The sequence below is a fragment of the Maylandia zebra genome, linkage group LG16, assembly GCF_041146795.1.
Source record: "Maylandia zebra isolate NMK-2024a linkage group LG16, Mzebra_GT3a, whole genome shotgun sequence".
Lineage (NCBI taxonomy): Eukaryota > Metazoa > Chordata > Actinopteri > Cichliformes > Cichlidae > Maylandia > Maylandia zebra.
Window position 1 is genome coordinate 32,159,764 of NC_135182.1, and position 121,896 is coordinate 32,281,659.

General features: G+C 39.1%; 2 protein-coding genes across 11 annotated transcripts; both read right to left on the bottom strand.

Moving 5' to 3' along the window:
• Positions 1–3,018: 3,018 nt before the first annotated feature.
• lrrc3 (leucine rich repeat containing 3) lies at positions 3,019–10,707 on the bottom strand. Its single transcript, XM_004559172.4, has 2 exons — positions 10,284–10,707; positions 3,019–9,224 (listed from the first exon to the last, which is right to left on the bottom strand). Exon 2 carries the CDS (start codon positions 8,865–8,867, stop codon positions 8,067–8,069), a length of 801 nt encoding a protein of 266 aa, XP_004559229.1. The 5' UTR covers positions 8,868–9,224; positions 10,284–10,707; the 3' UTR covers positions 3,019–8,066.
• Positions 10,708–30,662: 19,955 nt separating this feature from the next.
• pcbp3 (poly(rC) binding protein 3) lies at positions 30,663–115,770 on the bottom strand. Of its 10 annotated transcripts, none has more exons than XM_012921310.3 (17): positions 115,468–115,770; positions 83,863–83,924; positions 83,637–83,706; positions 82,245–82,350; positions 81,753–81,874; positions 56,201–56,360; positions 52,395–52,418; positions 52,283–52,315; positions 51,957–52,073; positions 51,190–51,321; positions 49,000–49,128; positions 47,478–47,552; positions 43,230–43,271; positions 42,182–42,257; positions 38,616–38,668; positions 38,018–38,187; positions 30,663–34,404 (listed from the first exon to the last, which is right to left on the bottom strand). In XM_012921310.3, exons 6-17 carry the CDS (start codon positions 56,273–56,275, stop codon positions 34,368–34,370), a joined length of 963 nt encoding a protein of 320 aa, XP_012776764.1. In that variant the 5' UTR covers positions 56,276–56,360; positions 81,753–81,874; positions 82,245–82,350; positions 83,637–83,706; positions 83,863–83,924; positions 115,468–115,770; the 3' UTR covers positions 30,663–34,367. The 10 variants fall into 10 exon arrangements, with proteins under 10 accessions (XP_012776764.1, XP_012776763.1, XP_004559230.1 ...); XM_012921309.3 differs by having other exon boundaries at positions 30,663–37,025; XM_004559173.3 differs by having other exon boundaries at positions 42,182–42,260.
• Between the last annotated feature and the right edge of the window lie 6,126 nt (positions 115,771–121,896).

Sequence of the window (121,896 nt, forward strand, 5' to 3'; positions counted from 1 at the left end):
TTACAGGCCGTTCCAGTGTTTATTTACACACTCGAAGAGTAAGTTAAAAACAAAATGTCTCTTCCAGCGAACATTAAAAAAAAAAATCTCTGACCTAAAGTTAAGTTTTTTGTGCATTTTGGCCCATCTCAAATGAATAAATAAATGAATAATCCAAAAGGTAGGTATATTAATACTGAAACAAACAAGAAAAGAAAGTAAAATATTCCCTCCATACAAAACATATAAATTCTAAACACGCAAATCAGTCCGTGCATGACTACATTGTTCCGCCCATCAAAAAGTCACCTGCACAAATATATTGCCTATTGTCAGTTATTGGACCGACGAATGTCGGTTGGAAAAATTTTACATATCGCCCAACCTTATACCATGACATCACACTTTGGTTTCTAAAGTCCTGTTCACAAGCCTTGCGATTAGCTTTTCCACTTTTGCCACCTTAGTCGCAAAAAAAACGTAAGGAAGTTAAGATCTGTCTGTGAAACCTCACAGTCACTGGCTAACAACTGATGATTGCTAGCTCGTTGGTCAGCAAACATAAGGCTTCATCACACAGATAATTCTCTGTTTGAAAGATAGTATACAAAATACCCTTATTTTATGTTCAGTATGACCCAGTATGAATTCAGCAAGGAAATGTTGACAAAGGTCATCTAAGAAAGCTAGGTTTCCATAGATTTCTGTAGGACAAGATATCTTTTTGCAACACCTATCGCCATCTAGTGGCCTTCAGATAAAATGCAGGTTTTTAGACACTTATGCGCTGGCTTAATTTTTTCCGACCAAGAAGCTACGTCCATGGTTTATACAATGCAATATGAGACTTAAATTTCTTTGCCTCTTCAAAGGCAGAGTAACTAAATATGCGCATCATATTCATTAAACCTAAAGTAATAAGTCTGTCATGAAACAGTAGCGATATCAAGTACTGATACTTGAAAATTGTATCTAAGTATAGTAACAAAGTATTTGTACTTTTTTTATTCCTACCTCTGCATTTGGCTCTAAAATACTAATATATAGTGGGGAGAGAAGACTCATATGTTGCACTGGGTTTTCACCAAATGCCGTGCTCTGCATTACGGCCAAACATGGTCTCGTCTGTCCAAAGCACATTGGCCCAGGAGTCTTGTGGTTAGTTTAAATAACACTGAAAGATTGCACTGGTCACTTTTGGCTCCGTAACTTCCGCACGGACATCTAATTAACAAATTAAGTTTTGACATAAAGATCGCTGCCGTGCTCATCCAAAAAAAGCACAACAGTTTAAAAAAAGTCACTCGCTGAAGGTTCAGGAAGCACTAATTAAAATAAATGCTACAGTAAAGTATGTCGCAGAGCTTTAGAGACTGGCCTTTAACAGTGGTACTGCAGGGACGTGTTTCTCTCTGTAATGTGTCTTTTATCGATCTCCACTCTCAAACTGCCAGCGGGACAAGTCAAAAGCTTGCCCTACTCACAGCACAAGAGGCCACTCCTTGAGAAGCAGCTGTGGAGAAGATTAACAATCGGTTGTTTTTCTTTTTTTCTTTTTGCATTGAACAATCACTACACTGTGCTCCAAACCACAATCCTTGCAAAACAAACTTGTAAGTCAAAATCCTTGACAGCTGATGACTCACTAAAGCAAATTAAATCCCATATTTTTCTGTTTTCTGTTCCATTTGTGTGCTTCTCTTTGTCCAAACAAGAATAATTCTTGTGAGTCCTTACATAAGCAAGGACTAAAATTAAAGATACTTGACAAAAATGTCATTTTTTTTATACAGCTCGTTTATATGTGGAACTCATTGAGGAAAAAGGGTACAACTATTTACAAAGCTGTCTATAAACTACAGAGAAAGCTTCCAGAACATCAAGAGCAAACTTTTAATAACCCACCTTGGCACGACAACCATGCACCACACCCAAAACAAAAAGCTTATGAAACACTACTGTGGGTATTGATAGGTTGACAGGTGCAGTCACATTGAGTCCATGAAATCAAATACCACTAATTTTTCCCAAACAACCGGTGTTGCACACAAGATTTCCTTTGGCACTGATGCCTCCACACATCAGCAAGTGCAATCCTGGGTCCTGACGTGAAACTGTCAAGAGTAGTCTGTTTTTAAGAAGTGAAAGTCTCCATATAGGATTTAGGAGAGGCTCCCAAATCTATAATCTAAAAGTAGAATGGGAGGCTGAGGCTGAGGCTTCAGTGATCACACTCCTCTCCTGAGGAAGCAGCTCCCAGTGTTGATTTCAGAGACAGACAACCTCTCTACTTTTAGGATTAGCTTTCCTTTTTGTGAAGCTTACAGTCAGGGCTGCACCAAGTGACCATTCCTTAGTTTTGCTGCTCTTCTCCACTCCCTTCAGTTCACTCAACATATTTATCTAACACTACTGCATGTCAATAAATTGTCTCCCTTTCATTCCCTTTTCTTTCCCTTCACCCCCAAGCTGGTCAAGGCAGGTGGCTGCACCTCCTGAAGTTTATTCTGCTGGATCAGGCTTCCTGTTAAAAGGTAGTTCATCCTTCCACCATTGCCAAGTGCTTCCTCATTGGGTTGTTGAGTTTTTTCCAATAATATTGTAGTCTTCACCTTGAGGTAAGTTATGCTGTGAACTGGCTCTATATAAATAAACATTTATATATATTTATATGTTAATATATAAAGAAAACCAAACAGATTATGTTTAGGAAAAGACTATAGCTTAAATTAAAATACTCAATTAAACGTGTGTGTTCTAATATGACACTTACGGATGATTCCTGAAGCAACCTTCCCCATTTATCCAGGTTTGGGATCGACACTAGGATGATGAGGATTTGTGACAGAAGGATAGCAGCAAAGGTTTACAAGATGGTAGCGAGACATGCTGTGATGTATGCAAGCTGCAAGCTTCCTGAACTAGCCAAGAGGCTGAGGGTGTAGGGAGAAACTACCTACAGAGCTTATAAATCACCACTGCTGGGGGGGCAGCAAAAATCGGCCACTGAAGCGTGTTTGAAAAGAAATGTTTATTTTTGAAATGCTGGTAAGGTGTCCATTAATTTAGAGAAACAAAACAAACACACAGTAATTACTGAAACAAATCTCTATGATTATCGGAGCCCTTTCATTTCCATCACAGAAATACACAGCTCATAGACTTATTCTTCTACTGACGAAGAAAAGAAAACTGACAGGTACAATTTCCTAAAGATACCTCGACACTTTGATTTAACTAGAGACGTATTTTACAAAATAACAACACAGATGGCATGTGCATTCCTTCAGAAAATTGTTCAGAAAAGTTTTATACACATTGGCCAGCACAAACATTGTTATATGACAGGCCGAAACTACACATACAGACACGTTTGTAACAAAGATACTTACAATAGTTTAAAAACTGAATGACAATATGCAAAATTAAACACAAATCTTCCCCTGGAGTAGGTTGAGTACTTGTGTTTTTGTGTTTATTTTAACCTGTTTGAACTACTACATGAGTGGGGAGTCACTACATGAGGAAAGTACAGAAGATGTTTTTGTTTCTGCAGTGGTGAGGATGGATAGCGAGAGGGCTTAACGCACAGTGCTATGGTGTAGAAATCCCAGAGAGTAGGTACTTGGACACAATCAACTCCTGACCAACAAAGTTGAGTTTGTGTCCAAACACAGGTATGCTACAATCAAAAAAGGTCATAAGCCTAAGGCATGCTAATTAAACCTTTAGCCACACTGGCTTCAAGACTGGTTACCAATCCTCTGGCAACTAGTGGTAGAGTGTTCCCAAACTGGTTGGCAAGTGGTTGCTGGAGTTCGCTGGCTTTCACTAGGTGAAACAGTTTCCTAAGGGGGTGCTGCACCAAAAACTTCCTCCAATCACCTCCTTGTGATTGCTTTGGTCACTCAGATTGCAGAAGTTGTCCGTAGTTTGCGTGAAAGGGACCAACTTGTCTGCAAACACTCTCCAACTACTCACCAGGCTAGAGTTAAACTCAAAGAAGTTTAACACAAAACAGAAAATGTTTGCCTTCAGCCTAAAAGTGTTGTTTTAAGCTGCATCAACACTGGAAGAATTGGAGGCACCGGTTACCTAGGTAATACTATACTGTATTTACTCTCAACTCATATCTCGAACAGCAGCATCCTTAATCTCGGCACCACCGGCTTCACATTTCCAGCACTTCTTTTCAGACATAGCATTTTGAAAAGACTTTCTATGATCTCTAATCGCTATGTTGCTTTGTGTGAAATACTTTTTGTCAGCATGTCTCCTGGGTGCATGATTTACTCCGAGGACAGTCTCCATCACTGGGTTGCAACAGACTTTTCACATTTTCACTAACGCTCAGCGAGTAGTTGGCAAGTGTTTGGAGGCATGTCAACGTCTCCCATGGCAACTGTGTGTGATGATGGCCATCTCCTGCGATTACAGGTTTTTAATGCAGTGCTGCATTCCTCTTTACAATCATTCTAACCTAGTAACTGTCAGCAACCTCTCACCAGATTGATTTTTCCTAGTAGCCAGTGGTTGCCAGGGGGTCACCACCCAGTTTCAAGGCCTGTATGACTGAGGCGTAAGGTAACTGATAATATGTGATGCTTGACAGTAACAAACTGCAACACTCAACACACATATTCATACAAACCTTGAAGTTAGACAGTAAAATTGCGATTCAAAGCTGTATTCATTTATTTGTATATTAAAGTTACTTTGTGATGGCTTTTTTCTTTTACCTGCACTGATTAATTGCCTGACCTAAGACGTCCTTAAATACTTAGCTCAACTTAGTTTCTGTATGTTGCGCACATATATTATAGCACGCCTGTGTAACATTTGAATATTGAACTGGAAGTGATGCATATTTTTTAGCAAGAAAAAGCCATTTTCAGCATCATTACCACATTTGTGTCAGAGTGTGTTGTCAAACCCCCATGAAATATTCTTAACACCTTGTAGCTGTGAATTCCTGCCTTCTATACAGGCCACTGCTACTGTGTCAGGTTATCACAAAATAGTGTAACCTTGAATCGGAAGGTTGTGTAATGCAGGAATGCAGAAGGGCTCCCTCACAGTGACAAACATCTGGAGATTTCTGACTAGACTGTGGGTGTTTTAGCTCAGTAATTGGGTTTTTATAATCTGGACAGAGAGTCTGGAGATATGGCTGCAGGGTAACGCTACTTGCATTGTTCTCCATTTCAAACCTGACAGGACCAAATCAACCTGCCTGACACAGATCCAGGAGACACATTGTTGAGATTTGCGCACATTGGGCCACCAGTATTGTACAACACAATATGGTATAAACGGTTTTATTAATCCCAATAGAAGCAATTTGTTTGGAGATGTTTCTGGTACAGTAATAAACAGATTAAATCAAATGTGGAATAAACTCTGCAAAAACCAAAAATAAACACCATGAATAGGCAAAATAAATGAATGAAGACAGTATTTTTAAATCACCATTAAGGACTAAAGAAATAAAAATAATAATCTACAGACCATTTAATTTCTGAGTTGCAAAGTGCGAATAAACAGTAAGTCTTTTTACAAACAGATAAAACGGCTCTAATCGCGTGTTCAGAACATGCCTAATGTTTTGCAGTTTGGGGGATTTATTGGCTGCAGACAGAATATACTCTGGTGATGCTGTTCAGGCTGTTTCTGCTCTCTCAATAAAAGATTGATAAAAGCAACACAAGAGGATGACAAACTGACAGAAAAGGAATTTAGTTTTCAGTGAATTCTCTGATGTCCCCGATCCATGATAAACTTATCCTTCAGACTTAATTTAATAATGGAAATAAGGCATCACCTTATCATTCACACAACTGGACATGTTGTACTCATTAGCTGTAGCCGCTGTGTCTAAACCCAATCATCAGTTATTTAGTTTTAGATGCATTTAAGTGACAGAAGTTCCCATGGCATGATTCTTAAGGGACAAGGCAGCAAAGCATTGCTATCAGAATATTTGACCAAATATCTGCCCCATGATCCATCACTGATCTTGATTGCACAAAAGGACACATTCTTGTAAAGAATCACAAACTGAAGATATTAAATGGGTCTCTGTAAGTTACACCTTTATCTGCATAGTTTCCTGAAGACAATGACATAGTATTTTCAGATGAGAATAATTCCAGATTAAGGATTCAGTTCCACTTTACTGTTCTTATAAAACCCTTTGGAGCAAAACACTAAGTTAGGAAAGGTCATTTTGCATCAGCATTACAGTTCATGTCAGTTAATGAAAGAACTGAATTTATTAATCCACATTAATGTACACAAATCTTTAATTATTTTGTGTGTAAATGTGCAAAAAAGGCTGGCAGCAGTTTGTAAAATGAATCTGCAGGTAAATTATGAAGACTATGTAAATGAACAGGAACTGAATTATGTCCATTTTGAATGGGTGAAGAACTAGAGTTCTGGGTATATTTGTTATTATTTTTGAATTTAATTCACTGGCTGAAAAAGATCAACGTTTGGGATAAAATCATGGGTCGTAAATAGAAGATGGACGTGGCTGCTGTGACATCGGTGGACTACAATTTTGAAACCATGGGTTTGACATCTGGGGTGTTATAGCAATAGAGATTAGCTTATCAATAAGACATTTTCTATGTGTTGCTTTAGTGATCAGTCTGATTACAGCATAGTCTGGGAAATTTAAGAGGTGCACAAATGAAACATACTTCCAATTAAGATCCACTGAAAATTTGTATCCATGTACACTGCAAAATAAATTGCATTATGTCGCATCATGGACTGCTGAGACCAGGCAGCTAAAATACAAACAGATGCAACATAGAGTGTGCGTAAAGATCTTTTTGCATTTTCTGTATGTTGCCTATAATATAAAAAGATAAGTGTTTGTTATCAACCTGTGAAAATCCAAAAGTCATTGGGATCGGAGAAACTAGGTTCATATTTTGAGATGTATGATGCGCTGTAGTGTGCTAATTTTGTTTTTATTTCACTTCCTTACATAATAAAGAACTTGGATCAGAGCCTTTCACCTTCTTTGACATTAAACCTAGACCAGAAAGGATTAAGTCTTCTACAGAAAAAACATATCAGAGCTGTAAGTGCATGGCAGGCTTTCCTAGTCTTTAACATGACATGATGCTTCATGAAGTAAAAAAATTATTATTTCCTGGGCCAACAGTTTGATGTGTAAAGGTTTTTTGAAGGCAGGGCCGGTGTTCTGGGAATCCATCCTACCTGACAAACCATCCTACCTGTTGTTTCTGTGCATGCGCACAACACGAAATTAAGTGCCAAACCATGCTACCTTTGTGAATGTGACCTACAAGCATACTTTAACGGGTAAAATGAAGTGGCAAACCGTCCTGGCTTTATGAATATGAGCTACAAGCATACTCTGATGGGCAAAGTTAAGTGGCAAACTGTCATACCTACTTACATTTGTGCTGGAATTACTCTGTGAGAGTAGAAATGTGCATAAACTACTTATGGACGTTTTGCCAAATTAGTATGGTTTGTCAGAACACCGTTATGCGTGTGCAATACAAACTGAATTTTAACATCTCGATCGTGTTCATATATTAGCAGGAGTCTCACAAAATAGCCTTCACCTTGACAGAGTGACACAAAGAACATAAATCAGTCGATACAAAGTAACTGGGAGACACTGTAGCCCTCCTCATTCGTCTCAGTCCAAATTCAATCACATGGAGGATCGACACCAGGGAACGATCATTCATCTCTCCACTCTGGATCTATTACTCCTTGTGTATTTGTGACTTTCAGCAGCATTTTGCTCACTTTGTGCTCTCATTGCTGCCTTGTTTGGTTGGGGGCTTTAACAATTTACGTATATTACATAAAACCAAAGCAAATGTTTGGGAATAATGTAAAATACATCATTTATGGGCAGCTCAGTATTTTCTATTATAGACACCCAATGATTATGATGTGCTTGAAAACATAAATGATGATGTGTTGCAACAGCTTTTTAGTCATTCTGAACATAACCAAACATTTACTCACACACACACACACACACACACACAATCACACACACACACACTACACCTCCTGAGTCACCAGGCCTGTTAGAGAACCGTGCTGATGGTGTCAAAGTCCTTGCTGATCTGTGAGCTGCTTGGCAGTGACTTGAGGTACTCCAGGTGCCTCCTGGCATCCTCCTGATTGTGCCTCACGTAATAGATGACGTACGCGATCACCATCGTGAACCACCCGAACATGGTCACAAACATGGCTACATCAGTTGTCTTGTGGTGAAAGTTGCAGAAGTTGATCCCTGAGTCCAGCACCTGGATTAGTGGTTTGCCGGCATATTCCTCCTTCACGGCCGTGTGGCACATCACCTCGTTCACCGTCTCCGGGTCCAGCTGCAGCTCCCTCAGCACCTCCTGCAGCGTGCACTCACAGTGCCACGGGTTGTTCGAGAGGCTGATTTTTGCTCGTAGGCGGGCAAATGCCTCTTTGGGGACACTTTTGATGCGATTGTTTGATAAATCCAGTACAAGGAGGCTGTCAAAAACACCCTGAAATGCTCCAGCGTCCACAGTCTTTATTTCATTGTTAGACAGATCCAGCTCCTGAAGGTAGTGTAGTTCCTTGAAGGCATGATGGGGGATGTGAGTGATGTGGTTGGACGCCAAAAGCAGGATAACAGTATCTCTTGGAAGATCCGCAGGGATCTTCTCCAGGTTACGAGACATACACTGGACCACGGTTAAGCCATTCTTCTCCACGCAGTGACAGCTTGTGGGACAAGCTACCACTGGTACACTTGTGAAAAATATTCCAAACAGCAAGCCCCATAAGAGGGCAAAGCCGCTGAAGATCAGGGATTTCCTGTGCATATCAGGCCCTGCTAAGTCCTGCATATTCAGCAGTGACCTCCTGCAAGTTCTGTCAGGCAAAAGCAAACATAGTATCACCTGTTTCTCAGCATTTAATGAGGATAATCACAGCTTCATTAGCGCTTAAAAAATACCAAAATGATCAGTTTATTCACAGAAGCATCTGGGCTTATCTCCAGATAATCCTTTAAAATTGATTTGAAAGAGTTTTATATAACCTTTTGAAATATATTTCGAAGGTGCTCATCCAAAAATTGAGCTGTTTGCTGAACATATTCCAGCAGAGACCTGTATTTTCAGGTTTTATTGTGAGGATGTTAAAAGCTTCAGAGAGCTAGGAGCCAACCAAGCAACGCTGGAATCCTCTCACCATGTTGTGGACTGAAAAAAGCAAAGAAATAACAAGTTATTCTTCATAATAATAAAAAAGAATTACTACTATGTAAAAGGAGCAGTTACGTGTGCACAGAGTTTATACACAAAGAACTAACAGAGCCAGTAATTCCTGCTAAATAAGTTCTTTTCTGAGTGCACAGCCAGCTGCCTTTGTCTTGCCAAAATGAGCGGAGAAAATGATATGCCCACAATGTTTGCTAAAGGTGTGATGCAATTATTAGCAGAAAAAAAAAATCCATTTCACTTCAGCAAATCTCATAAATCTGAGAGCACCGTGCAGATCGATCTTAATTACATTACATTTAATATCTAAGCAAAGAAAAGCAAACAATATTACCAAAAAACCCAGGAAAAGCATTTTTTCTGCAGAACTCTTGCATCTCAAGGACTGCTGCCACTCATTCACAGCCTCACGGTAGATATAGCTGTGCGCTCTAAAATTGCTCCCATCTGTCCTGCAGGACGATCATCACTTTAGGACTGCGCACCCTCTGGTGGGCTGAACTGAGCACACAATGAGCCCCCCTCGCTGTGTTCGAGGTCATCCGCCCCATGGAGCTGCGGTGTCTTCTTCTCATTTGTCATTTTTTGTGCACCCATCACTTTGGCAGGCGCCTCATAGCTTAAGGCCACACACACCATTTCTTAAAAAGACAAAAAAAGGGCCCCTCATATCCTCATCAGCCTGCGCTCAGCAGGAGGTGTGGACAAGATGAGGCGTCTTGTCCACCTAAAGCATTCTGCAGCTGTGTTATGACACCCCTGCATTTGTAAGTAAAATAGTACACCATAGGATTTACACACTGTGCTGTGGTTTTCAATGTATTTTTGCAGGAATGTAATAAAATTATGTAAAAGTATTAAGGTTTATAACAAGGCGTTTCAGCCTGGCACAAGAATAAAGGAATTTAACATTTATGTATCTTTAATAGCTGAGGATATTATTAGGTGCCTACAGCGGCAAGAAAACACAGAAGAGAGATTTAAATTTATTATGGGAAGTCCTTTTTTTATAGCAGGTTTACTACTTATAAAGGTACTTACCTGGAAATTGGTTTTTACCCACTTTTTTCCACCCAGCCTCGGCAGAAAGGCAACCCAACAAAACACTCGCGTACGGGTCTTTAGATAGAAAGAAGGTCTTTGAAAACAAACAGAAAAAGCCCATTATTTTTAAAAAGTACTACTTCAGTGTGTCCGTATATGAAGGGGCTGGAAACGCGAGAAAGTTCCTCAGCGGTGCGCGTGGAACCAAATCTCGAGCCGAATCCAGATGCGGCTGATGTTGGTTATTCTAATTAAACTCAACGCGACGGCCGCACTTGTTGACTATCACTGCGAAGAAGGAGGAGGTGGTGTCCCAGCGAGGGTCTCGAGGAGCCACACCGCTCCGACTCGTCACGCGCCTCTCCCTCTCTCGCTCTGAATCTCAGTGATCAGCGCGCGCCTGGCGCCAGAAGGAGTCCCGGCTGCGCGTGGATTAGACTGCTGTTCTGTTGGCAGCTCCCCTCGCTCGCTCCCCAGCTCCCCCACCTCCTCCTTGTCTCCCTGCCCGCCTGCACCTCCCCTCAGCTATGCCTCCCCCGTCTCCCCTTTAAGCAAATTAGCCAAAAAAGAAACAGGAACCAGTCCGTCTGAAAATGGCACCAATAGTAACCGTTCTTTGGCGATGCACTATCTGCGGTAACTTAAGCCATCACAATCACTTTAATCATGCTTGTCTTGTTGAAGTCCGTGATTTTTTTTCTTAAAGTCATAATTAGTCAAAGACATAAAATTGATCCCGTAACCCCCCGCCCCGCCACCACCTCGAGGCCGATTGCTCATGTCTGACTGAGAGGTGCTGTATTGATTATTTCCAACACCCCAAGGGATTTTAGGCTGCACAGCAGTGGATCAAGATGTCAGCTTTGAGGTCTGCACACTCCGCTGGTAAGTGCTTTATTCAAGCGGCGGAGGCTTATTCCTCATTCACAAACTGCATAGAAAGTACAGTGTGCAGGTTTTGTCTTCTTTTCATGCATTTAATGCAACCCCACTTTCTGTTTCACTCACGCACCATGCATCTCTGCATCAGCACAGTAAATATGAACACTTGCCTTATATTAGCTCATAACTATGCGTTTAGTAATGCTGGAAAGATGGAAAGTAAGTAATGGAATATGAATTTTCCACCAGTGCATCTCTTTTACAGTATGTGGAATGTGTTTCTCTTTTTTCTTATGGTTCACATTTGTTTCATACAGTTATGCTGCATGAGAAAAATGTATAAAGGGGCAACTTCCTAACTATATTAAAGCATAATTTATACAAGACATTTAAACATTTGCTATCAGTTTTATCATGGCTGTTTTCCATATGTGTGACATTCAGCATTTGTTAGTAATTTTATGTGTATAACTAACAAGCATCAATATCAGTCATAAGATCAGCTCTCATGTGACCTTAACAGATCGATGAACACACGTGCAGACATAAAATGAAGGCTTGGGCGTTATACGTGTGTGTGTGTGTGTGTGTGTGTGTGTGTGTGTGTGTGTGTGTGTGTGTGTGTGTGTTTTCTCCATAGCACAGCAGTTTAAAATTGTCTTTGACAGCTGCTCGTGAAATGTGCGAATGTTACAATTTAGTGCAGGTTATAAAAAAAACAAAGTGCTATGTAAATCTTCCAGATAACCTTGGCAAGAAGGAGAATAATCTGCAAATATGTGCAGAGAGGCAGCCAAACGAAGCGCTTCAATTCCAATTGTACTCCCCATCATGTATTTCAAATGTAGGTCAGCCTGTCCCAATGTTCCAGGTGTCATTTGAACTACGAAGAAGTGCAAGTTTTTCATGGAGCCCAGTCCCGTCACAGTCTCAGACCTCATGCTGTGGCAGCTGGTATAATGAACTGTGCTATATGTGGTGCTTATGTACTGAACGAATCCAATCTCACGTGGGACCATATGGATGCTACAGAGAAGTCCAGGATTTCCTTGGAGAATTTCTAAGTTTTCAGTTTACAAGATAATTGCCTCTGTGGTTGTCGCATTAAGACCTCACAGTGAGTTACAAGAGATTCATGGCAATTAACAACACTAAATAGTAACATGTAGAAGCTGCACTAATCCATACTTCTGTATTAGCAATAGGTTATTATGTGCAATGTGAAAACGGTCAACTCAGTAAGAAGCTCACAGAGAATTATCAACAGTTTCTGAAGTTCCTCTCAGCATGTGTAGAGAGCTTTCTTTCTTTTCACTTTGTGAAGCTTTAGTGGATTATTTTTGCTAAAAAATGATCTTTTTTTATTGTGTCTCTGACAGCAGTGACAGCGGGTTCTCTCCGGGTACTCCAACTTTCTCTCACAGTCCAAAAACAAGCTTGTTAGGTTACTTGGTGGTTCTACATTGGCCCTATGTGTGAATGTGAATTTGCTCCAGGCCCAAAAAACTCTAAACTGGATAAGTTAATAAGTGGATGGATGATAAACAGTGATATCATTACGACATTATGCATATGTACTGAGATTTTGGAGAAATTAACTGGAAAAGTTGCATGTTAGAAGAAAAATCCCTGAATTAGTCAGACATTGGGTATAAAATCAGTGTTAACATAGAATCGGTGTAATTGAGCCTGGATGTGAGTACAGGTAGTATTGGTTCTAGAGTGTGCTGGTGTCCTAAGCAAAATTTCACAGGGGGCTTCTCCAAAAAGTATTCATCACCATATTTAAAATTATTTAGCATCATTATCTGCTCCACTTAACGATGCTTTGCTTTTTTTCACCTTCCCATTCTCTTTTTTCATTCACATAAGGATAACTCTTCTTCATTTTTACCAAGTGCTTTTCATTGGTGTCATCGGTTTGTTTAAACAGATTCATACGGTGGCATCAGGCGGTGGCCTTTTAGTGGGGTTTTGGTTTCTTCTAGTGTCACTGCTGATTTTGATACCTTGGGGAACCTCCACTGGCAGGACGTCCCAAGCAGTTGCCCGGCTTGCCTAGTGGAAAGCAGTGCCTCTGAATACAGCACATAATCTACCACAGAATTCACAGCTAGCAAGTGTCCATGCAGATCCAGCCTTGTCCCCTGAAATGGAATTCCTCTACACCTAAACTTTATTTGCAGTGTCTTGGGGGAGGAAATGTATTTTCTTGTGTGCGCTTAGCTCTGTTGCACAGAAAGAAGGTTTCAGAGTTCAATTCCACCATCAGGCCGGGGTCATTCTGTGGTTGAGTTTGCATGTTGACCCGTGTTTGTGTGGGTTCTCTCCAGGTACTCCGGCTTCCTCCCACAGTCCAAAGACGTGCAGTTAGTGGGGACAGGTTAACTTCCCATAGGTGTGAGTGTGAATGGTTGTCTGTGTCTATGTGTTAGAGCAACAGACGACCTGTCCAGGGTGTACCCTGCCTCTCGAACTAAGACAGCTGCCACTAACCCTGCCTCTCGCAGGGTTATTTTTTTCTGTGAAATATATTTCTAATCAGTAAATCTTTGCTCAAGTAACCACGAAAAAGCAGGACATGCTTTAAGCACATTGATTTTCCATGCAATGGTTTATTTTACGCAAAATATGATCCTTTGCTAAATCTTATTTTTTAAAAAATCAAAAATAGTTTTAGTGTCTCAACATCACCGATTGTTGACTGAAAACAAAGAGTCTAAAATGAAAGAAAATTCAAGTCTCAAAATAATGGTCCCACACAGGAAGCAACCCACAAGACTCTTTTATGGAACTCCAGACTTTGACTTCAGTGTTTGTCTTGCCAGTTGGAAGGTTTGGTGTTGATGATGGAAATGTTGATGTGTTGGCTACAGAAAGAAGAAAAATAAAATAAACTGCTCTGCAGCCAACACAACCAATTTAGAATTTAGAAAGCTTTCCTTTAACTTTTGTACATACTTAAGTAAAAGAAGACTCCTGAACACTTTTTCCTTGAAACCTCCAGAAGCTCTCCCCAAGTAGCCAAACTTTAGATTGCACGAGCAACACAAAAGAAAAAGCGCCTCTTAACAGATGCTTTCCAACTCATTGCTAACATTTTATGGGGCCAATTCTGTAAGGTAGGCCAGTATTCAATGTCTCTATTTCAAATTGTTGCATTGCCCCCACGAGGTAGGAAAAGCAAATAAATAAATAAATAAATAATAATAATAGATTGAAAGTTGTGGGCTTATCATCACAAGGATCTGCCTGCCTTTACAGTAGTTCATTTGTACTGGCCTTCAAATGTTCCTAGCAATCACTGTAAATTCATTCATCTGAGAGAAATCTCTTAATTAGAAAAATTAAACTTTTAATAACCAATTTGATTAATATCCTTGACCTCTGAGCAAGTAACAGAAAAACAGAACCACAAAAAAAATCAGGCACCATTAATACGATACACACAGGACAAAGAATAGTTATGTGCAATACTCCCTAAATCTATACCAACCTGGTACATGCAAATACTGAATATACATAAATGTGCATATTTTTTTTTCTCAGCATGTTTGGTTTATGAATCCCTGTAAAGATACAAGATCTAATAAAAAAAAAACTCCTCTTGTAGCCAGATTTGAGATTTCTGTTTTTTCCCCAATTATCAGACACGGATCATGTAAATGAACCAGCGGGCTATCGCGCAGATTGAGGCTATGGCTGTATCAGCTGACTGAGCTGGTGATAGTTGATAGAAGATGCTATCTCCTTCTCATTCTTTGTATTTTGTAGTGGTGCTCGTGTTGTTAGAATGAGAATGCAAGCATTTAGATAAGGAGGTGTGCATTTTTTAAATTTACCTATCTGCTCTACACAGCCGAGGTAAGTCCTGATTGTCATGCAGTGAGCAAAATGAATTTCTCTGCTTGTATAATGAAGTTTCTCCAGATTCATGTGATGTTCAAGCTATGTTAAATTGGCTCCCTTACAAACGGAAAAGGCAGAGGCTCTCTGGCAGCAGAGCAGGACTTTGAGCACACGTTATATTTTAACAAGTGATGCATCACAACCAAAGGTTCATGAGGTTAAAGGGGCTAAAACCTTAAAAACTAGGCACTGCTTTAACACCCACACACTGGTGGAGAGCTAAATTTGGAGTCCTCATGCTGGGAGGCATGGTGGCTCCACTTACATTCAAAGTTTACTTCCACTGACTGTCACGGAGCATCATCGTTACCTGCCCCCTACTTTATGCACCACACGCAACCGCTAACGATCATCACTGATTTAGTCCCAACGAAAGAACACTCCAGCAGCTTTAAATATGCTAAATTAGAAGAAAAAAGGCAGAACAATACTTAACGTGAATAGAAAAACATGGCTCGGAGACAACACGAGCAGCTGGAAGGGGCATTTATATCTCTGCAGATCTGCTGAGCTTGACAGTTCTCACACAGACACTTCCACACACAGATTTTATGCTTTGTCTGAGTATATAAAAGGTCATAAAAGGGATCACCGGTAGTTTCATTCTGCCAAAACACACACTGACTGAGTCAGAAAATAGAGGGACTGTGGCAGGCAGATTAAAAAGAAGCCAAGGTCAAGAATTCGGAGCACAGCTGGAGCAGGAGAAACACCACACATTTGCTGGCAGAGAGGAGCGGGGTTTCAATGTCAGCGACTTGTGCTAACCTTCCTCAATCAATTTAAGAGGCTTGGATGGAGAAACTGAGGGTTTGGAGGGGATGCAAGGAGGCAGCTATTCATTTTGAGGAACACCCCCACCATCCCCACCACCCACTCTGCATAGATATATCATCATTATTAAAGCAACAGAAGAAATCCCCCTAACGTCAGGATTGTTTTCCTGCCAAAACATGTTTTGTCCTAAATGCTCAAGTGTGTGAAGCTCGTCGGTAGGAATGCTGTAAATAAGATGAGATAAATCCATATTTACCCTATGATTGTCAACCTGGTGTTGCTAATGATCATCATCCATTTAAATTATACCCTGCTTAGAACAAATTTGACTAGTCCTTGCCTGTAATTGCCCCTGGAACAACCAATAACAGGTCCAAACACAAAACACATTTATCCAACTCTGCCAGGAGCGATGGCCTGCTGATCTATGACCAGTTGGTTGTGACACTAACGATAAAGGGCTGAGGTCTATTTTGGTATCTGTGTGTGTTAGTACGGCAGCATTTACCTTGCAGGTGTAAACCATGGGTTCAGTTGTCACCAGCGGGCCTTTCCCCTCATCTTCCTGTTCAGCTTTCCCTTAATGAATGCTCCAGCCCTTCGGGATGAACAAATTACCCACGTCACCTTCTTCCAGTCAATTCAGCCTCCTGCCACCTACTTGCCTACCCAAGTGTGTCACCCTGGATTTCTTTTGACAAAGTAAATTCATCTCTTTTGAGGAGGGTCGAGATACTGATGAGTGAAACCTTTAGTTTGAAGCAATTCATCACAATTACATTTATTTGCCGTTGAAGTGTCCAAGGGAGCAGAGCATTAGCAGCTAATAGCATCCACAGAGGAAGAGGTGGGGTGTGACTGTCTGATTAGCTGCTGTAATACATTTACAGCTGTTTGTGTGTGACATGATGACTTGTAATAGCACAGATGGAAGGGAAGAAGTAAATGACCGGGATGATTTATCACCACCCTTTTTACCACCTCATTTTTAAAAGATATATAGCTTAAAGGATTACATAACCATATGTGATCATCATAGCATGCATGCTACCCTGTGCAACCTCACTTCAATACATCAGATGGCATTTTATAATTTTATAAGAGTTTGCATGTTCTCCCCGTGTTTGCATGGGTTCCCTCCAGGTACTCCAGCTTCCACCGTCCAAAGACATGCAGTTAGTGGGGATAGGTTAATTGGTTAATCCAAATTGCCACTAGGTATGAATGCGGGAGTGAATGTGAGCGCGAATGGTTGTCTGTCCCTGTGTGTTAGCCCTGCGACAGACTGGCGACCTGTCCAGGATGTACCCCACCTCTCGCCCTATGACAGCTGGGATAGGCTCCAGCGCCCCCCGCGACCCTGAAAAGGATAAGCGGAAGCGAATGGATGGATGGATGGATGGATGGATGGATGGCATTTTATTGACTTTTGTTGACTTATTTTCATAGTTTTGTCCGTGGTGCAACTTTTTTCAAGTCCAATGAAGGGCGGTTCTCAGATGTTATTGCTACCATGTATATGCCTATAACGTGTCCTCCCCCACATACTGGGAAGTTGTCATCACCTCTTTCAATGGAAGTCATCCAACCTGCTGAACAGATAGTCTTCAAGTTAAAAGAGCAACAAAAGTGAACAATTGAGGTTTAGAGGTGTGGGGGGGGGGGTATCTGTGCTCATGGTAAAAGTTGTGTGTCTTCGTTCACTCTCATAGATCTCGTAGAGAGTATGGAGAAAGCGCTCCCTGTGTGAGAGCTAGGCTTTTAAGTATAATAGGCTCACTTTCATTACTTAACTGTGTTTCTTTTATTTAGACTAGCTATTTGGTTCAGTTTACACATCTCAAGGAGGAAAGGCTCAAACATGGAATGGGTTTAAACTGACTCTTTCTGAATGTGAAATCACAATTTGCTCAGATTAAAATAACATTTGATTCAACAGATCAAAGACGTGTTCACATAAGTCTGTCATAAAGACCAACCTTACTGATTTTGATCTCTTTATAATCATTCTATTAAAGATTTCTTCCTTTACACACCTAAGTTTTTATAGTCTGAGTCAAAAGTAAAATCTTTTCACTAGAAAATTCACTGCTCCATTTCTGCAGTGGTTCCCTTTGAAACTGCAGTCAATAAATATTAATTTAATTAAAAAGGCTGATTTTGAATCATACCCTCATACTTTGATTAACTCAAACAGTTGCAGTCATATATTGACTTCAGGAGAACACCAAAATAGATTTTCTTTCACAGAATAAGGACTATGGATTCTGTCCTATGAAGATTTCACTGAAGTTACATTTAAAAACGATTTTTCTTAATAGTCATACTGACCTCCAGCATGAGCAGGAGCTGTCACAGTGGCTGTGTATGTATAACCTTTTCACTCCTGGTCACTGTCCAGCCCAGTTACATTCCCAGGGCACAAGTATGTACAAGGTGTCCGGATTTCACTATAGAGATACAAGTCTAGCCCTGCAGTGAATTAGAGACCTGTCCAGGATATATCCGACTCTCTCCCTGTGACAGCCTGTATTTTAACCAAAACTGAATTCTTGAATAGTTTTTGGTTTCTGAACTTTAACAGTAAGACATTGACTGTGATGTCCTTACTGAGAAAATGAGCAATCTGGCATTTAATCCACTCACTAGCCTCCAACTAGTACAGTGCTTTGAAAAAAAGGAATTTGCCAGATCATTTGCATATCTGTCACTTAAATGTTTTAGATTTAAAAAAAAAATAGAAAAACAAAATTCAATATTCTAAATATCAGCATTTGTGATAACTGTGTTTTTCACATTGCTGTGGAGGTATTTTGGTGCATTCTTTGAAGAATTATTTTAATTCAGCCACAAAGGAGGGTTTTTGACAATGAAAGGTCTATTTAAGATCCTTGGGTTATCTTATAAAAAGTTATAATATAATCTCAATATAAAGCCTTTTTAAATAGAAAGGTTTTCACCTGCTTTTGAACGGCGTCCACAGAGTCACCTAAACATAGCATGAGTTCTAGATTATTCCAAAGCCTCGGTGCCACTGACTGAAAAGCCTCTGTCCCTGTTAGTTTGGTTTTGTATTACTATTTAAAAGGTGATTGTTTGGCCAGAGGACTCTGTGTGTGTATATTTACAATGCTGACGGCGCCTGTCATATCAGCAGTATTTCCTTCGATGACACTCGCCTTCTGTTTAGAGACAGCTGACTCCCACTCTCACATCATCTGTTTCAAATTCCCCAACATCTCCAGTCTACACAAATGTCTTCAGCTACCCCTCATTTCTGCGTATTCTAAGAAAATAGGTGCAAAAGCAAGGTTTGTGCAATTCTAATGGACTTGAAGGTCAATATTTGGCATAACCACCTTCATTCTTCAACAAAGTGAACTCTTTCCCTGAAGTTTTTCTTGTAATTTCTTTAAGTAATAGTTCTCCGGGAATATTTCTCCAGGCTTCTTGAAGGACGTTCAAAGCTCTTCTTTGTAAGATGGCTATTTTCCCCCTTCCTTTCTCTGTCAAGGTGATCCCACACTGCCTTAATACTATTGAGACCCAGTTATGGACAGGTTAACCTATAACTGAATCCAGAAGCAGCTGTGCTTTTACACTAGTGGCAGTGTCTTTTTCGTAAATTGCTGTAAAATGAAGCCACAACCAATCAGATGCTTCCCAGATGGTTTTGTAAAGTGGATCACATCCTGAACCTACTTTTCTGATCTCATATTTCCATCAATTCTGACAAGGCCTCCAACATCACTGGCTGAAATGTAGCCCAAAATCATGACAGAGCCTCCAACATGTTTTACAGATGGCCATAGTCTCTTGTTGTTGTACTTCTCCCCCTTTATGTACAGTACTGTATACTGTATAGGTCCCATCCTTTCTTAGTATCATAGCCTTGGATTTCCTATCTATTATTTTAGTTTGTGTTTTTCTAGTCTTTGTCTTTTCTTGTCTTTGTCCCTGTGTCATCGATGTGTTCGTTTCTCAAGCTTCCCAGCCAGGTCAACTTTGACATAAGAGTGCCAAACTCAAAAAGAGTGCAAGAGGTGATGAAAGCAGCCAGAGCCAGCTCAGGCTTAACTAACTGGAGTACCTTACAGTGTGTACAATCGGTGCTCATAACACCAACTCCTCCTGAAGTAATTACATACAATCTGGGGGATTGTTACCAATCAGTGGAGGAAATTTCAACAAGCACTGAGTAGTTTAGCACTATATCACTGCTCACTGTCAAAGGCAAGATTTTTTTTTTACCATCTTGTCAAGTCAAGTGACAGACTTCTTGCTCAAGTGCAAGTAGAATGACATTGTAAAGTGGTGGGACTCCAGGATGCCTTAAACGTTCAGGCGTAGAGATCCAGCCCATCGGACAAAATAAAAAAGCAAATCTGGTTGAGCCTTCCTGCCCTCTCTGTCCTGGGATGGGCATGGTCAACAAGTTGCCCGAAGGCCCAAAGGGATAGTCACTATTGGTGTAGTGCCATGACCAGGTGCTAAAGGCGGTGGCTGAGAGCACCTCATTAATAACAAGCAGACATCAGCCCTACCACAAAGCATCTTTTGTTCACTGAGGCAGGAGAGCAGCTGAAACAACAGAATAGAGCAGAATAGAGGCCTGCTCTTCAGCTCACATGACTGGCAGCTAATGGTCGATCTCACCAAGCAACTCATCAATCAGATGTTGTCATTCTGTCAGAGGCCTTAAAACAATTTGCCCTGAATTGACTGTACCCTGGCAGGAGGAGGAGACCTTTAAACGGAAGGTGGCCAAGTACCAGGGACGCCTGGAGGATTGCCAGAAAACATTCAATTCAATTCAGTTTTATTTATATAAAGCCAAATGTGCTTTATATTGTAAGGTAAGCCCCCTGCGATAATGCAAAGAAAATCCCAACAATCAGACGACCCCCTGTGAGCAAGCACTTGGTGATGATGGGAAGAAAAAACTCCCTTTTAACAGGAAGAAACCTCCAAGAGAACAAGGCTCAGGGAGGGAGAGTCATCTGACATGAGGTGTTGGGACAAAGACAGGACAAAAGACATGCTGTGGAGTTTGATAATAACTAATGATTGAATGCAGAGTGGTGTACACACAGAGAGTGAAAAGACATAAGAAGAAATGCTCAATGCGTAGTTGAGTTGCTCCCAGCAGCCTATTGAGGCAAGAGAGGGTTCAGGGTCACCTGATCCAGCCCTAACTATGAGCTTAGCAGGGTTGGTGAGCAGGATCAATCCTGTTGAGGTAGACTGCAGAAGCTCTGCTGGATACTACAGAGTCCCTATCCTGCTGGGCATGAGGGGCTTCTCAGAAGTACAGCCATCAAGACTGCAATAAAAGCAGCAGCAGAGAGCTTTCCGGTGCTGCTTTGGATCAAGAGAGATGATCTATCGCTAAAAGCTGTTGGGACGCAGATTGAGACTTGATCAACCCTCGCTAGGTTGCCTAGGCAAAGGTGTAAGATCCCACTGATTCCACTGAACCTAGGAAACATAGGTAATGATGTGTTTCCATGCATCTGTAGGATATATTTTTCACGTGTTTCCTAAATTCAGATGGGCTAAATAAATTTATATTTAATAAAGTTTAGCCAGCAATTCATCCTTTTCCATTTACGGGATTATGTATAGTCTGCCAAACTTTAGAGGTGATCCAATGGATCCAATATAATGAACCTGCTAGTTTTCACACATCAGAAATGTTAGAATGGATCCCATTTAGCCTTGCTATGTTTTCTTTTTTTTTTCTTGCGTAGACTATTGTGAAACATTGTCATGAGCCAGGCAGTCTGTTTCCCCCCCTTTGCTCTCTTTCGCTCAAGTAGAGTTGATGGCTGGCCCTACCTTCCCAGCCCACCTGCTGGTGGATCCTCTGTTTTCCCAGGCTTCAGCAGCCACACCTGTCTCTCATCTCCTCATCTGTGAAGTAGTATTTAAAGACCAGCTTGTGCCTCCAGCCTCTAACAGATTGTTGTTGCTGCTGTGGTTGTAATTGACTCCATGCTGAGTACTAGTTCTTATTTCATGTCCCGTGTAACCTTGCTCTCTTATCTGTCTCCAATGAAAGGATGGCTGAAGTTATTCCCAAATTTCTCAATATCCTAACTTAGAAAGCAATTAATACCATTTCCTTAAAAAAATACAGTCAACTTTGGAATAAAAACCGCTATATTATCAGCTTTGCTTCTTGTTTTCACTCCTTGTGTTGTTAAATTCCCAGTTGCCGTATATAAATCTCTTAAAACTGCTGCAAGTCTCTGGCTCCAGCTCTTTGAGTATATTCATGTGGTAATTATGAAATTTATACAACTTTTCATTGAAGCAAACCCACATAAGCAAATATTTGACATTTTTACTAATTACTTCACAGGATTTTAACACTGCTGTGAGAATATGGTTGTTGTGGTTAAAATAAAGATAATTAGTTTGAGGGCTCAGTGTCGTCACCTTTGCACTGCAGAAAATCTCTTTAAACAGATGTTTGTGACCCTACAGCTAATTTTAAGACCATGAATGATTCATGAGGTAAATTACCTAATTGCTTTCCATTCTCACAGTTTTATGAAACACAAATCCCAAAACTTCTGCAAAGAACTAATCTAAACCCAAGGGTGGATTCATTTCCTTCCCAGCATGCCTTGCAATTTGTTCTGAGACTGGGAGAGCCGAGTGTCTTTTAAGAGACAGAAGGAAAATGCCAGAGGAAAAAAAAAAGAGGATAAAAGAAATTCTCTGTAGAGTCATGTCACAGTTTGACCCTGATATTTTCTTAATATCAGCTGCTAACTGCTTTCACTCTCTTAATGAACCATGATAGATTTACGGCACCAGAGCTTCCTTCCTTTGTAGTTTGCATTGCAAAAAATATAATAATAACTCACACGCTCAGCATCCTCTCAGAAGATGAGCTAATCTCTTCTTATCTCTGGCCTGTTGCTGCATCGGCACCTGGCACTAAGAACTGTGCCAGCAGAGTTGCCAGTTTAAGACCCTTAAATATAGCATGGAGGGACATTGATTATAGTGTGGTTTTTAATTCTAAACAGATAAAAAAGAAGCCCACACTTGAATGAAAATCAGCGCCATGTTCAAATAATCACAGGGAAGTCATATGACGAGTGCAGACGGTGTTTCTTGCTTTAAGAAACATTGAATAAGATGGGGAAAAAATCTTAAAATTCTCCTGTTCTGGTTTTATGGCCCAAACTACAATCAAACTAAAATTCCTGAGTGCACACAAAAAAAAGCCGAGCAATGATGCCACCAATAACAACCAGACTTTCTGATATTTACAGTGGTTATTTATAACTGTCTAGAATATCTCTCAAAAGTCTGTCTGGAAATGCAGTCTGCACATTCTGATGCAAAAAACACAAATAAATGGTGCACTGTTTGCCCAAATCCTTCTCATGCAAACATGTCAGCAACAAGTGGAAGCCATTTAGCAACCTGGCCAGTGCACTGGGACCACTGCTTCCTTCACCCTCCACATCTTCTCAAGCTCTTTGCTCAGTCCTCAGTACTCCTTGAGCTTTTCTTTTTCCTGTGTACATCTAGTGAAATTTAATCACTTACAATGCTAGAAGTGAGTATTTTATCAATTTGTATCAATAGTAAGCTACAATAATGTAAATGGTAAATGGACTGGTTCTTATATAGCGCTTTTCTACTCTTCTGAGCACTCAAAGCGCTTACACAACTTGTGCATTCACCCAAGCACATTTTTCTAGGTGCTTTCTAAGTAACAGTCACACACACATACTCCGATGGATGCATCGGAGAGCAATTTGGGGTTAGTATCTTGCCCAAGGATACTTGACATGCAGACTAGGGGAAGCCAGGAATCGAACCACCAACCTTGCGATCAGTAGATGACCTGCTCTAGCGCCCGAGCTACAGCATGTAAGGAACAGACTCATTCTGACATCTTCAATTTAAAAATTCAACAGTGACCTTGTGGTTAGTACTGTTGCCTCAAGAAGCTCTTGTGTTCAGATCCTCCATCTGGCAGGGCCTTCCTCATGTTTGTGTGGGTTCTCTCCGGGTCCAAAGACATGCAGTTAGTGGGATTAGATTTTTTAACCCCACAGTTGGATTTTAAATTGACCGTATGTGCGAACGTGAGTAAGAATTGTCTGTCTCTCTGTTAACCCTGTGATAGACTGACACCCTGTCCAGGGTGTACCAGAAAATTGATGGATGTTAAAAATCCATATAAAGCATGGCAAGAAAAATATTTCAAATCTGTTTTTCACATGTTAATCTATCAGTGTTTTTTTTTTTTTTTTTTTATTCTAAGAAACATAAAAAGTAAAGAGTGAACATTTTGGCTTCAGACTAATTTTCCAGTGCTGTGTCGTCACATGTAGAGTTGTTAGTCCACAGGATGAACCATCAATATCAACTTTTTTTTAAAAAGTCAGACCCTGGATTGTTGGAAATGCAGGGTCTGAAATGTTAATGAATCTGAAATGTTATTCACCTTGAGATTCATTAACGTAACTGCAATAAGTCTGCACTGCGATTTAACTCGATTCCAAACAAACTTTTTCCTTGATGGACTCCTTACTGCTCACGGCTGAGACAGACATGACGCCAGACTTTGATGGTCTTGCAAAGAGAGGTGACCGTCTCTAATGTTCCCATTAGGCTAAATGACACCATTTCACGACATGTCATTAAAGGATCTAACAGTTATAGTTCATTCTCATAAGCTAGTTTGGAGGTGTCCTTCATCTCAGCTATACGACCGAGCCCCCAACAATTTAAATGGAAAAACGTGTTTGCTTAAAAATAGTACGTTTTAACCTAATATCCTGTCAGTGAGGCAGGTCTTTACAGCAGTCAAGTATGTATCTGCTCATAACTGGAATCAAATGTGAATGTGAATAGCTCCTGCATTCACTGATGTGGGCGTGTTTTATGTCAGAATACACCAGAATGACCCAAGAAAGTCCAAGAGTTGTTGTGTTTTTGTTTTTGTTTTTAAATCAAGGGTCCAGGCTTTTTGTATTACAGTCTCGTCCACCAAACTTGAACATACATTTTGCACTACATGTGGCGTTCTTTGGTTCAGTTGTTCAGTGTGTGGCTGTTGAGTTATGGATTGTGAGTCCTGGTGGTGGTGAACTTTTGCCCAGCATGTTCTTTGTCCATCCTGAGCACTGATCAGCTGAACATAGTTTCCTGTTATTTCAGTGCTGAGCTGTCACACGGACACATAATAGGGGTAAGAATAATGAGGGTATGAGTTAGTCTTGTCTATGGTTACTGCTATAACACTAATAGTCTGCATTCATTATAAAACAGGAAACATTGAAGTATCTAAACCTTATGTTTTCTTTGAAAATATTGCAAACAGCACTTGTGAAATGTTGCATCTAAAAAATGTTCTTTTTCTGAAATATGAGCTCATTTCAAAACTTTTTAGAAATGCGTTGCTGGCACTAAAGAGTTTTTTGTTGACTGGCGTATAAAACATTCTCTATCAAAGCAACATAAAAAAGAATATTTAAAAAATGAAGTTAGAAGTATTTATCTGTAGCCACTCATCAGTGATTAAATGAGTTGGCCTTAAATAATATGCGGCACAGAGCCAAGGGTTTCCATTCCAGCTAAACAGTGCACCATCTGATATTACTAAGCTGCAAAACTTCAACCAGAGACTGTTTTATCACACACCGAGTGCCAGATGGATGGGCCTGACCAAAGCAAGGAAGGTTTTGGTGCAAGCTGTTAATTATAGAATACATTAAAGTTTCAAGTAATTTTCCCTAAATACTTTCTAATACCCCCCATGTTGTCCGTTATTTGCATTTTTAGAAGTGTCCAATAAATTTGGGGTTTTGCTGCAGCACACTTCTTTTACCATCACAGTGCCAAAAGAAGAAAATCAAAAATTGAAACAGCCAGCCTTATTTATTTTTAGTTCCTTTAGACATATTTTCCAGTTTTCTGATTTCTGTATGGGAATAAAATGCTGAATAGAACTGGGAAATGAGTCTGGTGCATGTCTCTTTAATGTCAATGAAGCATCTGACAGTTCCCTAAGCGCATAACAGGCCAATGTCCAGTCAGACATTAGCAACGGTAACTAGGCGAGAGACCTGTTAGCACATGGGAGAAGTTTGCCTCCAGGATTTTCTGCCAGGCAGGCTTTATAAGACATGGCTGACATTGTTAAAAGAGCACAGTTAAACCCAAACTATGATCTGATTCAGTCATATTTGTATATATATGATTGTACAATCACTACAGCCACCTGTGCCAGAATCCACCTGTCAGAAAAAGCAACGGTGTCCTGAATCATCAAGTTATTAAAAAAAATACCACCCATGTAGTTGTCATGGAAGGGGTAATTAGCTCTATCTGAACCAGATTGCAAACATGTTTAGTTCTTCTAAGCATTTTAATATAGGAGTCTGAGAAGCAGGGGTGCCTCCAGAATTTTTCATAGGGGTGGCCATATGGGGGTTACTAAAAATATTCTGTTGGCACACCAAAAACAGAATTTCCAGTTTCATTATGCTGTGGTCAAATAAAGGTTGTTTGGTACATACAAAAATCAAATAGCATTTTGAAATCCATAATAATGTGTTTTGAATAACACATGAATGTAGATTCAGGGGAGGAAATATGAAGCCAATGCAGTAGTGTGTTAAACCTGTCTTCTAGCTTAAGACCACTAGATGGCGATATCTGTGGTTGCAGAAGGCATCAGAAGTGTTTTAGAAACGAGTTTTCCGACATGATGTCTGTAAACACTTTCCTCCTGATTTCTTTGGCTCAGCCTCTCATTTCAGGTGATACTGAATAAATATTTTGGCCAATTTTGTAAAGCTCGGTTTCAAAGTGGATTATTAGTCATATACAGATTGGCTATTTCTTTGATCCCGTAGTTGAACATTCCTGGTGATGCTCTTTACTTCAATGGAGTCAAGTGAAAATATTCATCTTGATGCTTCAGAACAGTTTGGAAACCAATGGTGATGATATTGCCTCAATCAAACCTTCAGGAAAATTCTCTGCATTACAGGACTGCATTTCTTTTAAGCTATATAAAATCACCTTGAAGTAGTAAAAAATGAATTTTTGTCAACTGCACTAAATAGACATGATGTCTCTCATGAAACCTGACCTCTACTGGCTGAGCATGTAGACAGTAAAAATAATGGATGATGCTACCAGAAACGAGTGTTTTTCATTATTGCCATCTTGGTGTTTTGGGTACCTCTGAAACTGCATGTTCATAAAAGCTGACCAGGGCTATTTTCTGAACCTTAGAATAACCAAAATTTATCAAAAATGACTTAATGTATTTATTTTTAAATATCACCTAAGCTTCACTGCTCTGCAAACTTAGTAGAGGAGTTTTATATCACACGTTAATGTAAAAAGATTATCTTTTATATAACAAACCACAAGGAAAATTCATCATTTATTCATCATCAAACACCATATTTGAGTACGTTGAAAACTTTATGGGGGGCTTTAAATAAAAGAAGTGTTTTGTGGTTATGATGTCAATTTGGAATTTAACAATTTTACATACAACTTTTGAAAACCAAACTTCAACGTTGATTATTTTATCAATAATATTTCTTTAGGAACAAAATAAAAATTGTCCATTCATCTACTTGCCAACTGTGTGGAAAGACCATGCATGACTTTGTGTATTATAGACCTGGCATGTCATATCTTACCTGTCTTAAGAGACGTTTGCACAGAAGTTTGTGTCTTGGTTCTTTGAGTGGAAATGACAATGGTGTCATGATGAAGCTATTGAACCAGGCAAAATCACAATTTGTAGCTTGCTCTTTACTTGGCAAGGTTGTCAATTGTTTAGTGTGGGGATTATCTCTCCTTATTTAGTCTTGGTGAATGTTCTACTAAATGCAATAAGGGACTTTGGGAGCGTAATCAAGAGCTGCTTGAAACCGGGCATATTTAACACCCATGAAAGATTGGTGACGACTGATGGTGGAGCTGTATACAAGGTGACCTCTTGTTGCCCCAGAAGAGGGACACTGTTAATTTGCAACATGCCTGTGGACAAAGGCGTCCCCTGTGGCTCAGTGTCTTGCACTCACACTCCAGCTGAATGTCAGACCTACATCCAATTAACAGCAGTGACTCTTTTAGAAGGAGCTAACACAGTGAGAGACGATAAGAGGGCTTTTTTCTTGCTCACATTTTGCTCTCGGGCTAAATTCTTACCACCTACGACAGCCCGGCTGGTCTTGTCACCTGATGAATCTGCATGTCTGTGTCAACAAGGCAAAATGGGCCATGCCAAAAAGGGAGTTTGAAGTAGTTTGGCGCATGTTCATACACCTGCCTGTGGACACAGGTTGTCAATGCTGTAATCATGTAAATTATAGTCGGGAACATTTATATGTGTGTAGATGGGATTATAATGGAGGTCATGTACACAGATGGGGGGGGCAGTGGCCCCATGGCTCCTTGCAATTTATGCACTTAAACATTATGTTTTTCCTTATGATCCGTCACATACACTCATGTGGAAAACTGAATATATATAATCCCTTCTAAGTAAACACTGCTTTCAATAGAATGAAGAGGGTAAGTAGAAGCTAGGTGCTGCTAATCAGATGCACTTTATTAATTGGTCATCAGCAAGTGAGACCAACTACATGCAAGTAGAAGTTTTAGCAGTTTGATATTCCTCCACAATGGGAACTCGTACTTTAAGTCATGTGTACTTGTGTACTTTTCAAATGTTGCATGCTGATATTAAACACGATTAAAGTTTCTCAATTTACCCTCAGCATATATGCAATTAATGACTGTGAACCAAGAGCTCCGTTTTCTCCCATCTGTGTGATTTCTACGAGAGTGGATATCCCTAATATGGTCATCACAGGCACACAGATCTGGCTGGGAGAATTGAAGCCCCTCCCACCTGCTGTTCAAACCTTCTGTTTCTGATGGGCAAAGAAAGATGTTGGCTTAAAGGAAGGTTGGAAAGAGCTAAAACGGTTTGTTTCACACAGATTCAAGTGAGGGGCTGCACTAGCCCCAGCATAATATTAACCTACTTAAAAAGAGTTCAAGAACAAAAATATGGAGCTGGAAACGAATACAATAGGTGACCTATTTTTTTTATCATTATTTTTTAAGCCTCGATCATGGATGTGACCATAGAACTGGCACTGAGACTGGTCCCATCACAACATATTTTCTTATGGGTGCACTCTAGAACTATTAATAATTGTTTCGTTGATGGTGTTTTAAGATGGGAAAATAATTAACACTGCTACCTGTTACAGTCTGAAAAGGTCTGCATGTAAAAAGAACATGTTTTTATTTATTTTTTTAATGCACAGAGTTGAAGCAGCACTTCACTGACAGCTTGAAGAGAACATCATTAACTGCACATGTTTTTTTTTCTTGGATATTTCTATTGCATCACATTGCAAGGCATTCCTGGTATTTTGTCCACCCTCTTTACATCCCTATCTGTTGTTATACATTCAGACATTATAAAAACAACAGATCTATATATGCTGTTAGCCAGAACACAGTGGCCGATTTACTTTGCACACAACAAAAATCTCGAAAGGCCTGACAGTACAGTGCCTTATGTGATAACAAGAAAACTACTTCTCCAGTTAGTTTGAAACCAGGGTTCATTGTGAGAATGGATGGAAATTTTTGACACAGTGGGAGACCACTGCCCTTAGGTACACGAGTCAGTCACACGGATGTCTGGAACCGTCTTAATCATCAAACAGCTTGGCTGCAGTTTGCAGATTTCCTGTTGTGACTGGCTCCACTTTGAGGTCTTTAACTTGTACATTAGTATTAACTAACTGACCTCATGCAGGGTTATCTCCGCTTTATTGATTAAGTAGCTGTACAGAGTATTCAAATCTACTCAGTTTGGGATAATTACAGGTATTCTGCCCATGTTATGTCCTAAAAAGAGAGGAGGCTGGATTCTGAATGGATCTCAAATCACTGTATTACATAAGTGTAGCTTGAATGGAAAAACTTTAATGATAACCAAAATGCCCTTTTCATCCACGCCCGTGTTGATCTCCTGTTTATTTCAGTTCTATTCATGTAGTGCCATTTACAACAAAATCATCAGCTCAAGGCAAAATTTCTGTTTCAAAATGGTTTAATGGTTTCTTTGGTGTAGTATGAAAGTCCATAGCTAACATGTTTGTCAGTGAAAAAGCTGTCAAACTGACATTTATCTCGACCTTTGGCTCAGGTATAATTAACAGTTGGGATGTGATCCATTCTTTCATTGTCCAGTGCAAAATCTATGCCCTCCTTGTATGCAGATTTTCATTTTGCAAAACCACCCAGTGGGCTTTGTTTGCTGGGTATGTTAGATATCCATGCCCTGTGGTATTATACTTACTACCGATGCCAATATTTTTTTTTCAGGGCAGGAAAAAGGTTGCATCATATTTTACTTGCACTGATGCTTTTGCATTAGCTTCCCATACACAGTCATCTTCCTGTCTTAGATGCTTTGCCTCCATACACATGACTTCATTTAACAACCTTCACCTCAGTCTCTCGAGGCTGCTTATTTAATCGTTCTGAAATCGCTCAAGTTATTTTAAGAGCTTTGAGTTCAGAGGGCCAACCATTGAACTGTATGAGATCAGTCTGTTTTTTTCTGACTAATTTTACTGGCCGGGTTAATGATCACTCATGTTATTACTGATGTGTGAAAACATTTAACTGCAATGGAGCTCTGCCTGTGTGTATCCATATCTATGTGAGTGATGGATGTTTGACTGAAATGGACTTTCTGAAATACAAATTAGACGGACGTCAAGGGAAAAAAACACAAACTTTATTATCATCTTTTTACAAAACATTTCAGAATCAACCCCAACAAATAATAGATCCAATACTGACCTTCATGGTGCAAATGATCAACTTTAAACATGATCTGACACATTTCCTCAAACAGCACCAAACTACGTACATCATATATTACCTCAGTGCTAACCTTTAACTTTTTGCTGCTCTAGCACAGAAAAAAAGGTGTTGACTCGGTTTATCAACAAAAGCAACAAAACAATAGGTGGACGACATACAGAGCATTTTAGGGTGAAGAGAACATGAATGATGCCATGAGCATAAATGAGAAAAGTATGGCAATCAAAAAGGCAACTGAGTTGTTTGCAAAGTTGTAAGGGGCTGCATCTTGGTTGACCTCTGTGCACACAACCAGCAGATACCCTGAACCTACAAGCACAACCATTATTGTGCAACATGAAAAAATAAACACATTAATGGCTAGATTATAGAGAAGTGGAATAGGTGGTTAGCCTCCGTGTGCCACATAAACTGTTCACATTAGCTTCTTTTGTTTTGTTGAACATTTGAGGCAGATGGTTGCCATGTAATATTTTAGACATTGTGTGGTCTGTAACATCTGCTGCATTGGTCTTTTTAGTGCTAGTGCAAAATATTTCTGCAAGTCTTTTTTGACAACAGGCAGCTATATACCTGATATCAAAATCTCATAGTAATGTGAACAATTTTTACCCACTCTGCTCAAGTAATTACAGTTAGAACAGTTTTACATGAACACAATGTTTAAAACGCATCAGCCTTCAATCAGTGAGTGCTCCATTTGTTCATCTGAATGCAGCCAGATGAGTGATAATGTACAATGTAGAGAGATACATTCACAATGTAAGTGTGTAAAGATGTGAAATGTAACAAAACAATATCACTGACTCTATACTCAAAAGTAATAACCCATATATAATCCATTCTATCCAAATACTCAGGACCTGGGCCAAATTTGTAATGGCCCGACCAATAGTTCATATAAGATTTATGCATACATGTATGAACACTTTGTAAGTAAATTGTGTAATTATTGTAATATAGTCAGAATTTTTGAAAGAGTGGGATTGAGAAAAAAATGTAATAGTTGCACGTCCTATCTTTTTCAGCATTTCTTGCCTATATCTACCTCAGCTATCAAAAAAGGTAAAAATATCCCCCCAAAACAATCTTCAGTCACATGACACATGAAGGTATCCCCTAGTTTTGATCTTATAGCCTACACAAGCTGAAACAAGCGCTGCACTTGCTAAATAAATTTTTTTCTTGCAGAAAATACAGGAACATTTAGGCTTACATTTTTTATTTACCATAATGAAAAATAATTTCAGCATGTAATATTGTATGTATCTAGTGTAATAATATGGTAATTATTTAATACATCATCTGAAACCGACTTCATTTGAGGGTGACCTTCTTAACCTTGTAACGTTCAAAAACGTTTGCTAAATAATTGTTTACATCATTTAGCTTTGATGCACCTGATTGAAAATATACCCGTGTAATTACTATAGCCCAGTGTGACATGTAAATATTAGTTAAAAACACATATTTGAAGTACATTCAGCTTCAGATTGAGCAACAGGGCCAAAAGTTGTGTGTCCATTTAGAGATAATGGTACATGTTCACAGGATCTTTCATTTCTGGTAGCATCAATATTCCCGTTGATGCTACCAGACCTTGGATTCTCAAACCTTTTGGGCCAGGTCCTCTTCATCATCCTAACAACAATTAAGCATATCTTTATTACCACCAGGGATCATGTATGCAGCTGAAAGTATTTCTATTCTGAAAAATATTTTAGCCTGATGTGCTGTGATGTGTCATACCAGTCAAAAGATATTGTAGGTGGGAGTAATGGAAACACTGTAGACATTTTGTTGGAGTAATTTGGACCCAATGTGTAGGGATGCACTTATACATATAACGCCACAGTGGCATGACTCATCAGCCCTGGAAACTCATGCCAGAATTCATAATCATTGTCAAATAATAATTGCTGATGACTGCCCCTCCATAAGTTTGGATCTGAGGTTTCCTCCTTTCAAAAAGGGAGTTTTTCCTCCCCACCAGCGCTAAGTGCTTGCTTATAGCAATTTTTCAGATTGTTGTGGCTATTTTCTACTATCCTGTGTTTACCTTTCAACAGAAAGAACTGGTGCGAAACTAAATATATGATATACTTGGCTTATTTCTTGGGTCCCACTGTTTCTATAATGTTGGTCAAATTAAGCAAGCTGGCATATGGGTCATAATTAAAATCCAGTAGGAGATTGTCAGGTGTTCATATGGACACTGACACTACCTAGTGGCAAGTTCTGAGTGCAGCTGCTTACTTCCAGAAACGCCCCTGTGAACACATACCATAAAATCAGTACAGTCACCCACAGTACTCTCTGTATTAGATGGCAGCTGCAGAGAGTTATACATACGTGTATGTAAGCACGGCTATCAACTGAATCATGTGTAAATACTTAAATTGAAAAATATGCTTTCAGTGTTTTCAATATCCCAACGTTTCATGCATGCTTACCAGTAACACTCTACACTTTCTGTTTCTAAAATGGCTTGCTTCCTACCACTTTGTAACAAGTGTCTTCAAGGACACTACCCATGAGCTTTTCAGCTCTTGTGATTTACAATGAAATCTTTACATGAGCTACATGTGAGCGCAAATATACACTAGAGAATTCTGAAATCGCTCCATATGGCCCATGCTGCTTGTACACAGTAGCTATGACATGACGACATGAATAATGTAAATATGGTGGTGGAGTATAGGTGAATAAAAAGGGCTTTATTCATCGCATGCATTTGAATTTCACTTGTTGCTCCAGTCATTTTCTTGATATATTTTCATTTTTCTATCCCAGCTTTCTGTCAGGTCTCACGAGAAACTCAGAAAGGCTAATATTTATGCATTAGCACGGTTTCCTTTTTTTTTTTTTTTTTTTTTTTTGTTCTGGCTCACACCCTCGGTCATTTCAGACTGGAGTCAGAGTGATACACCCATCCCTTTCACTCTTCCATTTCCGTTTGGTTCCACCTGTTTGATTTGAAAATGAATGTGAAATGTAGTCTGGTTTGTGCGTCATGCAGATAATTCTATAGTGTACATACAATGCTAGGACGAACAGGCAAATGTCTACAGGCACAAAGTAGAGCACTAATTTCATCAATAATGAAATCAGTGTGAAATGATTTGGAATAAAGTAAATGATATAGCTGCTGAACTTTTGTGTTGATTAATGTATTGTCCCAGCTAGCAGTCTAAAAAATGGGTCAGTGTAAAAGGATGTGGGGCTGGAGGAGGGACAACCTCATTGTAAATTGTTAAACCAATACTTAGGTTTACTTTGTGTTTACTTTCAGGTGCCTGCATTACAAAAGAACGAGTATGGTGATGTCTTATAAAACGCGAAATACAACACAGTGATGTAGTGCATGAGATGGCATGGAAGATGCTAGAGTGGAGTAAAACCTTTCAAAAACGTAAAACGAGGTGTGAGGAGTCCTAGCAACAGTGCAGATACACATGTTTACACTATATACTATAAATAATCAAAGTTAAAGTCACTTAAAAAATACCAAACACAGAGAAACCAATAAATTAGGTACAATGCCATTCATTCGCTCAAGAGTCATGTGATGCACTGAGGAAAGATGGGTTGAAACTAGAGTGTGCCCATTCCAGTGACTTCAGACGTCAGCCTAAAACAGTACAGGGAAGAAGGGGGAGGAGGGGGGAGGGGGGGCGGGGGTAGACAGAAAATAAAACAACTGTGAAAGAAGAACTTTCGCTTGGCAGTGAAAGTTATGCTGCAATGGTTGCCTTTGTGCTTGAATTTTCTTGCTTGGTGCATTTTCTTCACAGAGACTTGACACCATATTCTCATTGCACCCATTCACATAAAACAGATGTGGATACATAACCATGCAGTACTAAAGCCTCTCATGAAGCCATGCAGTGGACTAAAAAAAACAAAAACACACAAAAAAACATAAAAACATTAAAAGAAAAACGGTGTTATGAAATAGTGAGTTGCATTACAGAGGCATCACATCACTCTTCTTACTAACAGCATTGCTCAGTAGCACTCACGTTTCCTGCCTTTTTTTTTTACTTTATTTTTTTATTTTCCCTTTTTTTTTTAAATATTATTTTTACTCCTTGTAGACAATGACACAAGAGGACTTTATAGGCAAATTTATATAACGATACCAAAAAGAAACACGATATTCTTGAAATGAGGCATGCTAAATAAATAGTTGAAGAAGCTGTTTGCTTGTTTTTTGGGGACAATATGCTTATTCGCTGCATTGCAGGAAGTAAAAGGAGAAGATCAATGGTATTCTGATGTGGGTTCTTTAAATGTGAAGCTGGAGGAAGGGAGGACAGGTGAACACAAGTTACCTGGCTCTGCTGGAAGCTAACATAATCTACCTATTTAGACATGTAAAGTAAAGCTTCTTTGTAATTATCAAACTGTGCATTACTCTTTTTTTCATCTTTGGTCTGAAGAGAAGTGGGGATTTGATTTCCCTGTAACCAATCACCAGAGACCAAAGTATCCATCTGAATCAAATGTTGCTTTAAGCTTGATACCAAGCGTCGACCTCCAGAGTTTCAATATGAAGTCAACTTTGAAGTGACAAAAAATGATGAAAAAAACAACCTCAGGCTCGCTCTAAAAGCTGGATTTCTAACTCCAAAACTCAGTTTCCATAGACTCAGATGTTGAAATGCTCAAATCTAGAGCATGTAAACATGTTTACAGCTTGACACAAAACAATTTTCTCCCTCCTGAACCCCTGTATAGGAGGGTTATATACTCAATTTAAACTGCATTTGGCCATAATTCATGCAGTGTAGTGGCACGACTGTTCTGACCAAGGTACAAAGTAACAGTGCTCAACTCCAAATTTTTAAAGAATAAAGTATCCAGTCTCAGCCTTTAAATAACTGTCCACTGTAGTGACCACTATGCGTGAAAGGGCTGTTTTCTTGTATCAGTGTTGATGGTATACTTGCACATAAACCACTACATTGGACACTGATGTGTGACTCCATACCCTGCCACCCACACCAAAGGTGATGTTGTCCACCTAAGTGGACATGTAAGAAAAATCTTTGAAAAGTACTTGTTATTGTTACCACTGGTATTCCATATTATATATTCTGTATTTATATATGTGTATATATGTATATATGGTATATTTATGCTTTTATCCTTACTCTCATTCCCCTTTATTGTATCTGTAACATGCAACTTCTGTCGGTGCTCTGCTACTGGAAACTGAATTTCCCAGAAGAACCCACCCGAGGGATTATTAAAGTTTCATCTCATCTCATCTAATCTCAAAAAAAAGAAATTTAAAAATCTTTTTTCATGCCTAAAGATGAATAAAAATACTTGAGAAAAAAATCCTGATTAAGGTTGTCATAATTCATGCGTGAAAAGGTTAAAGAAATTAAAAAAGAGAAGAGAGAGAAAGTAAAAGTATTCTCTCATTAATATATATTTATTTCACAACATTGTCAGTGTAATTTAGGATAAAAAACTGTGACAATATATAAGCAAGGCGAGGTCCAAATGCCGATGGAACTGACTGATCTGATAAGATGGATGGAGGTGGTACAAGTGGTGGTTCAAGTCGCCGAAATGGACTTCTCATCCATGTTGGTTTTTGGTTCCTTTTGAAGGATTTTTAATGCAGATACCTCATGTGTGTTTAGACATGTTTGATTGTACTAATAGACCATCGAAAAAAGTTGACTCCAAATATTAGTTTTTGAAATTCAACAAAAGAAATCTTTGTTTGTTGCTTAGCACTAATTATCACTAGTATCTGTGTTTCTGGGTTTTACCTGTAAAGTCTAGGGAAAAATCCACGACAACAGCTTGCCATTAATAGCCTTGATTAGCTAATGAGTCACTCGCTTTTAGATGTGTTTCTGGGTGGATTTGTTTCCTTTACGTAACAGCTGCTTCCCATTTAAGACACAGAAATTGTAATTAATTTTCTTGTCAACATTTCTGCAAAAAACAGTGAATAAGCATATTTTCCAAAGTAAAAACTATTTTTTTAATCTATACACTGGCTACATCCATTGTTAAACAGACCCCGGTGTCAATACAGGCCTCTTACAGGCTAGAGCTGAAGTTATATGCACAACTAGCAAAGCAAAAGTCCCACAGGATAACACATAGAGGTTTATCGTGAAGTTGTGGTTTTGATGTTAGCTTCTGAAAACAGAACCAGATTTGTGGCGACTTCAGGATGTTGTCATGGATGAAGGGTCATTCCACATGGCGGCCACGTCCCTGAACCTGCCATTGGAATTGCGGGAAAGCAGTAGCCATTAGTTTCTTTGTGGGCTGTTCTCTAAAATCCCCTTTAGAAGTCAAAAACAAAAAATCGCTTTGTGTTGAGCATGTGGGTTCCCCTGCACTAATGCTGATAACATATGACTTTGAGGTGCAGGTAGCCTGTGGACATCAGTGCTGTTCTGTTTTCTCAGAGCTGCGGATTTTACATTTATTTTCACTGGTGATAATGAATTAGGTTTCGCTGGATAGAGGAGAAACAGGGGTAGTGGAGCATGCCAAGAAAACTTAAAAACTGTTTCACACTATCTACTGGTATGTATACTATCTTACTACACAGCCACTGCTCTTTAGTCCTGCATGGGATTTAGATGTAACTGTCTTGGAGTCATTTTCTTTTTATTTAATTACACTGACAGCTTATGTGCAAAAACAGTCTTACAGCAGTTATATCTCTAAATTAAGCTCGCAGAGATTGTATACCTTCTTGTGTCGGCCAACTTTGTGAACTGAAGTAAGCATTGAACATTTGATGATTCATTTATTGATCATCCAATTTACTAATCTGCAGATTCTGTTCAAAGGCACAGCTTACTCGTTCCAGTAGTTGGCCTTGCTCCCATGAGACACTTACTAGCAAAGAGTGTTCTCCCAGAAACTTACTGCATTTTAATGTCTACACTTGGTTGGATGTAAAGAACAAAAGTCAAAAGGAACAAACAAAGGGAAATAGGGTGGGGGGGGACCCAGCATGGCTCACATTATTCATGGGCTTATCTGTTGCTTGTGTAAATCTGACAGATTTTTTTCTCTGCATTTTCTAGAGTCTCATCAAAGTCTCAGTGTCAAAAGTAAACTTGTCAGCGACCTCCTTTTATTCCAAAAAGCCCAATCAGAGAGAGAAGCTTTCTTGGATCTTCACTATGAGCATGCTCATTCAGATGTTACTTTTATCTTTAATGTTGTGCTTGAGCCCAGCAGAGTTGAAAGGTTACCTGGCATTGATGAGATACTGGGCCAGGCTGATGTTAGCGGGGGTCCCTGTGATGGTAATCTGACGCTCTGATGAGCCCTCCATGGCATTTGCAATTTTGATCTGCGCCCCAGACATCTGTCGAATCTCATTTATTTTGGTGCCCTGGCGTCCAATAATGCACCCTATTAACTGTGGGGAAAGAGCAAAAGTCTTTGAATCTGAACAAGGCTTCACGTCTGGTAATGACAATCATTTCTTCTTTATAACACTTACATTTTTAAAAAGATGGCATCTCAGTGCAATCATTATTTCTATATATTTACAAATAGACAGTAATCCTTTCTATTAAATTTACATAAAATAGTTAGATCAATTTATCTCTCCGGCTTATAAAAAATCCCCTACATAATATATTTAAACATATATATTATTATTTAAAAAAAGTTTCCATAGGTTTGAAAAGTTACATCTGAACAAACCACAAGACTTTTGGAACAGTTTCATTAGAACAGATGAGACCAAATTGGAGATTTTTGAAATTTCATCTGGCGGAAACAGCAATACATGACTGTATTCTTGAAATTGATGTCTCGTGAAACCTTTCCAGCATTACTTACATCATTAGGAATGGTGAGTTCATGGGTGCTGGCTGGTGGACTGGCATCCAAACCTGCACCGCGGACATTATAAGAAAAGACATTGCAATTTCAATACTTTAGCAGAGTTCATCTCTAAAAGGAACTTTTTCTTTTTTTTTTTATCAAAGGTAGCACATCCACCTAGCAGCAGGTCAGCTGAGTTAAAATAAACTACCCTGTTTTTTCTGGCTTTATATTAATCAAGGCACTACGAGTAATGCCTAGTAAAGTGCAGCCACTAGAATTTTTTTTAGCTGCTGTTGATTATTTAATTTATATTTATTAAGTGAAAGAAATTAAAAACATATTTCCCAAATTACACAGCAAAATCTTACAGTGGGGCAAAAAAGTATTTAGTCAGCCACCGATTGTGCAAGTTCCCCCCACTTAAAATGATGACAGAGGTCAGTAATTTGCACCAGAGGTACACTTCAACTGTGAGAGACAGAATGTGAAAAAAAAATCCATGAATCCACATGGTAGGATTTGTAAAGAATTTATTCGTAAATTAGGGTGGAAAATAAGTATTTGGTCAATAACAAAAATACAACTCAATACTTTGTAACATAACCTTTGTTGGCAATAACAGAGGTCAAACGTTTACTATAGGTCTTTACCAGGTTTGCACACACAGTAGCTGGTATTTTGGCCCATTCCTCCATGCAGATCTTCTCGAGAGCAGTGATGCTTTGGGGCTGTCGCCGAGCAACACGGACTTTCAACTCCCGCCACAGATTTTCTATGGGGTTGAGGTCTGGAGACTGGCTAGGCCACTCCAGGACTTTCAAATGCTTCTTACGGAGCCACTCCTTTGTTGCCCGGGCGGTGTGTTTTGGATCATTGTCGTGTTGGAAGACCCAGCCTCGTTTCATCTTCAAAGTTCTCACTGATGGAAGGAGGTTTTGGCTCAAAATCTCACGATACATGGCCCCATTCATTCTGTCCTTAACACGGATCAGTCGTCCTGTCCCCTTGGCAGAAAAACAGCCCCATAGCATGATGTTTCCACCCCCATGCTTCACAGTAGGTATGGTGTTCTTGGGATGCAACTCAGTATTCTTCGTCCTCCAAACACGATGAGTTGAGTTTATACCAAAAAGTTCTACTTTGGGTTCATCTGACCACATGACATTCTCCCAATCCTCTGCTGTATCATCCATGTGCTCTCTGGCAAACTTCAGACGGGCCTGGACATGCACTGGCTTCAGCAGCGGAACACGTCTGGCACTGCGGGATTTGATTCCCTGCCGTTGTAGTGTGTTACTGATGGTGACCTTTGTTACTTTGGTCCCAGCTCTCTGCAGGTCATTCACCAGGTCCCCCCGTGTGGTTCTGGGATCTTTGCTCACCGTTCTCATGATCATTTTGACCCCACGGGATGAGATCTTGCGTGGAGCCCCAGATCGAGGGAGATTATCAGTGGTCTTGTATGTCTTCCATTTTCTGATGATTGCTCCCACAGTTGATTTTTTCACACCAAGCTGCTTGCCTATTGTAGATTCACTCTTCCCAGTCTGGTGCAGGTCTACAATACTTTTCCTGGTGTCCTTCGAAAGCTCTTTGGTCTTGGCCATGGCGGAGTTTGGAGTCTGACTGTTTGAGGCTGTGGACAGGTGTCTTTTATACAGATGATGAGTTCAAACAGGTGCCATTCATACAGGTAACGAGTGGGGGACAGAAAAGCGTCTTACAGAAGACGTTACAGGTCTGTGAGAGCCAGAGATTTTCCATGTTTGAGGTGACCAAATACTTATTTTCCACCCTGATTTACGAATAAATTCTTTACAAATCCTACCATGTGGATTCATGGATTTTTTTTTCACATTCTGTCTCTCACAGTTGAAGTGTACCTCTGGTGCAAATTACTGACCTATGTCATCATTTTAAGTGGGGGAACTTGCACAATCGGTGGCTGACTAAATACTTTTTTGCCCCACTGTAAATTAAATTTCCTGCTTGGAGAGAAAAGGAAACACATTCAGAAGGGGGATCATGAACTTTGTTTAATCAGTTACTCATTCCATGTACAGCTATGCAGACAGGCACAGTAAGGGTTAAAAAAAGAAAAAGAGAGAGAACGCTGTGTGGCTGCTCAGGTAACAAAATTAAAAGATATACAGCTGCCATGAAATGAAATCTAACAACCACCATGGGATAGATGACCCTACGTAAAACACACGAGGAATCAGTAGAAGTGTGAATCGAATGCACCTATAAGTCAAACAGCATATAATGGAAATCAGGTTATAGCTGCTTATTTACTAATGCTGTTCCGGTATATCAGCCGTGTAATTGGTTTCTTACATCATTGTTTTGTTATTTACAGTCTGACTAGCTTGACTCCTTTGCTCTCTGTTTCACCCATTAGGTTTATTTCACTTTTTGAGGTTAGACGATGAGGGGAGACAACGTTATTTGAGTTGTCAAAAAATCCAGAACTTGATATGTGGATATAAATGGAATAAAAGTAGCATGGTGGCTTAAATGTGATTAATCATAACTCCAAACCTTTGTGAAACCCTTCACCGTAACTTGACATGCATCTCACAAGAAATGCAACGTTGACTCAACACAATGAATGTGATTAGCCCATTCAGTACTGTTGATTCACGGTACTGTCCACGTCTTCTTTCGCCGCTAGGTCAAAGAGAGAAACTCCACCACCAACTAGTGTTTTGGTGTTGAAACTGCAACAAACCAGCACATGGCCTTTTTGCGTGGCGCCTGCATGCTCTCCCTGTGCTTTGGGTCACCAGGCCTCATAAAATATCCTGATATTCTGTTTTATCTCAGCCCAGCATACTTGTCTCACAAGTTACACTCAATTTCAAGAGTTTTGCCGTCCTGTTTATTTATTTTCCCAACAAGTTAGAATTTGAAAAAATAAAATAAAATATGGAAGAAAGGAAAAGCCAAACCAATAACCTACAACCTTGCTAGACTGAAATATGCATTCCACAGAGGTGAACTACAGATGTTTCTTATCCACCCGGACTACTCCCGAAAGCCTTGAATCCACATAAATCTCATAGGTGACCTTTTTTGATCTCAAAATGCTAAGTTTGCATTTCTGCATTCATTATAGCTAAGGCTTTTGGATAAAAACGTACTCACGAGACCTTCATTTGATCAACTGCACAGATGCAGAGGTTGCGATGCACATAGGATAATATAAACACCAAGAGCTATAAAAGAGCTAGAGGCACAATTATTATTGTAGAATCGGGCCTGTGGCATTAGAGTCTCCCTCCTTAATGGAAAGTCAACAGCATAAACAATTTGCCCTGTTTCCAAGAGATAATGCAGTTTGGAATACATCATTTTAAAGTGAAGCCCGAAGGCATTTTTTTACCTTTCAGTGGCAAAATATCAGACATATCCAAGAAAAAAAAACCCATATATGGACAAATCAAAGAAAGATAGAAACTACAGGGGCCAAGACATGCTGTGCCAAAATAGAGATAGGGTGCAAGGTAGGGAAAGAGAAAAATGTTTCTCTGGATGCAAAGAGAAGGAAGTATCTATCGGGCCTCGTGGGTACGTACCAGGGAAAGCAGGGGTGGTCTGTCCGAGAGGGGTAAAGGGGGTTTGCTGCATAGCCAACTGGTGGAGCTTGGTCAACTGCTGAAGGGTTAGGAGGGAAAGTAGAACTAAGAGGTTACTGTTACACAGGTCACACCAAGAAATGAAGCCAACCAAAACTAGAGTGAAGAAACGGTGAGGAAAAGGAGGCCATGGCACGGGGTGGTGGAGGATAAAAAGTAAGAGAAAAAGAGATACAGAGAGAGGATGATTGTCTGTCGTGGAGATGGACTCTATTAGATAATTTGATATTTTCCTTTCTGTTCTGCCTGTTTCTTTATCATTTTAGCATAGTGATTTTGAAAATGTGGACCCACTGGTGAGCACATTAACATTAACTGCAGGAAATAATTTTTATTGCCCTCTTAATTACCACGTCTTTCTAAATGGCAGTTTTGACTCACACTCAGAGAACCCATATGACTGCAAGAGCACCTGCTCTCCCAGCCAGTATGGTCACAGGATGTCCATCCGCTGCTGTATATCATTTCCGTCAGGAATAAGGGAAGGCCGATACTTTAAAGGCTTCCTCTCCTTTTAAGAGGAGTTTTAATGAGGGAGGAAGAGGGTGTCAGGCCCGTACTTGAGTGATTGTACCGTCAACCACCACCTCCACTGGCATCAATCATTGCCCAACTTTGAATTAGTGGATCTGACACAAGGTAGCTCTTGAGATGCTCTTACGACAAGGACAGATGAAGGCAGATTATTAATGGTGACTATATGGTCCACTGGAATTAAAGAGCTGTCTACATCAAAACTGCCATTACTGTCATTTCCTTGATCGTTAACACCAGGAGCCACTGGCTTGTTATCGACCAGATCTTTCTGGTAGTTCAGCCACAATAAAACCTTAAACTATAGACAGCCAGTGGTTCTGAAAGTGGAAGGGCTTTATAGCTTATCTCATAAGAGCTGATGTGTGCATCTAATCAAATGTCTGCTCTTTATATACGAAACAACGCAGGTTTGTTTCAAAATTAAATTTTTAAAAAGAGACTAAGAACTTACATCTGGGTGTGGTATGGCGTACTGTCCCTGAATTGTGTAGGCCTGGAAAGGTAAAACATAGAAGAAAAATCAGACTTCAGTATCAGAGGGGGAAAAAATCAAATAAAGAACAAATCAGCTTGTACACTTTCAAACACTTTCAAAAAGCCTTTCAGTCACTTACAAACACTCATCTTGGGCATGAATCACTTTGGGCTTTAATCAATTCTTTGAAGTGTTCTTTTTTCCGGAGTGGAATGATTGTACCGCATACATCTTTAATTACTTTAAAAATACAAGAATTGCGTGCACAAGCTTGAATTTATTGTCGATTTTCCTTCGATCACACAGGGTCAAAAGTTTGTGTACATGCTTTAATTTATACCTACACTCACTTAAATCTTTTAATAAGTGGTTCTACAATGCCTTTTAACTTGTTAATGAGTTGCTGCCTACAACTCATAGTTTCTTTTTGCCAGAATAAAAATGATTTGATTGACAGGTGAAGGTCTTTTAAAGCCAGTCCTTAAAGACCTACAGATTCCAAGATCAAGGATGTTCCAAGCTGACCAAGCAACAATCCCCTGCTCAAAAACCAACACATTTAAGCTCAATTGAACCCATATGGGTAAGTCAAATACCATCTGGAGAAAAGTTTTATGTTTGGAGGAGTAAAGGTGAGGCTTTCAAATCTATGATGGGATCATGCTCTGGAACAGTTTTTCTACTTTTGGTAGTGGTGCATTCCATAAAGTGGATGAAACAATAAAGGAGGACTACCTTCACCGTAAACGTTACCTCAGTTTAACATTATGTCAGAAACTTGCTCATGGCTTCCAAAAGTGTCTAGCTGATGTGCAACTTCCACTAATATTTAACCAAATATTAGTTAGTGGTGTAGTTATATATTTGACCCAGTGTAAATATTTTTGACCCTGTTTCAAACTTACATTCAATTAAAACGTCATTAAAGTTGTATACTGTGCAATCATTCCACAACGGATGAAAAACAGTTTAAAAAAAAAATCATGAAAAACACAAAATAACCTTGACCTTCATGCCCAGGATGAATATATGTAAACCTCTGACCACAACTGAATATTCCTTTTTCTTATTATGTGTCTATGTACTATATATAATGTATATATTACATATAATACTGATTATAAATTTTGGTATGTGTTTCTAGTGGGGCGAAGTGGGAGTTCGCCTTGTAACCGGAAGGTTGCCGGTTCAAGCCCCGGCTCGGACAGTCTCGGTCGTTGTGTCCTTGGGCAACACACTTCACCTACCGCCTACTGATGTTGGCCAGAAGGGCCAATGGCGCGATATGGCAGCCTCACTTCTGTCAGTCTGCCCCAGGGCAGCTGTGGCTACAACTGTAGCTTGCCTCCACCAGTGTGTGAATGTGTGTGTGAATGGGTGGATGACTGGGTGTGTAAAGCGCTTTGGGGTCCCTAGGCGGGACTAGTAAAAGCGCTATACAAATACAGGCCATTTACCATTTATTTACCATTTAGTGGTAATGACATTAAAGTGATGGTTCACTTAATCTTATGCATCATTAGCAATGACATTAACTAACATTAATTGATGATCCACTTAAGTGTTAGCATATTCAAAGCAGTATCAGAAAAGGCTTATTATATGTAGATGAAGTACAATGACATCCAAGTCTTGGAAGTCCAAAAATACAATAAAATATATCCGATGACTGGCAGAAAATGTTTCATAATGTCCATAAAGCGCATTTGCTGATGGCTGCCAATGCAACTTAGTGCTGCTTTATGACTCCTCATTTTTGGTTCTCCTGTTTCATCTTTAATTCATGGATTCAACTGTATAAACAAAATAGCTGCCTCGGTCTCAGGTGAGTAATCATTCAAATCCCAGTCTAGACTGTGTATGTATATGCTAACGTTAAACATAGCATATTAGTCAACTGAATTACCTTATTTTGGACAGATGTTTTTGCATTTCTGTCTGTGCATGTTTTTTTTGTTTTGTTTTTTCTAAATCAGACCCGTGTAAGTTGTTTTCTAAAGGCTTCAGATGTGGGGGGTTTTTTTTCCATTTAACACCCAGTGATGATGATTATTCCCAGACAAAAGGAAAATTGGAGTCATTACAAGTTCTTATGTGCTCTGTTCCTCCAGCGCATCTCTTGTTTGCTAAGTTTTCAAATTCATTCAACAGCTTTTAGTCCAAATCTGCAATTAACTTATGGATATGGCTGGACAGACATTAGTATGCACCCAGCATTCTTGTTGACATTAATGCCATTGTTACTGATTCACACATTATGGTTCTGCTACCGTCCCTGCTTCCCTCTTTCACTATCCGGTGCACTCAAACAACAATGACTGTCCAGCCAAAATGCACTCACCAGCCACTTTTTTTAGGTACACCTGTTAGGTACACCAGCTGCTTGTTAATACATATATTAAATCGGAAAATTCACATGGCAACAACTCAATGCACTTAGGCATGTAAACATGGTCAAGACCAGTGAATCTGAATGTGGAATGGTTGTTGGTGCCAGGCAGGCTGGTCTGAGTATTTCAGAAACTGCTGATTGGCTAGGGCTTTCCCACAGAACTATCTCTAAGGGTTTCCAGAGTCCAAAAAAGAGAAAGTATCCAGAGAGCAGCAGTTAGATGAGTGAAAATGGACGAGAAAAGACTGGCCAGATTACTTTAAAGTTAACAGTAAAGTCACAGTAGCTTAAATAACTACTTGTAACAACCAAGGTATGGAGAGGATCATCTCTGAATACATAGCATGAACCTTAAAGCAGATGGGTTACAGCAGCAGACAGCGTGCCATTCCTGTCAACTAAAAAACAGGAAGCCGAGGCTACAATTCACATAGATTTATCAAAACTGAACAACATAAGATTGGGAAAACATTGCTGGGCTCAACAAGTCCAGATTTCTGCTTTGACTTTCAGTTGGTGGGGTCAGAATTTGAGATTAGCAAAATGGAAACATGGTTCCATCCTGCACTGTATCAACACTTCTTTTGCTGTTCGTGGTATAATGGTGCGGAGGACATTTCTGGCACACTTTAGGCCCCTTCGTAGCCAGTAAGGCTTGTTTTAATTCTTATTTTTATGTCTATTTAAGCGTTATATGACAGCATGTTTGCACTAAGTACCGCAGCAATTTCCTAATGTTGTAAACCTGCTCAACATTTGGCAATAAAACCCTTTCTGATTCCGATTCTAAACACCCCAGCCTGCTTTCAGTAGGATACCACACCATGTGATAAAACTCAAGCCAACTCAAAATGTTTTCTGAATATGTCAGTGAATTGGCTACGCAATTGACATCCACAGTCCCGATGCAATTGAGCACATGTGGGATGTGATGGAACAGGAGGTTCACATCATAGATGTGTTGGAGAAGAATCTGCAATAATTGATGCTATCGTGTCAATGTCGACCAGAATCTCTGAGGAATGTCTCCAGTAACCTTGTTGAATCCAAGACATTAAATAAGGCAGTTCTGACACCAACAAGTGGTCCAACTGGGTACCAGCTAGGTGCACCTAATCAAACTAATAAAATTGAGCATTTATCATTTGCACAAATGCAAGATCGTTTAAATATAAGTCAGTCAAATATAAGCCACATTCATTTCATGGTAACAGTGCTAGTTCTGACAGAGAGGTTCCTACTGCTACAAAAGCCAAGCAACCAGATAGAAATTACTACAGGAATAAAACTTCTATTTTTACTGAAGCCACTCCCCCAATATAAAACAACTAAAGCTGTAATTTTTGTGACAATCATCCTTGTCAGAACCAATTTCTCTCTTTTCTATGCAAAAGGAACAATGATTAGGTAGTTTCACACAGTAGTAGTTGATCAATATAAAAGTACTTCATTGTGTCTTATGACACAGTAGGTTTAATTACATTTAAGAAGTGCTCTCTCATCTACTGCTTTCCATTTATTCCAGCCTAAAACGTGAAAATTGAACGATTTGTACATCAGTCATTCACCCCAACCACATCCTTACAAGTTTCTAAATGTCATTTAAAAAATACGATACAACCAGCTAATATGCTGCACCTAAATCTGCTAAATAATATAGTTTAGTCTTATATAAAATTTATTTTTAGGCGACAGAGTTGCAGAAATTGCAAGTGTGCGAATAAAAGTTAACAGAAGCTTGCACTAAAGAGGCAGTGATGCTGATGCTGCAGCAAAAGCCTCAAGTTGGCTGTAGGCACAAACTAACAAGCTAAAGCTAGTTCAGCACTTACCTGGCCACCAGAAAAAATGACAGGGGTGGAGGTGGGCTTTGGGCGGTAAGGGATAGTGGCACCTTTTGGTGGGGACTAGGAAAAACAAAAGTCAGAGTTAGTCTAAAGCAAGATAATTGCAAATGTAAGTGCGTCAAACTCACATCTGCACAAGAATTGTTTTACTTTTTTTATACTCAACAATGAACGGAAACTAGTTTAAAGATGAGCAAATTATAAAGCTAAAGATGCCAATTAGCTGAGCAGGATGCTTGCCACAATTTGTTTGAAGGTAACAGAGCATGCTAAGTGAAAATATTAAAATCAGTTCATTATTGTACCAAGGAAATTTTCCCAAAGCCTAGTCCCACATATAGCAAGTAAACTCCATTATTTTAGCAAAAGTGGCTACAAGGTGATGCTAGTTTCTGTTTTGTTACCTCTTTTTAGCTTTTGTTCCCTGTCTTTAGAGTTGTTATGCTAAGATACACTAGCTAAATGGTTGTTATGCTAAGATACACTAGCTAAATATACACATAAAATAGCTTCTTATTTAATGTGTATATTTAATGGTACTGATGTGCTCTTTTTTTTTTTTGTTAATAAAACCTAGAAAAGAAAAAACAGAGAGTGAACAGTTCTTTAAAATACTGTAATATTTTTTGACTTGGTGTATCACTGTGTGCAGTGTAATGCATATGAAGCGGGATAGCATCCACCCACTTATCAATTCACATATATAATCATATTTTCCAAAGTGCTTTACTGCAGAAAAGCAGAGGAATTATTCTGAGGCAATAAAGTGTCTTGCTGAGAGAAACGTTATAGTTTTCACAAAGAAAATGTCTTTAGTCTTCATGCACTGCTGTGTAAATGCATCACCTTATTTTTTCTGAGCCATGACGAATGAGAAGGAAGGGGATTTCCAGTTTGCGAACTTACTATAATGACACCAAGTTATTGATTCATGCCGTGCATCAGCAACAAGACTATTCAAGACGGGGGAAAAGGCTTAATCAAATTTCCACTGTAGCTGCTGTGCTGCAGCAGCAGGAGTATCCACTTCAGATACAATATCCAGACAAAGTAATGGTGTTACTCTTTCCGTGACAGTTCAGTTGGATACTAATGCACAAAAATGATCGATAATTACAGATTTCTCCCTCTAAATTGCATCAGAATGATTTAAATTGCAGTCTGTTTTGCTATGCTGCAAACAATTTCTCACTTTCAGCATAATAGAAAATGTACGCATGTAGACCCTTCTTGGCACCTTAATAGCACGAGCCGGATGCCTGTCAAGTTGACATTTATGGACAACAATTGCCAGGTGGTTCTGACCATTCAAAAATCAATTTCTTAGAAAATGTGCTTTACGAGCACAAGCACTAAATATAAATTCTTAAAGAGGCACGCTATAGGTCTAGCCAGAAGTGCAATGCGACGCACACTCTGTCTGTTCAATACATTTCTCTGAGACTGTATAGTAAGTCATATTGGCACTTAAACTAGAGTCGTTTTGCTAAATCTGTACATACTTTACCTCCAGCATAACCACACAGATCTGTCTGACACACTGGATGATGGCTTCTGGGGTCCCAGAGATTGTCACTGCACGTTCTGTGGAGTTGGGCAGCATGTCGCCTGCTACCTGGACCTGGGCCCCTGTGGACTGGAGCAGAGGAAGGGACTCTGAGGGGCTTGATGATGTTGAAAGAAATTCATTTGTAACACATTCAGGCTGTGCTTTGCATTTCTCTCAAGAGTACAGGCACTTACTTTGGCAGGGAAATTAAAATTGAAAGGTACTTCAAGTACTCAAGGTGCAGGCTATATGATAGACTCCGTTTCAGCCTCTATAAGAGCACCATGGCAATTTGGATGTTTAGTTTGTCCTTTACTATTTCCTTCGATTGCCACATATCCACCTGGGGTCAAAACATGTTGCCTTCATGGCTGTATTTTGTCTCCACGTCTTCTTTTTTTCAGCTTCCATCAAAAAGACAATAATGATGCATCCTCCCACACTTCACCCACTCACTCATTCAGCCACTGTGTAGTGTCTGCTACATCACTGGGAAACAAGCATAGACTACAGCTGACGCATTTCGGAGACTTTTTGGATGCACTGCTCCACCATTAGTGTCCACCAGCTATTCATAATTATCTCTAATTGCACCACTTTTAAAACCACTGCCAAAAAAGTTGCTATTTTTGGATAATTGGATGTTAAAATTTACATCTCTCTCCACAAATTATTTCTAACACAAATCTGTACAGAGATAACTTTATGTACAACAGCTGTAATCTACCCACCTATAAAATCATGACTGGGAATGTAGCTTTGATATGCTATTAAATGCTAGTGTTCATGATACTGACTGTGAATTAATGACACTTGCACTTCCAAAACTGTAAAATACATAAAATGGTTCAAACTTTTATAATAGCTTTTTTTGTCATATATAAACTAATCTGAGTATCAATCACTGGATCAAAGTAAGCTCAGTCTTCACAGTTTTTCAGTGTTTTCCATTCTTTGATATGTAAGACGTCTCAGCGAGCAGAAGTCCCTAAAATAGCCTGGCTGTGAGCACAGAAGCCCCGCCCACCTGATTTTTAAGGAAGCCAATCAGAAGAAATTTTGCTTAAAAGCAGGGAGAGGCGCTAAAACAGTGCTTTTTCAGACAGTGGATAAACTGAGGAGTGTCACTACGGCAGTTGACTGTAATTAAAATCCTGCTGCTCAGACAGAGCAGACGAGCCACAGCACAATTAAGACGTCTGAGTTTAAAATCACATTAGTTTTGTATCTAAAGACTCGTGACAGTTTTTGTAATGCAATAGAGAATCCATTAAACACAGTTAAAAGTTAGACCTGCACAAAACGTCTGGCTTGTACATAGGGAACTGTATAGCACACAGACAATTCAAATGAGTTAACAGCAAATGTCATATGCTTCCCTGTACTGTCACCTGGCATTTTTAAAGGGTTGTTGATATTTTATTTATTATTTACTTATTTTTTAGACACACTAGCAGTGTGGCTCTAGCGATAGCAGTGGTATTTGGTCGGTCCAACACTTTGATCCAGACTGAAGTAGCTCAACAATTATCGGACTGCTTCGCATCAAATTTTGAAATAAATGTTCCTGCCACCCAGAATACAAAATGCACTGACTTTGCCTCAAGCACCAGCAACAGGGGGTGGGCAATTTTCGGGTTTAGTGACATGTCTTAACAAATTTTTATAGCGATACTGTGCAGATGGTGCTATGATGGCCTTGTGAAGGTATATACCGCAAGATGGCATCATCCAAACTTTGAGTCCTGCTCAGCTGCCTGTCATACTGTATCTCCTCTTCTGAGGCTTTCTAGCATTAAGGCCTGAAATGTTGTCCTGATTTAAAAAAAAAAAAAAAAAAAACTGCACTCGCTAAATGTCCTGTGGCTGCAGGGTCATAACTGCTGCTGAACGTTCCAGATATTTCATTAATAATTTATTAAGTAACACATAATCAAGTAAAAACAAGCCTACAGTTAATTTTTTAGGAAAAATGACACAGTTTAGTTAAACTATTCATTAATTTTCAAATATCTAATATTTATTTACTCATGAAGAATGTAAGCTCGTAAAATAAAACTATTTGTCTGTAAATGTTCTGTTTGTCTTTAAAAAACAGGATAAACATTATTAACATAATTAGGTCGTTCAGAAAAATGTTTCACACACCTCTCTCATTTCTTTGATTTTGGAGCCTCCTTTCCCTATGAGGGAGCCACACTGGCTGGCTGGCACAACAAGCCTTAAGGTGACAGGAGGCTTGCTAGTTGCTGGACTGTTGCTCATGGAATTGATTATGTCCTGGAAAACAACAACAAAAGTAGCAAGTATTTTATCTTGTAAGGGTAATGTTTTCTTGATGTGACATCGAGACATTCGTGATGTTAACTGTCTCAGTAATGAATGTCCAAATAAATTTCCAGACTTCAAAGGTGGTGCAAAATGACCTGCAAAAACACACTTGTTTTAAATTTTCCTTGAGTATTTTCATCTCCTCCGCTCGCTGAATGCACCCTCCTGTAAACACCCAGCCTATTGGCACGGCACATTTTACACAGATCACCGAGAACTCAGCAGTCAGTCTCCTCTTACAAGTTCCAGTCACAGTACTTACACAGCACTAGCAAGAGGAGACACATCAAAGACAACATCAGCAGAAAGATAGCTGAAAATTCACCTCATACTGTTCAGTGATACAGGTTCCCTTTGCAGGTGTACTGTATATATGTATGTATATGAGTCTGGCTTGGTTTTATCTAAATACAAACACTGAGATTGTGTTTGCAGACAGATCTTTATCTCAAAGCGAGAAACCCACGCTTGCAGGAAAACTGTGTGTACATAAAGAAAGCTGAATGTCTGGAACTACCACAGGAGCAAAAGGTGAATTGAAATACAAAATGAGTACATTTTGATTGTGTACAGACTGATCATACCTCTTCAAATTTGTAGGCAATCATAGCAAAAGCCTTGAAGATGGTGTCCGTTGGTCCGGTGATGGTAACAATCCTCTCTGGACAGTTGCCCTCAGAAATATTGATTCGCGCTCCACTCTGGAAGACCAGCAACTACTTTTCATTTTCAGTGGCGGTGATAAGAAACCTTAATTATTCAAACAGATCCTGAGCAAATTTGAATCATGCATTACAAAGTTAACTTCGCCTGGTATTTCATTGTGATCTTTAGTGACTTGCTGGGGGGGGGTGCAATGGGCGGGAGGGTAATAAATATTTTTGCTAATTTTTTCTATATTCAAACTCACCTCTTCTCGCATCTTTTTTACTGTTTCTCCTTTCTGAAAAAAAAGTACATTTGTACATCAAAGTGAATCAGAATCTTTCCATAATCATGAAAATGAGTATGAAAATACATACCTTTCCAATTATACTTCCAACCTCCTGTAACATGAAAACACAACAAGAAAAAGTGAAGAAAATAAACATATTTATTTGTTTAAATGTGTACTTTTTAATTGTTTGCTTCTCTTTTTACTGAACAGGGTGTAAAAACTGTGCCAAGACATGAAGACAGGCATGTTCAGGGTCAGACTTTCCATGCTTGTTGAATCACTCTTTATGGGTTTGGTGTGGCGCAGCTGGTAAAGGGCACAGAGGCAGCGCTGGCTGCAAGCGTCAACACTCCCCGACCTCTCCTCAGAAAGTGTGAGGGTTACGTCTACTGTGACGTTAAAGCTGCAGGTAGTTGCAGTTCACAGCGCCAGGTTCTACCCTATAAGAATCATTTATATTTATCAAGTGCTACATTAAATTACACTCCAAAACGAACTTTCTGACAATATACTCATAAACATAACAAGTTTCAGTTGTAATGGTCAGTGCCAGCTCTAAACCAAATGAACCAATGAGCTGCTGTCTGTGCTTGTAGGGCCGTTGCATTGACTCATTGTCCCAGAAGTGCAGTAGATTACCCATCCAGCCCTGTTTCATTAACTATATTGTTTTTTCTTCTTAAAGTAAATCAAATTACAATTGCATTCATTCATGTGGTTGTAATGAAGTGGAACTTTTCCTACATTTAATACAAGTATAACCTGCAGGGGAAAAAGGTTTAAACCATATTTTCAGGCTAAGTCACCTGCTCATCATCAAAGCCTTTTTTAAATCATATTTGAGGGGTGATTCTTTATCTGTCTTCCTGTATTGTCCCACAACTGAAATACATTTGATGTCTCTTCCAATTCTTTTAGATGTGTGTTTGGTCACGTTATCTCGTAATAACTGCCTGGAATTGCAAACATGGCTGAGGTGCAAGCTTCTTGAATGACTTATACTCATATAAACTTCTTCTCAGAGGGAGAAAGGAGAATGGCACCTGTGCCACTCCACTCCAGCTTCAGGGACACAGAGATGAGCCTACCAAAAACTCTTTTCTGGGCATCACAAAAGGGGAAAAAAGTCATTTGAAAGTGTAACAGGATGCTGGAGGGTTGCCTGCCCTCAATAGATAATGATGAAAATGCTCCAATACCCAATGTAACCCAATGGTTTCTCAATTTGAGGGCTTCACTGCTGTGGAGAAAGGACGTGGGTAATCCTGCCAAAATCCTCCCTTGTGGCTGCTGTGGTTATGTCCCTGCCAGGATGTGGGGTTATTCAAACAGTCACAGGGTCACTGGCTTTTAAAGCAATTACATGAGCAGTCATGCAGGCTGACCTGCACGGCTATTCACAGGCTGCTTGGCACACCAGGCAAGGAGAAGATGTGAGCTTCATTCTTTGTCCTGCAGAATCTACCAGCATTATCAGCTACGCATGTGTGCTGCGGGTTTTAGCTGCCTAGCTTGAAGCAAACTTGTAACTGAGCTGCTGTTATGTAACGTTCATACAGTTCTAGACAAGAAGAAATCTGCTTTTTTACAAACTCTACACTGACAAGAAAGTAATGGTCATTGCATACAGATATTATTTACAAAGTAAAGCACAAGAGGTGGGGGATGGAAAGCAAGAGCCATGATAATACAGCATTCTTTATAAAACCAGGTGAACACAAACTAATTCTGATGGCCACTTAAAGAGTAGAAAGGAGTGAGGATGGTACACATGTGTCTAAAAAAATAAGAACTGCTAAAAAGTTGGTGCCCATTAATACATTATACACCATGCCCTGGGAAATCTGAAAATACTAAGGGCGAACAAGAACACGCTGAGCTGAGTCAGCAGCAGAGAAACACACAGCAGGAGATTTTCAGTCTTAAAGGCCTGAAGTCTCCAAAGGCCTTTGAACCTCAGTGAAGCTTGCTTACATAACCCCACAGTAAAGAAAGGTAAAAGTAGAGCAAAGCTGGACTTTGGTGTGGGAAGGCAAAATACATCTGCTGCCATTAGCTTATTTTGTTGATCTTACATAATATGAGTTAATGCTGTGTACAGTAAGTGGAAACAGCATATGCTGCTGTTGTACTTTCATTCAAGCTGATCTAGACTGTTGTCAAAGCAAAGCTATTGTTGGCTCTAACGGTTTCCATAATGGGACAAATTGCAGATTTTATTGGCACTTCCTAAGCATCTTTCAAACTCAATGCCCACCAGTCATTTTTCAAGCACTTTGGGCCTTTATTAGACAAGTAGATGGATGGACGGAACTGAGGGAGGAAGGAGACTGGTAATTACAAACAACAAAGATGGCTATCTGGACTTGAATGTTGATGCTACTCAATACCTTCAACCCCTAGGCCTCCAGGATGCTAATATACAATAGTTCTCTACTTTTTAACATTTAAAGTACTTTTTTTGTTTACCATTTAGTGGCTTTCGGTAGTTCACGTTAGCAGGATTCTTTTTAGCCCCTGTTGGTTAGTAGGCGGAGTTTAGTAGGAGTTAGTAGGAGCTTTTTAAACCCACGTCTACATGTTAGCAGTATCAATAGTATATGGAACCGCTTGTCTGTGGGCTACAATTGTTTATTTTTGTACTGTTGTTGGTACTTTATGGAGAATATTAGTCACAAAGAACTAATAGTAAATGTCAAGGCACTGGGTCTGGTGATCCAGTGTTTGTGTTTTTTGGGTTAAGTTATACTCTTTGAATGATGGTTTTCTGTTTTGTATTATATTTACAGTTCCTGGTTTCTAGGTTTCTGTTCTGTTTCTGTTCTCTGTGTGTTATATGCTTAGTCTTAGTTTTCTGTCTTTATGTCTTTCCTGTGTCCCACGTCTTGTTACTTTTGTCTCTGTGCTTCATGTTCCCGCTGTTCCAGAGTCTGTCATGTTTCTATGTCTCAGTGTCAAGTCTGTATCTCTGTGTCATGCTTCCTGTTTTACTTTGACAGTCTGTGTCCTTTGCCAATGTACTCTGCTTTGCTTCATTCGTCTCGTTATGTCTCATTTGTCCCAGATGTGTTCCCATCCGTTCCCCATCCTCTCGTTGTCTTGACTGTGCATTTAAGCCCTGTGTTCCATTTGTGCTTTGTTATGTTGTGCCCTCACAGTGTTGTGTTTCTGCCTTTGTGTTCCTGCAGAAGCTCTAGTTCTCAGTCCGTGGTTTGTTTCTTATTTTCTAGAGTCCAGTTTAGTTTTCTTATTTGAGGATTTGGTTTGTTTGTTGTGAAATTTATTTTTGTGGAAAGTTTTCTCATTCCATGTACAAGTCCTGCGTTTGGGTCCTACATCCTACCTGCCGCCTGCCACAGCACACACCTTGACAGTAAAGTGGAACTAAGTGTGGTAAACAATTAAAAATATTTTGTAATTTCTCTCTTTTTCATCACCTATCCTGAATATTGTGACATATAGATGTTTTGGTATACGTCTACAGATGTCTCCACAAACCAACTTACTTAATTTAATTATTTAAAATTTAAGGCACCACTATGATGCAAGTCCTATGAATTACAGCAGGTTGTGACATATAATTAAATTTTTTAATTTACAGATGTCCTGCTACTAGGACAGTCAAATCTAAGGTCAGAGTTGAGGTTAACAGGACAAATAGAGAAACGATTTGAAAGTTGATTTCATTGCACAATTTGTACAATTCCAATTTATCTGAATACAACTTCATTAAAATCAGATGAAAGGTTTAGGAAGAGAGGCCATGTAAAAACTGGCACCTGATTCATCACTGAAAGGATCTTGAAATGAAGAAATAAATGCCTCTGCATGTCTCTCACTTTTCAGGCTTCCTAACAGTCAATATAGCACTCAATCACTGTGCTCACTTACTTTTCCATGCATGAGGAGGCGGATGGTCAGGGTGACATTGAGGCCACCCTCTGACTGGACTTTTGTTGGCTCCATGCTGGGGGAGGAAAAACTGGTGGTCCAGCAGTAGGATGTCCTCAGAAGGAGAAGGAGTGCGGTGGTATTCCAGCCAGCCAGTCACCTACAAAACACAACATCACACATAAGCAAACACAGTCGGTGTGTTCACAACCAGCAGATGATATCAACGTCCAGTTGCATTAAATTATTATAAGAAGGCAGTTTGGTGCTTCTGCAGATGCGGTAACGGAATCATATTTCTGCTGTATGACACATAAAATAGTTTCTAAAGCCATTAATCTACAGACTGCTTTGACACAACATAAAGCTTTCAGCGATTTTAACTAATGTTCAGTGGTTCATTAGTTTGTGACACTGCACACTCCTCATATCTTCAGCACCAAATAACACACTTGTTTTCTGGGGTATACTAACCACAAATGCCTAAATTAAAAATAAGTGATGACTTTAGGCTAAAAATCCAAAGTGCAGAGCCCATTCGACTACAGCGTGGCTAAGCAACACATTTATGAGCTGCCTGCTCAATATTTGTTTCATGAATGACACGTAATTGTGTTGAGAAGATCGAGAGATAACCGAATGTAATCACAATCTGCTCCCCCCTATGTATTTTTTTCCCCCGTCTATTTGCTCTGTTAAAAATTCAAACGCAAAAACAAAGCAATCACTTGTTTTGTTTTTAATTGCAGGCCAGATCAGAAGAGAGAGAGAAAATTCTTCTGAGCTCTTATTCACGAACTATCTAGGAATATACTGGAAATACCAGACTGACCAATACAGGAATAAAATAATTTGCAACATTTGTGACGGAGGACCGTGCCATTGAGATGAAACTAGGTGAATAAATGAATACATGGACTACAGGAATGCCTTATCTGTATATATGTAATGTTGCCTTGAAGGTGCAGCACGATGACTTGCAGAATCCTCCGAGTCTTCACTGCTAAAAAGCTTTTTCCCCTGACTCAGACATTAAAGTCTTCCTCCTGTGCCCTTATTACAGTTAGTCAAATTACTTTGCTCTCCTCTGCCTTTGCTGTTAAGGCAAAGGCAAACAGACCAGTCTGTATGCTTGGATGGCTGTGCCAAAAAGTCATAGCTGCTTTTTGTGTTTTAAAAAGTTATAAGAAATGACTTGGTGTTCTGGTTAAGTCTATGTAAAGTCTATAACAAAGAAATCTTTAATGAGTAAAGGAAAAGTTTCTGTACTGTTGCCAAGTTTAGAATGACCTTTGTTACACGAATGTCAATATATCATGTGTGATGTGATGCAGAGCCTGAATCCAGTCTGTTTCACATTTCCTACTGTCCCGTGGTTAGTGTGGTGCTCTGTAACCCTTTGGCTATTGTCATTTCACTCAGACAATACCATCCAAATGTCAATATTAAGTTTTCTGTAGATACAGTTTGCAATCTGATGTAATCACCCATCCTGTTGAGTTACTGCTGTTATCATTACCTGCAAGTTTGAGGTTTAAATTTTTATCAAGCAGCCCCAGGGGATTCTTCTCCAATCTCTATTTTCTGCGTTTTTGTGGAGACTCATTTGGCTACAGCTTCTAATTTCCAGCCAGACACAACCTTAGGCTACTGTTTACTTTTTGTGCTCATATAAGAAAATGGAACAATATTATCCTATGAAAACAAAGACGAAGAGGAGATATATAAAAATTAGCACAGCAGCCCTCCCCACCCATTTTGGTTAGTGAGGTTGGTTTGAGTATTGTGAGAAAAGGAATATAAATCATGCTAACTGCACTGAAGTGAGGGCAAAACCCACAGATACTGATATCCACACTGGATATATGTAAGTTACATTTTAGAGGTCAACTTAAATATACCTGCAGGGGACAACTTTAAATGCAGATTCCTGTCTATCACTCTGCATCACCAGGAAGGCATAAGATTGGTTCTAAATTCATTCTGCAGCATGAAAGTAACCCCACACATACAGTCAGCCACAAAGAGCGGTTTGTCTGGTCACCAGGAAGCCCTGATGTCAGTGCAATGAACAGGCCCACAGCTGCGGGTCAGACAAGCCACCTGGGCTTAAATTGAGCTTTATGTGGTTCAAAGGTAAAAGTTTAGTTTATTACAAGAAGAAGCAGTAAGACTGTGGACCTTGAAGTGATCACATCCACGAACCAAAAATATGTCTAGCTTAGAACCCACTGAAACAATCAGATGTGTTGTGTTTCCCACGAGAAACACTCATCCCTAAACTTTACTGCTTTTAAACAAAGGGCTGAGGGATGATTGGTAGGCACAGACATGAGACAGGAATATAATTTGATTGATATAAACATGGTCCAGAGTTACCTCATCATTTTAGACCTCATATGTAAGCAAAAACATTTTAAATGGAATTTAATTATTTAACAGGGATCCAATAAAGACAAGTCCCTAGCAGTCCAAAAACATGCTCATTAGAGTGTGTTAGCCCGATGACTGACTGGTGATGTGGGTGCACCCTGCCTTTCCTTGCACAGTGGCAGCTGGGATAAGCTTCAGGCCACCCCAGGTCAGATCATCAGTTAAGAATGGATATTTCATTATATCCAAAAAATAGCACTGATGACCATCTGGTACACTGAAAACAAAGTTCATATTTTAATAAACAAAAATACTCTTTATGGTTAATCAATTAAAATATTATTTTAATGCAAAATTTGTTTTTATGCAACACACTTACACCAGTCAGTTATTTTTGTTTTTTGTTATACATCTTTGGAAATAAAGATTGCTTTGTTGTAGCCTACCAATATTTGTGCCTACTTGTGCTACAGAAAAGTGGGATTTATCATTAATTTTTGCATAACTATGGAATGCAGGTGTAAGTGTGGCACATCTATAGATACTCCTGTGATATGCAATGAATTAAACTGCTGTGGCTAAAGGTGGTCTAATTTCAGATTAATATATATTCAGAAAAAAACAGGAGTTCAGCACAGCACAAGATTAATGAGATGTAATAGAAGTGGAGGCACAAGAACCTGGGGGGGGGGAGGTGGCAGGTTCTGCAAGACAGGTGGAAGAAACTACCTGCCAAGCACCTTGGGAACCTCTGAGCACCAATTAACAAGTAATAATTTGCACTTTTAGAAAGGGAAAGGATAACTTCACCAAATTTAGAGATTATATATCAGATTCATAAGAAAAAAGTTGAAATAATGGGGTCTTTCTCTTAATGTTTATTAGCCAGCATGGCCCTCTGGGAAAAGAGTTGCCCACAGGTGTGCTGAGGTTGTGCTGGAGCTGTAGCAGCTTTGCAAAACCAAGGAAGGTGTTCAAAAAGGTTTGCATGGAGACAGCCAGATTGTAAGATTCAGTCCTTTAATAATAAACTTCTAAATGTACGTGAAGCCATTGTGAAGCTGTAGTAAACCCCGACAAAGTGAACTAAAGGCAACAACTTCAACGTCACACTGACTCACACTACTATCAAGTGTGCTGCTAATGCTGTCAGCTAGCTAACCACGCTAACGGCACAGAGTGAAGGCCGAGACGAGCCCAGACAGATCCAACAGGAAAATGAACTAATATGGGCTTCAAGTAATTCTCCCGGACAAAGAGAATGACCTTCATCTGAATGCCGTGAGTAAAACAATCCACCTCTGCTGTTTTCAGTTTGGTAATTACATTCTCCGTGTTATATACAACCTCGTGTGTGTTGACTGACTGTTTGCCGCTAAAGTTTTACTTGTAAACACAGCAAAGCACTTTTTAAATTGTGTTTTCTCTTATAGTTTACAATCATTCCTCTATAAAAGCAAACCCCCCTACCTGCCTTTATGTATACATTGTACATTTCTTGTCTTTGTGCGGGTTATTTCTTTCATTTTAAAGGTGTAAATGTCTTTCTTGCATAGGTAGAAAGGACTTTATATATTTACAAACATGGTTTGGTTTTGAGATGTTGTATAATGTATTATACAACCACAAATGTCTACAAAGTTATTTTACTAGGTATTTTGTATTCTTGTACAGCACTTTGGTCAACGTACTGTTGTAATTAAATGTGCTATATAAATAAATAAACTAGAACTATAAACTATAGATATATAGCGTTTTCGGGTTTTTTTGGTTGACAAATGTAAGTCCGTTTGTTGGCACTTCCTTGTAAACATAACTTTTAAGTGTTTCAGTAGTTGTAGTTTTAGTTGTGTGTTAAATTTTATTCTGAGTTTATCAGATATTTTTGATCACATTCAAGGTGTTTGTGGTACCCTTCCTCTCCTTGCATGGGAGATGTTATGATTTGCTTTGGGTTCTTTAAAACCTCCAGTCACACATCTTAAAATAAAAATCAAAGTAGATGAGATCACTTCTTGTACAGGACAGGTAACAGATGTTTCAGTTAAAATGTTCTGGTAAGTTCATAATTTTACAGCATTTTGAAACTAGAATTAGTTTATTATGAATATTTCACAAAGTTGTGAAATAAGTGGTAAGAGCCAGGCCCAGCCATTGCACTGGCATGGTTAGTTTTTCTGTCCTACAGCCTTGCCTCTTGTCCTAACAGGGACCTTGTCTGAGACAGGTTCCCCTGCATTTCCCCCCTGGGTTGTTACTGCTTGGTAGTGAGATGCCTCATCTATCCTAAGTGACGTCACAGAGTATTAGTCATTACTATTATACCTCTTTCAAGGCTTCTTGAGGCCCACCTAATGTAAAATGCAGGTGCAGTTTTTGATGCGTTATAAATGGGCAGTTATGTGAACACCTGCTCAGAACCTTGTAGGCTTGTCTGTTAGTTTTCCTGCAATACAGTCCCATTGCAGGATTTTGGGTTACCCTGCTTCCGTGCAGTCAGAGGAACCTTCAGCAAACATGTGTTTATCAGTAGGGTGTCCAGGTCTGTCTCCTCATACTGCATTTCTTGCTTTGCCCTTTCCTGACTCAAGTAACTACTAATGTGGGTCTTGCCTGGGGTTTCACAGCCAGAGAGCTGCACAAAGGGCTACCTGCTAGTAGCATGTGCCTCTATATGCATGTGGCTGGTACAGTAATTTGAAATGTGGTATTTCTCATTAAAAACGACTTAATGTTTTTGGATTTTCTTTTTAAAAACAGAAGTTGCAAATTCTTTTAAAGCTCTGTTTTGCTGTTTGCCAGAGTGATGTGTCCCTGCTGACGATAATAAAATGTAGCAATACAAATAAATTTGCTTAACAGTTGTGCTGACTACTGAGAGGATTCATATCCATGAGCACAAACACTTAGACGACGTTATCATGACTGTTTCACGTGTTGCTATGAGAAACAGGGTCAACTGCAGAGTGATATTTTGTGGTGTTAGAACAAATGAGTCAGACAAAACTGCCAACATGGTGCGTTGGGCTTTGTGCTTTTTGCACCTCGTAGTGATGCTGTTTTGTTTTTTTTTGTTTTTTTTCCCCCCTAACCAGTTGGCAACACCTAGAGAGCTGTGAACAAAAAAACATACCGTGTTGACGTGTAAATAAAGGTACAAAAAGAAAAATGCTCACAAATGTGTTCATCTTGCTCCGGGTCTAATGATCACTGTGCCTTTGTCAAGAGGTGTCAGACAGCGTGTGGCAGCAAAGGTGTTAACAAGCATCATGTGTCACATAATTGTCCACATGTGAATCGGACCCCATAGTAAACTCGGAATCAGAATCAGAAACTTTATTGTCATTGTCACGAGAACAACGAAATGAAGAATGGTCCCCGATCATTGCATCATCCCTAGCAATATCAAAATATAAATTAAACAATAAAATTCAATAAATAAAATAGATAGAATACTTAAAATACTAATAAGATGTAACAGTAAAACATTCACATACATTCCCACACACATGCTTCAGGCCGTGCATATGTTATTCGCTTGGCTGGTAGAACACAAAAACAAACATAAGGCGTACAAAATTATCTCAAACATAGCATCGATCGGTAGAACACTGAGCTGCTGCAACTACGTGCGCCGCCAACTGTTCACATATCAGTCTTGCTGTTTTTAAAACATCAGTTTCTCCTGCTTCCTCTGCGCCTGTTGTCTTCTTCTTTCTAAACTGCTATAGCACAGTTTGTTCGAGGGATGTTCTTGGGGATTGGCTTACCTGTCAATTTAAATTTTGACTAAACCAGCCTCTCAGTTAGGACTATAGAAACTTTTTCTTTTAACTTCTTTGAGCATCTCTACTAAATGTAATTTCATTCTGTCGCCTGACTTCTATTCATGGCTGTCACTGTGTGCATATGTGTGAAGGGGAAAGTGGTGGAACAGAGCATGTGGCACAGTTGCAGAAGGGAAGGCAAAATTAACTGAGTTAATAACACCCCAGTTTCAAGTTTTCCAGCAAGGGTTAATTAGTCTAAAATCTAAAAGATGGACTGGTGGTGAACAACCTCAAACATCTGTACATCCGATGACAGGGAAGCTAGTCTTGGCTAGAGCAAAAACAGCTCTGCTGCTCATTTACAGCACAGCCACGCAGCAAACACAGATGAACACAGGCTTTAACCCTTGTGGCATTTCTGCTGCAGAGATGGAGTAACACTTGAGGAAAAAAAACTAGCTGCTGTTGAAATGAAACTCTGCAAAAAATAAAGCAGTAACATCTCTCACCCAAAGCAGTAAGCTGTAGGGCAAACACTGCATTATCAAAACAAAGAGTATTTGGCAGCTATGGGAAACTGTTCATTCAGCGCAGTCTCATAACAAAGAATGAAGTAATGTACAGGCTGACTGATTTACTGGCAGGGCAGTGTTATTGGCTGCTATTACCTATTTGGCAATCTATCAGTATCAGCATTTATAAACGATAATGATTAATGAAAATGAAGGAAAGAAAAGCAGAGATGAGAGAAACACCATACATATGTTGGGTTTTGACATTGCGTAGTTTGTCCACTAGGAGGCTGCACACATGTTAGGAACACTATAAACAGAAAACACGTGATCTGAACAGAGTCAAGCAGAATGTAAACTTAGGATGGGTGAAAATGGGGGGAAAGATCTTTTCATGCCAATTTTCTGTATTTATTTTTGTCAAACCTAAAGACTAGTTTTTACGGTTTATTATAAGGTTAATTCTAGTTTGAACGTAAACCATAAACTTTTCCCAAACTTAAGCCAGTAGTTTACCTGCTGCTCTGTGTATGGCTTTTTGACAGACTGTTTTTTGTGTAGCCATTTCCCTTATTGCCGAGTTTAAAAACTAGCGGTTTGGATTTTCATGAAGAAGACGCCATCATGGCTCACTGAGTGACCCACTGACTAGCCAATTGGTAGCATGCAATCTGTTGATGCCACATTTTCAGATTGCCTCAGATTCACTTGTAATCCTGGCCAAGTAGGTACTAAAAAAGTATCTGGCACCATGTACTACTACCTAGAAAACCCTATAAGCTGAGCAGTGCCAAACCCGAGTAGGTACCAGTGGAAGAGGGCAAAGAGAGACAATGACAGAACAGAAACTAGAGAGTGACGAGACCAAATTTAGTAACTTACTAAACAAATTTGAAGTGTAAAAATATGTGACTGGGGTCTGTAGTGCGAGACTCCGTTTCAAGAATCAGTACATAGGACGGATGAAGACTAATGTTCAGGGAGTAAGTGTAACTGCTGTATCTTAGCTAGCATTAAAAAAGAGTTAATAATTTTATGAGCCCAGTAGACTTCCTTCATAAAATAGTGACAAAAATCCACTGGAAACACCTTGAATGTTTTTGTATACATTATTCAACTCAATCCAGTGCATTAAGGCACCATTCTACTCCTGTTTGGTGTAATGACTCCTCCCTCCCAAACACTGCTCAGATGTCAGGAAGGAAAGGGTTCCTGACAATTTCCCTGACTTCCTGAAAATATGACATGCTATGACATTGGCATTACTGAATTCAAGTCATGATTCCCTAAGTGTACAGAAGAGACAGCTTGAACTCTTCTGTAAGCAAGTAATATACACTCTACAATGCTAGGAATATGTTTCTGCAGAGCGTCTGCAAATATGTGCATTTTTAAAACAATATCACTTCTCCCTAGGCTATGATGGCACATGTTTCACTTTTCAGTTGAGGGGGAAGGTGAAATCCTGCTCTTGTCCTTGCAGCTCAGAGGCAGCTAGTGTAGGAACAGTTGTAATCAAGATATCTGAGAGAAAACCAAAGTGATGTGCAGGTTCTAATAGATTTTTGTCATTGCATTCTGATGTTTCGTGTTATTATAGTATTAATATTGTTTTTGGATAAGTGGGCTCTTAGAATGAGTTTATAATACCTCATTCTTCTCTCAGGAGTATATATAATACAAATAAATTTGCTGTCATTGGAAAAAAATTAAATAGACCACACACCCAAAACGGCAAATTGTGTGGTCTTAATATTTACCATGGGCCTGTGGAACAGTGTTTAACATTGTTTTTATGCTTTTTATTTAGACGTTGACATTATTTTCAAACAAAATCAACTTATGACTCATTTGATTAGTCACTATTAAGACTGGCCTGCACAGAGCTGCAAAAACACTTACAGTTTGACAGCTAGTTTTAGCTTTCGTGTCTGAAAAGAGAAGCCAGTATGGAAGTGCCTTGATTGATTGATTGATTGATTGATTGATTGGTAATTTATTTCAACATGTGAACAATATACAAGTACATTTAGAAAAGAAATGAGAGAAAAAAAATATACTATACAAATTACATACAAAAAAACATTCTGATTAATTTACATGTTGAAAGGGAGTGGAAAGAAGTATACACTTATTTAATCCCACCCCTGTCCCATAAATTATCAGTGAATATTTAGTCAGCTTCCTTACTGATATAATTTGTAATAAAAATAGTGAACAGATTTCTGATATACTATATACTATAATATCACATCATGAATTTTTTGTTTGTTTGTTTTTAAATAGAGACATTCACTTAATTTAAATATTTTCCTTTTCTTTATAGATCGAGAAGATCATATTTTTATAACTCTTTTTGAACAGTTTTATGTTTGGACATTGCTTTAATTCCATATTCAGTTTGTTCCATAGTTTCACTCCTTGAACAGAAACACAAAAGCCTTTTCTTGTAGTACGTACCTTCATTGTTTTGAAGTTACAAAAACCCCTTAAATTATAACTTCCTTCTTTCAAAAAAAACATACTCTGAATATTACCTGGCAGTTCTTTATTTTTTGCTTTGAATAGAATTTGTGCTGTTTGGAATTTCACTATATCGTCAATTTTCAATATTTCAGACTGCAAAAATAGTGAGTTTGTATGTTCCCTATAACCTGCATTGTGGATGATTCGAATTGCTTTCTTTTGAAGAGTAAAAAGTGAATGTAATGTGGTTTTATAGTTATTGCCCCAGACCTCTGCACAATAGCTTAAGTATGGTGAAACCAGTGAACAGTAGAGAATATGAAGTGATGTTCTGTCGAATACCTGTTTTGCCTTGTTTAGTACTGCAATGCTTCGTGATACTTTGGAATGAATATATCTTACGTGAGCTCTCCAGTTAAGTTTTTCATCTATTATTACCCCCAGAAATTTATTTTCACTGACTCTTTCAATATCAACACCATTTATTTGAATCTTTGCATTTGTATTTAAACTACTATTTCCAAATAACATAAGTTTAGATTTATTCAAATTTAATGATAATTTGTTTTTATCAAGCCAGAACTTCACTTTACTTATTTCATTAGTCATATCCTCCAATAAATTCTGCAGATCATCACCAGAGCAAAAAATGTTTGTATCGTCAGCAAAGAGAACCATTTTTAATACTTTGGACACTTTACAGATGTCGTTAATGTACAAGTTGAAGAATTTTGGACCCAAAACTGACCCTTGGGGTACACCACAAGCAATGTCCATACATAAGGAGCAACCACCATTTATTTTCACAAACTGTTTTCTGTCACTTAAATAACTCCGGACCCAATCTAAAACTACCCCTCTGACACCATAACGTTCCAGTTTTCTTATTAATATATCATGATCTATAGTGTCAAATGCCTTTTGTCAAGTCTATGAATAACCCAGCCACATATTGCTTTTTGTCTATGGAATTTGTGATGTATTCTATTGAATCTAATAGTGCCGATGATGTTGATCTGCTTGATCTGAATCCGTACTGACTCTCAGTGAGTAGTTTATGTTTATCTATAAATTTTTCCAGTCTGTTTTTAAACAGTTTTTCAAGAACTTTTGAGAATTGAGGTAGTAAAGAGACAGGCCTGTAGTTTGTTAAATGGTGTTTGTTTCCAGATTTGTATAGAGGTATAACTTTTGCTATTTTCATTCTGTCTGGAAATCGACCAGTTTGAAATGATAAATTACAGATGTATGTAAATGGTTTTATAATAGCCTCAATGACTCTTTTAACCACTATCATATCAATATCATTACAATCCAAAGATTTGTGATTTTTACATTTTTTGACAATTTCAAGAACTTCATTTTCATCAACGGCTGTGAGAAACATAGAATATGGATTTCTGTCAATCAGTGTATCGGGTTTTTCCTGTGCTTTCCCAGGATGAGTGATTGTTCTTGCTAAATTTGGTCCAGCAGTTACAAAGAATTCATTGAGACTATTTGCCACAACATCCATATTGTATTCTTCATGGTCATTACAAATGAAATACTTGGGATAGTTCTTTTGTCCAGTCCCACATTTTATAACACTGTTCAGGATTTCCCATAATCTTTTATTATTATTTCTATTTATATCTAATTGCTTCTTATAGTATTCCTTTTTACTAAATCTAAGTATATTAGTTAACCTATTTTTATATCTTTTGTATCTGATTTCAGCATCTTTAGTTCTCGTTCTTAAGAACTCTCTGTATAGAGCATTTTTCTTTATACATGCATTTTGCCAGGATTTATTTGATTGGCTATGATGGGGAAACGTCTGTGCTCCTATAGAGGCCTCTGGGAAAACAGACCTTTGCCCTAGCTCAGTAAATGGTTTCCTCATGGGTTTATGGCCTAGGTCTTTCATTTTTTTCATACTTTCATGCATGTAAAATCCCTCTACACAGCTCTCACTTGGTCACTTTATTTAGTTTATTCTGGTCCATCTCTGCTCTCTTTTCTTCAGCTTCTGTCTCTTGTTATTGTGAAAGGTAGTCACAGGTTGTGCACAGTTTTAACAGACTGTCATGCTATATGGATAGCTAGCTTTACTCAGCATAATGTCTGTTAAAGAAAGCCAGTTGAGGTTGTCTTTTACACGTTTTGCATAATATATTTAGAATTAAAAGTAAGAAGGCTATATGTTTTATAGTGTTTTTTGTTTATTTTGCTCCACAGTGTCCACAGTTTGTAACTTTGTGCATTTCTTTGTAAGTGAGCATTCTTTAGTTTTTATCCAAGATACATGGTTACATCTATACATTATACAGCCCCTAACATCCTCTCTGACAGTTGCACCAATCTCGCTCCAAGAGCTTGCAGACATTTATGCAGAAATTGATGCTATGATTGTTATTCATTATATTAAGGCAACGATTGCAAGTGCCTCGCTCATAAATTCAAAAACTCGGGTGAAAAAGTAGTAAAAAATGCACAGGAGGAATCAGGTGAAACAGGACAACCACAATAGCTGCGGGCTGCGTTCATTTCTCTGGAGGTGCACGTCAGTTTAGTCGTAGATTTCCCGATGAAACATACTCAGGCACGAGCGAGCAAACTTAGAAATTCAGCAGGGGATCAAATAATTACTACCTCCACTCTATAGAAAATTATCAAAAGGCTGTCACCTGCTGACAAACAAACATTTCAAACATAACAAGTGCTTTTTTTTTTTTTTTAATACGTACCAAACATGCTTTCAGTACACACACCTATTAGACCGCTTGGGTCACCTGGTAGTTCTACATGTTCTAGGGCAGGGTAGGCAACTACAGGCCTCAAGTGCCGGTGTCCTGCAGGTTTTAGACATCACCCTATGTCATCACACCTGAATCAAATCATTAGTTCATTCCCAGGCCTCGGGAGAACTTCAAGACACGTTGAGGAGGTAATTTAGCCATTTGAGTCGGCTGTGTTGGATCAAGGACACATCTAAAACCTGCAGGACACCGGCACTTGAGGCCTGGAGTTGCCTACCCCTGTTCTAGGGTTTTTCAAAGTGAAGTGAGATAGCATTTATCATCAGTGCACCAATCACAGTCTTTTTAAAAAGCAAAGTAAATAGACCTTGTGTTAATTTTTAAGGACTGCAAGAACACACCTTGAACCACCTCTTTATGAAATGATGCTTTACGAATAAATTTAGATTAGATTTAACACAAAGGAACAATCAACCCATCATCCAGTTAAAGCAAGTGCACCATTTTCAATGACGCTAACAGGCAGGCTTTTGGAGCTGCTTTCATAATATGAATCATAGTTCAGTTGAAAGACAAATGACGTCCAAATCAAAAATGATAACCTCTCAAATGAAAAACCACAAAGTAAATCATGAGTTGTGAGACCTTAAATGGGCATAAACCTTTAACATATTGTTTTGTTTTTGTGTTTTGTTCAGTTTATTGCTCTTTTTATAGTTTTAACTTCAAAGTAACTGCACAGCTAAAAGCCTCTTTTCAGATGACACTGAGTTATTAATCCACAACTACTGTAATTAACAAAATACAAGCTTGAATGCTTGAATGCTGCAGATTTTTAAAGTGGAAGCTTTTTGAAAGTAAATGAAGGAATGCGTAGAGGACGTCATGGGGGGAAAAAAGAAATTACTCAAGATTTTATAAACAACATGTCGGATGGAAAAATGATAGCTTGACAGAAAAACTCTAAAGGCCTAATTTATTTATTTACATGTGCACACAGACACTTGCATGCAGAAATATATATGATACTGTAGAATTGTACTAATTAAAATGTTTCGTAATCTCAGATACTTTAAAGTTATATTAGTCATAATATAACTTTTTGTGGTGTTTAAATGGTGTTTCTTAGAATTTGCACTCTATAAGCTTGATTAAATCCGTATAGCAAATGGGTTTTGTATTCAGTGTATATTTATAATAAAGCCCTGATCGTTTCTGTCCTGTTTTAACAATCATGGAGCATGTTCAACCGAAAACAGAGACTGAACTGTAAGCTATATAAAAAGGTTAAAAAACTATTTTGGTAAAGGCTATTGATGGTATTATATAACCATAAATAGTCCTATAAATAAATATGCTGCTCAATTCCTTGATATTTCCAGTTACTTTAAATTAAATTTGTATCTTTATTTTCCAGCGTCGAACATCCAACACAAATCATCATGATTTCTAAATGATAGTTGTCTTTGGTGATAAACGAGTGTGAGTTGAATGCCATCTGATCTTTGTTGATGTCTGTTTATTGTGTCTACAAGGACAGACGGAATTGGGAACAAAAATAACTCAGGACTATAACAGGAAAAGTTACAGTAAAATGTTTAACCAAATTGGTGAGATACACTTTTTTGTATTAAAATAAATGTGATGCCTTTTTTATAAGCATTTACTAAAACGAAAGCAGAAGTTTCTGATTATCCAGTTTCATGAAAATACTCTATAAATCACATGCAGTAATCTTATAATCACATTCACCCAAACAGTTTGGTCAGTAACTATACTAAAAGGCTCTTTGAAAAGCGACCCTTAGTATTTTAGAAATCACTTAGTGTTTTTGCCTCCTGTGGTTCAAACATGCCCATATGGAAAAGAAATAGTAAAAACGTATATGACTTAACTCATGAAAGTGGCCACTTTCACATTACTTTCATATATTGTTTTAGTAAGTATCCAAAACATACAAGTTTCATTATATAATTTTTCAAGGGATCTTATATCTGTTTTTACTCTTGTGTGAAACTTGTATGAAAAGCATACAAGACAGATACAAACTTTATAAGATTTATATATATCTTTTCCATATGGGTAAAGAGTGTGATGTGTTTAAAAAAAAATATATATATATATATATATATATATATATATATATATATATATGTATATATCAGTGGAACAATTTTGTGCATTTTGCTTACCGGGGACATCTTTTGCAAGAATAACCTCAAAGAACAATTGTCATCATTTTGTTTGGATTAATTATCATCTGCTAGCTTCTGTGGCCTATTAGCACCTTCGCTCCACAGAAGAGCCCTTTCTAAAAAATCAAAATGGTCTCTCAGAAAACAACAGCCTTGATGCATTTAGGGTATTGAGTTATATTAGAGCAGAAAGAGAATAATATATTTGAATTTACATATGCCGAGGAGAATTTTGTTGCTGCACCTCTGTCTGTAAGCAACCATCCAGCCAGTCCCCCCCCATTTGCCCCCAAAAGCTGGCTGTAGCCTGTCATCTCCAATCAGTCAGCCTGGTTAAAATCTCAGCTTAAATTAGACTCACAGGCCGGCGGCCGCTTGCATTGTTCCTCTGCCTCTTAGGATTAGCTTGGATGGCTAACATGTGTTGTCGTTGTGATTAGCTGTCAGTTTTCCCAAGAATATATAGAGAAATTATTTATTTTGTACATCGTGTCAGTAATCGTTAATGGAGAGCATGCCTCTCTTACAGGGTCGTTGGTTGATTAAGTAGACACTGCTACCAGTGAAACCATGTCTCCCCTGCTTATGTAAAAATTGTAGTATTCAGGTTTTCCGGTTCACCATGAACTGAAATTATATTTGTAACCAACAGTGCAAGATTGGCACAGTCACCTTGAAAGACATTCTGCACCAAGAAGTCACATTTAAGCATTCAACATGAAAAGCTGCCATCTAAGAGTTGAGTTTAGCCTTAATCATGACCCCAAATTTCTACTAACTATCGGATAAATTAACATGATAAAACATCTCAACTCATCAATTTAAAGCAATTCAGAGTCTGATCTTAATGTGTTTCTCCAGAAAAGCCATCCTAAATAAGACGTTTACTTTTAGGAAATCTTAACCTTTGGCCAGAAAAATTTAATCAAAACGCATGGGACATCATCTTTAAATAGAATAATAAATTTACCTGATCGCAGTTCCAAAGAGATGACCCCCGCCTCAGCTGTTAACAAAAGATGAATCAATCGGAATCGAAATAATATATCTTCCTACCACCAAGACGAGACAAAAAGCCGCCAAGCCATTGGCCAAGACGTTGGGTCATGTGGGCGAATCAAAAATGGTGAGGTCACATTTGTAGTGTAACCCGAAAATAGTCCCTGATTCAGATGAGTTTCGCAGCAGACCTGTCCATTTCGTCATGGACAAGCGTCCTCTTTTATATGGACAGAAGACACGAGTGCCCCAGATTAGGGTCCCCCTCAGGGTCTGGGGGGAGGTTGGAGGTGGCAAACAACTGCAGTGGGCGCCAGGATATTCTCAGTGACATGTTGGTAAATCCATCGAACATGGATGCTAAATCTTTCTGTCAGCCTATTGCTAAAATCAACTTCTGTACCACATCTCGGATTTTGTGATTTTACCTTTTAATAATGACATAATTGGAAAAAAAACAAAACAAATAAAAACATGCGATTGACCTTTAATCTGCATTTAACCAAGTATTTGGTTTGCCTGCATTGTGGGTTGACTTGCACATATTGTTAAACCACACACTAAAGCTGCATTTGCTGTTTGATAAAGTAATTCCTTGCTGCATACACTGTCACTGTATTGCTACAAGCAAAAGGAGCATTAAGAGTCTGAAATTGAATGGTTCCAGTTCACTACCCACTTTAGTAGGACTCTGTTGAACTCATAGAATATGTTTTGATTGACCGAGCATTTGCCAATTACTATTCGGGACAACAATGACACTTGCAACATTTCCTCTTATCTTATTGTTTTCCCATGTTTGTTTTTTTTATTAATTTCTCCCCATTCTGATAATGCTGCTGTCATTGTCTGTAAATCATAGATACGTCTGGTGCTGTAAGCATCCCGAGGGGGACCCTGCATGCAAAGTAGCCAGTGTTCTGTGTAATTTATCCACTATGGTAGAACCATGAACAAAAAAGTACATTTGGTCTTTCTACTATCTTGTTCATTAACCAGCATCCTCCACGTCCACATTTTGCCTTTTGGTTTTTTTTTTTACTACCTCTAAATGGGCCTTGCAATTGAAATAAAGCAACAAAGCAATTGAATACAGTCAAGACAATGAAGCTCTCCTGACCTTGTTTGATAGAATTTTATGCATTTTTTTTCTTTCTCTTATTTTAAAAACTTTTCTGACATTTCTTTTAATAAAGTCTTTCAAGTCAAGTACAGCAAGGCTACATGGAAGGAGACACTCGCAGCTGGCGATATATGACTTCAGTGTAAACAAATGACCTCACTGGAACACTTGTTAGTTGCACTTCATATGACAGGAAGAGCAAAAGTTTTATAATAAGCAGTATTAAAAGAAAGCCTTGAGCACGTGGTTAACAGGCCAAACCCAAAATACAACATTTCTGGTAGAAAATATTTTTGTTTCAATTGTATTATGTTGTGCAGACTCCTGGGGAGTTACAAAGTTATGTTACTTTAGTTACTGCTAGAGTAAATGCATTTTTGTTTGAAAACGCATCTTTTTCTCTCCGTTTTGGCCTTCGTCCACACTGAGATGGCGTTTTTGGTCAAGGAAAACTGAGTTTTTTGAAAACACTCTCCAAAGTGGATAAATTTGAAAATGCCGTTTTTGCGTCGCAGTGTGGACTGCAAAAATGGAGGCTTTCAAAAACTGTGATGCATTTTAGTCATGTGATGCAGTCATGTGACCAATTCAACTAAGATGGAGGACAGAATTGTACAGCAGTTCTTTTGCTTGCTCTCAATTTGGACAGCATTATTAAAGATTAATATCAGTTTGTACATGCTCCAGATAAAACTCGGCACTTTCCCTCAACATTTTGCCGCAACGTTTCAAGAGCCGGAAAGTAAATAAACGGCAGACGGAAATGACACAGGTCGAATCGTCTTACGTTTCACACATTCGTAGTACAGGAACGTGGCGTTTTCCGTGTGGATGAAAACGATAATGTGGACGCGGAGCGTTTTTAGAAGAAAACGCCATCTTTAAATTTATCCGGATTAGTGTAGACGTAGCCTTATTTTACAAACCCACTTTTCTACCCTAGGCTACTTTTGTGCTTACATTTGACTATTGAATATTTGTTATATCACTGTGTCACTACTATTCCACTATAATGTTACCGCTGGGGGCAGTTGATTCACATCTTGCATTAGGTAGTCTGTATATTGCTCATTAAAAAAGTTAGCACAGCAGGAATGAAAAGGGCATTATGGGTAGTTTATGGTGAAGCTTGCAGCTCTGCACACACACAGAACAGACTGTGAAGAGTCGGCAACACAGCAAAGACAGTGATCCCATGTGGAGAGAAAGGAAATGTTTTTAACCCTCAGCCATAAAAGCCAGATGGGGTATTGTTGTCACCCTGAAGGGTGGGCGGCATAGACACCAAAGTTTGTAACTCGAGAATGAGGTAACATAGGATTTAGAAAATTCGTATCACTGCATCTACTAAAATATCTTTAGTTTGAATCCCAGGGACCAGAGGGTCAGTGGTCACGTTTTCTGAAAATCTTGTGAACGTGGTAACTCTAGAAGGACTTAACCGGGTACTTCCAAATTAATCTGCTAGGAGTCTGAGAGGTACTTGTAGCACTGGTGGGTGCCAGTATTTTTTTTTTTTTTTTTTTTTAGAGTTGACAAAACTCGTGATTGTTACTGTAACTGCTTTCAAAACCTGATACCTGCAGCATTCAGATGTGTGTCTAAAGCAGGGCATGAGGTGCAAGTCATTATTTTGCAGTTTTGCTCTGGGGGAGGGGCTATAGGACACTTTTGTCAGTCTTAAACCATTTCCCCCCTAATGATGCTTTAGGTAAAAAAAAAAAAAAAGTTATATTAACATATTTTGAACCAATACACCATCCCTCATAGCAACCTGCTTCTAACATGGTGTAAGTTGCATGGTCCCCACCCCAAGGACCTCCCAGGTTCAAGCTATTATCTTTCCTAATATGGTGACAGTATCAAACTGAACCTTGACCTTTTCTGAAGAGAATGAAAAGGTCAAATGAGGTAATAGTCACTGTGAGATATATATTGTTTTTCACATGTTCACACAAAACATCCATCTTCACTAGGAACTCTTGTGAAAGCCTGTCAGAAAGGTAGAGTAACAGAAGAGAAGCCACAGTGAGGTCATCTTAATCTTGAGTATATCATTTCCTCTTGCACATTAGATTATTCTTGCTTAACTGCAGGTTAAGCAAAGAACAAGTCCAAGCAAAAAATACTTTCTCCAAATGTTTATCCACCACAGTATCCATTACCAGAGAAAAAATAATTAAACTCTATTAAAAATTAAACAATTTCATTTATTAAATGTAAAATGGGTTTACAATTAAGTAAACTCAACAGGTGGGATATATATTTCAGTAGATAACAAATGACTTGGCATGGTCTGTAATTTCATTTCCAGTAAAACATTTTTCTTCATGACCGTGAGATGAATTGCAGAAATCAAGCGGTTTAGTTTACAAATTAAAACACGATGATGGATAACACCAGTTCCCGAGATCAAACTAAAATGACTTCCCACAGAGTTTTTCAGTAAAAATGCCCACAGCATTGTTTGAACACTCACATCCTGCCTACACAAACCAGATATCCATTAAATATTACGTCAGGATATATCGAATACTGTATAACAGTTGGGGATGAAAACCTGCTTGGTGGCACTTTTAAACAAGAATAAACAAGAATAAGATGAAACTTTTCGTAATTACCTTGTTTTTTTTGCTGATTTTTATTTATTTTTTGTTCATTAAAGTACCACAGTCTGATCTTATCTTAATCTAAATCACAAGCACAAACAAGCATAATCTAAATTTATCAAGACATAAGCGAGCAAGCACATGTTGCCGGTGCTGGTGGGAGAGAACCTCTTGGATTTATTAACAGCAGCGACTTTGACTATTTCAGTAGCTGCAGATCAGACCTAAACAACATCCAGGATACATTTTGAACTGACTGTTCTTTCTCCCAGAACAGCTTCATCAGATTTATATTCTTAAGTTTAGGTCACTCATCACCCCTCACTTATTAGCTAACAGTTTATCGCCAGTGGAGATTCCAGGCTCCATCATTGAGCGTAATCCTTTTCTCCCACTCGTAGCTGTTTCAGCCTCTTATCTCAGAGTCTCGTTGCTAATAATAATTTAGCCTGTCATTGCTACAAACTGGCAAATCCCACCGTCTGTGGTCACCACATCAGTGCTGGTCTCGTCCCATCTGTCTTGCCTCTTTACATACATTAGTGTTTCTCCAAAACAAAAAAGTTTAATCAGCCAAAAAAACCAAACCTCAAAAGCAGTGATTAAAAATTGTTTTACATAATTATTATTAGTGTTATAATTTATCTGTTGTTCTTTTTATTTTGAGAGAGGAGTGGCTTCCTTTGTGGTATTCTGCAACTGTCTGGCCAGTTTAACATATAACCATAATCATGTCTCCTGATGTTCCTTAGGTATGGGTGGATTTCTATTTGGCACTGGAGTCACCTTGCCTGGCCTCAGTGCTCCATTTCTAGACTCTTTAAGTTTTTAATGTGAAAACTTTAAAAAATCTAATGTGCAGCAGCACATTCAGCAGCTCTTTCAATAGTCACATGGTTTGATCCACAGATCTTAATGTAATATGTCTAAGTTTGTTGCTATGATCAGTGGAAGTAAGCTGACATAGACGTTCTTGTGCCACGGCGTTCTCGGATATATCACTTAAATAATATTTATCCCTCAAATCTCATACTGCAAGCTGCAGTGTGAGCTTTGCAGCTTGGGTTACTTTAGTATGAAATAAACAAGCGGTGACTCGATTCGTTTGGCTTCACTTCCGCTCAAATCAATCAATGAGAACAAATGACAAGTTCCCTAAAGCTATGGCTGAACTTCCTAAGCTCTCCATTCAGAAAGAAATTCTGTGTCCTTCATCCTTCAGCAATTCAAAGGTTACAGATGGCATCTGCTTTTTTGTGTGTGTGTGTTTGTTATTTTCTTCAGTGTACTAATGACACATTCCTTAACTGATGGCATGTTTGTTTATTGCTCATGGGAATACACTAATGAGCTTTAACTAGCGTTTATTGCTTCTCTCAGGAACGGTATTGATCACTTTCACTGGTTCATAACGGCACATGTTTAGTTTTTTAGTGGGTTTGCATTTTTGCTGTTGCACTTATTAAAAGTCATGCAGTGTTTTTTAATAAGCACTGCATGACTGAAAGCTGCTGTCTAAATAGCTTTCACTTTTATACTGTCAGGCCATCAGAAGCAGAGGCCTTCTTGTGATACAAAAAAATGTTGCTTTTGGTGTGTGTACAGAGCTTCCCCTGCCTCTTTTCAATATGCATTTTAAAGATATGTTGGCAGCTGCTGCTTGCAGGCAGTGAGTAAATGTTTGAAAATGACTAACTTTGAGAAACATGTCACATTTGGTTTCCCAGTCTGACTACTCTCTGCTGCCTTATATCAAAGGAACTGACCACAATGACGAAGAAAATGAGAAATATAGTTTTCTCTGGATGCAGTACAGGGTGGCAGTGATTGATGCATATTTAAATACTTGTTTTTATTTCATTAAGTTGCTCAGGCATATGTAACCCTGGCATCAGAATTTGATCTGGGGAACTGAGTGATAATGGGTGGGTCATCATGAGGATGGCATCCTTTCATTAAAACACATTTTGATGTTCACTCAGATGTGGCCATGGCATGCAGCTGTGAAGCTGTAAATAGTCAGGAAAAAGGTGAATGGAAACCGCCTGCCCGTGAGCTTTTTGTTTAATTAAAACAGGCCATGACGTAGAGTCTGCAGATATACTCTCTGATATGAAGTCCAAATGAGATGTTTCTGGCTTTAGAGACACAAGTGATTATAAATGCTTGATAAGAAATAGCTATACTGGTCAGACAGCACTCTAAAATCTCAGCCCCTATCCCGATGCTTCTGCTTGTTATTTAAATTGGCAAAGAATTAAGAGCAGCACACAAATACACAGTATGACTGATGTTCATCACAACACCCATATCCATTGTTTTCCACATAGGCCCACACTGGCAGCGTTTTGATGCACGTCAGCTGTCATGAAAAGGCTGCATTTTTTTTTTTCCTACTCCCAAATTGTCATATCTTGCACCTTTAAATACTTTTGTGTTTGACACACCCAGTCTGAGCTGTGTGCGTCATTTACTGACGCACAAGCTTATTATGTGGGCTGAACTTTAGTCTAATTGGAATCAAAAGCAGTCTGTAAGCACAAGTAAACAAATCAGTTTATGAACATATTAAATTTAAAATGAAGAGATATTCATTAAAAAGGATGCTAAATTATAAAGTATCACAACCACATCAGTAATATTTGTTCTGTTAACAGATCCCTAGAGAACTACTTTTTCGAAATTTAAATAAATACCCTTTTAATCTGTGAACTAGGCTTATTTCTGACTGAAACTATCGCCCTGTGTTGATCTCTTCAGTGTAGAGCTGGGCGATAGAACGATAACGATATGTATCGCGATATAACTTTTACTCGATAGAGAAATTAAGCTATCGCGATAGACCTCGCCGCTCTTGTCCTCTTGTCCTTTTTTTGAGACAAGCCTCTAATTATCCTCATTATTGACAAAGTCAACACTGCAGCAATTATTGAAAGAACAGAACGTAACATGCACATAAAGTCAGTTTTAGTTAGTTTGTTAATGCTTGATCATTAGGGCCACAAAATAACACAAGGTACTGTCTGCATTAGGCAAAGTAGTTGCATTCACAAAAGCTAAACAGCATCTAATGTACTTTATGTTTTTCAATTTTTCCACACAGGATTTTTTAGTTATGATTTTTACATTGATTACTGTATGAATAGTTTAGCCTGTTCAGTTTAGTTTGTGAAAGAGAAATTGTCTGAACTATATGTATATGTATGAATACCCTAGCGTGTTTTTGTGTATTTATGAATTATGCTATGATTAGAAATAGCAGTTTTCTTCCCCTACAGAGTTATGAAAAGAATGCCGGTATCTCCTGACTTAGTCCTATCAGTACAGAGCAGTTCTCTGTAGAGGGAGCCAGCTTAGATATTTTTTCTTGAAGCTTTGCTGCCAGTATTAAACTGTCAAAACACACATACATGTGTATGCAGTGACATGTATAAAAAGCTCAAAGGACTTGAATGCAGACAGGCAGACGGTCAGACAAATATAAAATATATCAGTGAAGGAAAAACCTGAAAGGAATTGCACACATTTATTCCTTTTCCTCCTTGTTGCTTTCAAAACAGCTGAAGGTGGCCATTATCAGTCACAGCAACTATAATATGTGGCCATTATGGTCTGCCACATTTAGTTGGTGCCTCAGTATTGTTTACATTTGCCACACAATAGCTTTGTATTTTTATATTGACTGTATGTATTGGAAAAGCAGCTGAGAAGGAACAATGAGGGAAATGTTTCAATAACATAACATTCAATAACTCTACCACATGGGTGTTTGAACTGTAAATTTACTTCAGTTATATAGGATTACGTGTAGAAATGCATTGAATAGCTTTAGGAAATAAACAATCACCGGAAGCACATCAGGGTAGTTTGTAAGATGAAGTCAAATGCAGGAAGACCAATATCAGCTAATTGGGAATAAGGGGTATTCTGCATCTGTGCCATCAAAGTAAATGAATTTGTAGTTATTGTTGTTGGGGCAGATTTAATTAACTCTACATTGGAGTCACATGGATAAGTGGCTTTTATGTGTCTGCCTCTTTGAAAGTCCACATTTCAAGACTGAATGTCTCAAAACTAATTAGACTGTTTGGTTACTGACTTCACCAAATACTGCTGCAATACTCCGGTGCCTTAAGCCAAGACCTAGCAGGTGTATCCTTGACAGTTCATGGATTCACTGAACCATGAAGACTACATGACTCTATACAGTCTACGCAGCTGTGATGCCTACTCAGCTACATGTAAATAGACTGATTCATATATAGTGCTTTGAGTACTCCAGGAGAGTAGAAAAGCGCTTAAGACAACATGTCCCATTCACCAATTCACACAAGCACTTCTATAATTATTCTATGTGTGATAATCCATTGTTGACCAATGCATTGTTGCCACTCTACTACAACTACATTTTTGTCACCAGTTAGCGGCAAATTCACCTCATAAACTAGACAATCAAGAATCTATTGTAGAGTTTGATTTAGGGCTAATGATTTCTGTAATTTAAACCATTTCTACACTGTTTGTCTATTAGGACATTATAGCTAATATTGCAAATTCCAAATGGATTACCATATTGATGCTGCTGGAGTGTATTTTGTCTTAATGTTGGGTAATTCGAATAAGGGAAGCTGTTTAAGTGAAAAAAAAAAACCTGTTAGCAAGTTTCAGTTTCACAAGTTGGCCAAAATAAAACAAATGTACTTCTAATTTTGCTTTCTGTGAGTGTAGACCATCTCATTTAGGTAAAATGTGAAAGCTGAGATAATCTGCCTTTAGGCCATTAACTACAAATCTTAATTAAATCAGTTAGATAAAAACATCTAAACTCTGAACTTTCCCTGTAAACTTTAAGCACTATGTTTTTCCTTATGGCTGTTCTTGTGGCTTTGTATTAGTGTCGACTTGTCGTTGTTGTGCCGTTTTCAAAAATGTCGGTCATTCCTTTCTTTGGCAGCCACTGACCACTTCTATGTTGGCAGAAAGTGTTAAAGCATTAGAGGCTAAGTTTCCCCTTCAGGAATTCTACCTCACACTAAACACTAAATAAAATCTAGACAAAGAACGTTTACTTGTAGTAGACATAAGTAAATAGATGTTACATTGACTGCTTGCTACACATGAGCTATTCGCTTAATTTTTTAGCCATCTTGTTGCCCTCTCAAAGAATGCCCTCCCAAGAGGAAATAATTACATCTCTGGTGAATTACAGAAACTCTTGCATCTGGGAACTGATTCCTTGGTTGAGGAGAATGATTTGGAAAAAGGTCTTTTTTTTTTTTCACATGCTGTCATTGTAGAGACTGTTGGATTGGTTTCAGTCAAGCAACTGTATATATAAAGCTTAAAAGAGGCAATAGGTGTGGTTTGCTACTACAAGATTGGAGCTATATTCTGTTCTGATAATTTCTTCCTCAGGACACAATCCCGGTACTTCTGTGGCGTCTTGTTTGCTTTTCATAAGTTATTCCAGACAATTGAGATCAGAGCAAATGTGTCTGAGTGGGTCACCCAGATATGAGGGTTCAGTAGTGTAAAACTGTTTACCATTGTCATAATTCATCAGACTGTTGCTCATTATTTAACATGGAAATATGAGCTTGATATGAAGTTTTGACTAAAAGTTTTCACTATGCGCTCATAATATATTCAGATTTACAAATCTGTTGCTTCGCAACCCTACCTGCACTAATCATATTCTTCAATAATCAAGTAACATGTTGCTGAATTGCACTGTGCAGAAGGTTACGCAAAAACAAGGTCAGTTTAGGCTAATGTTAGCTGCAGAGACAGTACAAAAGATGCACAAAGTCACCTTGGCTTCACCCACTGGTTTATGAAGTTTTGTCTTTGAAGCCTTGATATGACTGTTTTAAACTGAATGTGATGAGCAAGGGGTGTAACTCCCAGTGCAACTGCAGGCTCAAGTCATTAGCCAGTAAGCATACCCCTGATGATCGTCCTTCCTGTTAGAATGACCAAATATCACAAAAATAGGCTTCATGTTTTATTCAGTGTGGCATGAAATGACTGAGTGAACCTATAACCTCATCAGGAAAGTGTCTGATGAGGTTATGACTGAGGTCCCGTTTGCAGTAGACTTTGATAGAAGTAGGAATCTTTTTTGCATCCACAGGTATCGCCCCTTGTGGCCAGTGAAAAGAACGCAGGTTTAAGGCAGTTTGATGTTGGCTTCACTTCTCAAACTGTGTCCATCTTTTATTCTGTCTGTGGATAGCAGTGGCACAACAACACCCTTCCTTCCTAGCAGGTTAGGATCTACACATTTGTGCATTGTTCTGGTTGAGAGCCAATTTACGTTTATACGGTCTATACACAAACAGATTGAAGTACTGCAGAGCTGCCCTGCGCCACACAGCTTTTTTTCTTCTCTTCCCATTATGTAGAGAGAGAGGAAACCAACAGTGAACTGGCAATTAAAATGTGTATATTATGAATTATTAGTTAAACTGGAGAGTATGTCTGGTTCTAGTTAGTTAGGGTTATGTTTTAATTGTTTAGTTGACCAGTGCTTTTGCTTATTGCTCTTGATTTCAAATAAACAAAATCATGTCATTGGAAGATGAGACTATTTAAAAATCATTGACACCATCGGCGTCCTCTTCATCATCAGCCTTCCTTCATCAACTGTTGTCCTTTCCAAAACTTCAAAGCAAGGACGCCTGCTTACTAAAATGTTTCAGTAATGAAATGGAGTAAATCCCATCAGTTTAACCTTGAATGATCAAATGAGTGGTGTTACTCACCAGAGTTGCCCTGCGTGGTGTGTTCGCAGTGCATATAGGACACCAGAGCAATGTGGTCTCACACAGACACGGATCAGTTCATCAGCCTTTGGATTTCCCTTCAGGTTGATAACCAGTCCATGCTAAAACACAATAAAATTAATTAAAAAAAAAAGCTTTATCAGCTTTTCTTTGTAGCTGTGCTTTAAACAGTTTGAATACATTTTAATGCACGAGACATAGCAGCACTAATCTGCTCTTTTCACATATTTTTATAATTACGTACTTTAAATTGGTAGCTCGCTTCAAATCGCGTTTGTTATTGCATTGCAGTATAGATTATCAATAAATGAGCAGATTTTCTTGATAAAACCTGTGCTTCTGCACTGGATCAATTCCTTTTGAAGCAAACTAAGCCTCTCCCACCACAGATTTTCAATCAGAATAGACAAGCCCATCAGTCAAGTTACTCACAGTGTGTGCAAGAAATAACAATGAGAAGGTGTGTCTGACCAAAGAGGGATCCCAAAAGTCTCCAAGGCTTTTTCTTCCAGGTCATGTGACCTGTGGCTATCAGCCTTTCAGCAGAATGAGGTGACTGGACGTCTGGCTGATGGACCTAAACAGATCATATGAGAGCGTGGCCATGTTTAAATTATTGCATGTTGGCTGAATTATGAGGCTTTTACTAGTTTTAAGATTTTATAAACTTGTCGGAACATGCAAATTAGATATAGACACATAAATATAGATCCTTTATTTAAGTTTTCCTGCAGCTACTGTTCACACTGATTTTGTAGGGTAATTTTTGTGGTGCTTAATTTTGATCATATAGTTGTTAGTAGTCTCTTTCTTTAAGAATAGAAGTCTGCTAATAATTGGCCTGTAAGGGGCAATTGATGAATATAGCCACAAGGTGGTGCCTTGTTCCTCTGCTGCGCACTCACCCATCTGCAAATATCAGATGCAAATATCAGCAATCAATGGTTGTCTGATGGTCTTACTTACTAAGTTTATCATCTGTAATCTGCAAAAAAGATATTGTTTATTAGGTCTACAATAATCCAACGGGATAAGTTTCCCCTTCCTTCTTCCTGCTTTTAAAAAATCATTAGTTGTATTAACAACTGATGATTTTATGTCAGTGCCTATCAATTTGTAATCAGCAGTGGGGATTTTCATTTGAAAATGTATATTTGCCCAGCTGTGCTACTATCATATTTTTTTATTGTGCTGTCACTGTCACAAATATAACTTCTGCTAACTCTGTGAGATCGATCCTCTTTCTAACACCAGTCAACACATCTAGGAGAGAATAGAAGCTCTCCAGCCTGGAAATAAAAGTTGTCAGACACTTTCAAATGCATACCTACACTTTTCTCGTACTGAGGCGTAATCATCTTTGACAATGTATTACTTATGGCTGCATGGCTGGATGTGTGAAAGACATTCTCATAGTAACCATTTGAACTGAAAAACCTTTAAATTAAAATGACTGACATGCTTCCCATGGCCTCTGTAAATCTGTGGCTAAGGCTAATGTGACCTCCATAACCAAGGGTCCTTGTTCAGGAAGGTCCTTTCAGCCATGTAAGCATGATTGGTGGCCACATAATTAAAGACATTTCTATGTGTTACTTTACAGTTAGTTCAATAAGCAAACATTTATTTTATGCTCGAGTAAATTAAGTTTCAAAATTGAGCTTGTGGAGGAAGGCCGAAAACTCTTTGTGGATATTTTTTTTCCCCCAAAGCAAAGGTTACTCCTTTGGTTTTCCAAAAATGCAAGTCAGGTGCAAAGAGGAGAAAAGTGATTCATTAGGAGGGGATTGTGATTGAGGCCGTGGAAAAGATGTGAATTTGCTCTGTGTGTTTAGATAAATCAAATTTGGTACAAGCACTTACTTTGCTGCTGCGCCTGGTCAGCAGAAGCTTATTTAGATCAAATTAAGCGTGGCAGCTGGGTTAAGTGGATCTGTGGAAGAAAGAAAAATACTGCTGTAAGGGTGATGTGTAATATCTAAAAGCACATCGTTCACTCCATGATGATTTCTATGTTATCAAACTGCATGAACTGCAAGCTTTAAAGGGTTTCAACTTTAAAAATGAAAATGTGCTTAATGTTTCTTACATTGTGCGGTTGAGATGTTCACAGACAGCACTCCGAGAGAGGAGAGGACCCGAGTGGAATCCCTGGGGGGGAAAAAGGATTCATTTATTAATTGCAGTATCAGTGTGTCTTGGGTTTTGTACGATAACAGCTCCCTGTGTCACCATCTGCCCACATCCCACTTAGCAGAGTGGGCACATGGGCTCATTCAGGCGCAGCCACACCCAGCTGAACGACACACACACACACACACACACACACACACACACACACACACACACACAGGGCAAAGGAGCTCCTGTATTGATGGCCAAGCCTCTTCTCTTTAGAAGGGAGTCACCGCCCTCTGCTGGCGCTCCATGTGCCATACACCACCCATTTTAAAGATATTTAGAACAATAGAAAAGGAGCCATAAAGAGGACAATTGGATAATTGTTTCCATAATTGATTGTTATATAATGCATATCTCACACACACACACACACACACACACACACACACACACACACACACACACACACACACACACACACACAAACATTGTACAGTCCAAAATGCACATTTGTAACCTGTGCTTAGATTAAAAAATTAGTTAATGTTAAATTAATTAAAATTGATAATTAATTAATTTTTATTAATCTAAAAGGTTCTAGCTAAAAAGAAGGCAAGGGCACGCACTCAGGTGGACAAGGTGAATGCACAGAACACCTGCCATGCTCGACACACACTTCCACACTGGCGAAGAAAACTCAGAAATCTTCTTGAGGAATGTTAAGACGACTAATCCCGTGTCAGGGAGCTATAGAAAGCGTGCTAACTGGAAAAATCACAAATTGGTATGGGAATATGCGCCGCCCAGTATGGGAAGGCTTTGCCTCAGGTGGTTAAAACCATCCAGTACATCACCAGCACCCATTTGCTTTTACATGATTTGATTCACATGAAATTCCAAACGTCCAGACTATGTTTGTTTAAGTTAAAAAAACATATTTCAAAGTAATCTGGTCAGTTTTAAATGTGACTCATGCACATTTCCATTTGAATATTTATATTCTTGGACTTTGGTCTGTGACTCATGCAAAGCTACTGTAGTATCTGGTGATTTGCGATCTTCATTTGCCTTATAATGATGCTAGAGATACACCAATCCAGCCATTACCATTTCTGAGCTGATACAGACACAGGGGTTAACGGATCTGCCGACGCAGAGTACTGATCCTGTACCAGTGCTAAATTAATCTGTAATGTACACTGCGAGGACGAGACTCGCATATACTATCACATCCAGTTTTTTGAATCAGGACCTGACAGAAATCTGATCCAAATATTGGACTGGTACATCTCTACTTGATGCAGCCCCTCATTTTATTGACTGTCTGAAATGTCCCCCTATAAGTCCACCCTAAGCTTTAAGTCGATGTTCCTCTTGTTGGTTGTCTCTCATTAAAAAAAAAAAAAAAGAAAAGAAAAGAAAAAAACGAAAAATGAAAGATTGTAAATGCCAGTGAGTTAAACGTCAGTGCTGACACCCATAGCTGTATGGCTGACATGGCTATATTAGGGATATCACCTGAACATGACATCACACAGATCCAAGGCTGGAAAGAAGCTGTTTGAAATAGAGCGTTTATAGCAGTCTCTGATATAAACCACAGAAGAACCTGAACTTTATTATAGATTATCCCACAAACGTGCAGGTGAAAATGCAAATATCTTAAACAGTCATTCAGATTGAACCCCTGAACAACAGAGCAGGTAACGTCAATTTGCTTAATACTGTAAGAATAACATGCCATAGGAGACAATGTTAGGCACCCAGATTAAGTATTATGGTAACATATGCAAGTCCATTAGAATTTTAATAGTTTTTAATGGCTATATTTAATGTATGCTACGCTTGCATGTATATGTGAGCAAAAGATAGAAAGGGTGCAAAAGAGAGTACGAAATCTTACAATATACAGCGAATACACACTCACACACACTCACGTACACACACCCACTAATCTCATCCTCAGAAGCGGGATGGCGATCTGATCTTCCATTAGCTTTAGCTCTGCACTTAGGGGTGGGTGAGGGGTGCTGAGGTCCCCAGAGGTGAAACTCTATTAGCACGCAGCATGAAAGTCAATGAAAAGGACCCCAGTGTGCTCCAGTCCCCCGAGAATATTAATGTTTAATGATATCTAAAAAGGCTAATTCCCCCACCTCTCGCTTCTGCTCTTATCCTCTCATTAAATATCCTCACAATATCATCACCTCCTCAGATTAGAGCACTGACCCTGTCTACTGAAGGACTCACCCTTCACTGATGGTAAATGCATCCTTCTCTCATACACACACATGACATGAATGAAATTAATGTGCCGTTTAAGATGTGTTTAAGGGGAGACCATATGAAATATGGAGGTGTTAAAAAGTGACTCATATGCAGGAAAAGCTGTGAGTGTTTAAATCAAAAGAGTAGGAAGGAAACTACATCTTGTGTCTCAGCGCTATCTGTGACATGTGTTATGTAAAACCAGCAAACTTAGACAGGCTTTTTGCTTAATTTGTTAATTGTTTGTTTAATAAAATCCCCATTAGCTGTGTCTTAAAGCAAAGTTGTTGTTCCCGTGATACATGTGTATAAATACTATTACTAAATACTGAATAGCTGAGCTCAGAGAGCTGTTAAACAAGGTGACCCAACGTAGTCAGCGAACGAGTGAATTGTTTCAGACTATTTTGGGTTACAAGTTTGAGATTAGGCCAGGTTATATGAAGTATTTGTAACAAGGAAGTTGTGAATAAAGAGTGTAAAATTCACAGTGGATCTCTGTTCAGTCCCCTGATGTTTCATCTGGTCTTCTAGGAATAAAAGAAACAAGAAAGAAAGTACTTACTAATTTTGTGATTCAATTAAAAGCTAATTTACTTTTAGACTAATCATTTAGTTTAAAAGTAAGGTCACTCAGAGCATGGCTACTGTTAACACTGAGGCAGCAGCATCTGTCTATGTTTGTAGGTTAGCAGCCACTTAGCTGTAGTGAATGAGTTTGTAGTGAATGGTCCTTACGTGGAAGCAAGATGGCGCCGGTGTGCATGGCTGACCGTCTCCGACCACGTCTTCGCCTTGGCGTTGTACTTCTCGTTGTTTTATCTTTGGTTTTATGTTCTCTAGGTGATTGTACACTAATAACTTATGACAGAGACACGCTCCTGAATCTTCGGTTTTCCTGTTCTCAACGACCTGACTGCCTTGGGACCGCCGGTGCCGCTATCCCCCTGATGCCTGTCTCCCCTACCTATGTTACCTATCCTCCTCTTCCCATGCTCTGTAGGAAACGCTTCAGGAAACGGGGTAGGAGGAGCGGTGTCCGTGTCCGCGTTAAGGCTTATATCAGAGCCATGGCTATGGACTTCCCTTCTACAAGCCGTGAGCTATCCTGTTTCTTCCACTATCTCAGCAGCCACTCTGCGGCTAGATTGCTAACCCACCGTTGGATTTGCTCCGTCGGCCTTCAAACCTACCCTGCTCGCCCAGTGGCTTACCACTCTGCCCGATTTTGGATAACACCGCCTGGCCGCGGTGTTCAACATAACAACCTTTGCTCCTTGCGACGGGCTACTACAAAGGTCCTGGCCCCCCGGATTCGGATGGCCTTATTTAATGTCAGGTCTCTTTCTAATAAGGCCTTCCTCCTAAATGACTTTTTTCGCACCTCGGGACTGGATGTCCTATTTCTAACGGAGACCTGGACTTCTCCGGGTGAGTTCATCCCCTTCTCTGAGCTTCTACCTCCTGACTGTGCCTTCTTTAGCTCACCTAGGCTAACTGGTAGAGGTGGTGGCTTAGCCTCGGTTTTCAATAATAAACATGATGCACGGCTGCTATCCTCTCCAACCTATTCCAGTTTTGAAGTTCAGCTATTGGAACTGACGGGCTCTCGGACCACTTTGTGTGTCGTGGTCTATCGTCCGCCTAAATATCATAAGATGTTTATCTCTGAATTTGCTGATTTTTTGGGATCCGTTCTTTTTAAATATGATTCTGTTATTGTTTCTGGAGATTTTAACATTCATGTCTGCTGTATGGATGACCAATTGGCTAAAGACTTTCTTGTGCTGACTGATTCTTTTAATCTTATTCAGTGGGTGAATGAGCCTACCCATGTTCAAGGCCACACCCTTGATTTGGTTTTTTCATTCAATGTGGACATTTGCATTAAGGAAATCAGGAATACTGGTCTCTCTGATCATTCCCCGGTCATCTTCGATGTAGACCTGGGTGATACTGGACAATACCTAAACTCTCCTCTTTATCCTACGCGCACTATTAATGCCAATACTGTGGTCAACTTTACTACGTCTTTTGTTAACTCCCCATTTAGTATGCTGGATTGTTCTTCCCCACACACACTTGAGAACTCTACTAATACTCTTTTTACCACCTGTTCCTCGATTCTTAACATTGTTGCACCCATCAAAATGAAACGCCCTAGAACTTTCTCACAATGCTGGTTAAATGATTCTGTTCGTGCCCTACGACGTATATGTTGGCGTGATGAGAGGAAGTGGAGGAGTGATAGACTTCAGTCTTCTTATGATATTTTACGTATTAGCCGCTCGAAGTTCCAAACTGCTGCCAGAACGGCTAAAGCGGCTTTTCTCTCTAAAATCATTACCACTAATGGTGATAATCCACGAATTCTATTTAAAATTTTTAACTCTGTGGTGAACCCCCGTCCCTCTATGCCACTGCTGTCTTCCCCGGGTCTTTGTGGAAAATTCTCAAACTATTTTTTAGATAAAGTTTTATCCCTTAGATCTACTCTTCCTCTGGTGACTGATTGTATGTCTACTCCTGATTGTTCGGCCACTTTTTATCAATTTGAACCCGTTTCTCTCTCCACTCTGAAGCGTCTAATTGATAAACTGAACAATACTAACTGTGTACATGATGCTCTCCCATCCCGTATTGTTAAGGATTGTTTCAGTGTAATTGGACCTTGTTTATTGTCCATATTGAACTTCTCCTTGCTTTCTGGCTATGTACCTTCAGCTCTCAAGCATGCCATAATCCAACCTGTTCTAAAAAAAAGGAACCTTGAGCTTAGTGATTTTGCCAATTTTAGGCCAATTTCTAAGCTTCCCTTTCTGGCTAAAATACTTGAGAAGGTGGTTCTGCTCCAACTGCAGACCTACCTTGATGAGAATAATATAAATGATAAATTTCAATCGGCCTTCAAACAACATCACAGCACAGAATCAGCATTGCTTCGTGTTTTCAATGATCTCCTACTAATGGCTGACAATGGACGCCCCTCAGTCTTAGTGCTTTTGGATCTATCATCGGCATTTGACATGGTTGACCATAATATCTTATTAGCGAGACTTGAGCACACTGTAGGCATCAAGGGCGCTGCCCTGGATTGGTTTAAATCCTATCTCTCCAATCGGCTCTCTACGGTACATCTGGCTACATCCTCTTCCTCGGCTGTACCTGTTTGCTGTGGTGTCCCCCAGGGATCTGTGCTGGGCCCTACCCTTTTCTCATTATACTTGCTTCCTTTAAGTGCCATCTTTGAGAAATACCATATTGCTTATCACTATTATGCAGATGATATCCAGCTCTATTTTGAGCTAAACGACGATCTTGCTCTGTCTCTGAATAGCCTCCGAGAATGCATGTCTGAGGCCAAGAAGTGGTTGTTGTCGAATTCTCTTATCCTTAATGAGAAGAAAACCGAGATTATGATTTTTGGTAGTAATGCCCTTCGTGCCAAACTCCGGGATGCCTTAGGTTTTCTTAGTTGTTCTCTCTCTGATACTGTCAGGAATCTGGGTGTCTTATTTGACAGCTCCTTTTCACTTGACAAACAAGTGTCTGCTGTTGTCAGATCTAGTTTTTACCAGCTTCGTCTTATCTCTAAGGCTAGGCGCTATATCCCGCATAAAGATCTCGAAAAACTCATCCACGCCTTTGTAACGTCGAGGCTAGACTATTGTAATTCACTTTATTGTGGTCTCCACTCTTCCCTTTTACAGAGATTACAGACAGTTCAGAATGCTGCAGCTCGCATTCTAACCAAAACCAGCAAGTTTGCCCACATTACTCCTGTCCTTGCCGATCTGCACTGGTTGCCTGTCAAATATCGTATTCAATTTAAAATTTTGTTGTTTACTTTTAAAATTACTAACAACACTGCACCCAGCTACCTTAAGGACCTTTTAAACCCTTATGCTCCTGCTAGGGCTTTAAGGTCATCGTCACAGTTACTGCTGGCTCAGCCCAGATCTCGACTTAAGACTAGAGGTGATCGATCGTTTGCTCTTGTTGCACCTGTGCTGTGGAACAATCTCCCGATTGCCATCCGGGCATCTGATTCTATTCATTCTTTTAAATCACAGCTTAAAACATATCTTTTTAAACTTGCCTTCTCCACCTTTTAATTGCTGGTTTGTTTGCTTGTTTGTTTGGTTGCTGTGACCTATTGACCTCTTGTATTAATTCCCTCCTATCTTTCTATTGGTGTCTTTTATTATGGTGGTACAGCTTTTATCTTGCTATTACCCATGTGCTGTAGTCATTCTTATTGGTAGCTTCTATCTATGAACATAACTCGTTATTTTTATTTATCCGTTATCAATGTTTGAACCTTTTATTGTTTTATGTAAAGCACTTTGGTATGCCCAAGGCTTTTAAATGTGCTCTATAAATAAAGATTGTTGTTGTTGTTGTTGTTGGTCGTGTTGAATGCTTATATGTCAGTTCATTCGGACACAGCCTGAATGCTGATTTTCATTTCCTAGATCAAAACACTGCTGGAGCTAACTGGTTTTACTTTAAACTTTTCTCAGCTAATACATATATAGGGTAAGGTAAGGGGAGCTATTGATTGTGACGGATAGCTACTGAACCAGTGTGTAGTAGTAATAATAATAATACTTATTACTTGTATGATAAACCAGTAAGTATTTCTAATGCCATAACATTATATTTTAGCAGCATTATCCTTTGTAATCAATAACTAAACAATTACTTGAATGCTGGCAATCACATATTACCTGATAATGCTGTGCCAGGCCTATAATACAGCTGTTTACACTTCTGATAATCTGTCAGGCACTACGGCAGTCAGCCCAGTTGTCAGTAAGTGATGCTCAAAAGCTGCATTGAGATTAAAAGGGTTGTGGTGGCTTTTGAAAACCTTGCCAGTACTTGGCCATAAACAATTCCTCACTTGGCTAGTTGCCTTGTCTGCTGCATTTTTTTTTTAAATGGACCACGAGCATAAAACGTTCTTCTAAAGTCATGTGCTGTATAGTATGAATGTGAACAGTGTGCAGTAAGTAGAACTTAAAAAAACTAAAGTTCACATTAAAGCACCAGCATGTCAAACCAAAGCAAAGCCCACATTGGCCAAACATTAGCCCTGCCAGGGTACATTAACTGGCCTTGATCCAGACCACTGGTGTTGAGCCCCGCCACTTTAATGAGAATTTTAAGCTATGCCAAATAGCTTAACCCCCCAAAACTGACATCTATAATTTTCAGATGTCAATTTTGAGCTAGCTAGACTACAGCTATGTCTGATTTCGTTCAGCCTTATGATTCTCTCTTTGCTTGATTGTGACACTTTGAAGAACAGCCACACTGATCACTTGATTGTAGTTAAAAGACCATTTTAGCCCTGAAAGATGCCCTGGTTAGGTACTTTCTTTCAAGGAACTGAGTTAGCATTTGCACCTGGACATGTTGTCACACTTAACAAGTGGATAGATGCTTTTAACTTAAACATATATCATCCAGCTGAATGTCAACAAATGAAATGAAAACATTTCAAATTACATCAGTGTTGTAATGATTATATCGCCTTTTAAGTAATGTTTGGGGGCATAAAAATTACGCTAAAGAAAAAAAAAATATAAATTTCAATGATGACAAATAATATTTTAACTGAGGAAAATTCCATGTGACTCTGTGAATGCTGAAAAATGAGCATATTACCATAAGCTTGTTTAAATTGTTACGGCACCACAACAAATCAAGGCATTTAAAAACACAGATGGCTCTCTTGCACACATGCGCACACAGCAGATCAACCCCAAATGCACCAGCGAGCAGGAACTCACACCAATACGTTCCCAAGGACACACACAAATGCACAGTGCAAGCAGGCAAAAAGTCAGAGGAAATGCTTATGCCTACAAACACACTCAGGAGAGGCTGCACAGCACTTAAGTGGTCACTTTTACACACAAAGGCCAATCACAGGAGCTTAGCTGGCCCCATCAAGCTTTTTAGTAAATGCTGCCGCACTGAAATTGCTTGTTTAGTTAACCCTATATGCTACGGAGAGAAATGAAGCTCCATCACTCCGGTCTGAATCGTGGCAAATGCCTAGCTTTGAAGTCATTGTGTGTGAGATGACTAGGCCTTGTCATTTGTGAGGAGGGATTAGTCATGCTATTTTTATTGGAGAGTGTGCATCAGCTTTCTTGAGTGCTGCGTTTTAAGGATTTTTGCTTCCGAGGTGTTTTCGCCCGTCACTGACACTCTGTGAGCAACACACACGGAAACATTTTTACATTGTCGTGAATTTCCATTATGACTTCACAGAGAATTAAAGTTTGCTGAACTTTGATGTGCACTTGCTGCGTCACTGGCCTACATAATATCACTTTTATAACTAAATCTTTAGTTATAAAAGTGATATTATCCATACCTCACATGTTGTATATTATTTATTAAAGCCAATGATATGCTGTGGATGAAATCTATCACTTTGCAGCTGCACTAAATTCTGATACAGCTGACTTATAAAAATAGCTTTGTTCACATTGCCAAGTCTAAAGTTCTTTGTAAACTAGAAGCTATAAATTATGAACTATATAAGCTATATATACCTTATAGTATTTAGCAGGATTTTAGAGCATAGAGGTGCTATGCTCTAACATTCAGACATACTCATATAATTTTTTCTTTTACTTGAACACTTAGACTTGCTCAAGTAGAATAGAAGGGAACCAGTCAATTTACAGATTAAGCCAGTGTTCTCTCTCTCTCTCTCTCTCTCACGTTAACTTGCAATCACTTTCAAGCTGCTGTTTTTCCACTGCTTAAATTTTGATGTCATAATTTAACTTATGACAGTGGCTTTGCTATGATTTTTGTTAAGCCTGGCTCATTCAGGACACAACAACGAAAGGAGATTCACACAGCAGCTACTAAGAAAAGGTATTAATAATAATATTAATACTACTACTACTACTACTACTACTACTAATAATAATAAAAAGAACTATAAGCCAAATAGCTGCCAGCGCAAAACTGCAACAGTATCCAACTGATACAAATGACAGCCAGTTTGGGGCCTTTGTGAAAGAGAGGGAAAGCTTTCTTGGTAAGAAATCGGCTTATGTGCCCAAGCAGGAGAAATACTTTAGTTTCTCCTGAGGTTTGAGAAGCTGTAGATTAGGATGATGCAAAGGCAAGCCCAGCTGCCACTAATGACATAAGATATATGGTTCTAACATTATTTCCATGTAAAATGAGCACTCAGATGTTAGAGGTTATGGTCTTAACTTCAGTTTCAAATGTGGACATAAAGTAAAATACCAGAGAACATATATCAATGTAAGTAGACCTGACTTGAGCTAGTAAAATAAATGGGTACAGTGAAGGAGCCGAGGCTAGATGGCCAGTTAATTGACCACTAATGGCTTCGTAATCACAAATGGATGGAAAATATGAATAAATAATGCTAATAGGGGTTTGCCGTTAGCATACCTAGATGCCCAATCAAAATAAGGCCTGTAAATGGGAAGCACTGGAGACATTGGACTAAAACATTTTATTTATTGGGACAATTTATAAATTTCAATTTTTGTCCAAAAGTAACATTTAAGCAAAGCACTTTTTAAAGTCCTCAGTCCGAGAGTATCGATCCTCGAATATTGCTAGTTATCATGAATAAGACTCTATCTGTGTTCTTGGATTTCTACTTGACTGCGCAGAGCTTCCACATCCCATTGATGGATTTGTTAGTGTGACCTCCATTTAAACGCAGGCATCGTTTTCATTTTGTTTTAAATATCCATTCTCTCACACTGCCACGGTGTGATTATGAGCCTGTGCAGCACCTGCACGTGGGCAAGGCCGTGTTTTTGTCTTGTGGATTATACGCCTGCATGAGTTGTAGGGAAGGGGCAAAAAGCAATTGGTGAGACTTCGACTGGAGATGGAATTGCCAGTTGTATATCTTAAAGCTGGACACATTTATGTCCGGAGAGGCTCGCCTTTCTGCCTGCTCATCACACAAACTGTCTGGTAGTCAACCGTGTGGTGTGTGGGGTTTCTGCTCGTTTCATGTGCAGTGTTGATAAGACGAGACCCACTGCATGCGCATACTTTTTACTGTATGCGATTACACATTTATTTGTTTGTGTTTGATGTAAATAAATTACAAATCCCCTAAATTCTAATGTAAGGTGGGAGAAGTTATTTCCTATCATTTATTTGCTAAATATTAAGTTTACATGTGTTTTACTGTGATGATAGAAGTATTGCCAGAATTGGTGAACATGAACTATAACCTTTTATTTTGTGATTTAAAAATAGATGCATAGTTTATACAATCTAACTATAGATGGTGTAAAAGATGGAAGTAGCCACTGTGAAATCCTGTTTTGAGACCTTGAGGTGAGAAGTTTGATGATTTCTTGGTGTTTTAAATTAGATGTGGCAAGACTCATGTCTGAGAGTCAAACTGTTAGAAGTGATTAGCAAAGGAGCATTCTCTGATTAATCCTCCTTACTGACACTTAAAGTTTACAAAATTATGTTTTATTCATTGTGATGTAAAATGAGAGTGTGGCTATAAAATCATCAGGAATGTGATCACTGAAGCCAGGACAGAGGACTGTGTTCCATTAAACTTCAACAGGACTGGAAGTCTTTTAGCAACTGCAGGCATCGCCCCCTGGTGGCTTTTAAAAATAATAAGTAATAAAGGTTTAAACCCTAAAGCATTTGCTCTACTTTTCCAACTTTAGAAGCTATGTCCATCTTTTGTACTGTCTGTGATTCTAACAAACACATTGAACAATGGTTACTGAGCTCATTTAGGCCAATTCCATTTTTAGATTGGAGAGAAAACGGTGCACAAAACCAGTATAAACATTCTACTTACTATCTCAACTGGTTATTCAGTTAAATAGAGAATGGTCCCACTGAAATCTCGTTAATCAGTCTAAAATAAGTGCAAATTAGGAAAACAACAACCGCTGGACAACAAGAATCGGAGGCAAACTAAGAAAGACATACAAAATAAAGAATAGTGCACTTAGTCGAAACGGGCTATTATCAATATGAGGCAAAAATATTAACCTGGAGAAAGAGCAAACATGATAAATTCTGTCTTTGAAAAGATACAACACATGAAAACTTGCTACACAATTTTCAGAATTAGCATTTTTACATTTTAATACAGTTGCATCGTGCATATGAAAATTTCAGTAAGGATGTTTTTTTTTTGTTCTAAAGTATTTAAAAAAAGATTTAATTGTGTGAGAGCGTATCAGACCATGAGGCCAACACATGAAACTAACTGCACCTCACTTTTAAAAAAAACCCTGTCTTTATTAACTTCTTTTCATCTTTCCACAAAACGACAGTATTCACTGACATACGACTTGAATTAAAATCATATTTTTAAAAAAAGGATACAAAAAGGGAAGTTTGTGACAAAACCATATCGATCCTAGAAAAGCACAGCTCATTCTAACTATTCTATCACAATAGTGGCTTTGCTACAATAACCCAAATCCTTCAGTCACTCAGGTACGGTGTAACCCAGCAGTTCCACCTCTGTTGAAAAATGGCCAGTTTCAGTTGCAGATTTGTCGTCATTCGCTCCATTGTGTTGGACCTTTTTCAGTCTCTGTACCCACTGAGTTATGGATGGTGGTTCTGTTTTTTTCTAGTTTACAGTTATCATTTTCTTAGCAATCAGTATCAGTAGACTGTGCCTTTGGTCTGAGCTGTATGTCTCTGTTGGTGTAGCTCCCAAAAAAAGATCAGTGGCTCTAATGGAGAATTCACTGGTAAGATTTGATCAGTTTCTTCTTTGACCCGTAGCCAAAATCCTTGGATTACTGGGCAGTCCCAAAGATATGTGAGTGCTCCTGTTCTTCCACATTTTCTCCAACAGTTGGGTTCTTTCACATATGAAGAGATTGTGAGAGATTTTTTAGTTTCCAGTCAAATTCTTTCCATAGTTAGCTTTCAATTCCTTTATGGCAAACTGTACACGACTCCTCCCGCACTTTATCAGCAGTTATAATATTTACTTTCCTATTTTTTTCCTTAATATTTGCAGTGTTCTGCATGTTTTCATCTGTAAGCCTTTTATATATAAATGAGAAATATTTTTTTAATTGGGTATTTTTCCACTATATTAATAAAGTAATCTTCTATACTGTTTATAATTTTATAAGCCTCACGTTTTAATATCTGTCTCGCATCCTGTCCTATTATATATTATATTTTCACCAAATTTGTTTTATTCCATAAATTTGCTGCAGTTCTTTCTGATTACTGTGTGTGCAGCAAAACAGAATCTTGATATATATAAAAGGGGAAGCCTGACCCTGAGATGTGAAAATGTGACTTGAGCGTCCACTTAATGAAGTCAAACTGCATAAAGGACAAATGCAGAGAGCAAACTGAGGCCTGTCAGGTTAATTTTATGGGCTGTTACGTTACTGTCTGATGAATTACGTTTCACAGCGGTTATTAGAATCAGTTCATCCTGTGTGACATCTGCATGAATGAGCACTGAGACACGGAGCTGGGAATACTAATGGCACATTTCTAAAAATGTTTTTGTTTGTTTTCTTCTGCCACTTCCCTTGTCACTTTTGAAGACTAAGTTAAAAGGCATTTACCCACATATTTGTGCAGTGTGAAAGGTTTTTATCATGTGAAACAAATCACTGATTGTTTCATTTCAGATTTAAGCTTAGGACTGATGTGATGGAAGTATCTCTCTACAAAATGAAGGGGTCTCTTATCTGCAACGCATTTGGCGTACAATGTCTGCCATAAGCTGCTTTATTGTCTGCATGCAGATTAGTTATACACAGCTCCACCCACCTCTACAGGTAAATTCACAACCTGTGTGAGTGAATTTTGAGCACACTGATAGTTGTATACACGTGTATATAACTGCCCATGTGAAAAATGCTGCCATTTTTGTGTCAAAGCAAGTAAACAATCTATGTTCTGAACAGCCATGTTTTAATCTGACAATATGCACAAATTGAAAAGTTAATGTTTTCAAACTTCAAGTCCTGTTTTAAAAGTGAGTGTAGTGCCTCCAGCCAGCAGTTGGTGGTCACCCACAGATTGTTTCTTTTTTTGCAAGCTGCATAGAGGAATTGGGTCTTATCTGCTGCGACATGCAACTTGTTCAATAAATAAGTCTTGCCATCAATTAGTTCCTTGATCAGCAGTGAGTCAGGACCTGCTAGGTCAGTTTTATGAGTATTCCTTTGATTTACAGCCACGTCTGTTTTCTGCCTGACGGGATAGGTACCCTGCAAGCATCAGATCAAGTACCCTTGATCAGATTCTGCCACTGGTGTTTATTAATCTCTTGCCGTCTGTTTCTGAATGCTGATGTTAGAACAGATAATTGTTGCTCATCCATCCAAGAAACTTTCATTTGAAAGTATATGGCTCAAGCAAGATATCTTTACTCATTTCCACTGAAGACTTAAACCCAATTTAATGTAAATCTTTTAAAGACATTATCAATATTTTTCTTCCTTTTTATCACTCTAATTATAGTTTAGCTTATTCCTCTGTGCTTTAGGAGTAATGTATTTCCCTGAGTAGAGGATATGAGCCTTATTAATCCTGCACACATCTTCAGGAGGAAAGAAGCTAACCACCTCTTTGCTCCACTTATGTCCAGCTCAAGTATTCATATCTTTCTTTCAAATATTTCTAATGAAAGAGAAATTAAAGTCTATAATTAGCCCTTTTAAGCTGTACAATGTATTCCACTCGTCCTGGCGTTTGACGTATCCAAGAAAAAAAGTTAGGTCTTATGGCTCTATTATGTTGGGGGGTGTCTGAACAAGGTTTGGTCCAGTTGTTCCCCTTTAGGTCCAGCATAGTCGTGTCATGTTGGGGGTGTCTGTTGTGACCAGGGGGCAGTATCAGAATAAAATTGAGTAAATGAAAATATGCACTGTTCTTCTTTGCTTCTAAAAGCAAGTCTCTCCACTCTGTAACTATCTTGAAACACACCAATTTTTCTCTGTTTCTCCTTTAATTTACCCCCTGCTATGGAAAAGACAAAAAGGCAACTTATTTATTATTTATTTCTTCACCTAAGACTGATTGACATTGCAGCTCTTCACCATGAGTGTAGACAGAGATTTTGCCAAAACAAACCACAGAGACACCAGAAAAACTGAGACATTTAAAATACCTCCATCCAGGTAAACATGGATATATTTAAAGAAACTAACAAAGGCTAAGCTTAACCAGCTACAAGCCACCAGCCCCAGCATGAGCGCTGGTATGAACATGGGTTCAAAGCAGTTTCAAGGAAAATTATGGAATTGATTAAAAAAGAGAAAAGAGTTGACATCCAGTTATCTTTAAAAATTATATGCACATTATTTTGAGTTGTTTAAGTGAGAGAAGCTGTTGCAACTTAGTGTAGTTTGTGGGATTTGTAATGTGTAATAGTTTGTTTTATTATGGATATAAAAAATAGAATTTAGTTGCCATCAATTATAGTTCACAGAAAGAACTGTTGTCTCTTATCGTCCTGTTCATGCCAACTTTATAACCAGTGAGCTTTCCCCTAGATTATGCAGTCTCCCCTGGACAAAAAGCTGTTGCCTTTTTGGAGCACTGCCCACAAGTGCATCTCCATAGCCTTTAGACTCCCTAAAGTCTCACAGTACCTCCTACAGAAACAAATACAAATGAGGGGCCACGTCTCACATTAGTCATGGAGAGTCTGTAGTTTTTCAGAGTGACCTTTATCCTTTGATAAAATGGTCTCTTCCAGCATGAGCCACCATCCTTAGGGCACTGAAAATGTATCCAGAACTCAACTCAACCGAACACCTGCGAGAGATTTTGGACTCCTGCGGGAATAACTTTTGGAAGAACTGTGTCCATCCCTTCAGCATAGTTCCAAAGATGAGGCTTTTTGAAGCTGGTGTGGTGGCACTTGGTGTCACAACGCCTACTAAGATGTGTTATACAGATTTTCCTTTAATTTGTCACCTGTTTGTACACAAAGACGTAGTCAGCCAAATATGTTTCATGCATCATGAGACACACCCCCTTTTGTGTGTGGAAATTGTGCAGCTGTTTTTTCCCTTACTAGTACAATTTTTTTTGAGCAGATGAAAACTGCCAGCGTTAATAAATCTGATAAATTACCAGTTGCAAACTGTTGACCAGTCACTTTCTCTGACAGGGTGTATTACCTGAGTTTCTCCTTTCCATAAAGATGGATTGCATATGGTGCTTGATTGCTCCCTACGGTGGTAAATTACAGATTTAATAATGCTGAACTAACTGAGCATTCTCATCTCAATTGAATTTTCTCAGTTAGGAGCCAGTTACTCAGTTTCTCAGCTGTTCAGTTTCTCCTTTGCTCAAACACAAGCAAAGATATAAGCAGATGTACACAAAGGAGCTATTATTTTTGGAATAAAATTACTATCATTACTATAATTGCTTCCTTGAATAATAAATAGAGCCTGACTGACATGTTGTTGTGCTGAATACAGTATGATGTTTACCCCTATGGGTAATGATCAAAGGAATGCCCTATTATGATCCCTCTTCATGAGATGCATACAGTATCATCCTAGCATTGAAAAGAAAAATCTCTAACATGTTATTTTCGGCCTTATTTTACTTAGGTTTTTTTTTTTTTTTTATTTCTACAAGGCCTGGTAGTCCATGTAGGCTCAAAGCCACAAGGACATTCAGTTTCTAACCTATATCAGACCTTCGATTTTTGAAAATGTAAAACATTCATACCAGCATTGATCACATATTTTACTAATTGCATATCAAATTGCACAAGGTGTGCAGGATTGTTGTGACCAACCATTGCCCTGACTCAAAAGGTTAGCATCATAAGTCATCATCGTACATTCCAACAATCCATATAACAAAAGATTCCATAGTTAAAAGGTAAAACAGTATATAAATTATATAGGCAGATAAAAATGTGTTTACATATTTTATCCAAAGTATATCAAAAAATGTCTTAATAAGCTGCACTACCTTATTTGAGGTGCCCCTGTATATTTAGCAATTATTATAGGGGATGAAAGTACTCCTGGTGACCCATAAATAAAGACTCAGTGAAGTAAAATTGACTTTTGACCCCCTGTGGTGTTCTGACCCTGCAGCTGAGAACCCTGTTGCTAAATGGTCGCTAGAATCAGATACAAGTCTGTTTGATCCAACCACATTAATGAGGTCACTGGCTAACAAGACCTTTTGATGGCACTTGGAACTCTGAGGAAAACACAAATTAATGGAGCCAGACATCAAATGTAAAAATCCCCCAGTCTTATTTCTATTTTTTGTACCAGTGAGCTGATGTTACAAGTTTGGATGTGCAGATTTGCAGTGATTAAAATACTGTAGTTGTCCTATTTGTGGTCTAGGGAGATTTCAATATGTGACTGCCCCTGTGCTTATACACATCTCAATATCCTTTGCAGCCTAGTGTAGACCAATTCTGTACTGCTGAAAGAGGCAGTCATGTGTGTGCTAATAATGTGTGTTTATATCTGGAATAAAAACAATTCTATTTATATTGTACCACTGAGAACTAAGTTTTAGAATCCTTTGATACCGGTGCAAATGCTAAATGCTAAGTTCAATCAAATGCACATTAGGGATAAAAAAACAAAACAGGACAAATCTAAAGTTGTGTAAGGCCATACGTTTTACAAAACCTAATACAAAAAAGCAACAATATTGTCAACTTAATAAATGACAAGCAATTTAAAAAAACAAAACAAAACAACAAACACACATACATAATTGCAATAATTTGAGAAAATGTTGCACAGGGATATAAAATTGTCTTAAAATTACAGTTTAAAAAAAAAAAAAAAAATTGAGCCAGACAGGTCATTTGAAAACCGAGGGATCCTGATGTCAAACCATAGCTACCTTAGATTTGACACTTTGAAACAGACAGGAGTGCCTTGGAGGATTTAAAGCTTCAAATGTTTCACACAGGGTCCACATTTCTACCATGTTGTTTAGGACAAGTGCTAGAAGAGCTCTAAACTGATCAGTAAAACCAATAACACACCTCGATGCTGCATTTTGAACTACCATTTCATTTATTCCAGAAAGTTAGAAATGGCACATCAGTTCAATTCTGGTCATTAATCTTATTAAAACGAAGGACTGGACAACTTTTCTAAGGTCAGGTTCAAAGTTTAGTGCTAGATCTAATTCTGTCGGTGTGTATGAATAAAACAAGGCAATTTTGAATTTCAAGGTATTAGGTTAAAGAAAATTTTGTTATATCCAACTGTCAGCATCATTAAGACAAGCAGTAAAGCCTTTAGGGTTGTGTATATGTCCTCTTTATATTATGGGTGTGCTATCTGTGCAAGCAAGGCAGGCACTGCTTGCCCAGTAAAGTCTAAACATACACAACAATCACAACATATCAAACACATCAATCTCTCTCCTTGCATTTCCAAATGATGGTATCTCCATTAAAGGAACTCATATTGTTTGTTTGCATCAGTCTTGTAAATTAGTGACATGTGACTGTATTTGGCTATTGATTCTAGAAGGTTGAGCACCAGTCGCTGAATCTATAATTGATGCAATTTTCCTGTACATGGCCCCTCCTGTGTCCCACTCACAAGCATTTTTTTTTAGCTGTGCAACATGATTAAACCTGTGAAAAGCCTTCAGAAAGAGAGAGAAAATTTGGGTCATGAATGACAGCACGAAGGAGTATAGAAAGGTGCAAGATGCAGGAGACTGCACAAAAAAGACAAGCAGCACAAAATCATGAAATGGTGTGTTTGGCTCATTGGTGTGTTAAACAGGCACTGACTGTGCTTGTCTTTCCGTTTGTGTGTCAGGGGAATATCCTGTGTTGTTAAGCAGCATTTGACATCCTCACACCTTCATCACAGAGCCTTCCCTTAATATCGAGATGGCACCAAAGCTCTTTGATGTCCCAGTATGTAACCACTTAATCCCAAAGAGGGAGGGAGGAAATTTATGTTTCTGAACTTGTACACACAAAGACAAGTAGTTTTATAGTGGTAGCTTGGGATTTCACACTGATAATTTAAAAAAGTTTACAGAGAAATTACAGAGTGTGTGCTTGTCATTGCATGGGCTATCAATAACGTCACACAGCTCCGTTTTACAGGACGACAAAAGCAAATTAGCCAGTGGATCAAGTTTTGTTAAATCTGGGCGCACGGAGATCACACCCTGCTGTTTAAATAATCTGCTTCCGCTTTGGATTTCCCTGCAGGGAAGAAGACTGTAGCTCCACTCATATCAAGCTGTGCAAAATTTAAAAAGAACATCAAGAGGATGTTCTTATAGTTTTTGTGCCAGATTTGGCGTCACAATGTCAACCAACAGAGAGGTAAATGTAGTAGAAGAGCTGTGTCTGTTAGTTAAAGAAAAGCTGTCTGAAGCGTTAAGACAGTGAACGACAAGTCTCCCTTATTGCCGCTGTTATTATGTGCCGTGCTAAAACAGATGCCGTGTGTCTCAAAGAGCATTGTGAAATGTCATGTCTCTTCTGTCATGAGGTGACATAGCAAACGGGAGATTAGAGGATGAGTTAGTGAGCATAGAAGAAAGCAAAGAGAACAAGGCAGGAGAGGGAGTGCTGGTTCAGTGTATGAGTAGTTGCAGTTTCAGTATTCCATTGAATGAATAATAGAGGAAGAAGGGAGGGTTAAGAGCATTTCCTCTTAATGTGGAAAGAAGGGAAAGACAGAAGGGAAAGCATCTACACTAAGGCATGTATGTTTGTTAGGTTTTGCAGGAGTTACTGCACACTTAAAGCATTATTTCAGAGCAACAAAGCATTCAAATGTCAACCCTGATCGTACATGATCGAATTCTTAAATGTGTCTCCTGGAGGATGTCTGGAATTTTTACTGATTAATGAATTAGGTTGTACACGTAGAGAGGTGGAAAATCGCGGCCTTGGCTAATAAGATTTGAAGCTTTCCTCTTTCAGACCTACCCCTATTTCATCATTCCTCCTCTTCCCATCAAACCCACTAGCTAAGATGCTGAGTATACGCCAGTGGCAGCAACCCGGAGAACAGTTTTTCAAGCTCCTGAAGCGGTCTTGCTTCCTTTTTTTTTTTTCTTTCTTTCTTTTTCCCCCCTCTGCTTAAGCTCACTTGGCTGAGTTCTCGCTGACTTAGCAGCTTCTTCTGCGGATGCTTCTGGAGCTGCACACAGAAGTGTGTATGTGTGTTTTTATATATATATATATACACCTATGTATTAAAAAAGAATAAATAAAGACAGCATTGGGAAAAAGTGTGTCAGGGAAACGGAAAACACTGCTATACCATTATTTTCCCCTTGCAGGTCAAGGATAAGAGACAAACATGAAACACCATGCTCAATCATCTTTATGTTAGTGTTGTTTCTGAGTCCTAGGTCTCTGAATTATACTTGTATTACTTTTCTATGTGGTTTTAATTTTATCAGCAATACTCTTACTCTAGTTGATTTTACTCGATTTTGACAGTTGTCCTATATTTAATCTTATTTTAAATGTTGTTGATAGCACACCTACAATACACTTTGTAATGGCTGTTAAAAGTAGTATGCGAATAGGATGCCACACACACTCACACACCATTTTATTAACTATTAGTTCTACTGAAATGCTTGTTGATGCACTCAGGCTTCAGACTCCTAAACTCTAAATGGTCGGTGTCCAAGGATTTTCTTCTTTCTTTTTCTTGTATGTGTAAGACTTCAAACAGGGAGGATATTTAGTGTGATTTAAACTGTTGTTTATGATCCTGTGTATACTACATCATTACCTGAGAGTGACTTGTTAATAAGACCCCTGCTGTTTATAATTAAGTTTTAAGCAATTAGCTTTTTTTTTCTTATTAATTAATTTTTTTCAATGCTGTGCCACCTCAGGTTAATGATTCATTGTTAACAGTATGTCGAACATAACACTGTCGAATCCCCCCTTCAGCTCCCTGACCACTTACTCTGAGGGGTGGAGCTTCAGCTGGGTGCAGACAAAGTGCATGCTACAAGATTTCCGTCCACTGAAGCGAGAATTTGCAGAATCAGGGAGTCCAATATTTAGACAGTCTTACCAACTTCCAACAAGTTTGCTTGGAGAAATGCTTCCTTGCTTTAAAAAGCTTTAGATGAAGCATCTCTGGTAATTCCAGTCTACAGTGTAGCAGTCAAGTGCATTCTCAGCCTTCACAACAAATAAATAAGACGGGAAAAGTTGACTGTCTGAGCCATGGACGCCAATCCAAATGCCAGTCTCTTCTGCAGCAGTCTCCCTTAAAGTGTTATGCTCAAACAAGTACCCAGTTGAGCCCATTTAGTTCATATTTGCCTCTTTAGAAACAGGCAAAAACATCTGCCCGCCACTGTCACTATGGGGGAAAATATGAATTGCTTATTTGCTGTGAGAGGGGCTTGAAATGAAAATAGCCACTCAGTCAATGTCTCTCTTATTTTTGTCCTTCAAACTCACACGGTGAGAAAATCTAGTGTAACCACTGAACAAATCATGCTGCAGTTTATTTTGTACTCCATCCTAGTTTTGGTTTTAGCTTCCAACAGTTATGAAAACAAGATATGCAAAGATTACATGTCTTGTCTTGTGCTATAAAACAAATGCATCCCATTTTTATACAGTGATGTGCCTTTGCCCCTTGCATAAAACCCAGAGTCACCTAGCACCTAGGCCAGCTGGAGCTGAGATGACTGAAAGACTGTATCTGTAGGGGAGTGTGTGGAAGAATCATTAATGGTTGCCTGCTGCTACTTTTGTCTCTGGATTGCAGAGGGTCACACTAGGAATATACCCAGCATGTGCCTTTGATGTTGCCTTTGCGTTACAATTAGTTTCATCTTTCAAGTCACACCAAGAGTGTGTTAGAAGTGGAGCGTTAATTCTCCACTTGGTCTTTTATTTTGAAATTGGTCTTGATTCTCTGTGCTGTTCTCGTGTCTGACTTCCTGCCTCTTCATCTGCTCTGGGCAGCTTCTGTAAAAAAAAAAAACCCCAAAAAAACCCCCACCCCAAACTATTTTGATCAGCTTGAGAGGATGTGTCAGATCCTCATTATTCCTGGGTGGTGGAGATTGAGCAGTTAAAGTTGATTTCTATTTCCCATCATTGTCCTTTACCACCTAAGTTTCTCTTTCACCCCCACCCCCCATCTGCCACCCTGAGGTGGGACAGGTGTCAAAAATACTCCATAATAAAGGCCATCCCTTTTTTCTCATTTATTTATTTTTCTTTCATTAGAATTTTATTTAAAGTTCAGGAAAATATCCTATAAGTTGAGAAGCAACAACATAATGAAATTTGTTTAATAATAATCAAGATTACTAATACAAAAAAAAAAAAATCAAAGATTATTAATCAGCAGCTCTGCTACCCAGGATTTATGCACAGCTCTTGAAGTTGTTTTTTTACACCTGTACAAGTCCACGACATCGGCTGAATCACTGGCCTCCACAGTGTCTGTTCAGGCCTCGGCCTCCAGCTGGGGCCAATCTGTTGGTCAGGTGTGGCTCAGCGGTAGCAGCCATGGCCTTGCCAGCAAGCTGAGAGTGCACACAGCACAAATACAGAAAGGAACACTGCTTACACTGCAGTGCAACACACAGGATAAAATCCACACTGTATTCTGGTGGCAATTCATTGTTCTTCAAATGTTTCTTTTTAATCTTGAAGGGCATCTAAATAGAAACAGGAACATTATTCTCTGAGTTGACAGAAATCAGAGTGTTTCCCATCACTGTAACTGAACTGGGGCAGTGATGTGGAAAGTACAATTCATCTACAAAAACAAAACAGAAATGATCAAAGACGTACATTGGACGACTGATCTTTTTTGTTTTTAACTGATGTCTTAACCTCACAATGTTGCCATAGACAAGCTCTGATAATGTGTTAAACCCCACAGGAGAAACACTCGAGCCTGGCTCCTGTTAGCCAGTTGCACATAAAAAGTAGTGAGCGGACCCAACATTGGCTGGATTATGTCTAAATAAAGCCTTGCACTGTATGAATCACTGTGTCACTGATCCCCTCTGCTTCCCAGACAACAGGTTTGCCTTCTGCAAGCTGTCACTGGCTTTCCACTCTTTCAACTGAAGAATAAAAGAGAGGAGAAACCGAGACTGTGTGAGGGAGAGAGGGGAGTTGACGTTCATCAGTCGAGTGCCGTGGCTTAGCCTAAGAGGCTTGAATAATCAGTATGTTAAGCTGTCAGGGTGTGCGCTCGCACCTACCACACGCTTACTAACTCCTGGGTGCTTTTTAATCAAGCAAAAATGCTGAGAGGCAGTGGCGAGTGCCAGGAGCCCAGGCTAAGAGATGAGCTTTAGAATATCTGTTACACTTTCTCCTGACATTACCAGACGTGCATTTTCACTGTAAGCTGCAGACACGTCTGTTTTTTTTCTTTCCTTTTTTCTTTAAAGAGGACACAGTCATTTTCTCCAGTCCTTTACTCCATGTGAGTCATCATATTCAGTGTAGCTGCCTTGTAGCGCAATTCATGTGTGCGTTCTACAAATGGCTTTCACATTTACTGTGAATGAAGGCAATCTGTGTAGTTTCTAGTCTATTGTTCTCATTTTTTTCATGACCTACTGCACTACAGGAGACCCTGGTGCAGAGCGCAGTTACAGCATTGCTCAACTGTGACAGTCTAATTTAGATTATGAACCCAGACGTTATCTACTGCCTTGGATTGGACAAAATCAAAGGCAACTGTGGAAAAACTAAAATACACCCTTACTGCCACAGGAAATAAGGGGGTGGGTAGAATGTAGGTGATGCTTGGGCTTGATTAATTGATCATCAACACGTGTGAGCACCTTCATAAAAGCTCAAGTTTTGGCAATTGTGTGTTAACACAATGGCAAGGTCTTAAAGGTAAAGGTCTTAAAGAAGCAATTGTTGCTTCCAGAACAGTTGTAAAGCCATTTCCAAACAATTTGAGGTCCGTCATTCTACAGTGAGAAAGGTTCTTCACAAGTTGAAAACATTAAAGATGGCAATTTCACCCCAAGATGTGAAATGCTCAGGGAAATTTTAAAAAAGGCTGAGGGCTACATCTCCGACTCTATGGGCCTCAGCTAGCATGTTAAATGTTAAACTTATTGACTGTACAATTAGAAACAGACTGAACAAGTATCCCTTGTTTGGAAGGAAGCCTCTCGTCTCTACAAAAGAATATGGCAGCACTGTTTAGGTTTTAGCAGCTGCATCTAAACGATCACAGGACTTTTGGAGCATTATCCTTTGGACAGACAAGAACAAAGTAGAGATGTTTGGCCATAATGCACAGAGGTACATTTGGAGAAAGCCAAACATAGCATATCAGCTCACAGACCCATCAGGAACATATTCTGTTAAATCTGTTCCTCTTGGGCAGAAACGCATAACAAATCTAAGGTATGTATACGTTTTCTGCCCACAACATGCTACCTAAGCATTAAAGAAAATTCCTAACATGTCTACTTGGATTGGAAACCACCTTTCCTCTCAAATGGCCAATACAAACACAGACTTGTGTTGTGTAATTCAGGAAGTTCAGACACATAATTTCAGCTTTTAGTTGATGTTAGCTTCGATGTCTGAATGCTTTGTTTCTGCGGTTCACTGACAGTCCAGTGTGCAGCAACTAATTTAGACCTGAACGCTGTATAAGAGCTCTTGAGCTGTGTGACAAACTGTTATTGCATAGCACAAACCATGAAGAATAATAGTGCTGTTGTTGCAAGACCATTTATAAGATCGAGACTTTAGCTTTGCAGAGCAGTGACTAACATACAACTATGTTGGCCACTGTTTGATCAGTTTCGTGCCTTTTGGAAAAGTATCTTTAAAAAAGCTAAATTATATACAACATATTTTTATGTTGCAGGGATAAAAAAAAAATGTATATAATAAATAAATATATATATATATATATATATATATATATATATATATATATATATATAAAACGTGTGTGTGCATAATACTGATTATGTTGTTTCTTATAGCAAACAACAGAATGTTTAGTGTCTTGCTTGCTTCTGACACATTTCAGACTTGGATGAAGCAAGAAATGGCAGACTGCAAGCCAGCTGCTCATTCAGAAGAACAGTGAGGGGTTGGGGTTACACAAACTTTTTAACCAACCATTGATTATTTATTTCCATCCATCCATATTCTTAACTGCCTATCTTACTTATTGGTGCCTGAAGGGCTGGATTCTATTCCAGCTGGCATAGTGTGACTCATAGGAAGAGTTTTGACAATTTTCTTTGTCAAAAGTGGATAAAATCTGACTGATTTGAAAAGCTGTAAGACTGTTAATTGTAGAGGAGTTTTGAAAAATTTAGGATCTTAGTCTTTACACTAATTTATTATAGAGTTGGGTAAAAAGACTGCAATTCATCATTTAGTCTGTGCTGTTTAGGTCATTAGAAGAACAATTATGATAATAATAATAATGATACTAGTAGATGAATAAATAGTAGCTTAATTAAATTCACACACAATGACCTAGGTGCATACCATATAGCAGTGAGGTGAATTTTGAGGTCAAACGCCAAAAATAAAATTAATAGCACCGGTTTTGGGCTGTTGTCATGAGGCTGATGATTCTCTGGAGGGTGGGGCAGGAGTGGTTGGAAATTCTGAGTCAGTGGGTGGGTGTGTGGATTTAAAAAAGTCCTCTGAATAATTGATTGTTACATGTGAGAGACACCAATAAGGTATGCACAGTGTTCCTCTGTCACAATCTGGGTCACAGTATGTGACTGCATCAGCAGGTGTAAACTGTCGATGTTGAAATGGTGAGAGCAGCTGATATTGGTATGACATGGATGGAATTACAGGAAAATTGGACACTCAATTTCTTCTTTAGCACTACGCAAACTCTATCAATCTTATATTCCATTGTGCTTGTTTCTTCCAGGTCATTTTTTTAAATTTCCCGTGAGAAATCTTAATATCAGTGTTCCCATGAGCAATTGGAATATTTAATTCATTTGAAGCTGTCACAGCTTTGCTGTTGTTTTAACTGAGAAAACAATAAATCTGCATAGAAGTGCTTGTTCTTTTAAATAGAAAAGTAATGAGTAACTGCACTCGTATTCAAAGCATAAAATGGACCTTTCAACACATGTCAGACACGGTAATAAATGAACACAGTGGAGCTCTAATCTAATTAAGAAAAAACCTAAAAACAGAGGAGCACAAGGCTAATTCTGACACAACCCTCCACTCTGGGTTTGTGCATAGCTCTTTAATCACTACAGTCCGCTTTACTCCAAGCCAACAATAATATTTTCTTGTCACTTCACCACTGCCCGTATTAGCGAGTATAAAAATAGTACACGGGGCAGAGGGGTTGCCTATTTATGACCATACTTCACCACCCATAGCGATGCAAGGAAAGCAGCGGGGAAGGCTAAAGCTCTGTTCCTGCCTCACCTTTTGCTTCTTAACCCTCAGCAGCCTCTTCCATTTCGCCCCCTCCCTACTCTCCATCCTCCCTGATTGATCTCAAAAACCTTCGCTAGCTTAAATTACATCAGCCAGTGGCTTTTGCGCGGAGACAGAACGGCCCTCGGGTTTCATAGATCATAATTCTCTCCAATAGCTTCAACTTTTAAGAGATGCCATGTTCAATTTCAGCAGTGCCTCACACCCATCCATTGCTTTGAATTATGACACCTGATAGATTGTTTAAGTTTATGGCCCAGCTCAGTGACAGAGAAATGCTTACAAATCAACTGGTCTAAAGGCAGGAGTGAAATGTAAAAAAACAGACGGTGGCCTCAGGAGTGCCCACTGGTTTGTTTGCACAGTTCCTATGCAAGTGTTTTATCAACTACCCAGGGTATAATTTCTCTAAATGCCCATTGGTTGCTGTACCGCTTGATGCTCTCAACCACTTGAGCTAGAATGAAAAAATATATATACTTTCATGTTTTGGTATGGCTATACCTAATAGCATCTGACCAACTGCTAATTTGAATTAAGTGCAAGGGTCTTTTCAATGTGGTTGAAGTTGTTTTATTCATTTTTAGTTGTCTGATGTATGAAAGCACTGTAATGTATCTTAAAAAATATGGCATGCCTAAGCACAGCTGCCTCAAAGAGCCTGTTAAGTTCTGACTGCCTCAGTCGCTGTTTTTTGCTCCCAACATCATCAACAGTGATGAATGGTAGCTTAGAAATGTATTCCACTAATCACTGATATCAACAAAGAACTGATTTCAGTATTTTGCTAATGGTAACGTTGGCAAGGAAGCAAGCTAGCTAAAGTTAGCCATCTAGCAGCTTCACTAAGTATCACAGAGTTTTTGCAACACCCTATAATTATGGCGGGTACACCCCAAATTAAAGGTGTATTGGTTAATTATACAGTATGGAAAATGGTTTTAAATTTTCTGTCCTGCTCATGTGAGTGGCATTGATGCACAGTGGCTTTAAATGTTTGTGACACCAAGACCATTAGTTGTTCATTACAAAATGTCGTTTTTTTTTTCCTGTAAACATGCAACACAGGTGACTAGATGATTGGTTTGGTTTGTCTAATAGTGTGACTGTAGTAGTGAAGCACATTTTAATTTCATTTTCATTACTGTTGCTCAAACCACATGAACCTCGTCTGCTGTACTTGGAGTCAGTTGGTTTGTATAATACATGGAAAATTAACCTTTTTTCAAATTAAATTTTGGGTTCCTCCAATTATGAAAACAAGATAATTGAAATAGCTGCCACAAATTGTTTCATGATAATTTCCTTGTGTGTTCTATAAAACCGACACCCCCATTCCTGTTACAACAGTACCCATTCCTAAAAGTCCAAAATCACTCCCACCAGCCTGCGTCAGGCTCAGTTCAGTCTGCACTGAATGATTGACTGTTGAGTCACAGTTGCAGGAAATCATGGTTCCAGGAAATCCATTGTTAAAAGAATATATACAGTAAATGCAACGTGTTCTTAAAGTTAATGAGCACCCCTGTTAAATATCATGATCATTTTTGCCGTAGATGAGCAGCTTTAGGCTTTTTTTATTGTAGGTCATCTGATTTGGTATATGTACCAGTTTGACAGTTGATTTAGGAGAACTAAACCACTTTGGCTTCAGTCCATACGTACACACCAGGTTTGTGTTGGCAAGAGAAAAATTTAAAGACACACTTGTATTTATATGTATGCCAAATATCATGTGCAGAGTATGGACATGGCATTATACCTGCAGCTATTTTATATTTTTATTTTATTTCATTTTATTTTTCTGTGTCATCATTCCACAAACACCTAGGTTCCCTCCACTGCTAGAAGAAATTCTACGATTTTCTAGGAATTTTCTGGATTATTTGTTTGTTTTTTTTACCCAGTTTTTTTAAATTTACCTACACATTGAATTTATTATTTACGGAACGCTTCATTAAAATACCAAACAAACAACCAAGAACCCTGATGATTTTTCTGGGGTTTTTTTTTTTGGTTTTTAATAGTGTGGATTTATCCTGAAAGTGTAGTTTACAGAACAAGACCTTAATCTTATGCTATTAGATGATTGAATGTAAACAGCATGCCACATGTGTACACATTTTAATCCTTAAGGCTGTCATTTTATGGTGTTAAATCACATCCACAAAAAGGGAGGGTTCAGGGTTTGAGAGGTGGGGTTGAAATGCCACTTGAAAAGCAAAGATGAAGTAAAAATGACTTTCCATGTTATTCATATGCTGTAATCAATCTTTATTATGGAAATATATACACTAGTCCTCAGTTAGTTTATCATTTATTGGCTCAAAGGGAAGAACTCCACAGTGTAAAGACAGGAATTCTTTGTCAGGCCTTTTGTTCGTGTCCGTTTGCTCTCCTTTACTGCATGACAGCATCCAGTGAGTGTCACAGGTCTTTTTCACACTGAGCCAGTCCCCACACAGGCAGCTCCCACCACACTGTGCACTGGGCCAGGCCAGTGGGAGATCCGGAATGGCTCAAAAGGGCCAAGCCACAAAGGGCCAGCTGCTTGCATTGCATTGGCTTTACATAGGAGGAAGTACTGGATACATGTGATGCATCTTTTTCCAGTGCAGTTATTAGATTTGGAAAATTAGGGGAAATGAACAAGCTCTATTAACACATTTTGCACCCCTTTAATAGATCTCTGCTCAGCTTTAATCAGTCTTTATTTTGTAAAAACAATTCCTGCCTGTTCACATTTCATTTGCTGCTCTTTCAGCACTTCATTTGTGTGTTTTGCTCAAGTCAAACCTCCACAAACACCTAGTGCCCTAAACTGACAGCTGTGGCATTCTGTGAAGTGAAGGTATAAAACTGCCATGACACGGTGAGCAACACTCGTCTGCATTAAATACACGCAGCTCAGCTTAAGCATAAAGTGGTGGCTTATAAAGCCACGCAAGTGCGCAAGCAGGCGTGTGCAAACACATCACAGGGGTTCATAAATATCTCATTCTTCTAGGGATGTTGCATATGCATTCTTATGAGAGCTTACGGTGCAAGAGCGCAGTAAGTGCATTAAATATAGCTGCACGGGAGCTCCTGGGCTCATGAGAGAGTTGTGTCCATAAGAAGGAAAACAAGGCCACTTTTATTTCATGTACCTATAGTCCTTTTAGGTTTGCTTTGAGGTGTATGTTTTTTACTTACAGTAGAATTACTGTCTGAATTCATGAATATAAGTTGTGATTCACTAAATGCAGCTGACTATTTGATGAAAACGGTGCATTCACAATGATGGCGTTTACTGGTCAAACCTACATCTTTTATTCCAACTTTTGCCATTTTGTTTAATTTCCGTTTAGGCCGTCGTCTTTTTTTCAGATGCTCCTTTGAGCAGTCACCACAGCCTCCCTGTCACCCTGTCCCTTGCATCCTCTTGTGTCTTTCATTTAATTGTCTGTCAATGATTTGGAAAACAATAAATCACTTTTTTTTGCTGCTATACTCTTTTGCTGGTTTTGCACCCCTTTCCTTTACAGAGGTCTGTTTTTTAAGCCTCTCTAAATCTCCAAACTCACTAAGAATTGTCTTTATCTTTATATAGAAGAGAAGCTTTCGTCAATGGGATTCATCTAACCGACGTCAGGTAGCGTCTGTAGGTGACCCCGTGGAAGCATTAACGTCTGCACCTGCAAGGGTCTGCCATCAACTCCACTTTATGGTGCTCAACTGAGGTATTGGTTGATTGTCAGCGTGGCCTTTTGGTATGGTGCAGGTATCCTCAGGCGCATGAATCTGCTGCTACCTGAGCCCATAATTGCCTCTGTCATTGCCACCTGGAGATGTCCCACAGTAGAGGATGCGGGGCAGCAGTTTGCCCTAGCGATGTCAAAAGCACCCGCTAGCCTGGTCCCAACTCGGTACTGGATGACCATGTCCCCACCCCCACCATAGCGTTTTTTTGCCCCCATAATGTCTTTAGGAATGTCTCCATATAAAAGGCACATTTTAAGTTTAATAAATGGATGTTTATCAAGTTAAGGACTAATTGAGTTAATCAAGATTACACTTATTGATTAGAACTTTCACCATAGTAGCTCTACAACATTATTAAGCCTAAGATTTCGTTACTGAATAACAATTAATTGTTTGGATTAATGAAAGACAGAAGAGAGTCAGCATCTTGGCCACAGCCAGCTGAGCTTCTGCTGTGCACTGGTGCAAACACACACCAGCACGTTCCTTCATTCTTAATTTACACTTCCTAATAAACTAACAGCCTGACACTTGAAGAAATGAGTATGAGCATGCAGTCGGCAGCATCATAAATCCTCTCTACACTGACATATTTGTAGTCAAAAACACCGTAAAGATGCCAAATCAAAGTACTGCTCACAGTTACAGATTTCTGTGTTTTCTTTCTGTTCTTGTTTGTCACTAACGATGCTGCTCTCCCCTGAGGCGGCCCTATTGGGACGACTGACGCTCCCACAAGGCTTTGTCACAGATGCTCTTTTTGTCTAAATTAGAAAATGATTATCACAGAGAGAAAGGTCAAACTGTCTGCAAGACACAATGAGCTCTTTTTAAGTTAAAAGTCACAGGCAGGCTTAGTATGATTGCATTATGGAAATATAATGTGAATATACATGCAAATGATGGTGTTTTTAACTTCTCACATAGGAAAATGTGAACATGTAAATAAACTATGCAAAGTTGAAAGTGGTGTGTAAGAAACGGGCATTTTTAATTGCCGTGTTGCATTTAGCAGAGAGATTGATAATAAAAATCGTTTCAGCTCTTCACACCTGTAACTCTGCATATAAGAGGAGGTTTTTCGGTGGAGTGAAAACACAAGTTAAATTAGTATTATGCATTCTACCTGCGCCTCAAAAACCACCCTCAAAACCCCACATGGGAAGCAGCAGCTGATGTTGTTGTAAGGTCCAATTTTCAGAAATGATTGAGTGGCTTTAAAATCTCTTGGCTGGCAGTATTGATGTCTAAAGCACTTTAGCTGTATCTCTGTCTCAGTCACAAATACACACACACACAGACATATACACACTCCACTTCCCCTTCCTGGTGAAGTACAGGATGTGCGGCTCAAGAACTAAGCAGTTTTTTCTCCTCCTCTGCTGTTGCCAGGAATGCTTTATGGGCCATGTTAATATTGGACTTCTCTGGGTAGAAAGATTACTTGATTCAATCAAGCAAGTCGCTGCCTTGTAAAGTCATTACACTTTGTGCAATGTCATGTGTTCTGGAGCCAGCGGACGGACCCATGTTCTGCTAGGAAGTGGCCTAGCGAAAGCATGTGTGCCTTGCACGTCAGCAGCTATAAATAGCCATCACCAACTAACATAAACACTTTTCAGAAATCAATTAGAGATGCCTTTTCCGCTACCAAAATACAGCATGCTGTCCTTGTCAATTTGTGCTCCGGGGCAGACTTCAAAATAAAAGAAAAAAAGAAAAGACTTCTCAGTGAATTTGCACGTGGTTAAAGCTGGAGGGTATGAGATTGCAAAAGACAAAAGGGGAGGAGATGCAGCGATTGCAGGGTAGAGAAGGAGGAGGAAGTTGATATCAAAGCAGAATATCAGTGCAAGAACAAAAATATGGTGACCTCACTGATAGCATCTCCGTGTCACTTTTCTAAGGGGAAAGAAGTGCTGCAGGGAAAACTTGTAATATGCGTATAGATAAGGCAAAGAAGACAGAAAAAGGTGAGAAGAGAACAGAAAAGAGCGGCAGTTTTAGAGGTGCTTTAGGTGAGTGAAGAAGAAAAAGAAGAGGAGAGGGCAGCAAGTACTTTTTCCAGCTCAGTGCAGACTGAGAAAAGCAGACTCTTACCTGCTCAGAGGTTGTGGCTGGTGGGACGGAGAAGTGAGGAGAGTCAAAGGGTCCCGGGGTGGTCTGGGTGGTAGGGGGTCTCGGTCCGGCTCGAAGCGGGGCTGGAGGGTGGTCCAGGAGAGGGGAGGAAGGATGGAGTGACAGGGAGCAGGGAGACGGGGAGGCTAAAGGGGGGAGAATAAACGCCGCTTGCCTCTCCCTCCCTTTCTCTCTCTCTCTTTATCTCTTTTCTCCTTCCAACATACACACACACACAAACACACACGCGCTCGGAGGCAGACTCCAAAAGCCCGAGTCACTCAGATAATAGACAGAGAAAGAGTCTTTACATTTACAAGCTCTGCCACAGGGGGAGGATGGGGTGAGCTCCCCTCCCACTCTCCTCCAGGCAGCCAATGGCAGGTGGCAGAGAGGTGTCCAGCCAGCCAATGAAAGCAGAGGCAGACGGTGCCTTACCCCAGCCAATAAGTGCAGTAGCTCATATCCAGTTGGAATAATTACAATATGGAAGGAGTCATGAAAGGCTTCCCTTCTGAAGGACAGAACAGGCGTCACACTCCTGCCACAGAGTGTGATTTAGGGCTGCCACAGACATTAGAGTGATTAGATTCTGGGCCAATCATCCCAGCACCATACCACTGCTGCTTGACAGTAAAAACTAAAGAGGGTTCTAGTTCACTGGAGTTTGAGAATTAGTCATTCACACACACAAAAAAGCATAAGCACTCATGTGTTTATATTCACAGGCTGTCACATGCAAACCTTATGAATTGTCATGTGTCACGCTCTGTACCTTTAACGCTGAACATCTACAGGCTCGTCAACTATGAGCGGAGAATAAGAACCGAGTGTGAAATTTCATCAGGCACCTTTGCTCTCACGCTCACTGAGGACCATACCTCACTTCCACAAGTCTTATTTTATTTCCTCCCTCTCAATCGATGGCTCCGGCAGGCAGCGGGCATAATAAATGATCAATGGTGAGCGGTCAGGTTGAGGAATGAGAGGCACATCACCAATTCAGGAAACAAAGGAAACACCAGTTATACTATTACATCAAAAAAACAGAAAAGTGGTTGTTCTTTTAGTCAGCACATTTTGATGACTTGCTGAAAAGTAGATTTTTTTTTTTTTTTTAAGAATTCTCAAGGGCCGCCAGCTGTGGAGGATGCAGGGTTTGAAACGGCGCTATGAAACCCAGCACTTTCCTCACTTGGTTCACAATTAACAATACCCTGATATCCTTTTGAAAAAAGAACATTCCTCAAGGAAAATGATACTCCCATTTTCTTAACTGCTGTTCTGAGTTCTGCTACAGTCTATCCCAGCATCCATTGGATAAGAAGTGAGTATAGAGTGGAGAGACCGGCAGTTGATCAGACAGACGCCTTAAATCACACTCGCACCGTGTAAATGTTTCCAGTAACCAAACGTGTGCATGCCTGTCATGACGAACAGCCCACAACTTTCTAGCACAAAGGAAAACATAGGGATGATACGTGAAATAGAAACATGAATAGTGATAAATAAACCCATAAATACCATAAATGATCTGCATAGCTACTGGGTCTGAAAAGTGAACCTGCATTCTTTCTCCTAGCCAGCAGGAGGCAAATTCTTTGGTTGCCAAAATACTTACACTGTGTTCCTTTAGTAAATTTTAGATCCACAGGCTGATATTATATTAGATGTTTGAATATTTATCTGTATCAGCTTTTAGAAGAGTTGGTAAATGCAAAATGTAAAGGTAAAGAAGAGATGGGAGAAACACCCTTCAGCCATGAAGTGTTGACATTGTGTAGTAGCCACAAACGCAACAACTAGTTGGTCAGAGTGTAGTCAGGTGGAGCGTAAGCACATAAATAATTAACTGCACATAAAAAATGTTAGGAAAATGCTGAAATATCAGAAAATTAGATTTTTAAATCACCAAATATTGTTATAGGTCTAAAATTCCTATATTGGTTGGGCTCGAGTAATTTCTGCTGAAAATTAGTCAGAAAATAAGAGTATCTATGATATTCTCATTGGCTGTCTTGTCTTTCATCATATTTGATTCCAAAACAACACGATGCGCACAAAAGCTTTAGGCTTATAGTGTCCTCACAAACCAGTGGCTGAGAGCATGGTGGATAAACCAGTTTTCATACATATATATGGAATTACTGATTATTTTCATCACACTAAACTGAAATTGCGGAACTCAACTCAGAGAACCTCTTTATGAGACTTGCACAACAATGAGATGGTAATTTGGACTATTCCTTCATTCTCTTCATCAGTATTTTTGGGATGTCTTGATTCAGTGGTTCTTTTTAGGTCATATGACAAGATCTCAGGCAAAATCCTTCTGGAAGAAAGTTGTGCTGGAGCTGTATGATTCAACTTTCCTTTAATATGGAGAAATTTGGTGAAACTGCTGAAGATTTGACTGCTTGTCCTGTAAAATTCCTTCAGCCGCATTTTAAGTAAGATTCCAGTCTGTCTCATAAACACCCTTATCTTCTTTTGGTGTTGTTCCTGGTGAAAACTATTTGCATACTGTTTAAAGATCCACATCAGAGTCGCCTTTAGTAGAAATTTTTGTTATTTATAGGTCAAAGCTGCCCAGTCCCCGAGGCAGTGAAGCAGCCGCAAACCAGAAGTTGATTTCCGTTTGTTCTCCTGAAAAGCTGGCTTTGGTTCACGCTTTATTTACAGTTACCAACCGGTGCTGTCTTTGTATCTCCTTTCCAAAGCACATTAATGCCTGGGGCACGGTTTACCCTAGGTTTCCATGCGTAGAATTAATCAGTGATCTTATATGTTGCAATGTGTATGTATTTTTAGATGGTACCCTGACCTTGTGCATGCATATTCCCCTCCGGGAGAAGGTAAATTACGAATACATTTACAAAACACACTCTCAGTCCAATTAGCATAATTGTTCAAAAACAGTGGCGACCAGATAAAGTTGATAAATTAGACGTGCTTTGGGCCAGTTTACCCACCATGTTCTCAGTATTAGAGCGGCTAAGTGTGTGATCAAAGTGCCATGAAAGAAAGTGCAGTCAGATATGGCAAAGAACAAGTTGCATTTTTCTATTGTGTAGTGTTCTTTTACATTATTGCTACTATTTTAAATAATTGTAATTTAAACACACATGACATTTTGATCAATTTCAGTTCAAGCTGATATTTTGTCAGGTGTGAAGTGAGTTTTGCATTTTCTTCTTTCTAACCGCGGGAAATGGGGACTTGGTGTTAATACCAATGTTTGCAATGTGTTTTGTGCCTTTTGCAATTTTGCAAAAAGATAATAATTACTTATGAGAAGAAAAGTTAAGAAACGTTGCACCTTTTTTCCATTGGAAAATTTCATCCTGTAAGCTGTCGTGCTTGGAAGATGGAAGCTCGCTGAAAGAACAATGAACAAAGCATGATTATTAAAGGCACACTGATTGTTAGAAATAATACCACCTGAGTTTGCCTTACTCCAGGATTAAGCAGCTGGTGAGTGCAGTTAGTGCAGTGATCTTTCACAAAAGTGCCAGCAACTTGTTCGTGTTTGGAAAAGGCCAACAAGATTCAGACAAGCCATCTCAGTGCACACAAATCTTTTCATGCTCTGGGTTTTTTGGTACCTTTTATTTAATTTTCTTCAGCTCTGTGAGCATGACTGAAGCTGTTCACCAATCACCAGACGCCAATCTGCTTCCTGTGCAACGATCCACCCCTGTGGAGAACCACCATGGTGCTCAGTTTCACCTTCAGGGATGGTTCCTGTGAGGAATAGCTCAATAATTACTCAAGCATTGTTTTTAATTGATTCTTACGTGGCTGAAATTTCTTTTCCTCCTCTGTTTTAGTCGTTCCTTTTTGTGTTCCATTTCTTATATAAAAGTTATGTTTTCATCCTTTTTTTAAAATGTCTGAAACGTAACTCACTTAAATGCCTGGGCTTTGTCTTTGTGGTTTTTCCAAATGTTAAAATGCGTCATGTAAAAAAAGAAAAATGTTATTTGGTTAATCATGACCTTCACCTCACTGTTCTTTCATTAATTTTTTTAAACACATGATTTGATAAATCAAGTATTTTTCTTTTTTAGTATTTTGAGATCAACACTTTTGCATTTGTAGCAAATGGCGTGCTCCAAGGCTGATTTTGTCTTTTTTTTTCTCCTGAGGACGGGGGGTCATCATGGACCAATCTGAGTTTTACACCACTTGTAGATATATTTGGAAATCTATTTAAATCCCTTGGCAAGCTCTTGGATACTCTCAACCTTTTTTCTGAAGGCCTTACAGAGCTCTTTAGCTCTTAGCATGATGATGTCACACACTAAAGGAAAGAGAAGAGCAGACGCTAAATGCCAGACTTTTTAACTCATGAATACCTCTATAAAGAAGCATTATTCAAATGGCTCTCATTCAGTTATCTTTGGCCGCAACATGAGATCCTGGAAAATGTGTTTGCATCCTATCCAGGTCTGCAAGAAAAGGTATGCAAACATATTGCTCCTAATCTTAGAGGAATACGTGTGCATCACTTTAAAAAGTTCTCATTGATGGTCTTAGACTGCAGGTTGTAGGTCATTTCTTTGCTCTGTAGGATCAATCTTTGGTTACACAAACCAGTTCTCCAGTTGCTGCAGGTTCTAGTTACACTTACCTATGCAGTGCATCTCCAGAGAAGGAGAAGTACTACTATTACCAACTTCAGTCACACCCAGTGGATTTAGAGTCTGTCTGTCTGACTGTGGTGTGAGTAACTAGTGAGACTGCTGCATTTTGGATCACTGCATTACCAACCTAGCCAGAGAGCCACAGATGGTTAGCGGAGAACCAGCTGCTTCTTATTTTTGCAGTCAGGCTTGAACGTCTTAGGTACTAGTTACCTGGTCCTCTTTCAGCTCTGCAGCCTCAGTGAGACACTGGAGTTGGATTATGTCCACAGGACGGGAAGCACACTGGAGAGACAGCTGAATGGTTTAGAGGATCTCCACAGAATTAATCTAGTCAGATGGTAGGGAAACCTGGGGAGGGAAGGGTTGGAGCTGGTGGTCAGCAGTGACTGAACTTTCAAAAATAAGAGCATGACTCCACACCATTTCTGTGGGGTTAGGTTTGCAGCTGATTAAATTTCCCATAGGTGATAATATGAGTGTGAATTGTTGTATGTCTCTCTCTGGTATCCCTGGAATAGACTGGTGAAACCTGAATTGGATAAGCAGGAGAAGATGGATGGAGATGCCACTAGTTAATTGATTGATTGGGTCTGTGTCATTCTTTCATTTATTTAAAATAAATAAATAAATAAACTCTGTTTGGACAGACAATTTCCCAGTGGTTATGTTGTTAGCTTTTCACTTGGTTTTAGATTTTGTATATCCTTCAGAGGGTTTTGGAGGACATGTAAAGAAGAGCATCAAATCTGAATGACTCGGACACCTGAATAACCCTTTCAACTGTAATTAGTTGACAAATTTATCACTACACCTTTAATAGTGTTTCTGCAAAGCATTTAATTAGACTCGGAGAGGTCACCGAACTGTCATTGGGGTCAACCTGGTACGATTACTGTTTTGTAAGATTAATGGAACTATATTTGGATAACACGAGTCAGTGACTTACTTTATAAAAAATGATCCAAGCTCTTTGGAGAATTGGAGAAAAGGCATCACCAGGGTCAGACTCTGTGCATGTCTAGGGGCTGCAGGTTTCCAGTAGCACTGAAAATCAGTGGGGGCTGTCAATGCACTCACAAGTGCATTATAGTTTGTTTATACTGTATGTGCACAGCAAAAACATGACATCAAACACTCAGTTTAGTGGTGAATGAAACCCCAGAGTTTAACTTTCTCTGAAATGAATTCAAACAGGGATAGACTTTCTTAAAATAGTAATAATAATAATCATCTGTGTTGGCCTTTTGCTTGTGAAATGGCTGTTAGGCTTGGATATAAATGCATAAGTGTGTATCTGGAAAAAATAACCTCACAGTTATTTATCCCATCGACTGGGTTTTTTTCCACTCCTTTCATGACCACGACTATCCCTGTTAACAGCACATCCTGTAAAGGATCTCATGTATGCATGAATGTCTCTGAACATATACAATCAGTTTGGAACCATACTGAAATCTATAGCAGTGACAGAGCAGAAGGGTTATGGACAGAGGCAACATTGTCATTTACAGTGGCATAGTTCTTCAGAATAGGCCTGAAACGAAGCCTGTGTGTGTGTGTGTGTGTGTGTGTGTGTGTGTGTGTGTGTGTGTGTGTGTGTGTGAGAGGAAGAGACATAAAAAATTCATTAGAAGATGGAAAGAGATGTCACATCGAATATGTACCCAGCTGCACCGACGACCACGGGCAGTGAGCTGTGTAAGGTTGGCGTGGTAGCAGCGAACACGGCGCCGCAGACCTGACCTGAGTGAATTCTAAATTA

Coding starts and splice junctions, on each gene's coding strand:
- lrrc3 (XM_004559172.4), bottom strand. CDS start 8,867: ATGCAGGACTTAGCAGGGCCTGATATGCACAGGAAATCCCTGATCTTC.
- pcbp3 (XM_076875300.1), bottom strand. CDS start 56,275: ATGGAGCCAACAAAAGTCCAGTCAGAGGGTGGCCTCAATGTCACCCTG. Junction 47,553..48,999: donor TCTGTGTGGTTATGCTGGAG/GTAAAGTATGTA, acceptor TGTTTTTCCTAG/TCCCCACCAAAAGGTGCCAC. Junction 37,026..38,017: donor CAGTATCTCATCAATGCCAG/GTAACCTTTCAA, acceptor TTCCAATGGCAG/GTTCAGGGACGTGGCCGCCA.